The following is a 126,508-nucleotide window of genomic DNA, read 5'->3' as shown; positions in this document are numbered from 1 at the left end:
ATATAGAAGTAATTTCAGTTCAGATTAAGAGCAGATTAGTTACATATACATGTAAGCAATTTCAGTTCCATATATGATACGATTAGATTCAAATGCAATATTCCTACCCCCATCCGCTACACACCGTCTTCGGCCATCCTTGCTAGATCAGAACAGGAAAAAGCGCCAGAATTAGATTTATACACATTGTGGCTTAACCACGATTTCAGAACAGATTACATCCTTCTTCGCAATATCCTAACCCATGCAAATGCAAAGCATAAATACCCGTATCATGTTTTCAGTCATTCTAATTTATTTCACAATTCAACATCAGAATAAGTATCATAGTATACATATAACTATGCTATTCACACATCAATCTCAGAGTATCAGACAGTTCTCATACAATCAAATTCAATCATTCTTACATTGAGGAGGCCAGTATCATTGTTGAGCAACATTCACAGCCTCAAAAACAAGTTTCGAGGCCCAATAACATGCCACACGGCTTGGTCACACGGCTATGTCCTCCGTCCGTGTGGTTCCAAAGCATAAATAGTGAGTTACACTGCTTGGTCACACACCTGTGTCCCTGCCTGTGTGACTCACACGGCCTGGGCACACGTTCGTGTCCCTGGCCGTATGGTCTTGTACTACAAACAGTGAGTAACACGGCCCAGACACACGCCCGTATCCGTTACCCGTGTGAACCCTGCACTAATATGGTCACACACGGTTTAGACACGCCCATGTGCCTTGCCTGTGTGGCCCCAAATCGATAAATAGTGAGTTACACGGCTAACCACACGACCGTGTGGCACACACAGCCAGAACACACGCCCGTGTGTTTGGCCGTGTGGCATCGACAACCACCATTTTCGACGACTGAATTTTGCAAAAATTAAGGGTTCAGGTATGCACCTGTAGAGATTTCAAAGTAACAACAATGCAAAAGATCCTCGAAGTCTAAAACAATCATTCAGTAACACAATTTAGCCATTTAATCAATAGAATTTCCTGATTACACACTTAATGCCTATGTCGAAAGTTCCGACACGAAACCTTCAATGGACCCAAACTTACCGAAACTTCAGCAACAATCACGAAAATTATTGTGTTGCTATTCTTTATTCCTAATATTCTCGCCTATTAGGGAAACAAACGATCATTTATCAAAGATTCTCGTAACTCACAAAATACCCAATTCAAAGCAAGTTATGAAAACGAAGAAAACCGCGGAAACACTTACATTGACAGTTACTTACCCGATAGCCTTCTAACCAGCGACTAACAATAAAATTTCCGTTAATACTGTATCTCCCACGACTTCGATTAGCAAAATAAAATAAAACGAAAAAGAACAAATAATAAGATAGAAGTGACGAAGAAGAAAGGAAATAAAAATTTAAAGAAGAAATAACCAACGTTAATTAAATTCCTAACTTCCAAGAAGATTTCTAACGTTTGACAAAAATTTTCCTTATCGTCCCCTTCAGGACTCGAACACGGGACCTAACAAAATACAAATGCTTAACTAGTGAACCAACAGACTCATTCTTAGCATAATTTCACACTGAATTGAACTTAACTGGGTAATGTATGATTAAGGGTTGCTTTTAAAATAACAAAACTTCTAACAACACAACTCAAACTTCAAACCTTAAATGCAGAAGTAGAGCATAAGACCACAAATACATAAATTTAATTACTGCAGATTCTCACAATTAAATTCTTAAAATTTTGGGGCGTTACAATATTAAATAGTAAATTACATTTATTTAAACAGAAACCTTAACTCTATTCTAATTTGAATTTATAGTATATGAACTAAATTGATTCATTTAATAATAGATGGACTAATTTGATCTGGTCTCTATAATATAGGGATCTCTTATATAACTTATTTTATGGGTAGGTTAGCTCAAATTGTAAAGAAGACGTTTCAAGTAAAATAAATTTATTTAAAATATATATTTATAAAAAGTTCATGTAAAAAGAAAAGATTTTGGTTGAAATAGTAAAATTAAGGTTTTAGAGATTATAATTTCTACTTCAAATCTCATCAAGTGTGAGTAATTTTTAATTTTTATTTAAATTGATTTTAATATACTTTATATAAAAATCCTCAAATTAATATTTTACTTTGTAAAAAGAATAAGTTTTAATGCATTTTGCAACTAAATTTGTGTCCAGTTATCTCGTCAGATTAACTTAATCAAGGATTTAAATATAGTATAAACAGATAAAAAAAGAAGAAGAAGAAGTTGAGATTGGGGTTTTAAGCATTACTTTAAAAACTAGACCGGTGGTCAAACTAATCAAAGCACTGATTCTCGGTTCAATCAATGATCCAAAAATAAGTAAACAATTAAAAATTAGTCAAATATTTAAAAAAAAGTTAAAAATTTGTAAACCAATTCAAACAATCAAACTGCTAATTTTTTTGTCCCGACTTTCATTTTTTATCGATTCTAAGCAATTCATTCAGAGGTCAATTCAATCTCTTTGTTTGAATCAATATACTGACTAGTTCCTGATCCAACCAGCCGATCCAATCTAGTTTTAAAAACACTATTATTAAGTTGATATTTGCGAAAAGCAATTTCTTTTACTCAAATATTGGAGTTCAATGCATGATCACTACAGGAGTTTGCACCCTATATGTTAGGAGGAAAGTACTGCAAAGTACAATTAATAGGTCTTCCATATGCAAGACAAGTGGTGCTCAAATTCTATGCAAATATTTTGAGGAGCATCATTGATAACCAAGGCAAACTCTACTAGAAGGTATTCGTTCGTGGAAGGTGATATGACTTTACTCTTGCCTTGATCAGAAAAGTGTTCAATTGCTACTATCAAAATATAGTTGAGTTGGAGGAATCCTTGGACACTACTGCCTCTATCATCACCAACAATCTTCATACCATCTGCCCTAAAAAGGGGAACATTCAAGCCTCATCCCTGGCAGTATCTATGCAACCTTGTTTAGCGTTGCCACAAGAAATTGGCTACCCAATAGCCAAAGGGATGCAGTAAGCAAGAAAGTTGTATTGGAGATGGTTGAATTCAATCTTGTTTAATTGGTTTTGAAGAGGTGGTGAAACATGCTTAGAAAGTCCATGCAAGGTATCTATTGCCTTTCCCCTATTTAATATTTCAAGTACTAATCCTTCATAATCCAAGGCTTGTGTGTGCCACTAGGAAACTTGAAAGAGCAATGGTTGAGTTAAAATTTTCACTAAAGCGGCTTAAGGGTAAGCACATTTCTGCTAATCCAACTGGTCAACCTGGTGATGAAAAGGAAGAACTTGAAGCAATAGAACCTAAAATGGAAAATGAAGTGCCTACTTCCATAAGCACTTTGAGCAACCTTGTCGGGTTCAATAAGAGAATGATCGACCACTTGTCTTCTTCCATTGACTTTTATAACCCAGTCATTGCCAAACTATGCATAGAAATTCGAGTTATCCAAAAGATTCGAGATAGGGAGATAGCTTTGCGTAATGATCTGTTAGCTAACCCTAAGCAGTGAAGATTTGGCATTTATTTTGAATAAAAAGGGGGAGTAGTGTGATAGAAGTTGGAGGTGCTGATTGGTGATGGAATCTAGTAGTTATTTTGATTCTCATATTGTCAAAGGGAGAGATTCTTGAGGTAAGTTTTTTAAGTAGTTGGTTAAGTGCCACAGAAGATTGGATTGGATCAAATTAAGCAATTGGATCCCTTGGATTGTGAAGAATGAAACGGGTCACATTGAAGAGTGAATCTCCAACAATCCGCTTTACTTTGACTTTATTAGTATATTGCTTTTTGCTACTTTGTAGCTGCAATTATTAAAGGGGTTGGATTGTAATTGATCACTAGTATGTTAGCAAATCTTGAAAACTTTTACATATTAAGACTTGTATAGGTTTTGTATGAGAATTGAAAGAGCACTTTATTGTTTATTAAGGAATGTATTCTGTGAGTGCATTTGAAGTGTAACCATGTTATGTTTAAAACCTAAATTCTCAGGGGAGAATTTAGAGGTGAGTGATCTAGTCTTGAGGCAAAAAAGTGAGGTTTACACAATGTGAAGCATTAGGACATGATTCACTTGTTGTATTGGTGAAAATAATAGTAGACTTACTCATTGAGCTAGGCTCCATAGATGTGGTGAAAATAATATTTTATGTCCACTGTTTACTCTTATTTTGCTTGTTCATCGCAATGACAATCGAAGTGGCTACCACTGGTGAAGCCACTAAGAGACCCAAGGGGCCATGGCCACCCTAAGGTTTAATTTTTTTTCAATTTGCTCTTTTGTATACATACCATGGCCCTCCCAAAATTAACATCCTGGCTCCACCATTGGTGACTATAGCAATCTAGTATTTCCCCAACATATTAAGGTTGTAAGCAATTAGCAATCATCAATTATTTTATATATACAATCATGAACACGTGGGTGAGGTATCCAATGAAGACGTGTGATTTTTAAATAATGTAAAGAAAAGACTTTGTCAAGTTTTGGGTTGCCATCTTTGCTATGGTTGAAAACTATAAAATATCAAATATGAAATGCATGCAATTATGGATTCATAATGTAAAGAAGATTGGAATTATCAAACGATTTAAAAAAAAACCTAATTGCTGCTTGGTCGGAGAAGCATTAGAATTGGTTAGGCTTTCATTTTCAAGGGCTGGCACAGCATGAACTTGCAGGGTTGCCCCTACGAGGGGAAAACAGAGTTTAATATTTAACCCAAATCAACAAGTTGTATTAAGAATCGGGTCAATCTTTTATTATTTCATAAATGGCTTCAAATTGAAGAAGTCTAACTCCTCACCACCTTTGTTTTGTCCTCATATACCACAATCCCGATAATTAATTTAACAAATTCAAATCCATGAAAAGGTTTTCACATTTTCCCCGTATTATAGATTTAATATATGATCATAATTAAACCAGTCCTTAAATTTTATAGAAATTACAAAAAAGACTCAATAGATATAAATCCTCCACTTTAGAAATATTTTTTTAATCTATCGATTCACGTGTGCATATGATTTTTTATGTTCATTTTATCAATCTATATTTATTATTTATTAAAATGTTATATGCATATTTTCACTTAAAAGGAGATTAGGAACAAACAATAATGCCGGCAACTTCATGAAAGAAATAGGCATTAGATCAAGTAATGTCATCCAAATTGCAGAAAGTCAAGCTAAAGGACGACCAATGGAGGAGAGAAGGGCCGTCCAGAGTGGGGCCGACGGAGGAGACGACAAGAACGGGACCCTCGCGCCGCACCACTATTCCTCCCATTTTTAAATCATTTTAAATAAAATTTTGCCCCTAATTTTTCTATTCTCTCTTTCTTCTAAAACCAAACAACTACTCTAACCATGGGTAAGGTTTTTTTTCTCCTCAACTAATTAAGTACTTTTTTTTTAAGGGAATATACAAGTATAATTATATATGCAAATTAGTCTCTCTAAAAATGACTATTAATCGCAACATTAATATTATTATCAATTTTATATAATTTTAATTGACATAATAACAAATTTAGTTTTCAAAGTTTATATATATATATTATTTTTAAACTTTTAAAATTTTATATATTTTTCAGGTATTCTTTTAGAATCGAGATCAATTGATACAATATATAAAAATTGAGAGCTTAATTTGTTGTCATTTTAATAAAAAATTATGTACAATTGACAAATAATATTAAGTATCGTGTTTAATTGTCCGCTTTCAAAATTAACATAAATAAAATTTACTTTTACCAATAATATATGACTATAGTCAAAATAAATTTAGCATAAAAGAATTAGATAGAGCAGACATACAACCATTGAAATGCAAAATAAATGTAGGAAAAAATCGACACATCGAATTTATGCATGATGAGAACCAAATCAAGCTTCAATCTTTGTCAAGGCTATAAAGGTTTCATTTGTTGAAATTAATGATTAAATCACAATAATTATTATTTATTTGTTGGAATAAAAGATAATTATTGTCTAATTTACTAATTAGGATAAGTAGGAGTTTAACTCTAATCAAATTTCCATCCATAGTCTAATCTGTAACCATCAAAGATAGAAGGCATCATAGTAAGCTTAGTCCTTAATCTTATATTTTTTTGTCAATTTGACACTTTTTTTTAGTTAAATTTGACCCTCAACCTTTTAAAAAGAGTTGAATCTGACCATCAACCTTTCGAGAAGAGTCAAATTGTTGTTTTTTTTAACGAAAATACTGACTAAAATGTTAAATTTTTAAACATGACAACTTTGATAGCAATCTATGTGTATTTCATGTTATTTCTTTTGAAATTTTATGAACTTTTTTATTTTTTAAATTTTTTCTAATTATTAAATTATTTGTGGATGTGGCATATAAAACAAATAGTGTCATATTAGCATGAAACACACGTGGACTGTCATGTGGGTTGTCACACTAACATCATTAAAAATTAATGTTTTAATTAGCATTTCCATTAAAAAATAATTTGACTCTTTTGAAAGGTTAATGATAAAGTTTAGCTTAAAAAGAATACGAATCAAATTGAGAAAAGATATAAAAATTAAAATTAAGATTATAAATGTGAGGGAGTTAATATGTAATAAAGTTGTTTTCTTTATACATACTAACTCATTATAAGAGTAAAAAAATTATCCAATCCCATATAAATTTTATTGATCATAAATAAAACTAAATCAAATAGTTATATAGAATTTAAGAAATAATTTTTATATAAATATCTCGTTTTGAGAAAAATTAATATATATTTTTTGGTTTAAGAGTTCAAAAAGTCTTTAAACTTTTTCAAAAAAAGCAATTAAGCTCCAGCTTTTTTTTTGTACACATTTAAAATGCATCAAAAAGGCCTTCAAACCCTTTCAAAAAAGCAATTAAGCCCTTACTTTTTTTTTTGCAGTCAATTGGGTACTTGAACTTTTGAAATGCATCAAAAAGACCCTCAAACTTTTTTAAAAAAAAAAGTAATTAAGCCCATGTTTTTATTAAAAATTATAAAAAATTAAAATCAATAAAAGATATAAATATTATTAAATTTTAATAAAAATTCAAATATTAAAATTAGAAAAAATACAAAATCTAGAAAATATAAAATTTTATAAAAGTCATAAAAAATTACAAAATATATAGATATATAAAAAAATTATAAATTTTTATAATGTAATGGCCTGAATTTTCAGTGGTGTCGGAACGGTGATTCGAGATCAATAAATCCGACAAGTGAGTAGAAAATATTATTAATTTAGTGAGTATAAGTTAAATGTGAAGTTAGGAAAATTTTTTGAAATAGTGAATAGTGTACTAGAAATAAATATTAAAATAATTAGAATCGAAAATGAGGTATTGAAACACCAAAATTCATAAACCGAGCCATAATTATTTTTAGAAATATTTATAGAGTGTCATTGAGTTGGTATTAAAGTTTTGTTAGAAAATTCTAACGTTTGGGTGGTCAATTAATTAAAAAGGACTGAATCGAAAATAATGTAAAATTTGTTAAAAGTGATTAAATAGCTTAAGTGATAAATAAGGAGGGACTTAAGGCATAAATATGCCAATATGGGTTAGTTGAGATGGCATAAGGGAAGAAAAATCTGAAAAAGTGATGTAATAAGGGCAAAATTAGAAATTTTGTAAAAATTAACAAATAAAAATCTTAATTAAAAGAGTTTCTAGGTAATTCTTCATATTTCTCAGCCAAAAACGCCATATAAGAGTCTCTCCAAGCTGGTTTTTAATATATTTGAATCATATCGAGAACTCGAAGCAAGCTGAAGAAAAGAAAAAGTAGCTGATTAGTCCCTGAACTTTTACAAATTCTGCAAATCGACCTAGGTAAGTTCATATAGCTGAAATTTAATGATTAAATGTTAATTTCATGAATTATATAATGTATGATGAAATATATTTATTGTTGAAATGAGAATAAAATAAAAATGCGAAAACCAAATAAATGATCAAATTGAGCCGAACGTCGGATTTGAGTACTTCTGATCAGTGACAAGTGATAAGTGATAGCTTCAGCTACACTTATCTGATCAGTGACAAGTGACAAGTGATCAGTGGTAGCTTTTGCTACACTTATCTTATCAGTGACAAGTGGCAAGTGATATGTGGTAGCTTTAGCTACACTTATCTGATCAGTGACAAGTGACAAGTGATAAGTGGTAGCTTTAGTTACACTTATCTGATCAGTGACAAGTGGCAAGTGATAAGTGATAGCTTCAGCTACACTTATCTGATCAGTGACAAGTGACAAGTGATAACTGGTAGCTTTAGCTATACTTATCTGATCAGGGACAAGTGATAAGTGACCATACGTAAGACCATAGTTATACTATGGCAAAGTGGAAGTGAAGTACTCAATTTTCTGTAACCGTTCCCTAATTTTGATTAAGGATGGTAATTGAAAAATGGGCCCAAAAGAATTATAGTAAAAGGATAAGTAGTAGTGAGTTTATACCAAGGGACTCACCAGTGATTGTGGTTGACAGGTAAACTTAGTAATGGTGTAAAATGTATAAGTGTATAAATGTTTGGTAAGATTTATGTTTTATGCCTATGAACTTACTAAGTTTCTATAAGCTTACTTGAGTGTATTCAATGTCTCTTGTAGATTGATGTGAAAATATACGGAGGATTGGATCAACACTGAGGATCACATTATCCAGATTATCCCTGGTAGCTTTTGTAAACTTCCTTTTTGATTTATATGGCATGTATATATTTTGATGATAATATAAATACTAAAACTTGTTTAATGAATATGTATTAAAGTAAAGTGAGATGAATATGCTAAATAGTATAATTATAATTGAAGTATGATTTGGTATCAAATTGATTGAAATAGATTGGTTGATTTGGATTGATCTCCGTTTTTAAAAATTGCAGGGAAGGTTGAATATTTATAAATGGATTATATTGAGTTTTTTTAAAAAAATAAAAATAAAATTCGGGACTTTGCAAAAAATTTCCTATGGTTTTGATTAAATCCCGGTTTGGTCTCGAAGTATGTTTTGGGCTTTGGAGACATATCTAAATGACGTCATGACATGTTCTAGTAAATGAATAGTAATTAACTTGTAATAACGGGAAAAATTAATTAGGTAATCTTCGGTAATGCCTCGTACCTTATTCCAGCAGCGAATACGGGTAGGGGTGTTACATTTAGTGGTATCAGAGCCCGGTTTAGCCGGTTCTCAGAATATGTGTGATGTGTAAAGTGTTTAGAAATACATGCCATATAAATCTGTGATAGTGTGATGTGTATGATCCGATTTAATCTTTATTATTTTTATAGATACTCTTTGATTATAATGATGTCAGATATACCTGAACGTACTGAGCAATAAGAAGTTAACAGTAGAATACAGATTTCTGAACAAAGTACAAGTAGTGATGTTTCGATTTCCCCAATGCGGGAGCAAGAATTAAAGAATGTGATTTATGGGATTATGAATCAGTGGTATACTGAAATGATGCAAGAAAGAAATCAAGCTCAGCCACCTCCTCCCCCTACTGCTCTATTGGTGGTATCCCCGGTTGCTCCTTCACCTCCTACAACGACTGAATCCAGTAAAAGTTCTCCATTGGAAAGGCTTAGAAAACTTGGAGCCGAAGAATTTTGAGGAAGGACTGATGATGACCCCGTCGAAGCTGAATACTGGTTACAGTGTTTGATAAGAATTTTTAAAGAAATGGCTTGCTCACCAAATGATTATTTGAGATGTGCTGTAAAGAAATCTAAAGAGGAAATTAGTCGAACTACATTAATGCCGAGAAGATTGGGTAGAGATAAATCAAGACAATCTGATTTCAGGATATTCGATAGACCTGCAGCAAGTGTGAGCAGTGTTCAGAATACTCCCTGGCCTAAGTGTCAATATTGTGGGAGACATCATTTCAGAGAATGCAGGACTAAGATGGGGGCTTGTTATAAATGTGGGGCTACTAATCATCTTATTCGAGATTGCCCCTAGGTGCAAAAAGATGAAGTGGAATAAAAAGAGATATAGAGAACCACTCTCTAAAGAAGTAGACGTTCGGGCCAAAGTAGTGCTACAGGGACTACCCGTTCGGGTATGAGGGAATCATTTTGTTGATCAGAGAATAGAGTACCAACACGTACCTACTCCATTCGAGCAAGGGAAGAGGCTACGGCTCCTGATGTAATTGCTGGTACTTTCTATTTTTATGATGTTATTGTTTATGCATTGATAGACCCTGGGTCTACTCACTCTTATATTTGCACTATGTTAGCATCTGAAAAGAAATTATTTGTTGAGTACACTGAATTTGATATACAAGTCACAAATCCATTAGGTCAAAGTGTGAAAGTTAATTTGATATGTCGTAATTGTCCACTGAAAGTGAAAGGCTATAAATTTCCCGCTGATTTGATGTTGTTACCCTTTCGAGAATTTGAGATTATTCTAGGGATGGACTGCTGAATGAAACATAGTACGGTAGTGAATTGTTGTGATAAACAGACTAGTTTGAAATGTCAAACAGGAGATGTAATCTCAGGTGGGTTTGAAAATATGGGTGATACAGTCAGAATTATTTCAGCTCTTTCTACTCAGAGATTAATACGCAAAGGCAATAAAGCATTCTTGGCCTATATTCTTGATACTCGGGGTTCCGATTTAAAACTAGAACAAGTGCCAGTGGTGAATGAATTTCCTGAAGTGTTCCCTGAAGAGTTACCCGGTCTACCACTAGATAGAGAAGTTGAATTTATAATTGATGTGATCCTCGGAACAACTCCTATCTCAATGACACTGTACAGAATGGCTCCAGCTGAATTAAAAGAGTTGAAGACGCAGTTGCAGGAGTTATTAGATAAAGGGTTCATCAGATCGAGTATGTCGTTTGGGGTGCACTTGTCTTTTTTGTGAAAAAGAAATACTGTTCTTTAAGACTGTGTATAGATTTCAAGAAGTTGAACAAGGTAACGGTAAAGAATAAATATCCTTTGCCTCGTATTGATGATCTATTTGATCAGTTGAAAAGTGCTGCAGTATTTTCCAAGATAGACCTTCGATCCGGATATTATCAATTGAAAGTTAAAGAGTGTGATGTGCCAAAAACTGCCTTCCAAACCCAGTATGATCACTATAAATTTTTGGTGATGCCATTTGGTTTAACCAATGCTCCTGCTACCTTTGTGGATTTGATGAATCTAATTTTTCAGTCATATTTGGATAGATTCGTGGTTGTGTTCATTGACGATATATCGATTTATTTAAAGACAGAGTCCGAACATGCACAACATTTAAGGATTGTATTACAGACTTTACGGGAGAAACAGTTGTATGCGAAATTCAGCAAATGTGAACTTTGGCTCCAGGAAGTTGCGTTTTTGGGCCATATTATATCAGTTGATGGAATTAGAGTGGATCCAAGTAAGGTAGCGGCAGTGGTAAATTGGAAAGTTTCGAAGAATGTTACTGAAGTACGAAGTTTCTTAGGATTGACAGGTTATTATCGTTGATTTGTCAAAGATTTCTCAATGATTGCCTTACCGTTGACTCGATTACTACAAAAGAATGCTAAATTTATATGGTCAGGTGAATGTTAGCAGAGTTTCGATCAGTTGAAAAAGATGTTGACAGAGGCTCCAGTATTGACTCAACCAGAATCGAGTGTACCGTTTGTAGTATATAGTGACGTCTCTCTGAGTGGTTTGGGCTGTGTACTTGTGCAGTCAAGCAAAGTGGTGGCATATGCTTCTCGACAATTAAAACCGCACGAGAAGAATTATTCTACACATGATTTAGAATTGACAACGATCGTGTTTGCTTTGAAGATATTGAGACACTACTTATATGGTGAGAAATGTTACGTGTATACTGATCATAAAAGCTTAAAGAATTTAATGACTCTGAAGGAGTTAAATTTGAGACAGAGACGATGGTTAGAGTTGCTGAAAGATTATGATCTTGTCATTGACTATCACCTAGGGAAAGCAAATGTCGTAGCAGATGCACTTAGTCGGAAATCATCATTATTTGCATTACGGGCATTGAATGCTCATTTATTTATTAATGAAGATGGTTCTATACTAGCAGAATTAAAAGCTAAACCTATGTTCTTTTAACGGATTTGAGAGTTACAAGATGAAGACCCAAAATTGATGTCAAAACGACAGATGGTTCAAGATGAGTTGAGCTCAGAATACTCCATTGATGAAAATGGTATGTTATATTATCATAATAGAATATGTGTTCCGAATAACTTGGACTTGAAAAATGATATTTTATCAGAGGCTCACAGTACTATGTGTTCTATTCACCTAGAAAGTACAAAAATGTATTGTGATTTGAAGAAAATGTATTGGTGTCCCAAAATGAAATGGGAAATCTGTGAGTATGTAGCAAGATGTTTGATTTGTCAACAGGTAAAAGCCGAGCATCAAGTGTTGACAGGGATGTTACAACCCATTATGATTCCAGAGTGGAAATGGGAACATGCCACGATGGATTTTGTATCTAGATTACCAGTAAATCCGAAGAAGAAAGATTCGATCTGGGTAATTGTTGATTGGTTAACTAAATCAGCACATTTTATTCCAGTCAGAGCAGATTATCCTCTTGAAAAGTTAGCGGAGTTATGTGTGTCGGAGATAGTGAGGTTACATGGGGTGCCGATATCTATTATTTCAGACCGAGATCTGAGATTTACCTCGAGATTTTGGAATAAATTACAAGAAGCTTTGGGCACCAAATTAAATTTCAGCACAACTTTTAATCCCCAAACCGACAGGCAGTTAGAGCTAGTGATTCAGATTTTAGAAGATATGTTAAGGTGTTATATACTTGAATTCGGCGGCAACTGGGAAAGGTATTTACCTTTAGCTGAATTTGCTTATAATAATAGTTATCAAACTAGTATTAAAATGGCACCGTTTGAAGCTCTGTATGGAAAAAAGTGTGGAACTCCATTATATTGGTCTGAATTAAGTGAACCGAAACTAGTGGGAGTGGACTTGATTCGAGAAACTGAAGAAAAAATTTGTATTATTCGAGATTGTTTAAAAGTTACCTTCGATCAGCAAAAATCATATGCAGATTTAAAGAGAAGGGATATAGAGTTTAATGTGGGTGATCGTGTATTTTTGAAAGTGTCACCGTGGAAGAAAGTTGTGAGGTTCGACAGGAAGGGAAAACTCAGCCTACGATTTATCGGGCCGTATAAAATTATTGAAAGAATCGGTCCAGTAGCCTATAGATTGGCTTTGCCCCCTGAACTTGAAAAGATTCATAACGTGTTTCATGTGTCTATGTTGAGACGATATAGATCAGATCCATCACATGTAATTCCTCATACGGAAATAGAGCTCCAACCTGACATGACCTATTCAGAAGAACTGGTGAAAATTTTAGCTCGGGAAATTAAAGAGCTAAGGAATAAACATGTACCACTAGTTAAAGTGTTGTGGAATCGACATGGATATGAGGAGGCAACCTGGGAAACGAAGGAATTGATGAGATTTCAGCATCCGAATTTATTTACAGGTACGAAATTTCGAGGACGAAATTTCCTAAAAGGGGGGAGAGTTATAATGGCCTGAATTTTCAGTGGTGTCGGAACGGTGATTCGAGATCACTAAATCCGACAATTGAGTAGAAAATATTATTAATTTAGTGAGTATAAGTTTAATGTGAACTTAGGAAAAAATTTTGAAATAGTGAATAGTGTACTGTGAATAAATATTAAAATAATTAGAATCGAAAATTAGGTATCATAACCCCAAAATTCATAAACTGAGTCATAAATATTTTTAGAGATATTTATAGAGTGTCATTGAGTTGGTATTAAAGTTTCGTTAGAAAATTCTAACGTTTGGGTGGTCAATTAATTAAAAAGGACTGAACTGAAAATAATGTAAAATTTGTTAAAAGTGATTAAATAGCTTAAGTGATAAATAGGGAGAGTCTTAAGGCATAAATATGCCAATATGGGATAGTTGAGACGGCATAAGAGAAGAAAAATCTGAAAAAGTGATGTAATAAGGGCAAAATTAGAAATTTTGTAAAAATTAACAAATAAAAATCTTAATTAATAGAGTTTCTAGGTAATTCTTCATATTTCTCAGCCAAAAACTCCATATAAGAGTCCCTCCAAGCTGGTTTTTCATATATTTGAATCATATCGAGAACCCGAAGCAAGCCGAGGAAAAGAAAAAGTAGCTGATTAGTCCCTCAACTTTTACAAATTCTGCAAATTGACCCAGGTAAGTTCATATGGCTGAAATTTAATGATTAAATGTTAATTTCATGAATTATATAATGTATGATGAAATATATTTATTGTTGAAATGAGAATAAAATAAAAATGTGAAAACCGAATAAATGATCAAATTGAACAGAATGCCGGATTTGAGTACTTCTGAACAGTGACAAGTGATAAGTGATAGCTTCAGCTACACTTATCTGATCAGTGACAAGTGACAAGTGATAAGTGGTAGCTTTAGCTACACTTATCTGATCAGTGACAAGTGGCAAGTGATAAGTGGTAGCTTTAGCTACACTTATCTGATCAGTGACAAGTGACAAGTGATAAGTGGTAGCTTTAGCTACACTTATCTGATCAGTGACAAGTGGCAAGTGATAAGTGATAGCTTCAGTTACACTTATCTGATCAGTAACAAGTGACAAGTGATAAGTGGTAGCTTTAGCTACACTTATCTGATCAGGGACAAGTGATAAGTCATCATATGTAAGACCATAGTTATACTATGGCAAAGTGGAAGTGAAGTATTCAATTTTTCGTAATCGTTCCCTAATTTTGATTAAGAATGGTAAGTGACAAATGGGCCCAAAAGAATTATAGTAAAATGATAAGTAGTAGTGAGTTTATACTAAGGGACTCACCAGTGATTGTGGTTGACAGGTAAACTTAGTAATGGTGTATAATGTATAAGTGTATAAATGTTTGGTAAGATTTATGTTTTATGCCTATGAACTTACTAAGTTTCTATAAGCTTACTTGAGTGTATTCAATGTCTCTTGTAGATTAACGTGAAAATATACAGAGGATCGGATCAACACTGAGGATCACACTATCCAGATTATCCCTGGTAGCTTTTGTAAGCTTCCTTTTTGATTTATATGGCATGTATATAGTTTGTTGATAATATAAATACTAAAACTTGTTTAATGAATATGTATTAAAGTAAAGTGAGATGAATATGCTAAATAGTATAATTATAATTGAAGTATGATTTGGTATCAAATTGATTGAAATAGGTTGGTTGGTTTGGATTGATCTCCGTTTTTAAAAATTGTAGGGAAGGTTGAATATTTATAAATGGATTATATTGAGTTTTTTTAAAAAGAATAAAAATAAAAATTCGGGACTTTGCAAAAAATTCCCTATGGTTTTGATTAAATCTCGATTTGGTCCCGAAGTATGTTTTGGGCTTTGGAGACCTATCTAAAGGACGTCATGACATGTTTTAGTAAATGAATAGTAATTAACTTGTAATAACGGGAAAAATTAATTAGGTAAACTTCGGCAATGCCTCGTACCCTATTCCGGCGACGAATACGGGTAGGGGGTGTTACATATAAAATCGTAAGAAAATTATACAAAATGTAAAGAAAGATAAATTTCATAAAAAAAACTTTATAAAAATTATCGTACCAAAAGAAGCATTTTATAATTTTTCTATAACTTTTTATTGATTTTTACTTGTTTTATCATTTGTTTTACATGTCACGTTGTGCTGCGATACGTGATGGCTTTAATTGAAAAAAATACTATGGGTCGTTAATTTTTTATGATTTTTATAAAAGTTTACAATTTTTTATTTTTTTACGATTTTTATAAAAAATTTCTAATTTTTAAAATTTTATTAAAATTTAATAATTTTTCTAAAGTTTATTATTTATTATATTTTTTCTAATTTTAATAAGAGCAGGGGCTTAATTGCTTTTTTGAAAAAATTTGAGGGTCTTTTTTATGCATGTTGAAAGTTCAAGTACCCAATTGAGTAGAAAAAATAAGCAAGGGCTTAATTGCTTTTTCTTTGAAGAAGTTTGATGGCCTTTTTGATACATTTTAAAAGTTCAAGTGCTCAATTGAGTGCAAAAAAAAGGAGAGGTTTGATTGTTTTTTAAAAAATTTGAAGACTTTTACGCTCTTAAATCTATTTATTTTGAAATTAGTTTTCAAAGATGTATTCTATGAAGCAAACGCATCATAATTATATTTATTACAAAATATTATCGAAGCATTTTTTTTGACAATCGAAATTTATCTTATAATAAATACAATATTTTGTATAAGATTTAATAATAATCAATACCCAGTTACACATATAAAAATAGATAATGACACATTAAAACTAGAAAGGTTAAATAAAGTTAAGATTTAAATAAATAATCTTATTTGCATTATTTAAATATATTTTATATTATAAAAAATTATCACTAAGCATTTATAAATATTATTTAATATTTAATTTTATTATTAAAATTGAAATATTAAACAATTTAGTTAAAATGAAAAATCATATTAATAATTATTATATATTTTAAATAAAAACAATAAAATTAAAAAATATATTATTAATTTAATATTAAATATTATGGGTACACACAAAGAAGTTTTCAATCAAATTGGTCAAAACTGTAGTTAAAAGATATCTCCATGTATTATTTAAGTCCACGCCCCAAAAAGACGAGAGTATGATTCGCACAGGGGTTGCTAGCTGGCAGGTGATTCCACCCTTAAAATACCAAATTTTTTATTTACCTCTTTTAAAATAAAAATTACCATTATAAAAATTAAAATTTAATTCCGTAGCAGGTTTTTTACACAAATAGTATAGAAAAAAAATACTGAAATAGGATATCAGAATTTTTTTTTACCAAAATTGGTTACTTTTTCATTGGAGCCTATTAGATATGCGCCAATGAATAAAAAATAATAAATTTTTTTGAATAAAATATTTTTTTATATTTTTTAAATAATTTAAAAAAAAATACGGGTCAAAATACGGTCAACGGGTCGGGTCGGGTCGGGTGGCGCCTATCAGGTAGGCGCCAATGAAGGTGCCTCACAGAGAGGCGCCAATGAATATTGTAATTATTTTATAATTAAATTTGTATTTATAATTTTAGATTAGTATTTTGTATGAATATTGTAATTTTTTGTATGAATATTGTAATATTATAGTTTTGTATGAATATTGTAATATAGTAATTTTGTATGAATATTGTAATGTCGGGATATATTGTAATATTGTAATTTTTGTATGAATATTGTAATTATTTTATAATTAAATTTGTATTTATAGTTTTGGATTAGTATTTTGTATGAATATTGTAATTTTTGTATGAATATTGTAATTTTGTATGAATATTGTAATATTATAATTTTGTATGAATATTGTAATATTGTAATTTTTGTATGAATATTGTAATTATTTTATAATTAATTTGTTAGTAATTTAGGATTATGTTATAAATTTTGTGTTTGTAATCATTTAAAATTTAATTTATTAGTAATTTAGGATTAAGCTATAAGTTGTTGTGTTTAGTTTAATATTTGGTGAGTTTACATATAAAGTTTATAAAAAATTAAAAATCATCTTATTAAAAGTTTAATTATAAAAATTAAAAATCATTTTATTAAAAGTTTAATTATAACTGATTTTTTAATCATATAGTTGTTGTTAACTAATTTAATTTTTATATAATGTAACTTTTATATAATTAAATTTTATTTGATTTTATATTTATTTAACAAGATTTATTGATTTTTGAAACAAATTAATTGAATTCATTTTTTGATTACAAAATTACAAACACAAAATTTATAACATAATCATAAATTACTAACAAATTAATTATAAAATAATTACAATATTCATACAAAAATTACAATATTACAATATATCCCGACATTATAATATTCATACAAATTACAATATTACAATATTCATACAAAATTATAATATTACAATATTCATAAAAAGTTACAATATTCATACAAAAAATTACAATATTCATACAAAATACTAATCCAAAACTATAAATACAAATTTAATTATAAAATAATTACAATATTAATACAAAATTACAATATTCATTGGCGCCTCTCTATGAGGCACCTTCATTGGCGCCTACTTGATAGGCGCCACCCGACCCGACCCGACTCGTTGACTGTATTTTGACTCATATTTTTTAAAAAAATATTTAAAAAATATAAAAAAATATTTTATTCAAAAAAATTTATTATTTTTTTATTCATTGGCTCCTATCTAATAGGCTCCAATGAAAAAGTAACCTATTTTGGTAAAAAAAATTTCTGACATTCTATTTCAGTATTTTTTTCTATACTATTTGTGTAAAAAACCCTCAGTAGCACAAAAATTTTGGTGATTTCGCACCCTGCATCCTCGCTATTTTTCGTTTTCATTTTATTTAAACTTTAAGGATGAGAAAATGATTGCGATCTTTCAGACTTAGTCCCCCCTCTCTTCGTCCTTGTTTCTTTCCCTTTTCGTGCATACCAGTCCTCCTTGTCTTTTACTTTCTTTGAAAATAATATAAAAAAGCACTAAAACCTTTCTCTCCTTATTTCTTCGAGCCCCCAAACAGGCCCTTCCCTTTAATCTAACTCTTGATTTATTATATATAATTTCTTTAAGAAAAAAAAACTATTTTTAATCCATTATTTTCCCTTGCTTACGGCTGCCCTTTGTTGCTCTCGCATGGCGGGTCTTGATTTAGGCACTGCTGCTTCTCGCTACTTTCAACATCTTCAAAGACCCGACCTTCACCTCCATCACCAACCTGAACCTGAAGATCACGAAGTTTCAAACAATCGTCACGGCCAAGATGATGATGGTTCCCACCAAGCTCTGGATTTAGTCAACGGTTCCCACTCGGGTGACCTTGTTATAGCCCGTAGGCCAAGGGGTCGTCCTCCAGGTTCTAAAAACAAGCCCAAGCCTCCGGTCATCGTCACTAGGGAGAGTGCAAACACGCTCCGGGCTCACTTACTGGAAGTTGGGAGCGGCTGTGATGTGTTCGACTGTGTTGCCAACTACGCTCGGAGAAGGCAAAGGGGAGTGTGTATACTGAGCGGGAGTGGTACGGTGACCAACGTCAGCATTAGGCAACCAGCTGCGGCTGGAGCTGTTGTTACCCTTCATGGCAGATTCGAAATATTATCACTTTCGGGTTCGTTTTTGCCGCCGCCAGCTCCTCCAGGCGCCACCAGTTTGACAATCTTTTTGGCCGGTGGGCAAGGTCAGGTTGTTGGGGGAAATGTGGTTGGGGAACTGATGGCGGCAGGACCTGTTATTCTCATAGCATCGTCGTTTACAAATGTGGCCTATGAGATACTCCATTTGGAAGAGGATGATGACCAACTGCAGATGCAAAGCGGCGGCGGCGGCGGAAACATTGGAGGTAACATGGTTACCGATGACGGTGCTGTCCCAGGTGGGTTGCCTTTCTTCAATTTGCCACCCAATATGCAGCCTAATGTCCACTTACCAGTTGAAGGATGGCAAGGAAACTCAGGTGGTACATAGGGAGGCCTGGGTTTTATTTTAGGTTTTGTTTTTTTTTAATTTTTCCTTCTTTTTGGGATTTTTGGAATCTATGATTTGTGGAAATGGTTCAACAACTTTCTTCCCCATAAGAAGTAGTTTGAAGATGAATTAAATAACTTGTCTTCACTCTCCTGCTTCCATCTTTACAATTTGCTTTATACCTATTATTATCTCATTCACTTCCAATGTATATATATATCAACATGGCATAGACTATGTTCCAAATTCAATCTTGTAGGAGTTTGGTAGCATATCATTGTGTTTTTCTTGTACTGCTTTTAGGAAATTGCATTACATGGGGTTAAAGTTTTGTTACTCTTTCTTCCCAAGTTGCAGCTTTAATCTTTTGAATTTTGACGTACTGGGCTTGGGCTTTAACTTTGTGATAAAAATGAAATTGTCAAAAAAATAAATTATGTGGGAAATGAAATTCGAAATTGTAGAGACACTAAAACGAATTTTATTTAGAGAAAAAATAGAATAGAAATATACATCTCCCAAAAATCCTATTTTTACTAATAATCCTTGTTCTTGGGTCAGATTCTAACGACTCGAATATTTCGACAATTTATAATAAACTCTTTTTTATTAAATTCAAAATTCAACTTAGAAGACAAGAACAATAGAATAATAAGAAAAGTAAGATAATAAAGAAAGTGGATTATCTTATCATAAACCTATTTTATTTGATTTAGAAAGATGGGCAAGTCCTTTTATTTAATTCTACTAGTCATATACTATGCATACAATTGTAGATTTACTTCATATTATCCAAACGGATTATTCTAAGCCTCTATAATTTTCGGATTTTGAAATTTCGATCTTAATGCGAATGAGAGCTGTTAATCTATTGATTGAATTTTTAGTGAGTAATACAGCCAATCCTTTCCTTAACAGTACTATTTGCCTACTTAGATTTTATCTATTATAGAGAGATGATTGCTATACACCTATGACAACATTATTATAGAAAGATAACCGTTGTAAACTTACCATAAAATTTATATAATAAATTTCCACCAAATAAAGAAATTGGGAATTATGTTCATAAAAGAAAGAAAATGAGAATCAAATCAACAAATTTTAAAAGATGTATAGCAGGTGCTTGCGTTATTGCTTTTATGTATCTTTTATTTACATTCATCACATGATTAATATAAAATTCATAAATCTAACAAGTTCAATTAACCAATATGAGTTATTTAAATTAAATAATTTATCATGAGTAATTAAATTCAAGTAATCAGTTTCTAAGTTTATGATATTTTAAATTCATAATACAATATTTAATTAGGGAGCTTAATAGTTTTATTGAATTAATATATTTAATTTCACTCACTGAAGATCATTTTCATTTAATAAAATATGTTTAATAGATTTTTACATGAAATTTAATCATTTTATTGAAATAATATTTTAATTAAAATCATTTTCATTTAATAAATGATAATTAATGGGGTTGCTTATATGAAATAGCTATAATTTTATTTAAAAATTTAGACAATATTTTGTTATAAAGAACTAATTTAATAAAGAATGTACTCCTTAACTATGGATATTGTTGTTATAAGTGAAAACATATTATAGAGAAATAAAATAAAACATAAAAAATTGGTTCTCCAAGAAACTTGAATTTTATAGTAAAATTTTGTTATAATGGGTGGCTGTTATAGAAGAGGAAAGATTGCATGAAACAGAGATATTACCCATTTCCAATAGTTTTATGCAACATCAGTAATTTTATCCTGAATTTCAGAATTTCAATTTGGATTTGATTTTGTCCAGGATGAAAATGTTGAAGTTCAGGATGAAAATATTGATGTGGAATAAAACTATTGGAAAAAGGGATACAGATGATGTGGCGTCACTGTTTCATACAATCCTTTCCTATTAAAGAGAGGGTTGACTGCATGTGGAATAATAAGTTGACATGACTTCACAGTTTACACATGATAATATGTTTACCAAATCAGATTTTGGAAATAATATAACTTAATAAATTAACAATAATCATTTGAGTAAGACCAGAATTTTAAAATTCAAAAAGTTCACGAACTAAAAAAAAGATCAAATTAAAATATAAAGATTAAAGTGGTAGAGAAACATACATATTCTTGTTTTTGTTTATAACTATAAAAGAAATAGAAAATGGAAGGCACCTAGAACTGAACACATGTTTGTCTTTTTTATTGCATAGACTGTGTTAGCTACACTAAAACTGGAAATTAGAAGCTGGGAACCTTTTTATTATGAACTAAAGTAGTAAAGCATAATCAACGGATCTTAATGATTTTGGCAGGACAGTTATCGGCTGGATCTGGTGAAGGGAAATGATTAACAGGACCTCCTGGATTAAGTTGTTCAAGCCTGCATATTATGAAAGTAAAAGATTTTAACTTACACAGTGACCTAAAATGTACATTACTAAAAAGAAATTAAGCCAAACTCACTTATAGTTGAGGAGGAAATAATGAAGGAAAATGGTGATTTCAAGTTTGGCCAAATCAGCTCCAGGACAGGTACTACTTCCTGTTGAAAAGGGTAGAAATGCCCCTGCTTTGGGTATAAAATCCTGGAAACATTTTTGAGAAAAAAAAAAGCATAGTTATTACAATGCCATGGTACGAGGTCATTATTTCACCATTTTACTTACATCCCATCTTGAAGGAAGGAACTGGTTTGGGTTGGGATAAATTTCAGGGTCCATATGAACTGCACTTGTCCATACCAACACTTTCCAGCCTTGTGGTATCAGGTAGCCTTTAAAAAAACATATTAAAAGCAACTCTAAAACTGGGAAAATGAGTAATTAAACACGTAGAGTGGATATGGTGAAATTATAGAGAAACTAACCATTGAGATAAGTTTCATTTTTTGCTTCTCGAAAGATTGAAAAAACATTGGCGCCTATTCGTAGTGTCTCATCAATCACCTAAAAAGTTATACAACAGTGATTTCATATTTGCAAGTGGAAATGATTGATGAACATATAAATCTTAATTCTAACCTTGGATAGATATTTCATTTGTTTAATTTCGGTGAAGGTTAAACCTTTCTGGGAAGAAGGTCTTCTTTTCACGATTTCCTCTTGCTCTTCCTGAAAAATTGGAATTTGAAATCCAATAAAAAAGTTAAAACAGATGAGTTGTTTTGGGTAAAAGACCGAAATCCCATTTCACCTTGGCCTTGTGCAACAGACGGGGATGATTATGAAGATGGATGGTGGCCCATATAGCCGTTCGAGATGTAGTTTCACGAGCAGCAATGAAGAGCCCGATTAATAAACCAACAAGGAGTTCATGGTTCATTGCTCTCCCATCCTCAAAATCAGCTTTCTCAATAAAGTCGATTATGCCTGTGTTTGGGTTGGGGTCATTACATCTCCTCTCTCTCCTTTCACCCAATACACCTCGAATCTTATTCGCCAGCACCTTCCTTGCCTGGACTGCTCTATGATATGCAAAACCAGGGATGTTAATGGGAGTGGTATGTAATCCATAGTATACTTTTCTATAATACTCCTCCATGGATGCAATTTGAGTATCGTCAGTTCCAGAGCCAAGCAAGATGTCTATAATGAGTTTGAACACAAACTTATTCACCTCAGGAACGAAAAGGATCGGTTCCTTCAGCTTACTCCATTCTTCCAGTGTGTTGATAACGATTTTCTCAATGGTCCCTAAATGCGATGAAGGTGGTTGGTGTTGATTGAGAGCCGTGGTCAATAGCCTGTGAAGTCGCTTGTGACTAGAAATGTAATCGAATGGCACATGATCACCCAGAATCAGATTTGAAACAGGGTAACCCCATTGAAAGTTGTTGTCATCTGTCAACACTTTCCTACATAACTCCGCACTGCAAACTATGATGCTTGCGTTCCCAAACAAATGGGTCTTGTAAATCCCTGTTTTACCGTACCTGGATTTGCTTCCATGTTAGTTCTTTTTCCTTTAAAGAAGGTTTTTAGTTTGGAGATTAAATTAAAGCAGGGTTGGCAAGAGACCTTTTCTGCAAATTGTTGATGAAGGATTCTGGGTTTTGGGATTTGTAAGCTCTTATGAAAGACCACGTATTCCCAATCAATGGCCATCCCATATCACCTGGAGGGAGAGACTTAAGCTGCTGCTGCCCTAACCTATTCACATTTTATCATTCATTAATTTTTCCAGTGAAAGGTTAATTATCACATAAAAATTCTAATGCTCCTTTTCGATGTGCAATAAGATTAGTTCTGATGAAATTAGAAGCTTGGATTGGATTCGGGTCAGATACATATAAGATGTTTAAATCAATTTTTTCAAATTTGATTCGATATGCTCTAAAAAATGAGTTTACATTAAAATGTTATTAAAAACAATTTATTAAAAAATTGTATTAAAGTTACATTAAATAATAATATATATCAAAAAATTTAATTGTTGTTTCAATGTTTCAATATTATATTAATCATATCCTCACTTCAAATTTAAATCCAGATGTATTTTAAATATGCTTCATGTAATATTTAAATGTACATAAAGTGACGTCTAAACTAACAAAAGATTTGATTAATACAATACCAATATTTTAAACATTTAATTCAAATATTTTAAGATATTTTAAAGGTCTGAATTGGACTTTGGTCCTTAATGTTAAAGTAAGTACAACCCAAATCTTTTGAAACAATGAGACGAGATGATAATTTGAACACTTTCTCAGTTGGGGTGTCCATCTAGAAAAAAATTAGTTACTTGCGATATAGTATCAAACAGTTGAGTTAAACTAAAAAAACTATTTGAATCAACTGTTAAAACAATTTTAAATTTTTAAATATTTTTAATAATTAATTTATTTTAAAAGGGTCAAATTCAGAATTATAGTCTAACTAATTCGATCATTAGTTCGATTTTAAAAAGGATTAATTCGACCGATTCCAAAAACATTGGTTTGAAAAAGTAATAAGGCGGATCTAATGCTAATTAACACCGGTTATTTATCTGCTGAGAATTGAAGTCGGGATTTGCTGGTGCCGTGGAAACCTTATGCGGTCAAGCTTACGGAGCAACGCAAAATCAAGAATTTGGAAGTTATACTTATTGCGCAATAATGTGTCTAATTCCAATCTGCCTTCCGGTGTGCCTGCTGTGGGTATTCATGGACAAGCTATTAGTGCTAAGGGGTAAGACCCTGAAGCTGAAATTGCGAAGGTGGCTTGGAGATGCGGGAAATGGCTTATACCTGGGTTATTCCCCTGCTCCATTCTTCAGTCTTGAGTTCGATATTTCCAGGCCCAGAGCTTGATTCTCTTATTTTTATAATGCAATTAGGAAATCCAAATAGCTTATATTAGTCACTATTCCGATTATGATGCTAACATGAGTTAGAGAATTTGTGTGTTTTCAGAAAAATATCCACCTAAATATTTTAACCGAAATAAGAACCAATGGTATATAAAGGTAGAGAAATATATTTATATAAAATTAAAATTTATGGATCAAATTTTGAATTTATGCATATAAAAAAATTGTAAGAATTGTATATTTGATAACAATGATAAAAAGAATAAGCTAAATTTATCAAATAATTTGAAACTGATAATGTCAACATTTTTTTTCAATTTGTCCTATATTCCTTTTTTGAGTTAAATTTGATCCTCAACCTTTCAAAAAGAGTCAAATTTGACCATTAATTTTTTGAAACAGAGTCAAATTGATTTTTTTAACAAACATACTAACTAAAATGCTAAATTTTTAAGCATGGCAGTCCACATGTACTTCATGCTAATTTTTTGAATTTTGAATTTTTAATATTATTACAATTTTAAATTATTTATTGATGTGACATATAAGACAAATAATGTTGTGTTAGCATAAAGTACGCGTAGACCACCACACGGGTTTGCACACCAACGTCGTTAAAAAATTAACATCTTAGTCAGCATTTCTGTTAAAGAAAAATAATTTGACTCTTTTTGAAAGGTTAATAGTTAAATTTAGCTAAAAAAAGGGGGCTAATTTAACAAAAAAAATAAAAATATTAAGGACTAAATTTATCATGATGTCAAAAAATATATTGAAAAGAATCCCTAATAGATTATTATTTGACACGTATCTATTTTTTTAATATTGGCTTTTAGTTTTAATATTTTTATTTTCTTAAAAGATTTAATGTTTTATTTTAGAAAGAAATAGTTTGTTTAAGTTTAATTAAATTAGAAAGATGAATTCTAGGAATAAAAAGAAAAAATTCAAACATATAAGGATTTACCTCTCATAGGCTTTCTTAAGGAATCCAAATGAAACAGCAAATGTTGCCACAATTATAGCAATTCTCCACAAATCTAACTCCATTTCTTCACTTCTCTGTGTTTTGGGTTTTCAAGTATAGGAGCTCTGATTTATAGTACAAAACTCATAATTAAATGCACCCATAAATTTTAAATTTTTGCATTAAATAAACATCCAATTCGATTACCAAAATTTAGGTATTTAATTTATACTTGAAAACTTATCACACATGTATACGCGTGGAAATCACAAATATATAACATAAACGTGCCTCTAAAAATAACTTATAATAAAGAATGAAACATGTACATGGAAATTAATTAATAGTGATACACGAAATATGTACGATAATAAATTTTAAAAAAAAATTAATTTGTTTATGAGTCAGTATTGATCAATCTTAAGTCGATGTCGAGTTAAAGGTTTTACTAATGCAATTGGTTCAGGTTCAAATCCCACCATAAGCATATTATTATTATTTAAATAAAAAGACTAAAGTACCCTCGAATAATAAAATTTATTTTAAATGTGAAAGGGCATTTTCGTAATTTTTCAACTGAGTTGGTGATCCGATTGAGGGTAACACCAACTCAATCAGAAACTTAAATCATAGCACAGTATACAGTTGATGAAAGTAATAAAGTGTGTATAATAAAATTAAAATATATAAAAATATGCATATTTTTTAAATAAAAAAATTAAAGTATCTTTAAATAATATAACGTATTTATATTATAGAATGATATTTTTGTAATTATTCTAACCGTGCTGATAACTCGATTGGGGGTGACACTAACTTAACCAAAAATTTAAATAATAGTAAGTAGAGATATGGAGTAGAGGTGCTCATGGGCCGGGCGGCCCGGCCCGGCCCGACGGCCCGCCCGAAATATGGGAGGGTTTGGGTAAAAATATAGGTCCGAAATATGAGCTTGGGCAAAAAAACGAGTCCCGATTAAAAAACAAGTCCCGGCCCGAATATAATAAATATTTTTATTATTTTTTATTTTTTTAATTTTAAAATACTTTTAAAATACTTTTTTTAAATTTTTTAAATTTTAATTTTTTTTAAAATACTTTTTAAATTTTAAAATATTTTTAAAATACTTTTTTTAATTTTTGTTTTAATTTTTAAAATAAATTTTTGGTATTTATTTAAAAGCCGGGCCGGGCCGGGCCGGGCACGGGCTTATGGATTTTTTCCCGGGCCGGGCCTGGGCAAAATTCTAGGCCCATATTTTGGGCCAGGCCCGGGCCTATGACCCGGGCCGAAATTTTTTTATGGGACCGGCCCGGCCCATGAACACCTCTAATATGGAGAGAGTTTTAGATATTTACAGTGCTTTTATGGCTCAACCGTGCGACATGGGTAGACTCCAATTTGCCTAATGTTTTAAATCTGTTTTCGACGTATCAGCTCCCATAATTAACGCGTTAGGCATTATCAGACTTTGAATGAATAGTGATTAATTGAAGCCGGCTGCTCATACCAAAGCCTGCCAAACCTGCTTCTTATCCTTTTTCCATATTTATTTTAAATTAAAAATCTATATAAACATAATGCAAATAATTATGTTTTGTATATTAAATTTAAGTAGTTTTATATTTTATCTAAATACAAAATATTTAATACACATAATCAATCCGTGCATCGTATGGAATAAACAATTAGTATTATATATTACAAGTTCTAAATAAACAAATGGTACTTCTCGCTTAAAGCGCTTACTTTCACTTTAGATAAACTACTATTTTATTTCTTGCCTTTTAAACCATCTTAAACATAATTTAATTATTATGCGTATATTATAATTTTAAATTGATCTTATTATTATTTTTATAATAAAATTCCTTTTTAAAATTTAATTATAATTATTCGTCATAAATTAATATTTTGTTAGGACAAAATTTATAATAAAAATGGGTTATATCTATTTATTATAATAATTTTAATATTTCAAATCCAAATTTTTTGAATTATTTTAACAATTGATATTTCTATTTATTATAATTTTATTTATATACTATTAATATATTTATCGATTTTTTTTATGTTGACATTAAATTTACACTACTTTTTATTTCTTTTAAAAGCAATTACATTAACAAACACTATTAGCTCGTGTATCTCATAGGTCTGCAAATTAGTATTATATATTATAGGTTCTTAGGTTTTAATGAGTTCATACTATAAAAATTTGACATGTAGCAAGAAAAAAAGCATACCTAGATGTGAAAATTCACATAAACCCTCCTTATTTTTTATTTACTTTAATTTATACACAATCAATTCGTGCATTCATCATTTTATTAATCAAAAACTCAAAATCCTCTTAAATGTTAACTATTTTTATTAACTATTGACATGTTCATAATTTTGAAATTATTAAATAAAAATAGTTAACATTTAAGAGAATTTTATAAACTTGATTTTGAGTTTAATAAAATCTAGTTTAGTTTTTAATTATTTAGGAACACATGGCATATTCATAATTTTTTACATTTTAGAAAAATAGTTAAATATTACTTTTGGTCCCTTAATATGCTTAAATTTGAGATTTAATCTATATATTTTTAATTTTTAACATAATTTAATCCTATATTTTTATAATGTTATTAATCAATCTAAATAATTAATATCATTAACTTCGGATTAGAGCATCATATGATTATATATAATTTGAATACTCTAAGAGTCTTAGAGATAGTCATGTGGCTTCTTATTTGTTTTGGGTTTATTGCTTTTCTTATATTATAAGACAATGGTCAAATTTCAATTTAGTCCTAAATTATGTTAAAACTTGAGATCGAATCTATTTACTTTAATTTTGGCATAACTTGATTCTCTACTTTTATAATGTCATTAGTTAGTCTAAATAGTTAATATTGTTAACTATTTCAGTCAACATGTTGTTGTCAATTTTTTCAAGAACACTATTCCAACAAAAAATTTATCATGATAAATTTGAATGGATGTTTTAAGAAAAAACCATAATTAATATTTTCGACATTATTATTAGATGACTATTAAGTGAAATTTTAAAAATTTCAAAATTTCTCACCAAAAATTTTAGCGAAAAAGATTAATTGGTTAAACTTCATAAAAGATTTGGTGACTTGAATATCTCCTTAAAGCCTCAGCACATAAATACTTATTTAATAGATTTATTCCTTTAAATATATTACAAATGTTTGTTTTAGAAATTTTATTAAATTCCTCTACTTCAACTTTAATATAATTTTCAAAGATTTTTTATAGTTTTTATAAACAATTTCTAAAAACTATTCCAAGGTGTAATCATTTTATAGTACATGTAAATCACACTAAATTAAAAAAAAATTTCTTTTTTATCTTAATCAGTGATCAAAGTTTCGATCCTCACTTTATATATGGAGTAGCTCTAAAATTCGTAAATGTCTACCTATAAAACCCAAATTAGTTGGAAAAAAAAAATCTTTTACTTTTGTCATTTTTTTACACCTAGGGTGTCCTCAAGCCACACTAATCCATATGGAATAGAAAGCCTTTTAATAAATGCGCTTCTTCAAGTTGAAATTTGCATTCTTGACCTTAAAATGGGGACTTCAACGATCAACTTTATCGGTCACTTTGTATTCTTCCATTTATAACTATCGAAAAGAAACAGACGCATCTGAATCAAGTTGTCTTTTTTATTACATGGGTTGTCTTTGCTGGGGAACCTTATACCTGTAAACTAAAGTAGAAGTTAGTAACAATCCTGAGCATAATCAACGGATCTTAATGATTCTGGCAGGACAGTTGTCAGCTGGATCTGGTGAACAAGGCAAATAATTAACAGGGCCTCCTGGATTAAGTTGCCCAAGCCTGCATATTACAAAACTTGCATTTTAACCTTTTAAATTGTAATCATTGAAAAGAAAAAGGTCAAATTTGGTTTCCTTTTCTTTGTATTGTACTTAATTTAGAACTTTAATTTGATATAATTTTGTCCTCCTACTGTGCTATCAATTTTGATTAAATATAATATTGGAGGACTAAATTAAAAACTAAATTTCCAAATTGAATACAGTACAGATATGAAAAGTATAATTTGATTAGAAATTTTTGTAAGTAAACCCACTTATAGTGAAGGATGAAACAATGAAGGAAAATGGAGATCACAAGTTTGGCTAGATCAGCTCCAGGACAAGTACTACTTCCTGCTCCAAAGGGTAGAAAAGCTCCTGCCTTGGGTTTAAAACCCTGTAAACATTTAAAACCCAGATTAAAAAAAAAAAGAAAAAAAAGAAAAAAAAGAAGCTATTGTTTTGTGTATCCTCAGTGTAATTTAAGTTTATTGAACAATGGTTAATGGGAAATCTGCATTTTACTTACATCCCATCTTGAAGGAAGGAATTCTTTTGGGTTGGGATAAATTTCAGGGTCCATATGATCTTTGAGTTTGGGTCATTACGTTTCCTCTCTCTCTTTTCACCCAATACGCCTTGAATCTCTTTCACCAGCTTCTTCCTTGCCTTGACTGCTTTATGGTATGCAAAACCAGGGCTGTTAATAGGAGTGCAAAATAATCCAGAGAATAAATCTGTATAAGACTTCTCCATTGATGCGATAACAGTATTGAAAACAATCTTATTCATCTCATGGAAGAAAAGGATTGGTTCCTTCATCTTACTACATTCTTCCAGTGCACTGGTAACGATTTCTTCAACACTCCCTATATGAGCGGTTCGTTTCGAGTGGGACTGCTCGTTGTTAGCCCGTGAAATCGCTTGTGACCCGAACCCGATATGTGATCCGATGGCATTCCATCCAGAACTAGACTTGAAAGAGGGTAACCAAAATGAAATTGCTCATCATCTGTCAACACCTTCCTGCATAGCTCCGGACTACAAACTATGATGCTTGGGTTCCGAAACAAATTGGTCTTCTAAATCCCTGTTTCACCGTACCTGGATTGCTTCCATCTTAGATTTGTTTAAAATATTAAGAAGCCTGATTATGGTAGAGACTTAAACCTTCGTTTCAAATTGCCGATAAAGGATTCTGGATTTTGGGATTTGTAAGCTCTTACGGAAGACCTCATGTTCCCGATCAATGGCCACCCCATATCACCGGGAGGGAGAGAGTAGCTGTTGTTCCGTATTTGATTTAATCTTTTAAAAAATGATAAAAATTTAGATTATTAAAATGATAAAATTATATTTTTATTATCTTAAAAATATACAATTTAATTCTAATAATTCAAATATTTTAAAATAAGTAATATATATTTTTCCTTTGAGTTTGAAGAATAGGGTTTTGCAGGTTCCTGTCCCGCTCAGTTGGTTTCTTAAGGATCCAAATGAAAGAACAAATGTTCCCACAATTACTGCAACAATCAACCACAAGAAAACTAATCCCATTTCTTTAATTCTCTATATTTCCCCCCTAGTCTTTGCCCTTGAGTTTCTTTGTTTATAGTATAAAGTTGCTCTCAATCATCTTTAAACTCCTCTTAAATGTTTTAACTATTTTTTTATTAAACTCAAAAATCAAGTGTTAAAATAATTATATTCATCTTTTAATACAAAATTATATGTCATTTTTCATTCAAAATCATATTTAAAAATAAAAAAAGAAGATGGATTCTTGGATATAATCAGCTTGTAGGGATTTGTTCTGTTTTAGATGCTGAATTATAGTCAAGATTTATGTTTTAGATGCTATTGATAAGGGATTTCAAAGAGTATTTATCTTTTCAGACAGTCTAGAGGCGGTACAAGCTATTCAAGGGAGTGCTACTAGGGTGTCGAACTCCGCCTTGGTTAGAAGAAGTAATCTACATTTAGCTAAATTATCGCTATGAACGATACAAAACGTTTCCAGAGATTATAATAAAGAAACTGATAATCTAGCTAATATGTATGTTAGTAATAATGGTAGTACTCAATTTTTTGTTACGCCTTTGGTTTTATTTTAGTCACACAACTATACAATTTTTTGTTGTACTCATTAAATTTTTTGAAATTAAATATTTTAGTCACTCTCTCGCTAATTTCATTAGATGAGTGAGAGTGACAAGAACTGATGTGGGCTTTTTCATTAGTCTAATAACAAATTTAGCTATTTAATCTTTATACATTCTATCAATTTGATTTTAAACAAAAAATTAATAATTTAGCCCTTATTATTTACAAAATTTGTCGTTTTCGTTCAAATTCTAAAAATTTTAATAAATTTAACCCTCGATATTTGCAGAATTTATTAATTTAGTTCTAATTCTAAAATTTCAAAAAGTAAAAAATATTAAAATATAATCATTTTTAGCCATTGAGCTCATCTTTTAATTTTTTGGCTGAGCTAAAATCAAAATCAAAACAGGAAGCGTGTCACCGAAGAACTAATCTATTCATATATTTTCTTCTTTGAGTTCAGGTAATTTCACCAATTTCCCTATTTTTTTTTTTACTTCAAGTTTTGTATGCCTTAATTCAATTATTATTTAGAAAATATAAGTACCACATTGAACAATTTATGAAAATATAAGTCCCAAATGTGATATTATCCTTTTTTTTTGGAAAAGTAAAACAAAACATATTGCCGGAAGAATGGAAGCTGGGTCTCCTGGGTGAAAGCCAAATATCCTAACCACTGAACCACAATGGATGATATTGAAAATTAAAGAAATTTTAAATTTAAATTTGGTCACTAAATAACAAAAGAATGAATATGAAGACAGAAGAAATTTGGTTAGCAAATAACAAAATGAACAAAATTTGAGTGCGAAGATGAAAAATAACAGGTAGCAGAGAAGACTATCAGGTTCAGAAATTTGAGTTTTTAACACAACATGGTCTCTACAAAAGTATGTTTCCTTATTTACATTGATACGGGGAGAATCACAAGCGAAACAAATCCACATTAGGTGTAAAAATCACACAACACTACAACAAGTTCAGTTCTAGAAATCATTAACAGCCACTGTATGTATTAAAATCTCCCATTACAATTTTGTCTCCTTTAACCTGCATGGTTCCCAAGCACAACAGGAGGCACTTGAGCATCAGGAGACGTATCGGATATCGAAATCAGTTCAGATCTATATTTTTCAGCTTTGTCGATTGCAGCCACAGCGCCATTTGCACCATCTATGATTTTCAATGCATGATCTGAATTCGGATCAGTACCAGGTACAGAATAAGATATCGCAATAAGCAACTCGCGAGCTAGCTCCTGAGTAAACTTTTCAGACGGTACTTTACTATCCATATAATGTCAATTTTCTCCTGCAATCGAAAACCAAACTTGAATCTTATTTTGATCAAAGGATAAAGACAACGGTAGAGCATATACAGCTTGAACAGATTCCTGTCATTTGAAACATCATATTGCCATTCAATTACATTCAGAAATGACACATTTCATACATAGACCCGATCTAACATCAGAGGAAACACTAAATTAGGAGTTGGGACAGTAAAGGCGAGCGACATATGCATGCTTGCATTGTTCGGGCTAACTCGTGGACTAGAAGGCCATTTTATCAATATATCTAAGTGACATTTTTTTATCTCATCAGCTCATGACTTACCCATTCACAATTCTATATACCGCAAATCTAATTCATAGATGGGCAGATACAAGACATCAATGAGATAAGATTAAGCCCCCAAAACTAGCTTTCTGAGTCCACACGCCTATTACTGGGTTATTTCTCTGTTAATCTCAACACTGCCAAGTAGCGACCCGTATATGAGCACATCTCTTGCCTTTGGGATAAATTAAAAGAATTATCACTACGGAATCACATGTTTCATACAAATAAGAAACAACATAACATCGGTCAAAACCAAATTACTAGGTACAGTAGGTATAACAAGTCCAGCTACACACAACCCGTCATCAAGGTGTCAAGAGAGAGTTTGAGAAAGAACTTGGATAACCAAATTACTAGGACTCATAAGCAAGAAACTTCAAATAGAGATCTTTTTGGAAAACAAAATCATGACAGCAAATAAACAAGGCAGTGTTTCATGATCACTTTCAAATTCCTAGATTTGTTGGATCCCTATATAAGGGTGAATTTGAAAGTTCCTTTTTGATACAATTCCTATACAACCCATAAGCCCCCCAAACCCTTAAGTCAAAGAATAATACACATTTGAGCATGCTCGAACCCACATGCTCGACAGCAACAATGCATTTGAAAGTTCTATATATACATATAAACATCTCCCCACTATCTGAAATTCATCTACCTATCATAGAAAGAATTTTCAACTAAAAGTGACATACTAAAGCTTTTCTTCACAGCTAACAACAGAATCTAAATGTAAGACTGCAGTAAGCACATTCTCCAATGGAAATAAATTTCAAATTACAGAGTAAAACTTCAAACCCAGCAGATCAAACAGCAATTTATTGTGAAAAGAAAAAGAAAATGAGTTCAAATTCCCCGTAATACCCACATCAGTTCTCCCGTCAAGCTCACGAATTTTGAATCACCAGGGAAACATCCTCCTTTCCCCTTCAACTAAAAAGACGGAAAAAGAAACCTCCTATTTATCAACCCATACTCTAACAGTTAGTATTACGATATTTTGATTGGTTAAACTTTTCATGGCTCCAATAAACAAGAAGAAATATAGGGGTTCACAGAATTTAGAAAAACCGGTTCCTTAGGGTTTCCGATGAACCAACGGGAAAAAGGGCAGTTAAGATGATCACGGGACGAGGATCATGGTATCAGCCAATAGTAGAATTTACAGAAATAAATTTGTGAAAAGAAAGCAGAAAATAAATAATCCAAAGGGGTGTAAAATCGTAAAACAATTCTCGAAAAAATCGTACCTTTTTTGGATGGTAAAAGAAAAAACTGGATAATTTGACCGTGTCTGAACAAAATCCTCCATTTTTTTGGTCTTAAATGGAAGCTTTTAATATCCTCTGTTTTAAATGAAATTACCATTTTGACCCCACCTGATTAATAAATAATTAAATTATGTATCATACAATTTAATCTTCTTTGCATCTCCATTCACGTTTCCACTTTCTAGAAATTTCACCTCTTCGTTAAACAACATAATTGAAATTTAGTCTTTTTCTTCGTTAAACATAGAAAATAATTTTTCTCTAAAAATAAAGATAAAAAATAATTTTATATTTTTTATAGTATAGGTATTAACTCGCTTACATTGTAATAGAGGTGTTCATGGATTGAGTCGAGTCGAATTTGAGCTGGGTTTTAGTATGATATTAACATATTTTATATTTATTCAAACCTGAACCTGAACTTAAAATTTTGCTCATATTTGTAAAAAATTAACCTAAACTCATTTTACGTCTCCATTTATTAAAAAATATTTATATAATATTATTTTAATAGTTAATAATTTTATATATTTTTATTTATTAAATTTTTTTATATGGTCAACTTTATTTTAATGTTTACATTAGAATAGTATTATACATTTAATATAGATTTATTTTTTAATATGCTCTAAATTATATAATATAAAGTATTATAAATTTAAAAATGGGTTGAACCAGGTTTGGACCTTGATTGTTCAAGCCTAAGTCCAATCCATATTTTAAATCTGCCTAATTTTTTTGTCAAAACTCATTTTTCAGATTTAGTATTTTTATTCAAACCTTCCTAAATTTTAGGCAACCTTTCGGGCCTGGATAGATAACCCGACTCATGAACAGGTCTACTTTACATAATGTAGTTTATATTAAAATTAATATATAAAAAATAAAATTAAAAAAAAATAATGTAGTTTATATTAAAATTAATATATAAAAAATAAAATAAAAATAAAAATATGTCATCTACTCTGGAATTTATCATCATCTTCAATTCACCAAATTTAATGAACTAACAAAAAGAATCACGAAATTATTATACTAGTATTTAAATTTTAACGTGTCACCCTTTTATATAAAGGTAAATTTATTCATCTTTGCTTCCTACAAATAAACCCTTCTTCTTCCTTGTTAAACAAGATTGGTTATATTTTTCAGCTTTTAAACAATTACTCAAAAATCCTTTAACCTCCATATCCAATATGACCAGGGGGAGTTTTGTCAGGGTAATAAATTCGATAACTGGGTGGAAGAGTGACGCCCAAAGTAGCGCAATACCCTTTAATTTGATCACCAAACTCAGGACTTAACCTTCCATGATTAAACATCCAATTCTTGCACTTGCTCGACATACCCTGAACCGCTTCACAGCATGCATAGCTGAGCTTTATCTTCTTTTTAACCAAGGGCGCATAGATTTCATGCTCGCATCCATCTGCTTTGTTGATTTGTGCCCAACACACCCTTGGATCTGGCATGTGTCTTTCATCCCATCCGACAACTGACAAAGCTGGTGTGATAGCTATGGCAAATGCTAATGCTAGGATGAGCAAAAGGGTCTGCTGCTGCTGCTGTTGCTGTTTAAAATAACCCATTCAGGTTTATTGGAACAAAGGATAGATTTGTTTTGTTGCATGGGTTTTATGCTGGAAATTTATACGAGTTGTTAAAAATGTTGAAGGAGCTTTCAGTAATGGTGGTATATGTTACAAGTTAAAGGGATTGTGTATTTATTGCAGGTTAACGTAAGAGCGAATGTTGGTCATTTAAATGCCATTAATAAAGTAACCTGTAAAAAAAAGAAAAGACTTTTCACCACGAAGAAACTGTTTTCAGGGTATGAATCTATATAATCAATGCACTTAAGGACGAATATAACACTTGTAACGTAAATAATCTCCTTGTTCCTGGGCTGAAAATGGGTATTTGCTTCTTCAAAAATGGAAAAGCTCCAAGGCTAGAGTGGGCTCAGAGACTCGTATTGGGCTTTATCTCCTAACAACACAAGTAATTGGAGTACATATTTTTTTGTGTTCTTTAGGCTTTGTTGTGAGGTTTCTGGTTTGTTGAAGAAAATGGCAACAGCTGGAAGGGGAGGTCGAGCTGTGACGGGGACGAATAGCAGAGAAGGAACAGCAAAATCAACAGTGAATGAACAGATTTCCCAGGCCGTACTGTCCACCTCTAATCTCCTTCATCTCATGCAACAGTCTTCTCCTTCTCGGGTATTTTCTTTTTCTTATTTAATACTGGCATAAGCTATCTAACAAACCCTTTAATTTCCTGTTTCTGATTGTGAATTTTAATATCCTAATCAATTCTCTTTGCCCAAAGACAAAGAAAAATTATCTCTTTCTTTTCCCCCTTTGGGTGTCATAGTTTGATCTTAAGTATGGGGTGCCTTAGATTCTTAGCTGGAGATGAAAGTACTGAATTTTTGGGTTGGGTTTTGTTAGATTGATACTGAGAGAATGATAACTTTTATGGGTTAATGTTAGCAGACAAAAGCTGATCATCATTTGAATTTTTTTTTTTTTGAAAATTTTGGCCTTAATTTTGCTCAAAAGAAAAACAGAGTCTCTTGTATCATTAGCATATATGTATATAGGTTCATTGATGTGGACAATAGGCATAATCTACAAAATTTGATATGTTTAATTCATACTATTTCTTTTTCTTAAAATTTGACCAGTTTTCAGGTCTAGCTCTTGTTTGAGGTATAATTTAGAATAGTATTTTTAGTTTAACCACAGGCAGGGAGCAAAATCGTAAATTACAGTAATCTGACAGACTCCTTGAAGAATCTGCCTTCATACGATCCTGTCCATATTTTATCATATAGGTCTTCCAACGTTGCAAACTCAGTTAAGAGCTCCTGAAACTCTTACCTAGAAAAGGAGAACTTTCTTTTACGTGGTTGTTGATGTGCGTGTGCCACTTGAATCCATCTTTCGAATTTTTTTGCACCATGATATCTTTGATTACTTTGTATCTACAGACCCAATTGATGAAACTTCCTAAAATTCTTTTGGCCAAAACTCCTACAATAAAAAATACAGGGCAGGTATATGACTCTTCCACGCTATAATAAATATATCTACACACAATATCAATTGCAAACTTTTGTAATTTGATCTGTCTTCTCTGTTTCATTGAATGCAGATGTTAGAGCTGATGCCTAGGGCTATTTCATCACTTGATGCTCATATTGATAATGGATTACAAAGGTTGAAATCTTGTGCATCAAGGCTGTACCATCAGTTATTGTCTGTTTTAGCATGGCATGTAGTATTCGGCATCATTCAGTGAGCCAGTATTACTTGCAAGAAAGTTGTTAAGTTGTTGTGTTATCGTAGATTACAGGTCAGGGAAAAAGGTTTGGTAATTTAATTTAGGAATTAGGAATGATGTAAACTTGCTGACACGTGTACAAGAGATGTTCCACAAGATGGTATTTAAACCCTAAATGTGAAGTAGACATTTGTTAATGCCACTCAATTAAGAAGCCATTTACTTAATTTGGTAGATAGATCCATCCTTTTCAACTGACTATACTGTGAATTATAGTCTCGTGCAGAAAGTAGTGAATTCCCTTTGCTGCCTATTATCACTGAGCTATAGTACTATGTTTCCGTTTTCCTTGGCTCATTTTAGTTTCTCATTTTGCAGTGTTCCACATCTGAAAACGGTAATTCAGTTACTAGAAAATATGGAAAGCAGCCAGCTTAGTTCTCTGTCTCAAGCACGTCTCTCACGAGCGGTATGGCCTCTCTTGCACATTTCAGTGTTTGTGCCTTTGCACATATATAAACATATGTAACTAGTAATTGCTCGGAAAATGCTTTAAAAGTTGTGAGTTTTCAGTTGCTTTCTCTTTCTTGAATCCCGTTTTATCCCAGGAATCTCAGCAGGCACATCAGCATCCCGAGGTTGGATCACCACCTTAAGTTCCTAGCCATACTACTGTTCTCTCGGCCATTAGTTTCTTTAATCAGGTCAAACCTTCTTGTTCATAGCTGAGAAAGATTCTAATCTGTAACTTTTGTAAACTGAGTTAGAGCAGTGTACAACTACTCTGGAGAACATGTTCCTTGTACATCTATTCTCATAATACGTCTCATTTTGCTGTCTGTTCTCATTGAATATGATAGAGAATAATTCCTCTCTGTTTTGCTTTCTCCGAAGACTGGAAACATGTTTCTACTTGCTACCTTGTAAGGATGCCCTCCGATTTTTTAAAGTAAAATGAGGTTCCCTATCATTCGTTCCAGTTATTTTTCCTTTTTTTTTTTTTCTTTTGAAACTATGATCTTTCTCTTATTGTACTTTTGATATTGGCTTTGTTAAATGCGGTTCGTTAAAAGTCTTTTTATAAAAAGAATGATCTCGTAAACAAAGGCATGCAGATTATGGTATGCCAACAACTGTTATGGTACAACAAAATCTGCTGCCTAAGAGCACATGGTCGAAATACTGGTTCGACTAGAGGGAATGAGAAATTAATAAGTATCTGCAAGCTATACTTTATTTTATGCTTTTGGAGGGCAATTGATGAGTCAATGAATGAAGTCCTACATTTATGTTGGAGGTGATGATCCACAGCGAGGCAAAGATGGCAAAGCGACATGGAACACAGCAACGGGTAGTGTGAGAATGCAAATGTGGTGACAGAACAGGAAAAGAAGGGAGTCTCGACACTTGCTGGACACAGAGCAGAACAGTCAAGGCGCTTGTTTGCTTAGTAACTCTTTGATTCTTGAGGTTGATTGCCTGGTTTATGCTAAAGCTCTAAGTCTTCATTTTCATCAAAGAAAATCTCAGGATGGACGGCAGCTGTGCTAACATTGAGAGCCCTCTGCAACTTCCGATGGTCCAAGACTTCAACTTCGAGTAAAAACATTGAACTGACAGGTCGATGATCGGAGAGTCTTATTTCTGCTCGTTGATAACAAAGTTGTTTTATGCCTTTACCATACCAGAGTATACGATCACACCTACCAAGGTAAGCATATACAGAACTTAATTAATTATCAGTTACCATTGTGCCAGGTCTGTTGTGCTTTCAGAAACTTTCTGAAACTCTGATATCTGGTTTCTTGCTAAATTACTCAGATTTGAGTGTGAATGTTGGACACTTTATGTGTCCGACACAAGGATGTTCACTTTTTCTTAGCTTTTTCCTGTTTGTAAAGGGTTTTCAGAGGGTTATATCTCAATACTCATGTCAAGATATGGAAAAATAAGAGCCAGAGCAACATAGGTTTCTTGTCCGGGTACTTTTGTAGAAACTCATGCTTACCATGCCGGAGATCTCTTCTTCTCCCCTTCTTTAGGGTTCTCGCCAACATATCTATTAGAATTCATTTCATACTTGTAGGTAGGAGGAAAGTCTATGACCCCTTCTTTCCATCCATTGAAAATGTGCCCGCTATGCAGTTCATTATGAAGCTGTGGCACAGAATCGAAGCCATTAACGTCGTTTCTCTTGAAGCCATTAACTAAGTTATTGTGATACTGACCTGATCATTGTTGAGTAGTTCGTCCCAGCGCTTTAGAGCAACAAGCTTTCTCACCTTAGTGTCCGACATGCTAAGACGATAGTTCAGATCCCCAAACCAAAATATCTGACTGTTGACAGGGGCCACCATTGGCACACATTAATGTTTCAGGTTGAATATATTGATAAGAAAATTGGTTGACATTTTGCTTACTCGTGAGATGGGATTGTTTGTGATTGATCTGTATCAATGACGGATGAGAAACGTGTTCGTCGGATAATTTCGTACACATCGGCGTTGCGTCTTTGTTCAGCTCCATCTTTATGACCTGATGTCAAATGCGAACACACAAAGCACAGCCTGGATTGGAATAGAGTCATGCTAACAGAAACAGATCCCTGCAAAAAGCAAAATGCCATGAAGCCAACCACAGATTGAAAGACATTAAAGTATGGAGAGGCATGTAACGGTACCTTGTTTCCCATGTAGCCCATAAGACCAACACCAACAGGAGAGACTTTCAAATTGTTAACATGTTTCCTCAGCCTCTTTCTCACCCATACAGATACGTAGATTCCAACCATTTGCTTGCTCACTATTCGCACGTACTTTGTCCTTGATCTTCCCCTATCATTGCCATGTTCCTCGATTGCTGCTTCCAAGAAACTATCATCCTCTTCTTCAGAAAACTCATCAGATATTTCGGAGAAGGAATCAACAACCTGTTCCAGCTTCTGTTCCTCTTGCACACAAATTGAACCCAAGTTTTCAGAACTATGGTGTGATCTTCTCAATCGGCTCCCTTTTAACCCCACATCATGAGGGTTGCAGGTGGTGAAATTGTCTGTCAGATTAAACCCAATTCTTGTTGAGCTGCTCAATGCTGTCCCCAGTTTTGGGGTTTCCTCTAATGAATGTTCAGGCCAGACATAGTCATTAGCAGTCTCCAAATACTCCAATGGCAGGGCAGCTATCTCATCTGCTAATGCATCTGCAACAGAACACGTCCGTAACACAGGAGAAGATGGGGCACTATGGCATTTATGTTTGCTTTCAGGTTTCAAAGATTTGTTCAGAGTTCTTCTAATTATTGCTTCCCATTTAGGAATTGGCCTGTTATCCTCAGCCCCCAGTACATGTCCAGCATTCAAAGGGACCACCTCCTGGAACCTGCAAATACTCCGAGTATCATATACGGCTATGTGCTGAACACAGCTATAAGATTGGACGGGGAAAGAAAATACTCACCCGATAATGTAAATATCTGCTAGCTGTTCGGTGCAAAGCCAGTCATCAATGATAAGATCATCACATGGAAGTCTTCCAGCAACATTCCAAGTGCCTATTGTCACCCTATAGGCAACCATGATTTGTTTCAAATAAGAAATTTATAGCAACACCTTAGTTAAAGGCTTACACTTTTAAGCATAAGCAATCTTGCAGGCAAACCTCACATCCTTTGTGTTTATGTACTGTAAGCGCAGAGTTTCTGATTTTCCCCTCCGGTGCCTTAACCGATAAACCGTAGATGACGAATCTAAATGACAAAACATCAAAAAGAAAAACCATATGAAACAAAGTTTAGAATTGACAAATTAGTAGTAGATAACAAAATAAATTCACAGTAATTAACTAAAAAAATTGCCTGAAATTTGGCTGCTGCAATCTTGGTTTTGCAGTGTGCTGTGGATATAATCCTCACCACCATTCAATCTTGAATCTTTAATGGAATAAGCTAGTGGGAGTTGCAGAAAAACATCATTGAAGAAACTGAAAATCTAAGGAAATATATGATTATGATAATGATAAATATATTATGATGTACCATCATCTTCACTCTCGGTTTCGGTTTCAGTCTCGACCTCATCTTCACTAAAATCGTACACCGTTGGCTTTATATTCAACCATTTCTTCATCACAATGGATGGCCAAAAGGCCTGAAATAGAACACAATTGACCATGCTTATCATTAAAACATTGCAGTTTATATAAATTCACGCAACACCGAAGTTTTTTCTTTACCTCAGAACGCTTTCCCTTCCTAGTCTTCATAATCTTACATCAAAATCTGGGAAAACAGGGCTTTAGAAACTTAGATTAATAACCCATAAAACTAAAGAAAAAAAAATGTCACTTTTAAGACAACAGAATTTTTGTCCTAAACCAATCACATAAATCATCAAAGTGAACCTTGGATTCAGATGGCATGTTCTAAGACAATCACAAACACTGAATGAGAAAAGAAACTATAATTGTCAAGAAAATAAAAAGAGCAAAGAAAAACTGATCACCATTCCATCAGCAACCATGATTTGGTTAGAGTTAGACCCCACCATATAACTTGAAATAGGTAGCTAAACAAAATGGGGTAATCAAATATACTATAACATGAGCTGAATTATATCAATATATAGTAAACCATATTGTTATACATGAAAATATATAGTAGATATTTGAATATTTGATTTCATCAATTGTAACATTAGGAACCACAAAATGTTTGATCACCGGACCCATATGTGAAGTTGAACGGCTCTCTCTGGGTTTCAACTAAAAAGCCCCATCAGCTTTATTCTTTCACTTAAAAAGTAAATTAAAAAAATACTTTTTTTATTTTATTTTGAAGGTTGTTGATTATTAGGAAAACAGCCATGCAAAGAATAAGAACATAAGTAAACAGGAAAGACAGAACAGGGAGAATAATATTAAAAATTCTTCCATTTGAAGTGTTCATCTTAAAATGATTTTTTTTTCTTAATTATGTTTACATTCTGATGTAAAAAAACATGATAGACAAATAAATAATTTATATGTATGCTGAAATTATGCTTAAAGGTTTTACTGTTAAGGGATTCCATTAGTTTCCAAACAACAGTACTAAATTCTCAATATTATAGCTGGAAAACATGTCAGGCCAGCTCAAAGTCCTAATCAAATCGTTCCATTACATAATGCTTGAGGTTAGGCAAAAATAAATAAATAAACCATAGGCTTAACCTTTTTTTATTCTTTAAATAATTATTATTCCTTTTCTCTCTTTGATCCTTTGCAGAAGTATCTATTCTCTTCTCTACTTGTTTGTCTAAAGACTGCCTACCTAGATAGATGCATGCTATGATAAACAAAATCAAGTCAAAGAAGGTATTAGCTCCCAAAGTACGAATATTTGTTTATGAGATCATTGTCTCCCAATAGAAAAGGATGCAAATGTTGGCATTTGAATCTCAAATTTATTAAATACCACCTTTTAAAAGTGATTATATAAAAGAAATGAGTTAAGCTTGGTGTTCAAGTAAATAAGAATATTATGATTTTATAAAGATGTGATTGCCAACTTAAAAGTACAGCAAAGCTTTCTTTTTCCTCCATTGCTTTCTAATTCCATCTTTTTCACGGTGATCACAACCACGAGATCATAAAGCAATTTGAACTGTATATATTCATGTTGCTTCCTTATATATACCATTAAAATCTTATTCCAAAGTTTCCCATCACTCTTTACAGCTTTCACGTGAAAATGTTTTCATATATATATATATATATATACATATATTAAAAACTTCATCTACTACTAATACTATACTGCCTTTACCCCAATGGCTCGTATATATCACATGATAATTCAATATTGGATAATAATAAACATATATATAAATGTTTGTGGAGTAGCAAATAGAATTACTCACGTCGGATCGCATTTGATTTGGATCGTATGTATGTATGTATGTATGTATGTATAATTTCAACACTCAAGTATATTATATGCCAGTTTTTCGCATTATAAAATTCTACATACATAAGCTCGCTCCATTAACAAGTTTGCTGCTTACTGCCATTCATAAAATGAGAAGGAACAGATAAGTAAAAGGGCAGAGTTGCATTCGGCTCAGGATTCAACTCATTGCCAAACCCTAATGTAGCAGTCAAATTTTACACACAAAATGGTGGTTATGCGTTTGGGAACAAACACACATGTTCTCTAGAAAAATGAATGAGTGGGGAACACATAAAGCTCCTATAGATTGTGTACAAACTCAGCAAAAACAAAATAAGACCATCATCTGAAAAATATGAAGTTGTCACTCCATCGACAATGCAATAACCTTCCTTCGGAAACCAACCAACCAACCAGATGATCATCACATAATGGTGCAACAGCTGCTTTCTTCTGCTGGTTGCGGAGCTGCCTGCTGGTACCTGTTTGACTCCGAAGGGTTGTAGGTGAACTCGGACGTATCCAGACCATACTGATATACATCGAGTGAAACAATATTAGAGCAACAAACAAAAGCAAAAGGTTGAGAAAAATAGAGATGATACAGAGGAAAACAGTAAGGAGAACAAAACATGGAAATAGAAGCAAACAGGTGGTTGTGTAGGGGCCGGACTGGTTGGTAGTTGGCGGCAAGTTCAATTAGACCATCCCAAACAGGGGTCAAAGGAAGCTATTATATCAGAGTACACCAGTACAGACACTACGAATATAATAAAATCTATGCACTAGGGCTCTGATGGTCGGAAATATCAGCTATAGAAACACATACACTTCGTAAATGAAACATTTGATTCAAGATTTTACTATACAGATTATATGTTAATCCTAAATCCTTGATGTTTAGTGGAGTCTTGATTCAGTGACAAGATCTGAAGCCTCGAGAAAAATCAAGGCACAATGTAAGAATTAGTCTAACCAAAAATTTACCAGACAGGACAACAATATGTCTACATCAAAGAGAAGGAATTTTTGGAACAGAAATCACCTTTTCCCTCATTCGTGCACTCCAAGCATCATTTCTGCTGGGTCGCTGATCAAGGCTGCCAGTAACAGGAACACCTGTAGCTGGAACTGGTGGCCTGATTAAAGGCTGTCTGATTTGTTGCCTTGGTGCAATGAACTCATCATCACTGTCATAATCAGCAGGTACATTGGCGGCCCTAACCATAAGGGCTAACAAGAAAATAATAGCCTGCAAGTTAAAGTTGATTTCACACCCAAATCAGTAGAATTAATGACCAGAGAAATTATATCGGCCCAGATGTTATTCTAAGAGAGAAATCAGTGTCATTTTTCAATTAATTGAAGGCTTTATTTTGATGTATAAGAAGTACCAAGCAAAGTCACTTCAGTTCAAAGCAATAAATATCAGAATTCATCCATCAATCAATTTCTGTGCCATTATCATCCAGCAGAAAACAGAGTCATAAAACAAATCGTTATCCTTTTTCATGCATCTAAAGTATCTTGTAATGCAATTTATCAACTAATTTTTTCCTTGGTGAATCATAACCCAACAGTTTTCTCCAAATGAAGGCCTCCTAAAAGTTATCTAGGACTATAATGTCATATGTAATCATCTCAACCATAATCCACACAGGAAAGAAACAAACATGCAATGTTCCCAATTAATGATAGCTGATGAAGTTTTCAAGTTTGCTTTAGTACAGTTAAATTGAATGCTTTTCAACTTTAAGACTTGATTATGGAATTTAAATAAGAGTATATCTCTTTTTGTATGCTAGATATTTTTGCAACAGATAATCTACTCAGTAAGGACAGGAAAGTCCTAGACTATTCCGTGCTTTGTTATCCCAAAGAATCCTATCATATTCCCCAAAGCTAAATGACGATACAAAGAAACAAATTCTGAGGGCTGAGAAAAAAAAAACAATTAGCATATTCTAAATGATCAGTTTTTTGCAAGTCAATGAGCGTGATTGTTCATGAATGTGAAGAAATTTTCAAATCCTCAGGATTAGGATCAGTCATGTTACACTTACCTCTAAGACAACAATTCCAAGAGCTACCCATTTGACAATACTCCAATTTTCTTCCAGAAATTGATATATCATATCAAAATATCCTGTTTTATCTGTCGGGAGTTCCTAAAGAAATTAGCATTAATTAGATAACCAAAAACACCAGCTTCAATTAAATAGGGGGGAGAAGGGACCAAAAAGTAAGAAAAAATTACTTCTTTCCAGCTTTTGTCGAAGAATATGAAAGCAGCACATCCCAGCTCCACCAAGATCAACAAGACCACCAACAGTGAATACTATGTTGCCTTAAGGAAAACAATCATAATTATAGAGAAGAAAAAAGATTGGAGATTAAAAAATTAGCAATTTATGAACTACTGGATTATAATGTTGTTAGGATGTTACACAATATCTATCTCTTAATTGCCATTGTGGAAAACACCGAAGAAGTAAATAGGATACACAACTCAAACAGCATAAATTCCGCGTCGAAGCTCCAATACAACCGAAACAAGATATAACAAAGAGAACCACACCTACTCCAATAAACAAATATATAAACCTGCAAAAATAGAAATTGAAAAGTTAAACACAAAAGAACATGCAGAAAATTCATATAGACTTGTGAGTGGAATAGAAATTGGACAGTTAAATAACTAGTTGAATTCCTTTTGAAACTTATTCACTAACAAGTAAAATACATCTAATAATCAGCATTAGATCCTTCACCAATACACACGACCATGAGAAAATAAGAGGTTGGCATACATATCACGACCGGAAAACATAATATGTGATAGAATATGACACACAAATTACAGCTGCTCAAGCTCCAGCTTAGCTGGCCTTGAACTTTCAATCAAGATCAACCCAGTCTTTCAAAACCCAGACAAACAAATGGTTAGCATTGCTCTCTCACTGCCTTGAAACTGTCCTAACCATCCTATTGGAAATGTCAAGACTAGAATACCTAGAAGGAAGCCTCAAAATCATTTCGATAATGATCCCTCCAATCCATTAGGTACCAGTACATAACAACATGATCCCACCAGTATCTGGGGATCTCAGAAGCCGATTTCATTCAAGCTAGCATGACTGAATTTCAAGCACAGTGCGTCAAAGTTCTACTAAATGCAGACATTTCGTCAAAGTTCTACACACTCACATTTTTAATTCAACTAATGCAAGCATTGCTAAACTAATAAAGAAATGCGAAAAAAACTCATACCATGCTTTTGGAAGATTATCGAAAATACTAGACGAAAGAGACACGGCCATGAGCATGGGCCGACCGAGCTGTATTTGGTCAGTGCCCACAGGTGACAAAAGCATGGCAACATCAGCAGCTCTTTTGTACTCAACAAACAAGTAGATCCCATATCCAACCATTGCCAAACCAACAAGAGTCATCAAGAAGTTCAACAGCTTCAACAAGCATTCTAGGCATCCTTTACAAGCCATCCTCAACAATGATATTTTTTTATCCTCTTTATTACAGTTCTAATACCTGTTTCATCAACTTGTTCAAAGAAAAATAAAACACATTGAGACTTATATCAATAAATAAACCAACATATTGCATGAATAACTGAAATATTTATCTGGAAAGAAAAATAACAATAAAACATTTTTTGCTGATAAAAAAGCAGGAAAAAGGTAGCTTCTTTTATATACAAAAAGAAGAAAGTATAATTTTTTTTTATATTATAAAATTCTGGAGACCACTTAAATGTACAGAATTCTAGGTTTAATTACTGGGTTTTCTAAGGAAACAAAACTGGGTTCCCAGAATTCTTGGTATCGTCAAATCCCAAACAATTTCTCAACGAAATCATCTGATTTATGCAAACGATCTTTACAAGTAAAATCAAAACCAATCCAATGCTTAAAAATATTATATAAAGAATTTCTACCTAACATCGCACGAAAAAAACAAATTGAATCAATCACTTACAGAATTTCAAATGAGGAATTCGATTGCAAGCTTGAATCTTTACGCTTTAGTAATAAAATTAAATTGATATATTTTTTTTAATTTCTGAGATGATTTTTGTGAAACAAGAGAGGAAGAGACTCGATAGCGGAAAATTTATATATCTTTTAGCGTATAAAGACGCTTTTTTTCAATTTTTGCTATTTTTCTTGTCATGACAGGATGGCATCGTAATTTTTCGACTTCCTTTTTCGGATTTTATTCGGTGAGGTCTAAATGCCATTATTGCCCCTTTCGGTTAAAGTTGTTAGGTTATGAAAATTAGGATTAATTTCACTAGAAGTCCTCAAATTATAGACTAAATTATAATTGCTTTTTTCATCTATCCTTTTGTAAGTCTACCCGTCAACTTTGACATTGATCCCGGTAATGGGATGGAGCGGTGTTTTGATTGTCTCGATCCCAACTCAGAAATTCTTTTTATGAGGATAAAAATTAAATTATAATTTTTTTATAATCATTTTAATAGTTTTATTTTTATAATTTTTAAAGGATTAAATTAATTTTTTTATCATTTTTAAGGAGCTCAAAATGTAATTTTATCTTTATTAATTTAAAATTTTAAAAACATAAATATAAAATTTTCAATAAAAAATCCGTCCCAAACCATGATGTTAAGAAAAAATGTTTCTATATGATCGTAGCAATTAACAAATTTTCTATCTCTATTCTTTTTTATTTTTCGTATGAAGCAAAGTTTAAATGTCAACTTGAATCTTATATGATTAAAAATATTTATTAATCTAAGTATATATATATATTTAGAAAAGCATGTTAAATCTTTAACATCAAAACTAACGGAAGAATTAATTGTAATACTACTTCAGCTTAAGGTTTCTGTTTCTGAAGTTTAACGATTAATTTAATATTTTGGCTTATAATCTGGGAATTAACCTTTAAAATTATTTGGTTTAAAGTGTTTATGCCTAAACTAATTCTAAGTTCAAGCTATGTGACATGTGTTGCTTTTATTTAAAAAATTTCATGAATTTTGTGAGGCCTGGGCCGAAAATTTCACGTTAGATCATTAAAAATTAGGTCTTGACAAGAAAATATGTATTTTTTTTTTCATTTTAAAAAAATTAACAATATTTTATGTATCACCCCTCTGGTGAAGGTTACATGAAAAGCTGCCTAAAGATTAGATGTTCGTTTTTTGTTCAAGAATAGTTTAACCTATTTATTTATTTGTTAGGAACTAGCATTGACTATCTTGTTCTCTTATCTATTTTAGCATAATAGAAAAAAAAAACCTCACCTGTAAAATTAATTGTAGCAGCCACGCCGAAAAAACAAAGCAAATCAGCAGGAGTTGTAGAGAGACATGAAGAGGCAGCAAAGCAGTTGTTGGAAAAAAAAATAATAGCAGCAGGGTTGCAGAGAGACGTGAAAAGGCAGCAAAACAGTTGCCGAAAAAAATAACAGCAGCAGGGGTCGCAAAGAGACGTGAAGAGGTAGCAATGCAGTTGCCGAAAAAAATTTAATAGCAGCAGGGCAGAGACATGAAGCAGCAAAGCAGTTGCCGGAAAAAAAAATAATAGCAGCGGGGAAAAGACGTGAAGATACAATTTTTATTAGGGTTGAATAATTTTTAATTGGAATTTTAGGGATTTATGGTTAAAAAATCTAATTAAATGAGGTGTAAATGACATGTAAAAATTAGCTGACATGTCATTAAATGATTAAAAAATCTAATTAAATGAAGTGTAAATGACATGTAAAAATTAGCTAACATGTCATTAATTGATTGGGAAGGGACACGGGTAGCGTGGCGTAACTGTTTGATACAATTATTTTCTTTAATTTCAAGAGCAAACTCTTTCACGAGACTCTATAAAATTTATTATTATTATTAAATTTACAAGTACTTGGTAAAATTTTATTAAATATCATATTTAAGTTTCAGTTTCTAAGTATTTTTTAGTCGGTATAAATCAATTATTGGTGAAATAGATCGAAATTTGAGCAAAAATAAAACTTATGCTATGTGGTTTCGATTTATGCTTGGAATAGAATCATCTACCATGTCTAAACCCTTTAAACATGAATAAGTTTGATGGAGTTGGCTATATAAATTGGGTTTGTGGAATTAGTTAATAAGTCATACATGCTTCATGATATGGCACATGCTGTTTTGTAATTTTTGGCTGATTCTACGAATTAGCTTCTTGTTTCATTCTAAAAAAGAACATAAAATTGTAAACTACACTCTTTTACTTGATCCTATGTTATTGATGAAATATCTTTCATCAATACAGTCCATCCGAATGAATCCTTAAAACATAAGATTTGATCCAATTGAGCAGAGGTTATGTAGGGTTGTTACTGGGCCCTCATCTGTAATCTGGTCATTCAATTTGCAGACTCAATTCAATGCATATTGAAATCTCTAGACCTGGCCTGTAAGACCCAAAGAAGCTTCATTGGAATTTGCCTTCATCTTCTTCTTCACCTTGGATTTAGAATCATCCAAGTACTGTTGGTAAATGTAGGAAAGGAAACCCCAAATAGCCAACAGCATAGCCATGGCCTTAATTCCATCCATCTTATCATGGAAGAATATGACAGCAAGAATGGGAACAACAGGCGAAGTCAATGTACTAATCACATTGGAGAACAAAGATGATACTTCAAATATCAATCCCAGCAAACCTATTGATGCAACCTGCCATGTCACTGCTGTGAAAATCAATGTCATCATATAGGATACTTTTCCTTCTTTATATTCCTTCATTTCCTTGGACAAACTTCTCCATTCTCCGCTCGCAAATAGCCCGACCACACACCCACAGGTGGCCACGAACGAAGGGTAGATTTGCATATCCAGGACGGCGGAGAAGGTCTCTCTTTTTATAACCTTTTCAAATGACAATTGCACCAGTGAAAGGTACAAGGAGTAGGTGGCTGATGCCCCGACGGTGCATAGGAATCCAATCACGTACTTCCCTTTGGAGACCGTCGAGGCATTCTCGGAGTCTGAATTAACTGCTAGGAGGGAAGCAGAGATGGTAAGTAAGATCACAGAGTTGAGTATAAAAGGAGAGAACTTTTGGGAATTAAGGAAGAAGGAAAAAACAGCATTGAAGGCCAACTGTGTCGCACAAAGCAGCGAATACGTCGAGACCGGAAGGTACAAAAGGCCATACGAGTACATCAAGTTATCACCCGTCAAGAGTAAGCCAAAAGCAGAGTAGAGAAAAACAAGGGTCGAAATCTTCGGTCGCCTTGGGACGGAAGTAACACTCACGGGGACAGATTTAGCAAACGGTGAGAAGTAAAACAAGAAAGGGAGCAAAATTGGGAAGCCAGCTGATTGAACAAATGTTGCCATCCATTTACTGTTCCCACCTTTATCAAAATACAATCTTCCAAGCAAAATAGCAGCAGATTGGCCAGAAATAAGAAAAAGGATGTAACTTATTACACGAATCCACCACTTGTAATGTTTAGGCTGAGACTGATTTGTAAAAGGGATGTCTTCATCTTGGTTCTGGCCAACAACTATTACATAAACAAAGAAATTTGCAGACATGAACACTGGGGTTTTTGCTTCAGTTCTAACAATTTTATTGAACATAAGCATGGAATAACTATGTTCCTCAAATGGTGTTTCATAACTAACCTCTTGTTTGCAGTTCAACCGTTTGAGCTTCTTCCATGAAGGCGGTGCAGATAATAATAAAACCTGTATAGTTAATTGAGAGATAAAATGCCTTTTTTTCTTTTTCCAGTTATTGGGAAAGAAGAAAGAGCAGTAAACAGATATAAAGATATATTGAACTGATTTAAGCTGAGAATAAGATAGTGTTCAAGTCATTGATGCGTTGCGGGTAAAGACATGTTGAAAGAGATGGGCTTCTTTTGTTGGCTTAGGCATAGCAAGTTGTTTGAATTTGCGGCTTGGAAACAGAGACTAAGAGCCGAAATTTTATTTTTGGTCCAAGTTGACAACTTACGTTTTTCCAAAAAATTAGGGGTAAAATCTCAACTTAGGCACAATTAATTACAATCTAATTAATTATGGGAGCTACTTGAGATAATAAAGGTTTTTTTTATATTAATTAGTGGTTGAGGATCCGATTCTTCGCCTTGGTATGGAGTAGCTTTATAAATCGAGATCAATATCTATACTTATAATAACCTTACGAATATGAATGATTAATTATTAAATTAGCTCCTAAATACTTTGAAATATATATATATATATATATTTAGATGTTTGACCATATTAAAATTCTTTATTGCTGGAAAGCTTACTCATTTTATAACTTAGTTTTCTACTTAGCCGGTTTTATTGGTCAACAAATAATATAATTAGTTTTCTACTTACCCGGTTTTATTGGTCAACAAATTATATAATTAAGGTCAAAATACATACTTCATCAATTTCTTGATAGGTTATTGAGATTACATAGCGTGACAGTGTTTGATGTTGAAACCTTTCAAAATCTTGGCAGTATTTCAATTGTGACTATTAAATGTTTTCAAATTTAATTTTATTTAAATTTTATTATATAAAGATTTTTTAGAACTAATTTATCTTTAAATATATTTTATTATGATTGTGTTTTACGATGCTTTTCTAATTGTAAATTATTTGAGTATATATTGTTTAAAATTGTAATTATAGGGGTTGGTTTGGATATTTACTATATATGTTTTTTTTGAGAAAAAATTAATTATACAAAGTTAAATTCTCTAAAAGATAATCTTCAAATAGTTTAAGACCAAAACTCCCATCACGAACTATCTTAACAAGTCTATTTGTAATTTTATTCTCCTCGCGAGAGATATGTTGAATTTTTCAATGTCTTATTGAGTCCAAAAGCTGGTGAATTCTCTTAACAAGAACCGAATTATAACCTCCCAAAGATACGTCTTGAATAGCAATAACGGCTTCAAGATTGTTCGTCTAAATTAGCTCATTACGGTAGCCTCATTGCAGAGTAAGTTTCAAACCATCTAGAATACCCCAAAGTTCGACGTCAACGACCGTGCACATGCCTGAGTATCTGCTAAAATTGCAAATCCACTCTCCATTATGATTACATACAAATTCTTCGACAACAACAAATCGTCTTCGATTCTAACCAAACCATCTGTAGTTAGTTGTACATAATTCCTTGCTGAATCCGATCTCACAGCAAGCTTCGTGAACCATGCTTAAAAGATTTGGACGCAGAGGTTATATCATGTCATTTTCAACAATCAATAAGATATTAAAGAAATGATATCAATAGGCAACCAACGATTATCAAGTGGATTATAAATTAGCCAAATTAAAGTCTTGGAAACTATCTCCACAACCTAGATAAAATAGAGGGACTATTCATAGAATTTGACTTATAATTGAAAACTAAAAAAAGAAAGGAAAAAAAAAAGGTCGATAAAAATGTAATTACCCCATAAACAAGCGCTTAAAATTTTTTACTACGTTTGTAACGACTAGAGGGAGCAGAGACTGCAATTCTTATGATTTAAGAAGCTATGCATGTGAAACCAGCAAGTTGACGATGCATAATGCAACATCACATAACTGGAAAACACTGTAATTCTGTTCCGTCAATGGCGACGCTTCTTCCATATCCCCAAACCCTTCCTCACACGTCGTCGTTCCGTCCATAACCGCAGTCAACCAAGCACCAGCACTCCCATATTTGCCTTCTAAAAACGCCGCAACAGCATCCACCAGGGTGATAACCCCATCGGAGTAAAGCACATCACAGTCCCTCAAGCAAGCCGAAGCAAAAGGATGACCCCACGTTTCGTTTCTCCGCAACTCTTTGATGACAGAAAGCGTGTGAGTCGCATTTTGTAAAGCTAACTCCATTGCAATTATTGCTAGACCTTGAAGGTTTGTGGTACGGCTGACTGGGATTTCCTGGAGAGATGCCGAGCAGAACGTGTAGTTGAAAACGGTAGATTTGTCGGAACATGTTTTGCAGGTTTTGTTGATTAAATCAACGGAGAACGTTCTTGTTGCAGAGATTTCATCATAAGGAGTCCATAAGAAGAGGAAGAGAAACAAGAAGAAGAAGCAGAATGATAAGAAAGACACGTGCCAATGCCGCAGCATGTTTTTCCCTTAGCTGTTGTTCTGTTGTTGTCAGTCCTGTTCCTGCATCATGTAACAAAATCTATCTATATATAATTGGATAATGATTAGCGGGGATGGCAAAGTGAAAATTAAGTATTCAACCCGATAGGATTTAAAAAAAAAAAAAAAAAACCCGGCTTGGGAAATGTTGGGCAGGTATAATTCAAAATTGATCAGTTTCGTCGGGGCTCCGGAATTATTACAAAAATAGGAAATATATTATTTTAATTAAGAATGATAATAATATAAAAGTATGAGTAGTGTTACTATATATCATTTTCACTCCATGACACATAATTAAAATTATATGAAAAATTAATTGAATCATTTTGCTGAAATAATTTTTCAAAATTAAATTACATATCAGATGCATTAACGATTTATTTAACTTTTTATACAAAAATTGTGACAAATCAATACAAAATTTAGCATAGTATTCATTTTCAAGGTTAGGTTTAGGTTCGAGTCAATTTTCAAAACATACTCCGACAATATGTTGGGTCGAAAAAAAAAAAACTGCCCCATCAGATGCTGCCACTGTTTCTAATGGTTAGGAATTTTGTATTCCAAGGAAGCTTCCTATAAGTAGCTCAAAAGTAATTGATTCATTTTGTACCAGAAAAAAGGAACAAAACTATTCTCCGAAGATCCAGTGATATGGGAAACATGAAGAAGCTTATGATATAGTTGATAAGCTCACATCTCACATTGTGGAAAATGTGAAGGAAAGTTCAATGGTATCATCCAAAACCAAAAAACAGTAACTAAAAATGCCCCCATCAATGAGCTTTATGTTTTTAAGCCAAAGAGTTTAATTTTGTCACAAAGTGCATCTGTTTTATGGCATGGTGGAACCCTTGATGTACTTGAATTTCTTAGTGAGAATTTTAAGTTGAAGCCTCACTTTTTTTCCCCTTTTGTGTTGTTTCAAGTTTTAAGAAAGTTCCTTGTTTCCCTTAATATGTACCACATAAAATGCCAAACTCATCAACATTTTTGTTCCATTGTAATGGTGCTAGGGAAAAGGCAATATTTAAAAAAAATTAAATATATATATTCAACTAATTAAAACATAAAATCAAATCAGTATAAGGCACAATAGATAAATAATTGGAAAAAAAACTCATACATCATAAATCCGTATTCTTAAACTTGAACATACTTAAAAGACGCTAATATGTTCTGACACACTCAAACTCACATCCTCCTGCATTAGCAACAATACTCATACCAATCGAGCTATAACTTAATCGCGACTAAAATAACTTAAAACTTTGTAAAATTTTACCGTTTTATTTAGATAAATCTTTATATTTATTACATTACATCCAGATACCTTTTCTTTTTAATTCTGTAATCTAATTAAAAATTTTAACCCAAGTAACCTGGACATGAATTGGGCTTTAAAGGTTTGTTCCATGGGCTGATTCGATGAGGCAGCCTCCACTAACTGTGGGTCATGAGATTTAACTCAAATAGTCCGCCCCAAGCCCTGCCCTTAGAATCAGATCTTACTAGTTTCAACGTAGATTAGGGAGAGAAAAAAACAGTTAACGTTCACCAGTTACCAGCGATCCAATTTTTTTGTTGACAAAATCTTTTAAAAAATACAAAAAATTAGGAAAGATAAAAAAGAAAATTTGTATTTTAATTTTATTCATGAATTTAATTTGATCTAAAAATTAAAAATGATATAAAAATAATAAATTTTATGTAATTTGATATCTAAATAAAATAATAAATTTGTAAATCTAAATCTATTTTTCAATATAAATTTAAATTGACACATTCACATACTACACTACCATAGAGACAAACTTACGGATTGAAGATAAATATACTCTTTTTCAATCAATGAACCAACAACTTAAATTCATTAATTATATAATTTTAAATTCATACTAAAGATAATCTTTGATATAGATCTTAATAGAAGTATATAGTAGATAAATTGATAAACCTTGGACCTTCAAGAGACAACAGTGGAACATGTACCAAACTCCATTGCTGAGACAAAAAGTTGTGGAAAGTAGTTGCAATAAGCATAAACCAAAAAAGAGGGACATTAATCAGTAGAAAGCTAACACTGTGGCTTGCTTCCATGGTGGATCCCAACAATAAATTGGAGAGCGAGGGACGTTATATAAAATTCTAGACGTAAAAACAAGCGTAATTCAATTCAACCCTGAAATGAATATATATATATATATATAGATGGAAAAAGAGGAGAGGTTAGACGTAAACTGAAAAAAATTAATATGCTAAAATAAAATACGAAATAAAATTGAAATAGGGTTAATAAAATAGAAATAAGTAATTATAAATCGAGTTCAGGCTCGAATTCTATAGATAATATGGATGGTGTTGCCTATAATGAAGGGATTTTAAGTTCAACTAACCTATTTTCAAAAAAGAAGTGGATAAATAAAGATGTATGACCCCCTAAAATGGTAAATTTTAATTTAGGTTCTTTATAATTTATAAAATTTTAAATTAATAATGGTAAAATTGTATTTTGTCATTTCAAAAATGATAAAAATTAATATAACTCTTTAAAAATTAGAAAGATATAGGATATTAAAATGATGAAACTGTATTTTTACTACCGTAAGATTATACAATTTAATTTTGGTCATCCAAAAAATAATTTTTGACTTCACCATTGTTGATACCAATATGTTTTTAATATATTTAAAGAATAAAAAATAATTACCTCTAATATGGCATATAAGTATTGTTTTTTATTGCCATAGTATAGTTTAATGTTAACATTGTTGATTGACTTGGATTCTATTAAATAATTTTTTTTAAGAAAAATAAGTGCATCGAATAAAAAGATAAGAATTCCCCACAAATCCACTCGACATAATTTCATGGCATTACTGCCTTCATGATCCCATGAATGGCTAAGCCATCAATCAACGGATTAAGAGGTTAATTATGCTCAACATTAAATAAATAAATAAATCGATTGATTTTATTTGTTTGATAATACGCATTCATAAGAGTTAATTCCATATTGATATTAATTAAGATGTTTTATTCTGATAATAAACTAAAATTAATAAGAGATCATACAAATTTAATCGATATCTAGTGTATAATAAATTTTTTATTATATCATTTAAAATATGTTGATCGTTAATATCGATATCAATTAAAAAATAAAAGGTGGAAAGAATAATACAACCTTCGAAAACAAGAAATATTAAATAATACATATTAATAATTAAAATAACACATTTAATATTTTCAAAGTTCCAACATCGCCTATTTTTAAAAATCAAACAACGTTAATCTCACGCGCATAAAGCTCCAAAAGGCTGAAAACCTGATACACCTTCCTCACGTGTCTATTTAATTTTACAAAACACCAACGAGGGCCATTCTCACGTGCTATTCCATAACCTCTCTCAGCTACACCAGGTCTTTCTTCTACGCGCTTCAAATTCTTCACAACGGCGTTTATAGCACACACTTCCTCGAGCCGAAACTCAAATTTCATCTCCTTCATTCATTCCCAGTTTCTTTGAGTTCGAATTTTTGTTTTCCCCAAGCCCCAACTCTAATACTAAATAGAATTGGGCATTGAAATTTTTTCCTTTTATGGAATCTCATTTCGAGACGGCCTCGCAACCCGACCCAGCCACAGATGCTTACACATTCCTCGAATTCAACACCCAACTCGAGTCCGATTTTGGCTACACGGACTCTCGAGACCCGATTTGTTCTTGGCCGACACCCTACGACGCCACCGCCGCTGATCGCTCCGGCTCCGACACTGCTGCCTCCTCTCCCTCTACTGCTTCAAAAGGAGCTGCCCGTGGCGTAAATAGTAATAACAACAGCAATAGTTGTAGTGGAACCGTGGTTGATGCGTTAGCTACGGGGATTAGTGGATTGAATTTCGAGGAGACAGCTGGGGATGAGGATGATGGTTATGAGTACGGAAAAGGGGATTCCGTCGAGCACTCTTGTCGGTATTGTGGGGTTTCAAACCCGGCTTGCGTGGTTCGCTGTAACGTCCCATCGTGTAGGAAGTGGTTCTGTAATTCAAGAGGGAATACATCTGGCTCGCATGTTGTTAATCATCTCGTAAGTCTTCTCCTTTTATCCATTATCTTAAAAAAATTGCTTATTAGGTTTAAATGGATATTACATTGGTGTTGATTTGCAAGTTGAAGATTTATGTTTAAATATGGAAGGCATCTGTTACGGAGAGAGTGCATTAAGTAGAAAGGGTGCTTTAATTTTAGGGTGTCGACTTTGAGGTTTGTTCTTTTCTTTTCTTTTTGGAGCTTAATGTAAGTGTATGTCGATTTAGAAACGATATGATTCGTATTAACTGTCTATGATACTTTTAGCGGTTAAATTTTCCTTCCAAGTTAAAATATGCAGTCTTGAAGGTTTAAACTAGGTAATTCGGCTGGTGATTTTGACTCAATAATGGAATATGGTTCAGAAAGGCATTAACAAGTTCATGAAATGATGGCACCATTTAGTGACTCCCCTTCCTCTTATAGGCTATTCTAAGATTAAAATAATAGAGTTTCATTTGACTTAATTGAAGCTAATTTTTGTCCTTCATTTCCTTGAGGATGCTAGGCTACTACGCTCCTGATGTTGATAGTTGGTACTGAGAGAACTGTTTTTTTCTTAAATAAAGGGATTTTCTATAAGGCAATCAGAACTCAGACATTTCTCTTAATATCTTCGGACAGATCTTTATGTTGGATTGTTGCTAGTACATGATTCTGCAGGATCTTTGTCGATATTTGTTGAAGGAAAGGGATAATATAGAATGCTATCAGAAGCCAGCCCTTCATCTAGAAATCATGCGACAGACCATTTTTTCTTGTTGGAATTGTAACATGATTTACCTTTTTGTTTCACTCTAGGAATTAGTTTTGTTTGATTCACTTACATGTTGAGGATCAGTGTTGATTGTTGCAACTGTTAAGCACACCTGTGCTTTTCTTATGCTTTAATCAAATCTGCTTGTATCTTGATATCCTTCTTTCACAGCCATGGTGTGTTCTCTCGCATCTACTGGTTTTGCAATATGACTTGCTTGTTTGTTTGTTTTCTCTTTCCTTGTCCAAAATACATTGCAATCTTGAAACCAGAAGACCTGACAACAGAAATTGCAACCTAATAGTGAGCATTATCTTACATGAACAAAAACAATTGTTTTCTGGTTTCTTCAGTCTAGGGATGATGCTGTGGGAAAATGGGATTAAGAGAACTGGGACTAAATTTTGTGATTCAGTAAGTTTACATAATGTACCCTTGTTATTCTGTTTGAAAAAAGGTACTTCCTGCCCTGGTGGCTTTGGTTTTACTGTGTTTGATAAGTTCCAGTTTAGTTGTGTACTTGCCATTGTTCCATGCATATATGCTTCTATGCTCAAACCACTATTGCATCTGAGTTTCTTTTACTAAATTTATATGTTATCAACTAAGATAAATGAAGTATTTATGAACAAGTGTACTAGATTATCCAGTTGGAGATAGTCACTGGATATTGTTGATTATTGAGTTTGTTTTTTGTTCCCTTTTAGGTACGAGCTAAACACAAGGAAGTCTGCCTTCATAAGGATAGTCCTTTGGGAGAAACAATTCTTGAATGCTACAACTGTGGATGCAGAAATGTTTTCCTTCTTGGTTTTATATCTGCTAAGACAGAGAGCGTTGTTGTTCTTCTTTGTAGAGAACCTTGTTTGAATGTTAATGCTTTGAAGGACATGAATTGGGACTTGAGTCAGTGGTGTCCCCTTATTGATGATAGATGCTTTTTGCAGTGGTTAGTTAAGGTTGGTGTTTCTTTTATCATATGACAGTCACCTGTTGATTTGAGGACTTCCTAATTATTTCAATCTCACAGGTCCCATCTGAACAAGAGCAGCTAAGGGCACGGCAAATAAGTGCTCAGCAGATAAACAAGGTAGAAGAGCTTTGGAAGACAAATCCTGATGCCTCCCTTGAAGATCTTGAGAAGCCTGGCATAGATGATGAACCTCAACCTGTGGCCTTGAAGTATGAAGATGCTTATCAGGTGCCCAGTTTTGCTATAATTTCATTATTTTGTTTTACTTTCGTTTATTATTGTGAGAAGACAAGAAATTGCATCTTTCCTTTGCAGTAATAAGTTGATGATTTTCTTTGCAGTATCAAAATGTTTTTGCTCCACTTATTAAGCTTGAAGCTGACTATGATAAAGTATGTATAATCCTGTTCATACTTGTTATTTTAATATGTAATTTTCATGCCTAAATCAGATTTTCATTTTCGGCAGATGATGAAAGAATCTCAAAGCAAGGACAATGTCACCGTTCGATGGGATATTGGCTTAAACAAGAAACGAGTTGCATATTTTGTTTTTCCAAAGGTGCCTTACTTCTGTGATTTAGTAATAATTTTCACTTAATTTATTCCTTTACATAATTGTGTTCTTGGTTTATCCCTCCCCCCTTCTCTCTCTTTATGCCAATGTCTCTTGTTTTTAAGTTAATAAATATTAAACCTGATTTTGTGGTGCTGTAGGAAGACAATGAGCTGCGTCTAGTACCTGGTGATGAGTTGCGACTGCGTTATTCAGGAGATGCTGCCCACCCAGCATGGCAGGCTGTTGGGCATGTGGTATGTGTCCTTTATGAGCTTGCCTATTTAATTCTGGTTTTGATGTATGCCTGTACTTATGTGATGTTGATTCTATGTATTGTTTGTAGAAACCTGATAATATTTTATTATATTCTTCATCACGTTTCATGCATCTGGTGCACCTCTGAGAAATATACTTACAAAACTATCTCTCTTGTTTCAGATCAAGCTAACAGCACAAGAGGAAGTTGCACTTGAGCTCCGTGCTAGTCAGGTAGTTTTGATATTTCTCCGTTTTGTTGGTTTATTTTGGCTTTTGGCAAGTACTTAAGAAATTGATGCTTATTTCTGTTGTGGTGCAGGGAGTTCCTGTTGATGTCAGCCATGGATTCAGTGTTGATTTTGTCTGGAAGAGTACAAGCTTTGACCGGATGCAGGGGGCAATGAAAACATTTGCAGTTGATGAAACAAGTGTTAGTGGGTAAGTTAGATATTTTGTTTTCTCTGGATTTCCTTTTTATTCTAGATTTTCATGGCAGATATCTTCATATATTTTTTTATTTGCCAGTTTCATGTGCTAATATTTTCATTTTGTTTACATTCTGGGCTAGCATTTTTAATAAATCTATGAAGGAATTTATTTTTGAAGAATAAAAGGGTTTCTTTAAATGGTTGGCTTCATTGCTTTTATTCTGTCTTTATTAATGGCAAATTTTGGCCACTCTCATTTCAACTGCCTTCTAGCATTTAAAACTTTATGTTTCTTATTGCAAATCTGTTGGACTTGAATTGTCGGTTCCTTCCAAGTAAACTAATCTGTTTGTTTCTTGCAGATATATTTACCACCACCTTCTTGGCCATGAGGTTGAGGTTCAAATGGTTCGTAATACACTCCCTCGACGTTTTGGTGCACCTGGTCTGCCAGAACTGAATGCATCTCAAGTATGGCTGTTTGGCATCTGCTTGGCATCATATGATTTTTGTTAACTGTTTTTCACATCAAATTGTCTTGACCTTTTGTTGGACAGGCTTTTGCTGTAAAGAGTGTTCTTCAGAAGCCAATAAGCCTGATTCAAGGGCCCCCTGGCACTGGAAAAACTGTTACTTCTGCTGCCATTGTTTATAACATGGCTAAACAGGGTCAGGGACAGGTAAGAAACTAAATGAGATTGTTATAGTGCATTTTTTATTTTGTCTCTAGATCTGATATTTCTTTCTCTTATCAGGTTCTAGTCTGTGCTCCAAGTAATGTGGCTGTTGACCAGCTAGCTGAAAAGATAAGTTCCACTGGGTTAAAGGTAGAGAAGTTAGATTCTGCTTGTGGTAGTGCTAGTTGTGGTTAAAACTGTTTTGCCTTATTATTGTGGTAATTTTAGGGCTTTCTTAATCATCTTCCTTTTGCATGTGTCTTGTTCTTTAGGTTTTGGTTGTTACTAATACAATGAAAAGATTTGGAGAAAATGTACTGTACTGCTGTCAAAGAAGCCTAATTTAGTTTAAGCTTATTTCCAGTGTCATTCTTTTCTTTGTTATGATTAAATAATAACAACTGTGATGAGTGTGCTGTTTTCTTTTCTTTCTTTTTCCCCATTAAGTATCTTATTTGCATTGCTTCCCTAGTTGTAGCTTGTCTACCTGTAAGATATCTTCTTCTCTAACCTAGTTTTAATGTCAGCTAACTATTGTGATTTTCAGTAGTGGATGCTTGGTGTCTCTTCTATTTTACATTTTTCTAGATGGAGGTTGATGGTTGGTAACATAAAGCAATGGCATGTTTAAGGTTAAAACAAATTTTGATCAACTGCCAAGGTGCTTTGGAAGCTAGCAATTCTTTGAAAATTGCACTAATGTTATTAATTCTTTAAAACTTGTATTTATCTGTAAATGGATACTTCTTTGCCAATGTGTTTTTTTTCGTCTGAAGGTTGTAAGGCTTTGTGCGAAATCAAGGGAAGCTGTGAGTTCTCCTGTTGAGCATTTGACCCTGCATTATCAGGTTTGTGGTGTCTTAGTCTGCTACCCATTGCTGTTCTATATTGATTGTGTTGTTAATATTTGCTTTTACTCTATACAGGTTCGACATCTTGACACATCTGAGAAAAGTGAACTTCACAAGTTACAACTATTGAAAGATGAACAAGGTCGGGATAATTCTCCACATTGCCCTGCTTAAACTGGGATGAAAGAGAAGGAACTTCTCAATTAACTTACAGAGTGACAGTGAATGTGCATGTCTTGTCTGAAATTGAAAATGTTAACCTCCCCTGAACTTTATTTATCTAATGCTAAAACGCCTTATTATTTTAACCATAAATATTGCAGGTGAATTGTCAAGTAGTGATGAGAAAAAGTACAAAGCACTAAAGCGAGCAACAGAGAGAGAAATATCCCAAAGCGCTGATGTCATTTGTTGCACTTGTGTTGGGGCTGGAGATCCTAGATTGGCAAATTTTAGGTTCCGCCAGGTTGAATACATCAGATATGTAGTCTTCGATAAACACTAAACAAATAAAGGCACTTACACTCTTTTTTCTCTTATTTAGGTACTTATTGATGAGTCTACTCAGGCAACTGAACCTGAGTGTCTCATTCCTTTAGTTCTTGGAGTGAAGCAGGTAATGGAATATCAAACCTAGTGAGACATGATTTGTCTTTCCTCCCTTAAATCTTTGTTGTTCGGTCTTCTAATGTGTAAATATATTTTAGGTTGTTCTTGTTGGTGATCATTGCCAACTTGGTCCTGTTATCATGTGCAAGAAAGGAGCTCGTGCTGGGCTAGCACAATCTCTATTTGAACGTCTAGTTTTACTTGGTGTTAAACCAATTAGATTACAGGTGATGTACCTATATGTTTGTTGGTTTTGCACTTCATGCAAGTGTGATTGCTAATAGAAAATACGTGTCTGATAGTAAATGTCTGTTCAATTTTAGGTCCAATACCGTATGCACCCATGTTTATCAGAGTTTCCTTCTAATAGCTTCTATGAAGGCACATTACAAAATGGAGTGACAATCAATGAAAGGCAATCATTGGGCATTGATTTTCCTTGGCCTGTGCCTAATCGTCCCGTGTTTTTTTATGTACAGGTATTGGAACTGTGGCGGATAGTGTAATCACAAGACAAATTATCTTTGGTCTCCCGTGCATATTCTTTTTTATTTATCGCTGTGTGTGTGGCGGTGGTTTGGGAGAGGAACAAAAAGAGAACAATATCGTACTGTTCTTTCCATGGTTATGCCTTGTAATTGCATAGTTTTTCTTAGATGGGACAAGAGGAGATTAGTGCTAGTGGAACATCATATCTCAATCGAACTGAGGCTGCAAATGTTGAAAAGATTGTTACCACATTCTTGAGGAGTGGTGTTGTTCCTAGTCAGGTGATTTTGTGGACTTAACCTTTTAAATTTTATTTTCAGATTGATATCAGGCAGTATTCTAACTTTTGATTAACTGTGTTGATATATTACAGATTGGGGTCATAACACCGTATGAGGGACAAAGGGCATATATTGTAAATTATATGTCAAGAAATGGTGCTTTGAGACAGCAGCTTTACAAAGAAATTGAGGTAATTTGTGGATTTGAATTGTATGATATTTGCCCATTTATGTAGTTGTATATTATCTAATTTGTTGGGTTTATATCAGGTTGCAAGTGTTGATTCGTTCCAAGGACGGGAAAAAGATTACATCATCTTGTCTTGTGTGAGAAGTAATGAACATCAGGTTGGTTAACATATTTTTTCAAGATGTGAAATAACATTTGAAGCATCTTCATTAATGAGTTTCAATTTTGACTCAGTTTATCAGTCTCTCTGAATCTCAGTCTTATGTCAAACTAATATTCAATTTCTGCACTATTCATAAGTTTGTTGAAAGTTTTTCTTTGTGATATTTTTCATTTGTTTGATGGATTAACCTCTAGTTATGGTGTTCGTTCCAAGTCTAATACTAATATTTTAACCCTCTCTGTCCTCTCTCTCTCTATATGCTTTAATTATGGAACAAACTAACATGCTACTTTTAAACTGTTCTATAAACTTTTTAGGGTATTGGATTTCTAAATGATCCCCGCAGGCTTAATGTTGCCTTAACACGTGCTCGATATGGTATTGTAATTCTTGGAAACCCCAAAGTTCTTAGCAAACAACCTCTGTGGAATGGTTTATTGACACATTACAAGGTATCTTCCTGATTATTTTTGTAGCTATGCTACTGCTAGTATATGCAAATGTTAGCGTGAACCTTAGTGTTCATTGTGCCTCGGAGAAACTCATTATCCTGGTTGCTGAGCCCTTTCTGCTAAGTTTTGCAGGAACATGAGTGCCTCATTGAAGGACCCCTAAATAACTTGAAGCAGAGTATGGTTCAATTCCAAAAGCCCAAAAAGGTTTGTCTATGGAATGAAAGGATAGTAGGATAGTGCCTGTTATCTGTTAAAATTGTAAGCTTTTTCTTTTGCATGGTGCCTCTCCCAATTTATTTTTAGTTATTAGATGTTGAGGGCTTGAGGCTAATGTGAGTTCAAATCTTTCTTATAGGTGTACAACAATCGAAGAGTTTTCTTTAGCCGTGGACCTGGGATTGTGCCTAGTGATAATTTTGCATCTGCTGCCTCATCCAGTCCAAATGCGGATAGAAGAAATAGTCGTGCTCGGGGTAAGCTCTTGAGCATCTTGAGTTTACAACTTATATGCCATTTATATCATTACATTTGGGACATGCAAGTGATATGTCTTGTACTGACATGCAGAAGAACAATAGATTATGCCTTTTTCACATGTATTATTAATGTTGATGGAGATTATTCCCTGCTTATAATATAGTGTGAGCCTTCTCATGTTGCCAAAGCAGGTGCGTATATGCCTCCCGGTCTTCCTAATGGTACTCACAAGCCTGGGGTTCAACCTACCAGGTTCGAAATGCCCCAGGTTCCTCTTCAACCATTTCCTGGTCCTCCTTCCCAACCTTATGCTATTCCAACTCATGAAGCTGTACATGGACCTGTGGGAGCTGTTCCTCAGGTCCCACAACCTGGAAACCGAGGCTTTGGAGCTGGATGTGGTTATGCTGGTGCTCCAATCAGCAGTCTTCTCCAGCACCAGCAAGGCACACCACAGAATGCTGGAACTCTTGGATCTGCTTTTAACTTCCCTCTGGAAAATCCAAGCGGCCAGCCATCTATGGGTGGTCAATTATCTCAACCTGGATTTGTGAATAATGTCTGTACTTATATCTTTTCCATATTATTATTGTTCTACTTCTTCTGTCTTAATACCGTCTTTGACTTCATGGGACTCTGAGTATGTTTATTATTATCTTTTAAAGATGGCAATCCAAAGGCCAAGCCGATCATTACATGATGGATTTTCAAGGGGGGTAATGTCCCAGGTATTTTATTTTTGCAGCAATCTTTATCATTTATTCTATAATTGCAATTTATGTTTATTGGTTTATTTGAATATTCGACAGGACTACTTGGGTGATGACTTCAAAACCCAAGGCTCACATGTTCCTTATAACATTGCTGATTTTTCTACACAGGTATAGGCTGTTGACTTATATTTTTATTATCAATAATATCTTCTCAATCCCGTTTGACATACATTAGTTAGCGGGGTTTGGTGGTATTTGACTGCCATTTATTGGAGATTGCATCATCGCCTATTTGCCAAGCCTCAGTGTTATGGTCTAAAATAAGTAGAAGGGAAATAGAAGGTAAAGTTCAAACTTTCAACTAAAATGGCATTGTTGTCGGATGTTTCCTTAGAGGACATTAAAGCATTAGACAGTTGTTAAAGATGTTCAGAATAATCTGTTTCCCATGAGTTTTTCTCTTTGTAATTTTTCTGTCAATAAAACAAGAAAGTTCCTTTCGGTGTTTGACTTCTGGTTTGACAATGTGGGTTGCTTGGTTATGATTCATGTGCAGGTTTCACAGGGTGGGTATGCTGCTGATTATGCCACACAAGGAGCACAGAGTGGTTTTCTAGGGAACTTCCTAAACCAGAATTCTCAAGCTGGATATTCTCATTTTGGCACTGGAAATGATTTCATGTCTCAGGTTTGCTGAAATTGCCATGGTGTAATTAGTTACTTTTTTCCTGGTTTTCTTCTAACGGGATTCTGTTTTTGCAGGAATACATGAATCATGGATCACAAGGGCTGTTTACTCAGGTTGGCTTTAGTGACCCTTCACAGGATGATGCATCACGGAGCCATTTTGGTGTGAATCCCAACCAGCTTCAGTCTCAGGTTGCTTCTTGTACTATCGCATATTGATAGGGAATTATTGTCTATAAAATTATCATGCTTGCAAGATTTTAAAATTCGTTTTCTAACTAGAAAGCAGCCCAGATATTCTTGTGAATTTGAACTGCTAGTCATTGTCTGTCGGCTAACAATCTGTTGCATATTTTCTGACTTCATTTTTGGGCTACACACACATTGACCTTTTAAAGTTCTTTTTCCGTGTTAAATCTATGTCTATCCATTTGCAGGGTTTTCTGAATTCTCTCTACTCCCAGCCCTTTGCTCAGTTCAACAAACAGCCACTAAACTTGCAGGCTCCTCAGCAGGGACATGGCTCCCAAAACCAGAAACTTCAATTTAATGGTTAAGAATAAGGATGCATAGGCTTTAACAGGTTATAGTGTTTACAATTAGCAACTTGGTTTGCGCTGCCCTTGTGTGCCCAAATATAATCCCAATCTGAAGTGTAAAATATTTGCCGGTTTGAGGTCAGTTTTTGAGTTCTGCCCATATCCCCATAAAATGATTCCTGATGGCAGGAATAGCTGTAATTGAAGGGTAATATATGGCAATGGGGGCTATATGTGAACACATTGGCTGAGAAAGAAAAAGGATAACCCCAGATACCTTTGAATTGTTTTGGAGAATGATTATTGATTCAAGAGAGAACCATTACATGATAAGGTTTTTCTCGAAAGGGTTTGCTGATAAAAGACTCCAGGCCATAATGGCCATTGATTTTTCAGGTTAAATCCGTCTGTAATAGACACAGAAGCATTTTAGAGGTGAAAATATTTTTATATAGTATGCCAGGAAAATCGCCTGTCCCTTTCAGCTCATCCTTGACATGTAATTGTACTCTTTAGTATAGGTCGGAAAAATGTTTGAAGCGGTTCATGGTGCTTGTAGATGTGAGAAATTGGGTTTGTTTGACAATGGAGTTGCTCCCCATAATATGTAGAATGACATCAATGTTTTTAATGCCGTTTGTCTGAACTGATGACTGCTTCTGGTATTGTATTTCTTTTCCGTGGTTTTCCCTCAAGGACAGGATGAACTCGAAATGAGGCAGGCATTTCTTTAATTCCAAACTGAAGTCACTTGAGATGATGGATAGTATGGATTCAGTTCAGATATTTAATTTTTTATTTTATTTTATCTGGATATGCTGATATTATTAGTATTTGAATATTTGATATCCAGGTCCACGGTAGAAGGTTCAAATGTTTAATTTTAAATAAATCAAGAACAAAAGTTGATTTACCAACCCATGTCCTCAAATAGTTTACATGCCCTAAAGTAAATTAGTATATATAAAATATAATCAGATCCATAATTTATTAAATAATTATAAATAATGATCTGTAAAATTTGTTTTATTGTATAACTATATAATTTTGTAATAAGAAAAATAAATAATGTTAGTAAAAAATCATTATCTAAATTATAAATATATTTAAGATGAGTTATAATTCTCATATTGAAACATAAATATAATAAGTTCATTACAAAGAAAACCTTAACTTATGACTAGATGAAATAATTGCAAATGTTGGGATGCCTGAAACTATTTATGGGTTAAGTAGTTTATTCAGTCAGGTTAACTCGAATTTAAATAAATTTAATTTAATATATTGTATATAATATTAATATAAAATATATTTTATTATTTTCTACGTAATAATATTGGGTTTTGGATTCACCAGGCTTGAACTTGTTATTATTATTTTTAAGATCTAGCCTTGGCCAGCTTAACTTATAGACAAATGTAACTGATCACTTTTTTATTGATTCATATAACTCATTGATTTTTTATATATTATTCCTAATAATCATAATATAAAACAAATACTATGATATAATATGAATTTAATAGAAAAACATACAGAATCCATTAACAAGCTTCATCTAGATTTCAGGGACATCGAAACAAAAACAATGGTTCCGGCTGTTTGTATTGAGGTTTTACATTATGCTTAGTTATTGTAAAAGCTAGATAACTAATCAGAGTGGCGCAGCGGAAGCGTGGTGGGCCCATAACCCACAGGTCCCAGGATCGAAACCTGGCTCTCTGATAGAGAAGACAGAATAACAGTAAAAGTGGAGGATGAATATGAAGTCTTACCATTTTATTTTAGTATTCACCTATTCTACTCAACAAACAAACAATAAATTTCATTAGACTATATTACAAAATATATCATAATTCGATCCAGATTTCGACTCGAAAAAAGTCTATTTATATACATTTTTAAAGATTTTTAGAGAGGGAATTGTTCTGATTAAATATACACGACACTTTTTTTTCACCTCCTTTATCAGGGAACTCCTTTTTTTTCTCTAAACCCAAACCACCAATATGAAGAAAGAGATGAACTGACCAACTCAACTACAGTTAAATTTTATTCGATCAAACTATTTATTAAATTTAATAATAAATTACTTTTTTTTTAATTCCTAAAAAAGCAGCCGAACAAATTAAAATAGATATATAGGAAGGGGAGAAAAAAACAAGAACAAAAGCAAAGATTACTTGGGAGGGATGCCATATTGCCATGCCACCTTAAACAACTACAAAAGCTTACAATAGAAAATAAAATATTATTTTTGTAATATTAAAAGGAATAAATTATTTTGTACACCTTTCTTACCATATCATCTATATTTTGCCCAATTAAAATAGACACATCATCATTTTATATTCTTCACCCAACCATCAAACTTTTCACGGTAAACCCAACATCAAATTCATCTAACATTACTGTGTGAAATATATATCCAACACTTTGTCGTATTTATTAATTTTTCTTCTCAACATATGTATTGAATTTACTTATTTCTCCGATTCCAAATCTAATTACAACACTAAAAACTCTGCTTTATTTAATTAAGGTTATTTTTGTATTTTCTCCATTATCTTATTTTTATCTTATAAATAGACATGATTAGATTAATATTAAGGAACTTGGACCTAGTCGTTCGTTGTTTTATTTTATGAGGCTTTAAACTCTCTTTTTTAGTTGAAGTAATTCTATAAATTTGTGAGATCGAATTGCCTTTTAATATTTCTTTGCTCTTTAATATCCGCATATCTTTTGATTTAATTACAATTGTTCAGATTTGTTAAATATTCAATCGACTTTTGATAGCTTTAAAGCGATTGCATTGTCAATTAGATAATTAGTTGATGGATTGATTTCTAATATTTATGACGATTGCATGGTATTTGTTCTAACTTAAATAAACTCCGACAACACGTTGATGTGTTAGAATTAGGTCTCTTTCCTTCTTAAGGCTAAATTAAATTGTTAAGCGATCATTGAAGGATTGTTTGTCAATAAAGAAAGTAATTAAGACGATTGTTTTGATTATTGAGAAGGTAAAAAGAGATGAGGTTACTAGGCGGTCGTTAATGATCAAATCCTGAATCAAGCCGAGAGTTTTTCCTCATTTATTTTCTTAAGTGGTTTCTTTTTTACCTTATTTTAGTTTTAGTTTTAAATTTTAACCCCGCTTATTTATTTTTATTTTACTTGTTCCTATTCGTTGTTTTCTACTAATTTTCTTCTAAGTAGGTTTTATTTTTTCTGGTTCGACAACCATAAAACAATGTTGGATAAACTTAATTTGATAAATAAAATGGCTATAAAATAATTTCACAAGAAATACGGATGTGAGACAAGTGGGACTACACTATTGTTCCACGTGAATATACATGTTATTGTTGTTGTTGGTTGCCTTGTAGTTTGAGCTAGAATCCTATCTACGTGTTAATAGTTGAAGCAGCCAACATGCTCAACACTTTTTACAACGTGTTGCTCTAACGCCGCTGCATTTAATAACGAATGTTATTATTAAATTTCATGAAAATAGAATATATATAATCATAAGTAAATATTAGAGCAATTACAAAATAAATTTAAATTAGTATAAAACACAAATAAACGATAAATATACTACACTCAACACTCGTTCATAATTCGTGTATTTTACTATTTAATGTAATAGATCTATTTAAGAAGCAAAAATTTTCTTTTATAAAAATAATGATTTGAATGAATCTTGTTAATGGAAAGAAAATGGAGATTTAGAGAGGCGGAGATGTCGAGGTAGTTGTCATGTCTTCTCTATTGATTACGAATAGGTGTTTAGAAAAATGTTTGCAAGTCACGAATTCTCTTGTGATTGGTCATCTATCACTAGAGTTAAGAGTTATGGGTGTTACATTACCGATCAAACAGACATAAATTTCAAACATTTCGTATCATATAATTAAAATTATAAACATACCTAATTTAATCCATTTGCCTAGTTTATGAATATTTAAACATCAATTTAACATGCCATAATATACTTCAAGCACAAACACATATTCATATGTATATACCAACCAATATTAAACTTATAACCTCATTTACAATCAAACCACAAAATAAGCATTATTTAGACACCCTAGGTACATGCCGACACAAAAGATAGACATCACCACATTTGAGTTAATTCAATATTTAAAGATAAGAGATTACAAATGTATATTTGAAATATAAACACATATTAATATTATTTAAAAATCACAACTACCATATACCAACTCTTTGAATTCATACATAATAGCATATCATATTTCATTTGTTTCACAAATATCCCAATTCTCATACTTGCTATATAAATAGCTGTTCACAATTTGTTTCAATAGCATTATCCATTCCATATTCAATTCATGAGTATATAACTCATATATTCTATGTATTTACAACATATTTCACATTCTATTTTTAATTCACTATATCACTTCCATTTCTCATATCATGTCATTTCAATAACAATTATAGAACTTTATTATTTGTTTATCCCTATTAACACGACTCGGACTTGAATGGATACATGATCCAACCAAACACACCAGTTTGGCACCCAGTGCCTCATTGGATAAATCTGAAATAATAACTGCGCCTAGCACTTTATAAATTTGACACCCAGTGTCTCATCGGTAAAACCGAAGTAAATTGGCACCCAGTGCCTCATCAACTCGAAGTTGAAAAAATCCTTGAACTCTTCCAATCCTATGGCATGACATCTATATCCGACTCAGCCCGATACAGTTAATAGGGTTTAATTTCACAATTCAAAAACAACCAATATCCAATATCAATTTTCATATAATCACATATACACATGAATTCAATTCAAATCAAATAATCAATACATTCCTAATAAATATATATCAATTCAATCCATTTTAATCAACTTTAAATCAATTCAATAATCATAGTGCAATATACTCACCTTAACCACTTACCATATACATTAACTTAAAATACAACAATTAACAACTAAGTTCGGATTATAGAAATACAAATCAGAAATTTTGAGCTATTCGATGTCGATTTTATCTTTCCCTTTGTTAGTTGAGGATTCAGGTACGACGTTAGCTACGGAATTAAAATAATTAAAATTCATCAATACAACACAATTTAATTTCATATTGAATATTTTAATTTTTACTCAATATTTGCCTAAATTTCAATTTAGTCCCTAAACCGAGACTAACTTTATTTATTCACAATTAATTCTATATTTTCATACAATTTTCACCTTAAACTAAATTTAACTCTCTTCTGCTCAAAATTTACAATTTATTCTACAATTTAATCCTTTTTTCATTTTTAACTTAAAAATCTATCAATTTAATCTCTAATACTAAAATTATTCAACATTAACAACACTTAAAAACTTAACTGAGATTCGAAAACATAAAATTACAAGAAAAAAAACTAAATTGACTAACTAATTAAACTTAGAAACTTTAAAACCCTAAAACCCTTCGTCTCCTTATTTCTCCTTTTCTTTCTGTTTCGTTTTGGTTTGGCTTTCTTTTTCAGTTACTTAGTCATTTGTTTTATTATATTTACTTTATTATTATATTATAATATATATACTATTTAAGTAACATATTATAATATATATTTTAAGTTAAATTTTATAATAATTTCATCCTTATGCCGCCTCATTTATAAACTATCATAAAATTATTTCTTTAGTCCTTTTAATTTTTCTTTAATCTATAATTCAACTTCCACCCTATATGTTAGTTTTTATTCCTAATTTCTCTTAATTCATGCAAATTCACTTAAATATTTATGAGTCCGATTTATGGTAATAGAGTCTAAAAAATACACTTTTCGATACTCGTGACTATCGGCCCGACCCATGAACAGGTCTAGGCAGGGTTGAAGTCAGAAAATATTTTATGGGACAAAAATTGAAAAATGTGATTTTACAATTATACTAATTTATGATTTCCTGAAAATTAGAAAGACTACACAATAAATTTTGCATTTTGGGGGAGAGGACAAGGTGACTCAACCTACTCCTTCCGCCCCTAAAACGAGTGACAATAGTCTTATCAAGTAAAACTCAGATTAATGAAGCGGTAGAGTTTGGCCGAGCCCTACTTTTTGACTTGATGTATTGTCTAACTTAGCAATTTCTTTGACCTAATATATCAAACAAATTTTGTATAATCCAAAATACGTGTTTGTACTCTCTTCTATTTTTTTTTTTATCAATTTCCTCATTTTATTTATTTTTCTTTGACTCGGTTGCAAAGGCGAAGTTAGGAGGTTAGTAGGGGCTTTGGCCCCTAAAAATGAAATTTTTTTAGCTTAAACCCTCTAAAAATGATAAATTAATAAATTAATTTATAATAAAATTATATTTTGACTCTTAAATATAAAAAAAATTCTATTTAATCCCTTAAAAATAATGGAATTATAAATTAATAATTACATTTGAATCTCTTAAAAATTTTATAATTCATCCACCCCCAATAAAATTCTTAGTTTCATCCTTATTTTAAACATATCAACACTAGAGCGAAATACGTGAAAAGTCCTTGTTTGAGCGTATTCAAAAGCTTTGTAACTCTTATTTAAATATTTTAAAAAATTTAACTCCCATGTCAACAAACATTTAACCTTAAATAAGATTAAAAAAGAAAAGAAGTAAAACAAGTCAGCATACTCCATTTGTCTATGGATGACTTGTTCATTTCGACTTGTTTTCTAATCTCTTAATTCGATGCTAAATACTAGATCATTAAGTCACATGCATTTTTTATTGGTTAAGTCGAAAGAAGTTGATTGATTGAAACTTGGGTTGAACTTGTTGAATGTTAGATGTATGTGGACCTCCTAACAAATAAACAATCTGCTAACTTTGAAATTATTTAATGAGTAAAGAACGAGAAAAAGAATAAAAATTTGTTGGCTACACAAAGAATCAAATTCGGAAGACAAAATTTCATATTAATAAATAAATAAATTAGGTAGGCCACTAATTTCAGGTTTCGCATCGACTAATTCTAGGGGTCATTCCAACGGCACTCACAGATTCTAAAATTAATTTGTAATTTCTCAATTTTATTCATATGTGGCCATATTTGTAATTATAGTTATACTTTCATCCAACATTCAAATACCTAATTATAATACACTGTCTATAAACCAAAATATAGCTAATTGGGACTAACCTATTTAGATAAAAATTTGATTTTTTTAACAATTTTGTTATATGTTTTAATCGACCCACATTCTTTTGTATTGGCAATAATTGAATAAATAGTCAATCCATAAATATTCTTTTATAATTTTCTTTTGAAAATAACAATAAGGTATGGGGGGTGCATTTTTCTTTACGGTCCTTGTTTCACCAAATCAATGGGTAAAAAGATCTCGTTTTCTTTATGAATTTACCCACTAGATGGCAAATGAGACGAATACCTTTGTTGAAAATGAAAAGCCAAAAAAAAAAAAGTAAATAAAAGTTCGAAACATACATATAAACGTGTCAATAAGTAGGAATATTTCTATTCAACATTTGATGCATAAATTGTACATCTTTTCAATAGGAAACCAAGTGATTCGGTCATCATGACTTCACAAATTTATAAGAGTAAATCCTAAATAAATCAAATTAAATTTAATATCTAATATAGTATTTATTTTAATGATAAAAGTATTGAAATATAATATTATTTAGCGTATTATGGATTTTTGACAAAATAATAGGCTCGTTTAAGATACATATTAAGCTTGAACTTTAACATTAGTTGCTTTGTAAAAGAAGTGAGTGTGTGATAATTTTATAACTGAATTGAAACCCGAATCTAATTATATGAATTATTAATATGTTGCATAATAATATTGTTTTAGTCTTACCTCTTCAAAATCGTAAATAGATTAATTATATTATTAATATCTTACATAATAATGTTTTTAGTTATAAAATAAATTATTCGTATTTTTTAGTAACTTAATAAATCGAATAATTTAAATTACAATATAAATGTACACGAAAATGAATACAATCTTAGAGCAATGATTATCAAACTTGTTGGTTGATATATCTCTTATTTAATTAGTTTAATATAATAACAAAATATTTTGAAAATTCATGAAAAATATTATGAATCCAAATCTCATTTCTGTAAGTCAATGTAAAATTTTATCTAAATATGAAAATAAAGCACCATGTAAAATTACATTACATGCCCCTAGGGTGGATTAAAAAGCAAAAAGATGTTGGTATTTTAAAGGGAAAAAAAGGTAAGTAACACTAAGCTGACAAAAGGTTAATTATTCTTTTGTTGTATTTTTAATATGGAAGGGCTAATTAATGTTACAAAAAGTTACAACAATGTCATTAAAGTCTTTGTTTAATATAAGAAAGAAAAACCCTTGTGATTGGAATCAAATCTTTCCACTTTACAGTAATTAAAATAATGTGTTAAAATCTTTCATGGGTTCTTTAAATTAACTCGTGCCATCATGCACTATTATGATTCATGATTCGTCCCATGTGAGGCCTTCGTTCACCTATAATTAACACAAATATGATTCATTTTTTTTTATATACATATTTACATTACGAATAAAAGGAAAAGGGAAATATAATTTAGTCAAGGGTGTGCCCTCTGTGTCAGGGTTTGTTCCTTCTTCTCCTACAATACATAAATCTGGCTCCATTTTTCTCCACCAATTAATTTAATTAAATATCATTGACCAAATTTATATCTTCGGTTCTCATTGTTCAGAGTAGGTAAACATTTCAAATTTTAATATTGACATAATGTTAGAATTTTATTTATATATATATATATATATATTTCAAGCGCACAACAGAACCTCTCCAAGTTGATGCTTGGGATCTAGATGCATGATCACAGAAAGGCGTTAATCAATAAATAAATAAATAAAAAGGGCAACCTTAGCGGTCGATTCGGAGGACCAAAACAAGATCGAGGCGTAGGGGATCGCTGCTCATCGCACCGTCAAAATTGAATACTTAATTAAAGATTTTGTCATGTTATTAAGGTGCCACGTGGAATGGCATGGGAGATCAATGTGCTTCGGTGGTGACAAGCACTAAGCCACACGTGTACAGTAGGAAATCTCGGGCAGGTGAACCAGTGGTGGGCTGACCTAGATTTTCGGGCAACTGGAGCTCTGGCCGGGGAAACAAAAACCTCAGAACAAACGCCGAGGTTAAAGTAATGACCGCATCATTCATTCATTTCATTCTGCCCTTTTCTTTATTCATTTTAGGATTAATTCCAAAAAACACCCCCATATTATCACTCAACTTTTTTATTGGGCTATAAATTTCAAATTATTGTAATTCATTTCTCAAAAATAAATATTGTATCAATCAAGTATTTCTATTAGTTTGGTATTAATTTAGACATTAAATACTAGTTTAAATCTAATACAACATATTTAGAACTTTAAAGATAATATTATTAGGATAGACAATCGCAAACTCCGAAAGAATTAATTTTTATAAAAATTTAAAAGAATTATTTTTTAACACGTTACATAAGTATAACTTTTATTTTATTTTAAAATTTTGAAATTAAATTAAATTATAATTTAAGAATCTTTGAAAGGATTAACTCTCATGTTTATATATTTTACATAGGTATAAATTTTATTTTATTTTTAAAATGTATTAGTCAGTGTATTTCTCACTTTTTGTTAACAATGAAGTGAATGCTAGTAAAGTTTTTTTAAAATAAAATACAAAAAACATTGATTCCAAGTAAATCCGGAAATGGACAACAACTGGCAAAATATTGATATATATTTTTTATATTTATTTAAAAGGGAGGCTGCCATCAAGCTATCAAAATGAGCATCAAAAGGCAAAATAATGGCATCATCAATGATTAAAACAAAAAGGCCAAAAAAAAACAAGGAGAAGGGGTGGTCCCCACAATCGATGGGTTTGGGAGGCGGGTCCCGCCGAAGTTAAAGTGAGAGGAAAAAAGCGAATAAAACGACAAAAGAATAAGAGGGAAAAAAAAAAGCGAAAGCGAGTGACGTAAAGAAGTTGGAGTGAAAGTGCACAGCAAGGAGCATTCGAAACCGTCGATTTTTTGCAATGGTTTTTTTTTTGGGGGGGGAGTTTCTAACAAGTCGTACTTGCATGTGTGGCGCGTGGGGTACCCCCATTTTCTGGTCCTAGTACTTTTTCTTTTTTCTAAAAAGGAAAAAAGAAAATTTGATGATTAAGATTTAAGACTCTACTATTTTGAACTGAATTGACAAAGACTTTTTCTCCGAACTTTGTTGAAAACGGGCCATTTATCTTTTTTCCCTATGTTCTAAAACCATGTTGAATGATTAAATGCTTTTATTAAACTAATTTAATAAACCTCGAGTCATATATTTCAATTTTTTAAGTCTAATTCTAAACAAAATTGAAAAATATATTTATCTGTTTTAATTTCTCATAATTTGATATTTAGATTTTAAGAAAATCAAGAAATTAGTCTAACCGTTTATTTGTATTAATTTATTGGGGAAAATTAGGAAGAATTTTCTTTTTGCAAAATAGACCGTATATTTATGAAAATAGATCGATATAGAGAGAGAAGCAAAAAACGCTTTCTGCAGGAAGCATTTTCAACTGACATGGCTGAAAGTGCGTCCTGAGAAAAGTGCTTTCTACAAAACGTTTTTTTCTTACATAGCAACTCTTTTTATCAGATAGTTAAATGTTTAACGGTTTTATCTTTAAGTCTTGGGTTCGATTCCTCTCCTACTCACTTATATATTTTATATGTCATGTTTATCTCTCCAAAATCGACATATTTCCCTAAATATAAAAAAAAGAATAGCTTACTTTGCATATCTTTTTCGACTTTTCCCCCTAACTGCTCTTAATGTATTGCATGTAAATTGTTGAACTATTTGTTTTAATTCAGTCAATTAATGACAGCATTTAATAGTATTACCTAATTTATTACATATAAATTGTTTAACTATTTTCTCACTTTTATCAAGTAATGGGATGAAGTTCATGCTTAACTTTTATTTTTTTATACCCCATTCATGCTATGACACATGACAATCTTAAAAGGTGTCTAAACAGTAAACCTATCACTGGCAAGTTGAGAAGTTACTTGTGAACTCATCCTCTCGGGATGACTACTCAGACAATGGATGACTCAATCTTCATTAGGAACATGAAGTCGTTGATCACCAACATCACGCGTGCTCAACTACTTCATCCCATCAGAATCAGAACGAATGGCAAGATTTGTCATGTCATAAACATTCTCATCCCATCGAATGCATCTCTCTCAAACGCGTTATAATGATGGCTAGATGACAAGCCTAACACGTTAATACCATATTACACGAAACCCTTGCCTATAAATACCCTCGGGAAAGATGAAGAAAATATCGACCTTAATAGAATATCAAGCCTAGGCTCTACCAACATACTCTCAACCTTTACGCACTCTCCATAACCTCCGACTCTCAGTCCCAACTGGGTGAACTGAACTCCGTAGCAACCACTCTCCTCTCTTGTTATACATTACATCAACAATTTTATTATTAAATTTTGTTTGATTTTTTGTAATAATATTGAAAATCAAAGACATATAAAAAGAAAAAGAATGATATAAATACTATCTAATTCCAATTAAGAAACGGTTAGTACTTAGGAGTTTAATTCTGTCCAAAATCCGTTGCAAATTAATTGAGAAATTTGGTAGGCTCTAACTAATAATAAATAATAGCTAATTATTGTGTTTTAACTGCTAACAATTTTCATTAAAAATCTAAAATAGTGGTGGCTCATTTTTAGTACAGCCGGTAGTACAAGTCTCTGGAAAGACCCACCACGGTCCACCATGATTACTGTGGTCATTATGTTAACGCGCAATGCACGAGCGTGGGGCTTTGCTCTGTTGTTAAATATGGACAGTGGAATTTGTGGGGCTTTGTTTTTCAACGATTTATTTTGTCCCAAAATACACGAGACTTGCGGTTTCCTTCTTTTTCGCCCCCCATCTCCCCTAAACCACGAAATTGCCATTCCCTTTCAAATATTTTTTTTCCATTTATTAGCATTATTTAGTACAATTATTGACTTCTGAATTTGTATCGTGAATTAATTACTTTCACATCAATTTAATAAAAAAAACTTTCGTTCAAAAATAATAACAATAAACTTAAAATTACACTGTATAAAATCTTTCAATAAAAAGATTACTTAATAATTAAATTATTAGTATATTTATATTTTGGTTATTCAATTTTAAAAAATTATAGAATAGTCATTGAATTATTTGAATTTTTTTAAATCATTAATTTTTTTTAAGTCTGGCTAGTGAGCTCCAAGTGATAATTTAACCATTAGTACGGTGGATCAATACTTATCAATATGTAGAAGAATATAACTTAAATCTAAGTTGATTGGACGACCATTGTCGAAGATCAGAGAAAAAGACTGTTTAGTTTTTAGTTCGTAGATTCGTGATAATTAAAATTGTTTCATGAAAAAAAATGAATTGTAGAATAAAATGAGAAAGAGAGCATTCAATTTATACAAGCGACACATACACAAAAATGCTATAACAACAATTTTAACAACCAATGATTTAAATGAAAACTTTCGAATAGTTTAGTGACCATTTTATAACTTTTAAAGTTAAATGACTAAAATATAAATTTAATGATATTAGGTGTAGTTTACCTTACAAAATACACAAATATTTCATAAATATTTTTGTTTTGTTTTTTCAACTAAATTATAAGCAGAAGGTAATCTAAAATTTTAATAATTTAGTGAACAAGTTTTATACAAAAACTTTAAAAATCATATTCACTTGTAAATTCATGGTATACAAAATTATAATAGATTCAAAATTTTGTTGTGAATTCAAATTTTTTATTGAAGGATTATATATTTACGTAAGATTGAGTCACTCTCCTTTGCTTTCCGCATAAGGGAGGCAAAATCATCCTCAAAGGATAATACTTTTCGTTATTGAAAATTTGATCCTGAAAAAACGGATCCCAATTTAAAATCACTCTTTCACCGAGGTGATAAAGGTTTATATTCATAATGCCAAGATCTTAAAATTTTTTTATTTTAAATTAATTAAAAGTAATATACGAAAATGTTTGTTTAATCGATTATTGATTATCGTTTTGGGAATTTCCTCATATCTAATGCATCACTTTCAGTGAATTTTTAGATTTATTTGAAAATGATTCAGAGAAATATAATTTTAGCTTTTTACAATTAAGTTTATTTTAATTTTTATATTTTTTATTTACTTTGATATATGATCTTAACAACTAAATTATTTTGGTATTTAAACTTAGAAAAATATAAAATTTTGATTATCACTTGAAAATTAAAAAAAATTATATAAAATTTCATGTGATGACGTGGCACAATCTTAGAGTGTCACATATATTACTATAATAACTGGATCGGTTCAACAACTAGTCAAACCACTGATTCTCAATTCAATTGGTTTGATCGATTCAACTGTTAGACCAACAATAATTAAATGAACAATTAAAAATTATAAAAAGTAAAAAATAAACATATTAAACAAATTCAACAACTAGTTTTTGTCTCAATTTTCGGTTTTTACCGATTTCGAGTAGTTTCTGACTTAATTAGTTCAACGTCTTTCGACTCAATCAGTTCTCGGTTTAATCGGTCTGACTGACCAATCCAATCTTGTTCCAAGAACACTAATTACATTATCAAATATTGACATAATACCGGTTCAAAGACCAAAATAGATTTATTTATCAAGTTTAAGAAAAAGTACAAATATGAAAATAAATCTAGTCATCAAGTTCAATGGCCAAAATTACATTACCTATTATATAATTTTTTTGATAAATCTCACCCTAACTAGAATCAATGCCGATGCTAATTAAGGTAAGGGTCGTAATATTCATTATATTAAAGCTAGGAAATTCCAAAAATAAATAATAAATAATCATAACTAACCCAACCATCCATTTTCATAAAACAAATGTAATTAATTCCAAATGAATGGCAAAAATGTCAATGGAAAACTGGAAATAATGAGGGACTTAGAGATTGCAGGTATTTTGAGCCAATAGATTCACTAGCACGGATTTCCTGAAAACCTGTAGTTGTTTTTACTCTATTTTTTTTCTTTAATTTTAATTTTCCTCAACAAAGAACAAAGCTTTGAGCTTCCCCCACTATAAAATCAACCCACCATTTTCTTTTCCCACTCACTTTCCTTTCTTCATCTTTGTTTTGCTTTGAAACAACCCAAAGATCAGACCTTCTCTAAAACAAAAAAACCGAACCAAAACGCTAAAAATGGAATCATCTGGACGTTCAAGGAGGCCTTGTTTCATTGAAGAAGATAATGGGTTGGCTTCTCTTGCAGTTATGGAGTCTGGGTATGCAGGAATTCATTGCCAAACTCATAAGCAAAATGGATTTTTTTCAAGACCTCTTTGTTACTCAAGGAGAAGTAGTTTGAGGAATCTGCCATCATCATCATCTTCATCTTTTTATTGTTCTTCGGCTTCTTCTCCAAGGTCTGGTAGGTTTTGTGATGCCAGATTTGAAGACCATCAGCCCCATTTCTTGGATGCTTGTTTCCTTTGCAAGAAGCCTATTGGGGGTAACAGAGACATCTTCATGTACAGGTCAGTCCATTTTTCTTTTGTATTCACAACAGTATCGGTTCTATTTGTTTTTCCAGACTGAAAAGAGAATAATTGCAGAAAGATCTGATTAATCTATTAGTTTTAGGGAATAAATCCATGAATCTGCCCATTGTTTGATCTTGGATAAAATATATGATTTTTCCTGTGCGCTTTAAGTATGAAAGTGTGTCTTAGGAACCAAAGATTGATTTTTTTTTTATGGATTTGGTTGCTGATTGGGATTTGGTTTTTTGTTGTTGGAAATCTTGCAGAGGGGACACACCTTTTTGTAGTGAAGAGTGTAGACAAGAACAAATAGAGATTGATGAAGCTAAGGAAAAGAACCATAACCTTTCATCCTCCATTAAAGCTATGAGAAAGAAAGACCAAAAAAAATCTACATCTCCAACAAAAGCTGAAAGCTACCCTTTCCGACCAGGCACTGTTGCAGCTGCCTAAATCACCTCACCAAGCAAAATAAAACAAACATATATCTACCTTGTATAAACAGAGTTAAAAGAAAGACCTTGAACAAAGGACATGGAGATCCATGAAGAAAAGGGCCAAGGAGAGGAAGAACAAGAAGAAGCAGCCTCTATGAGGGTTTCTTTTTCCGGGTTTTTTAAAAAAAAATCCCAATTTTCTTGAGAAGAAACATATATGCTAAAAGTTAACTGTGAATGTTATGATATAGGGTATTATATGAGACTGTGAGATAGCCTTAGATTTGCTCTATGATATGGCTCTTTTTTTGGGTGTTTTCTTTGGTGGATAATTAGATTTGATCCTTTTTTTCTTCTTAGGAAGTGCTAATGAATCAATGAAGAAGAGGAAGGAAAGTTGTTTTTGGCTGTTCATTTTCATGAATATGGAAAGTGAATGACATGAATGGAACTTGATAAAAAAGAAGCTGTTTTGTTTTGTCGATTTTAGTGTTCATTGTTAACCTTTATTGTCATTGCACTTCCCTAGTCAATTCCTTCACCTATGGCCTTTTAGCCTTTAGACTGGTTTAATGAGGCCATAGACAGGTAAAGGGTTGGGGAGAAAAATAAATAAAGTTGAAAAAGGTTCATTAAAAGAAGGCAGGCAACTGTGGCTTATGCCGGAGCCACACCACACAACTCCCACCGGGGAAACAATGGCTATTTGCAAGTTAAAGGCTTCGTAATCAATTCTCCACCTTATTCTACGTTTTGTATTGCACTTAAAAGAGTTAATGGAGGGTTTCTTTTTATTTTTATTTTTCTGGGAATTCTTTCTTGGATATTTTAATGAAAGAAAGGGGGAGAGGTTGCGATTGATAGAGAATGTGATTTTATGCATTAACAGTGCGTATGACATTGGAGCGCTGGTTGAGGCTAGGGCGTCATTGCTCCCGACATGCTGTGGCGGGGCTCCAAACTTCTTGTTCTCGGGTATGCCTTGTCTCGATTCTTCATCTAAAACCACCAATGGTCTCAAAACTTGAGCCTTAAGTTTTCGTGAAACCTATATCAAGTTCAAAAACATCTAAATTAAACTCAATTATTTACAAATGCATAAAATAAAAGAAAAACATTAAAAAATCAATAAATGTAATTAAGACTCGAAATAAGTAATCTAAACTAAGATGCAATATTTCACCTAAGAATCATGTAAAATGCTAAATGTTCGATTCCAAAATATGTAAATTATGTGCACTTATTATTATTCATGCATCGATTGGTATACCATATTCCAGCTAGCGTGATCAAAATTTGTACAGTTGTGAAAAAAGATGTTACTTGTTCTGATTTAGCACTGAAACAGTACACATCGTATTGAACCGATGTAAAATCGACCCCATATTTTGAATACCCAAAATAATCAACAAAACCAAAAGACTCTAAGGTATGTTTATGGGATCCATGTTTGACACCTGGATATGAAAATACAGTCTCTCAAAATACATAAAAAAGAAACTTGAAAAAAGTATAACCATACTCACCAATCCGAGTAACATGGTTTTTCGATTTGTAATGGACAACAAATAACCGCGTTACAGAGAAACTAACCTCGAAAAGTAGATCTGTTGCGACCTTTTTCTCCTTCAAAGCAGGGCTCACCAACGTTGTCTTTTCTTTCAAAAGCTTAACCCCAAGTTTCAATTATATACATATAAATGCAAACCGTCTTCATTTATCCCCATGTATCTCATTTCCTTCTCTTCATTTTCCAAAAAACAGCAAATACAAACAATGGCCTTAACCTTACGTTCTTCCACTTCTTTCATCAATCTAGAAGAAACCAAAAGCTTCAAAACACCTGATGATTCCTTAGCCACCATTTGCTTTGCTCGAATGAGGCTGTCATCATTGTCCCGTTTCCAGGCGAGGAATTCGAGGTGCAGGATCAAGCATGGCTCTCGATCACCGGACAGAAGAAGAATAACAGCAAGGAAAGGGAGAAGTTACATAGTCTAACAATTTCCCATAATAAAAATAACTCTTTTTGTGATGTTACCACTTGACACAATAACTCATGGAGGTACCTTGAATAAACCAAGGGCAATGAATGTGAGTTTAATGGCCTTAAAGAACGCAGGTTTGGAAGGAGTTATGGTGGATGCTTGGTGGGGTTCAGTAGAGAAAGATGTTAAAGTACAATTTGGAAGGGTAAGCTGAGCTTGTCCGAATGGTTGAAAAACATGGTCTAAAGCTCCAAGTTGTCATGTCTTTTCATCAGTGCGGAGGGAATGTCGTAGATTCTTGCAGGTATAAATTTACTTCACCTTCTGCATCTCAATTTCAACTGCCAAAACAATAACATTATGTATTAGATTCAAAATTCTTTGCTCTTACGAAAATGGTTTCCGAGACATGAACCGAAGTTTCTTACTTGAATATTCACCATACCTTTGCCTCCATGGGTGCTTAAAGAAATCAGCAGAACCCGGACCTCATCTACACCGATAGGTCGGGGCAGAGGAACCCCGAGTACATTTCCTTGGGTTGTGACTCCCTACCAGTTCTCAGGGGAAGAACACCGATTCAGGTTTACACAGATTACATGAGGAGCTTCCGGGAAAGGTTCAGAGATTACTTGGGACGAGTTATTGTGGTAAGCATCTATATATCTCGAACTATACAAGTAAATAGAGGTATATCAGCATCATTGATATAACCCCTTGGTTCCTATTAGAGTCTAAAATATCAAATCATCAATATCAAGTTTTTATGCAGTTCTATAAGCAAAAAAAAAAAAAAAAACTCTAGAAATATAAATGCAAGTTCTCTGTATCAGGAAATTCAAGTGGGGTTGGGCCCTTGTGGAGAGCTGAGATACCCAGAAAGCAATGGAACATGGAAGTTTCCTGGAATTAGAGAATTTCAGTGCTATGACAAGGTAAATTACTGAATTTTTATGAACTGAAATGAAGTTTCTCTATTACTAAGCTTAGATTATTAGATTTTCTAAACAAGTTTTTTAAGTGTTGAAACAGTATATGAGAGCTTCACTCGAAGCAGCGTCAGAAGCAATCGGGAAACATGACTGGGAAAGGTGGGACGCATGATTCAGGTCACTACAAGCAATTTCCCGAAGAAACCGGTTTCTCCGAAGGGATGGAGCATGGAACACCAAGTACGGACAGTTCTTCCTAGAGTGGTACTCGGGAAAACTACCAGAGCATGGAGACAGGATACTTACAGCAGCAAAAGTAACTTTCCGTGGAACTGAAACAAAGCTTTCAGGAAAGGTAGCTGGAATCCATTGGCATTACAGAACAAGGTCTCATGCTGCAGAACTAACAGCAGGATACTATAACATTCGATATCAAGATGGTTACCTTCCGATTGCATAAATGTTCAGTAAACATGGAATAGTGTTCAACGTCGCCTGCATGGAAATGAAAGATGGGGAACAACCTGAGTATGCAAATTGTTCACCCGAGGGATTAGTTCGACAAGTAAAGATGGCAACAAAGACAGCCCAGGGCGAACTTACTGTAGAAAATGCACTGGAGAGGTATGATGCTGGTGGATATGCACAAGTTTTAGAATAAGTAGATCAGATTCAGGCAATGGATTGAGTGCATTTACATATTTAAGAATGAACAAAAGGTTGTTTCAAGGGAATAACTGGCAGCTTTTGCATAAAAACCAGGCACACAGGCTATGTACAACAGTATATACTATAGTGTATCACACATAATTTTTGGTATAATATGCCAAAGTAGCATATTTACATTTGTTTTTTTGTTGTTGTTGTTGTAATTCATTCGTTTTAGAGCGAGAAACTTAAATTGTTTTCCGTAATTTATTTATAGAAAAAGAGTCGTATACTAGTGTTGAATCATGAGAGCCTTCCTACTCAAGGCGAAATTGAATTGTAAATTTTATTTTGGAGGGGGAATGCAATTTTATCACTGTATTAATTTTTGAAAGAACCAAACTATAATTTCACCATTTTGGGGGCCAAAGCCCCTATCAGCCTATCTCCCCCACCGCTGCCCTTGAGGCCGAGGCCACAAGTATCAAAAACAGTTTATGTATTTTTAAGAAACTCCACAATGAGCTTTGTTTCAAATTACACACCCAAATTGTTTCAAATAATTCTTTCAACCATAGAATAAAAGTTAGATATAATGAACCAAATCTGTCAAATCATTACAAAAGTTGTCTAGAGAGAAACTACAAGACATGAAAATACACAGCCAGAGAAGTCCAGATGAGCACTCTTAACCATGTCCCCAATATGCCTCCGTGAAGTTTTGCCAAGTTTCAAGCCTTGAGGAGGAAAGTTGTTCGGTCACAGCTCCTTGACCTCAATGCTTCCATATAGCTGAATTTGCCACAATCGACAAGAAAGTTTAGAGTTAGGACATTCATCAAGACATTAGTTTAACTCCATGCATCCAAGTAGGTAAATAATGCAAATATTAACTCTTTGAGTTCAACTTTAAAAGCAAAGACATTCGGTGTTTGCTAGATAAAAGACGTAGTAAGTTGGAGATATTTTCAACTGAGATAAGTGTGGCAAAAAAGGATAGCAAATTTCAAAGATAAATAAACCAACCAAACCATTCATGCATGTTGTTGCAAGAAGGAAATAAAATCAGAAGTTCCTGATTAGCAGTTAATAGCAAGGACAAAGTACCGAAGTACTAAAGTACTATTTTTAAGCAGTTAATAGCTAATATAAAAGTAATAATGCATGCAGCCGATGTCTAAAATCCAAACATATACACTGCATCCACTAAGTAGTATCCTCACATAAAGTTTTTAGGAATGATCTGGAACCGAAAAGATGAAGTTGGTTTTTACATACATTGCTCTGGCTCTTCATCTCTCTTTTAAGTACCCATGTCAGACACCAGTATCAAACACATTTCGGATATGGATATGTCCCTCAAAATACATAGAAAAACTTGGAAAAAATTGGACCGATATTAGACACATACCCTTATCCAACACTCACACTTGAGTCCAAGTATCATATGTTATTACTATTTCAGAAGTTATAATAGCTTCAACCTTTAAGACCTCTTCCTTCAACCTTAGATATAACACCATATACTTTCCTTTTCATTTCTGCATCATCGACCATAAACTGGAAAAAGAATTGACCAATTTACCGAGCACAAAACCTACATCTTGACATCACTGTATTGCGCTAAATAGGCCATCCTGACTTTCCTAGTCCTAACCTAACCCTCCTTTAAGGAGTTGATGTCTCCCTCAGCGGTTGGTTTCTTGTAGCTGCATGCACCATTGATAGTTCACATTATCATTTGGACTCAAAGTGACAAATTTTGACTTTGCAATGTTAGCCATTCTTCATTCAACATTTCTCCAACACCTTCAACTTGAATTTCATTAAAAGCTTCATGAGCTACACCTGTCAAATCTGAATCAAATACTGTCCTCCTAAAATCCAGTCATCTAATAGGATGCCATTATAACTGCTAGCATTGGATCTTTTAAGCTTTCTCTCCTAATAAGAAGCAACACAAAGAGTGATAACCAACATTGTCTCATAAATCTCTGTAGCCATTTCCTAAAGCAGTCGCAAGCATCGCAATCTGATACTCTGAGAAGTTCCTTTTATCATGAGAAATAGAGAGATTAAACACTCGTTCTAATCTCCCTCCTACTGATTAAATTACTAGGAAAGTGTCCAATTTTCCTCTAACAAAAAGAAAAGAAGAAATTGCTTATTTGTCTATTTCATCATTCAAAATTTGAAGCTGCTAATTCTGTCAACTAATTATATCACATTCGAAAGAAATTCTCAAAATCAGTGAGCTGAAAAGTACCGATCATGAGTGCGAGGGAGGTGACGAAGAAGAAGAGCTTGAATTATCGCGGCGAAGATTTTCGATCAAGTCTCCAAGTTCTTTACGAGCTGATTCTCTGCCAAACATGAATCCGTACCTGAATCAATGATTATTAAAAAAGTGAAAAAACAAAAATCAAACTTTGAAAGATGGAACAGAGCAAGTGAAAGAAAAAAAATGATGTAGCAATAGCTACCAGCAAGAAACGGCGGAGAAGACACCGGCGGTGGCAACCATGTGAATAAGAGTGAACGATTTTTCCATATTATTTGTTGCTCTCTTTTTCCCGGTAACTGAAACGGCGTGGATTAGCTACTCGATTGGGTTTTATTGCAATTACCATAGCTGGGCTGACTGACGATATTCTCATTGGTTGGTTGTCGCAACAGCCCAAATGATTTACAATAAATCTTGTTTAAGTTTTGGTCTATACGGGTCGGATGGATAGTCCGGCCCATCATTTTTATTTGTTACGGGTTGGTTTGGAAGAATACTCGATTGTCTTGACCTAGTCATTTCAAGTTTCTATAAAAACCCGAACCAGAAAACCCTAACTCGTCGTTGTTATTTTCTCTCGAAGAGCCGCTCCTCACCTTCCGGACCAGACAGGCGCAGATCCTCTCAGCCCAGCGACCATGGTATTCTCTTCTTTCTCACTTTGAAAAAAATTCTTTTAACATTTTGCATATGTTTATAGACTTGTTTGTTTTCCGGGAAAATGCTATCCACAAAAATTGCCTAGTTGGTTAGTGGAGCAATAAGAACAAGTTGAATCAGATATAATCTCATTTTATAGCTAAATATCAACTGTGTTATAGCTATGTTGTCAGCCTTTTTGTGCAACGTAGCAGGAAAAGGAAATGAGATAGGAAGTCGAGCAATCATATTTCAATTTTCGGGTTAAAAAACTTTGATGGGTTGTTCATAAATTGGTCTCATTGTCGGTTTCAAGTCGTTTTTTTTTTATCTTCATTTATTTTGAATTAGAATCTAAAGGCTAAAATGCTAGAAAAGCAATTAGATATCACATGGGATTTATTTATTTTGTTAATGTTGCTTCACGGTGTAATATGATTTATTAACTCGCTTTTATTGATGGTGCAGACAAAGAGAACGAAGAAGGCCGGAATTGTTGGAAAATATGGTAGGTGCTACTTGATTTTATGAAGTCTTATCTTTGTAATTCATATTTTGTTTTCTAGACAGAATTTCTACGTAGAAAGGATCGATATTGTATGAAAGATGGTATTTGATAGCCATTTGAATGTTGGAAACTGTTACCTTTCTGATTTTTATCTAAATTGATTTAAATTTTCAACTATTGTAGCTTTATTCTCGGAACAATTCTAACTTAAAATGGGATTTTTGGCATTTCAATACCTGAAGTTTTCCCCTCTGATTCCTTTTCTTGTTTTATCTGTTACTGAAGGTACCCGTTATGGTGCCAGTTTGAGGAAGCAAATTAAGAAGATGGAGGTGAGTCAACACAGCAAGTACTTCTGCGAGTTCTGTGGAAAGGTATGGCATTCGGTTTTGTTTGATCCTATAGTTTCTGAGTTCCAAGGCTTGTGTTCATATTTTTGCTCATCATCTGTTGCATGTCTTTGTTCTAATAAGCTCTGCTGCTACAGTATGCAGTGAAGAGAAAGGCTGTAGGAATCTGGGGCTGCAAGGATTGCGGGAAAGTTAAAGCTGGTGGTGCTTATACTTTGAAGTAATTATCTACACTGTTCCTCTCGTTTCAGTTTCTTTTCTTTGGATGTCCATGTAATTAACAAGGTACTGCTTTTGTTATTTTACAGCACTGCCAGCGCTGTGACCGTGAGGAGTACTATTAGGAGGTTGAGGGAGCAAACTGAGAGTTGAGCAGCTGCTGACTACGTTATGTTCAACTTTGGTATGATGTTCGTGTATGTGTTGGCTACAAACCATTTGAGTCATTTTGTTGACAATTATGGCGCTTAGTTCTTAATTTTATATCTTAACTCTGGTATTGGAGCTTTATTTAAGTTCAAATATTTGAGTATTCTTGTTTCATGAATATCTTGTTACTTTGCATAAAATTAAGTTGGTCTTTGTCGGCGTTCTATAATGCTGCATATTTTGCAATAATCGGGAACAGGTATTGCTCGAAAATGACTTCTTTTGTTTATTATTGTAACCAACGTGCATACGAAGCTGGCCTTGGGAGGACTGGATGTTTTATCCAGAGTTCCAGGATCTAGAACTACGACTAATTACATTTACAAGAAGAAAAAAGATAGAAATATCACCATACTCTTTAGGCACCCACCTCAGTGCCATCTCTCTCGTAAACTCAGCTTATATACATTTCTTAAGCCATTAAAAGAAAGGGAAAGGTCCATTTCTTGCTCCATGATCAAATAACCATCTTTGAATGACGATTGAACATGGTTCCAAGCAGGAACCTTGCAGTTCTCACTTCGAAAATTGAAGAGAACAGTTGTAACCATTTTTGGTGTTTTTTAAGGCTCTACTACATTCCTTGTATTAGGTTCAGGCTATCACGGTTGGTATTTCTTCACTGTTATGATGATGCATTTGTTTCTGGACAGCTTTAACAGCCACCACTCTGGCAGCATTGGCTGCTTTGTTTGCAGCTGACACAGCTTTATGCACTCTCTTGTCAATCTTTGCAACGTCACGAGCTTTCTCAGCAGCTCGCCATGCTTCCTGTATATATAGTGTAGCAAATTATAAGAGAATTCATAGCAGTTCTTGGTGTTATCTCGGAAACGTAGTAGTTTTTATTACTAGGCACCCTAAACCCTCAGGTTATATTCATACTAACGAGTTAATGGTAATTCAATAGTGAAGCCGTTATATAAACGACACCTGGACAGCCTGAAGGACTCTGGGTCGAGTATTTTGTGCGCTAAGAACATCGAGAGCACCATTTTGCCAGTGACCGGATTGTGCCTCACCATTTCTGAAAGTGTATGTACCAAATCCCTGCCTTCTTCCTTCATGCCAAGCCCCCTCATAGCGGTGTCCATTTCCAAATTGATAAACACCAAAGCCATGCATCTTGTCGGAAAAATATTCCCCAAAATATTCGTCCCCGTTTCTGCATTTTGAGTTGTAAAACCTCACAAGTAATTAGAACTGAAATCTACGATGGGAGATTAAAACTGTACGTAACGGGGAGCATACATTACACAACAACATGAAACACAATGGAGAAACCAACAAGAAGCAAAGAGAAAAATAAAACCAACAGCTCAAGTTAAAAAGGCAAAGAATTCTAAATTAATGCAAATAAGTTTCGCATGACACGATTAAAGATGAATTCACCTGAAGTGGTAATGACCAAGTCCATGTTTAACACCCCACTTGAATTCCCCCACATACTTGCTGCCATCCTCACAAGCATGAACTCCACATCCATGGCACTGCCCATTAGACCATTCACCAGCATAAACATCACCAGTATAAAACCTATACACCCCAATTCCATGCCTTAATCCCTGCCTATATTGACCGCGATATCGGCTCCCTTTTGCCCATGTTTCCACACCATAACCATCATATTTCCCATCAACCCAATCCCCTTCATACCTCCCTTTCATATGGTAATAATAAACCCCACTCCCTGAACATTTCCCCTTGTGAAATTCACCCTCGTACACATCCCCGTTACTGTAAACTTGTACCCAAGTCCCCGAATTCGCCTTCTTCTCAGATTTTGGCTTTGACCCAATTGACCAAACAACTGCTTTTGAAGATATGGAAGATGAACCTAGTCGAGTGAACTTGGCAGGCAAAGAGCGAGCAAGAAGTAATCGAATCGAAGGCAAGCGAGGGAGTGCAAGGTTGAGAGAAACCCAAAGGGTAAGCAAGAAAGCAAGCAAAGCGAGAAGATTCAACACGAGGAACCTCCGCGGATAAGAGACCAAGAAATACAGCGAAGGCAGAGCAAGCAAAACAAGAAAACGCAAGTGGAAACAAAGCAAACGGCCACGGTTCAGATGATGAACGAGTTTCCTACCCAGTTCTTGAGCGTCGAAAGGAACAGCAATAAAAGTAAAACAAGAGGTGGTTAAAGCTAATCTATCAATCCTTTGGCGGTGATTATGGCGGTTCTTGAAAGAAGACGGAGTTGGGGAATGAGAAAGGGGATTCTGTGTCATTACAGACCTCTTGTGGGGTGTTGAGAGAAGGGCATGAGTTGGAGAAAAGTCATTAGGTCTTTCCTGATGATGGGTTGTCGTTGTCGATGGTGGTGGTGGTGGTGGTGGTGATGGGTTCGTTGAGGATGGGATTTGGATGATGAGATGAGACCTGTTTTGAGTGGGAACATTTGGATTCTTTTGTAGGTTGTTTCGATTGAATCGATGATTATCCAAGGAAGGGATTAGTAAAGAAGTGGAATGGTCGAAATCGGAAGAGATGCAGTCGCTGCTTGCTTTTCCGATCTCTTGATGTTTCCCGGATTTCTTTTGATGCATTTAACATAAAACGGAAACTAATTTATCTTCTTGTTTCGGTCTGAAAATTTTCTCTGTTACTCTGTTTTTTGTGTTTCTAATACATTAGAGACGAAAGGTCGAAAACCAGATTGGGGAAGCAACATATATTAGAGGGGTTGACAGGGGCGGTTCTTTGTCGAAAACACCCCCCACTTTCCTGATATTTTCTTAAATGTCACTTTCTCCTTTTTTCCTCTTCAAATCATTTTCTGGAAAATAATTTTAAATTTATTTATATATATACCATGATTAATCATTTAATCAAATATTTTAATTTTTAATACAAACAATAAATCTAAAAAACTACTACATTTCTAAATTTAGACAGATTCCAAGCACTTGAAATGGACCTATCACGTGACCTCCAACACATTGCACATACTGCTGCTTAAAGCAGAAAATATACCCTATCCTCTCTTAAGCTTAACTCTAAAGTTGGACCACTTTTTATTTATTTTTTTGAAGGATAATATTGTCGAATTTTAAAATGAATTTCTCCAATCATGTTATCCAATGATTAATACTTTTGGTAAGCGAAATTAATTATTATGTTTATCTTAATGTTCCTTTGTCAGACTACAAACCTGTGTTGATCCTATAAAAAAAATTAGACATCAATTAATCAACTTTACTATAAATCAAGAGCGTGAGATTCTCAAGTATAGACCATTCCCTTGATAATTCATGTACGTGTATTGACAATGCAATGCAAGTGGATCTACCATTCCCTTGCTTCAGTTTTCCCATCTCACTATTTTCCTATATCCTTGTTTCTTCACATAACATTTCTCTTTTACTGGATATTAATGAGTTTTTCCATCATTTCTTCTTTGATCACGTCCACGTATGAGAAAGTGACAGCTGGTTTATATGATCCATGCATTTAATTGAGTTCAATGTGGCTTAAAATCTAAGCTTAATTTATAGTAATTAATTAGGTGAGCTTGTCAAAATTGGGTACTTAATCATCAAATTATTTAGATAATTATGTGCTAAAAGAAAGTTGATGAGCCTTGAATGGAAAGCAAGATCTGCCTGACAGCTGCCACTTTGTTTGCCCTTTTCAAAGATGACACCTCCTAATTTCATCTCTTTATTTCATGATCCTTTTATGCTAATTTGTCAAATTTTGGTCTTTGTATTTTAAGTTAGTTTAGTTGTTGGCAAATATATAAATTTGAACCATAGATTTTTTGTTAATTTGTTACATATAAATTGTTTAATTATTGATTTCTGTTAATTCTTTACTGTTAATTTCTATATCAATAATTTAATAAAAAAAGTTTAACAGTGTCACCAATTTGGACTAACTTTACTATTACTGTAAGGAGCAAAGATCAATTTCTAATAAATTAAAACAAAATGACTCACTTTTTAATTTTCATAAAGTAGAGGGATTAAACTTAAGACTAAGCCGAAAAGTTTAAGCCAACTGTAGGAGCAGAATTAAACATTTTTCGTATTTTTTGTGTGTTTTGAATGATACCCTGTATGCATATGGAAGATAAGGCATGAAAATCCGATAGCTTTAGAAAAGCAAATCAATGAATTTGGAAACTTTTGGCCTTTCTATCAAAAACTTCAGTTGGTGGCATGTATGCAAATAAAGCAGCTCATTAAAATGATTAAAATTAACTTTTTAATATGCCACTCTCATATGCCATTCGCTAAAATAATTAATATTTTAATTTATTAGTAAAAGTAATATTATTTATAAAAATATTTTAATTAAATAAAGTCATAAAATTATTAAAATAGACTTTATGTTCACATTAATTTACGCTTATTAGTTCAGGATAATTATCACTTAATATACCATTCAGATCGAACAATTATACATTCTCATTTAAGTATATTATTTATTACTTGAACATTAGAATATTCTTATTATATTAAATCTAAAAAATGAATAGATTAAATCTGATAAACATTAAACCACACTTTATATTAATTTCTATTTGAATTTATACACAAGCAATATCGTATTATAAAATATCTTAATTATTTTATATTTATTAAATAGATAAAATATTGAATAATAATTACTTATCTCATTTAAATAAAAAATATATGGTTAATTAAATTAAAATAATCAAATGCATAAATTCATGTGCACGTGAAAATTAATAAAAGAATTGAAAGAATGCAAGCTAAAAAAATATTTTTGGTAAATATCAGTGGCCATTGTGATTGTGATTAATTCTCTAAGCTCGATGCAATTGGGCCATGAAACTTTCAATTAAATACCAACAACCCACCTCAACCCTGAACTTAATTTTCCAAAAGTAACAAAGCCTACAAGGTCGGATCAAAACCTGATGAATTTAGGTTAATTTGCCGACTCTGTACATCAATCATATTTTAGCCGCTACCCTTTGAAAAGAAAAAAAACTCGATAGCATGCTTTTTTTAGCCTTGTGATCAATGTCAACAATACAAACCAAAAAAATAAAAAAAAACAAAAAATGGCTTAAAGCCGAATGAATATGCTAACCCGAGCGAGTATTCTCCGACAACGTAGCGACCTCGTCTACTTCGGTATTGAAAACAAAGCTTGGAAATGTAGTTGTTATGTCTCTGCATGGTTTCATGTAACAAAATGGATGAGGTTCTGGTTGAGTAAGGTTTTATTTCTTTTTTAAAGTGAGCTCAGTACAACATCGGTATTATGTACCTTAGGTATGGGAGGGTCATTACTCTCAATAATGATGGATTACGGGAGACAAAGCTCTTCCATTCATGCATATCTATCTTTCCGTCCTGGTTAGTGTCGGCATCCATGAAAGTCTGCTCAAAATCACCATGTCCGAACACATACAAACGTTAACATTATCTATGGTTTCATGTATGAACAAATACTACTTGGAGTCTCGAATACAATTCCAACAATTTGTCTATAGGTTTGAAAGGCAAAGTAATTAAGGATTTCGGAAAATACTGATTGAAAAAGATCAGCACACGTATTTGACAAATTTCGAAACCGTACCGTAAACAATTATTTTATGCAAGCCATACCACAACAAGCTCTCACCTTATCAAGTATTGCCTCAATGATTTCTTCAGATAACTTCATTTCACATTCACTTAAAAGCGCAATTAACATTTCCTTGACCTGACAAAATAAAAAAAAGATAAAGTTGCACGAAAGAGGTTATTACATGGATGATTTGCAGCAATCTATAATGTTTAAAACCAGTTTTGCTCAAAATAATGCAACATATATCGCCCAAAGTACCTCTTGACGTTCGATAAAGCCTGTTCCATCCATGTCATAAAGCCTAAATGAAACTGCAATGTAAAACCATCCAACTTAGAAAAAAGAGATGAAAGATTAACATGATATGGATTCAAGAACTGTTTACTTACAATTTATCTTGTCCTCTTGCGAGGTATTCGGATGGAAGACATTGAGTGCTCGAACAAAGTCAGCAAAATCAATGACTCCCTTCTTATTAGCATCAAATAAATCAAAGATCTGCATGTATTAGAAGGTTGCATGAGTAAAACTAATTCAAATCTTGTTAACTTGTTCCCCTATAAACTATCTTGTTAACTTGTTCCCCTATAAACTAATTCAAATCTTGTTAACTTGCTCCCCTATTTCATAACTCTCTCTATTGGTACCACATTCACAGTTCATAGAAGGAAACCAAGACCAAGTAAAATGCTTCGCACCAAGTTGTGCAACTGAGACCATCTAGGCCAGTGATAAGTAGTCATACATTAGGGTATGTATGCCAATGCTAGCTCAAAAGAAACAACATAATGACCACAAAAAAACAATGTCCACACTCAAACTGTTTTGATCATAACAAAACAGCATTATACATGCAAAAGAAAAACCAGATTTCTTAAACCATGCTTGTACTTAATGGACTGAGTGACATCAAGTATTTGAACTGTATAAATAGTATTTCTACAAGATATTTAAATTCCCATGAATATATATATATATATAAAGAAACAAAATGTATTACCCGATCTGTAAAAATGTTTTTCTTCTTATTATTGTGAAACAGAGCTAACCGAAACTCTTCCTGCATATACAACAGAAACATTAGGTATGCAATACATTACCAACTCATACATGACATACACATGTGATAATCCTAATCTCGAACTACATTAAAGACAAAGCCTGAAATAACTGGTTGATACAGAGGAATCACTGAAACTTTACTTTGCTAATCAGCCCATCATCAATCAAAGAACTGCTAATGATCTTAAATAGCTCAAAGAGTGCTTCAACTTCACTGACACTAACTGCAAATTCATTGAAAACCAAACCATATGGTCAAATTGACAGAACAAGAATTTTCCTCTATGTTTCACCCGATAAAACACAATAGGGTACATGCAATGAACAAAAAATTTGTAAGAATTTGCAAACTTACAAGCAGTCTCTGAAGCAAGTTTGACAGGGTTTTCCCGTTTGGGGCATAGTCTTTTTGCTTTACATTGCAAGCAGCCCATTTACTGGAAAAATTAAAGAAAAAAAACAACAACAATCTTTACCATATTCTCTTAGCAAAACCATTGTAATCCTGCATATGTATTTCTAATCCAAAACAATTTGGAAAACAAAGAAGATGAAAAGCTAAATCAAAAGTTCTCAGCCTAAAACGAAACGTTTCAACAACAACAAAATAAGATAAATACCCTAAAATTCCTCCAAAATCATCGAAATTGTTTCTGAAAAAAATTAAAATTTTAACGAAATGATTACAATTGGATCATAAATTCATTTTTTTCCGTTCGTAGATAAATTAGTCTAAAACAAATCCAAATGTAACTCAAATTAATCAATGCAAATCCAAATCCGTTTACGCTTTTCATAAACAAATCAAAATAAACAAATTCAATAGTACCACTAATTTCATCAACTTACCGAAATTTGGCCGAAAAGCTAAAAAATACGTCGCCTGAAAGAACAGAGGAAATGAAGCTGTAGAGAGAGCTTCAAATTCCTATGTACTTTTAACAAAGAACGACGAATTAATATGAAGAGAATTCGAGAAAAACCGAAGCCTCATATAAAGTAAGATAAAACAACAACGAAAAAATCAAAAACAACTTTGACGGCTTAGTCCGACAGTTGAGAGATCCCATTTTTACGCTGTTTTTTTTTAATTTAATTTTTTTCATCATTCTTTTAATAATTTTCAGTTTTCTTTTGTTTGTCTGTTTTTGTAGTTCGTTCGCGCTTTATTTAAAATATTTTTATCCTCGTATAAATTAAATAGATTAAATTTACTTTATTAACCGGATAAATAATAATAAGGGTAAACTACATCATTAGTCACTAAATTATTGATAAATGTTCATTTTGGTCACTAAACTATTCAAAAATTTCCATTTAAATCATTGGATATTAAAATCGATTGTATATGACTTTCTCAGTTATTTTTCATTAAACAATTTGGCTGTCACGAATCAAAGTTCAAAGAGCTTTTTTCTCGGATTACCAACACTAACCATCAGATCGACTTGAATTTAAGATATGTTTTTCTACTCATCGATGGGTATCAGTCTACCGTACCGATCATCGAATTTTTTTTAAAAATAAATAAACTTAACGTACCACTGATTTAAATAATTTTTTATATATTTCAGTGATTTAAATAAATTTTTGAATAATTCAATGAACAAATTATAACTTTTAATTTTACATTGAATTTATTTGATAAATAAAATAAATTAACATTGAAAAGTTAGCAAAATTTAGAAATACAAATATTTAATCAATAGTCGTTTATGATAACTGAAATGAGGTGTTAAAATTGAATTAAACAATGGATTAAATTGGTTGAGCCAGAACTTGATCTAACAGGTTAATTATATAAGTTGAATGAAAAATAAGAGAATTAATCTGACAATATATTCGTTCAAAAAAATTCTTAAAAGATAATAAGTTGAAAATTATATATAAAAAAACAGTTAAAACTGATAGGTTTTTTCATATGGTTTGTGTTTTTAATCATATTTTATCCTTTTTTAATTTTAAAAATAAATATACATTTTCATTTGGATTAATATACTATTTGGTAATTGAGTTTTCCTTTAATTTTTAATTTAGTATCTGAGTCTTGCTTTAATATTCAAATTAGTTCCTGAGTTTTTATTTTTCAATTTGATACTTGAATTTTTTTATCCCAATTAAGTATTTGAGTTTAGTTTTAATATTTAATTTGGTATTTGAAATTTTTTATCAAATATTTTTACTAGAGCATATATTTCATATATTTATTGGTCAAATGTTTGGTTGGGGTACTAAATTAAGTGCAGAAGTCATACTTAGGTACGAAAAATTGGGCAAAAAACCTTAAGATACCAAATTGGATATTGAAGCTAATCACTTAGATACCAAATGCTATATTTCATTATAGTTAGACTATTCTTTCAAGCAATAAATCTCTTCTACATTAATTTTAATTTAATATGTAATTCAATACATAAACTTTAATTTTGTGCAATTATACATATAAAATTTTGGTCGTGATTTAAATTTATACATGAAACTATAGTTTTGATTCAATTAAACATATTTAAAGAAATAAATATATCAATTTATTTTTATATGAAATAAATATAATTATTTATGTATGCAATATAAAAACTATATGATATTAATATTAATGTTTTGAGATTCATCCTATAGAACCCAATAAAGAAAGTTGACTTCATGAACGCTAGTTGATTAATAATAAATCCTTGATGAGTACTTCTCCTTAGATTCTCCTCTGTTTTCACTGTCAACCACCCTCTCCCAAATCCAAATCACTACCATCTCATTCAACCATCCCAAAGTTTCTAAATTCGTCTCTGGGTTTTTCTCTTCATCCCTTAGTCTCAAATGGGTCGTAGGCTAAACGATCCAGAACACTCCCGTTTTGCCTCTCTCATCCTGCTCTCGGTGGCTCTCTTATCCTGTGTTTTGGTCTATGCAGTTGTTTCGACTTTCTTGAACCCCAATGTGGGTTCTCAAGATTCGAGCTTTGAGTCATTGGAAATGGTGGCGAGTGGTGATTTTGGGGAGAAGAAGGACGAGTGTTGTAGAGGCATCGAGAATTTGGAGCTATGGGGTCCAGCTGTGAAGTGGGGATCCGAGTTCAAGTTCAATTCCTCCGCGGAATGTTGTCAGGCTTGCAAGACCATGTGTAGTGGCAATGATGGACCTTGCTTGTGCGATACTTGGGTCTTTTGTGGGAACAAGGAGGCCTGCGGATCGAGATTTGGGGAGGTGAGTTTTTCCTTCTTTAATTCGCTTATTTGATTGATATTTTTTTAAAGGTTTTCATAGATGAGTGAAATTCCAAAGTGGATGATTCCATCTTCTTAATTGTTTCATTTTTATGTTAATGATTCGTGGTTGTTTCACTTGACCTGTTGAATGCATTAGCTGATTGAGAATTGTTAGACCATATGGTGCTGATAAAGCAAATGTATTGTTCTCTTTGACTGCGGTTGAAGTTTTGTCTCTAACCATGGTATGATTTGGTCTTATCGGCACAAAATGCTCTAACAAGTATTGAAACGTGATGATGCTATATTCTGCTCCATCTGTTTGGTCTGATGCTGAATGTAATCATTGGAGAATGGTTAACATGGTTACATATCAAAACATTATAATTTCATTTAGTAGATTTGCTCAAGAATCTCGGCTTGCATAATCTCCTTTTGCTATTGAATCTTACACTTCTATCTACACTTCTATTTAAGATTGTAGTATTTCATTTGCATTCTTCTATCATGGCTTAATTCAGTGCTGCATAAGGTAATTTGAATTTTAAAATCACAAGAGCCGTAGTCTTATATATTTATCATTTTGTTTTACTAGTGTTGGTTGAAGAAACAAAAGGACCCTTTGTCCCCTGATCGGCAGGATGCAGGAAAAAGCGTTATTTGGACCTCTGGGCTCATCTTTGGGAAAGGAGAGGTTACAACATAAGCTCAATGAAAGTTTCTTTTATACTATACTGGCTGCATAATCTGATATTTTAAGTACTATTTTTTCTATTGATTATTTTCATGAGGACAATTCTTCTTTAATCTTTTTTATTGTAGAAATTTCATCTATCTATCATGTCAATAACACCTCTCCAGCTTCGATGATCATTCTTGCGTCTTCTCCATTCAGGGCATTGTTGGGATGGAAACTGAATATGGTACTCTTCATATAAAAGTGAGTACTTTTATTTTTAAGATTCTTTTTCTTTTCTATCTGTGGATCGTGTGCATCAGTGTCATAGAGTGTCGGACTTCTAGTTATGGCTCATTCAGAAGCTATTATCTTTAATATTGCTTCATCCTTTTTAGCCCCTTTTCGCTAATTATAGTGGGAAGAAACATTAATAAAAGATGATTCGCTTGCTCCTGTTTCTTTAATTTTTTTTCTGGTTGACATGTTGAATGTACGACGAAGATGATCCTTTTTGAAGCCACCAAATTAGTAACACCCCGAAACAATGTTGTCACCAATTATTCTTTGTTTGTTGCAGCTTTTCCCAGACTGTGCTCCGTATTCCGTGGCCTACATTCTTGAGTTGTTAACAATGCGCCATTGTGTGGGTTGCCAATTTTATCGTGCAGAAAGCCGAGGACAGTCCTGGGATTCAGAAGGAAATCACATAAAAGATGTAAGGCAATTTATGAGCATCTGCTTGTTTCTTTTAGGGCTGCTTCTGCCATAAGATTGTTGCTGTGCTATCTGTTACAAATTTCGTGCTTTAGTTTAATTCTAGTCAGTAACTTTCTTCGATTTTGCTTTAAGATCGAGTAGCTCGCTGAGCTATAGGACTTTATTGCTCAGACTCTTCATCTTTCTTAAGGTACTCATCTGAAACAAATTCGGACATATAGTCCTCCAAGGACTCTCCTAACACATGGAAACATTGAAAAAAAATTAAACATACCCTATATTCACACCCGAGTCTAAGTAACATAGATCTTCAATCTTGCCTATTTTATAGCAATTTAAATCGTGATAAAAAGGTCTCAAAATCCATCATTCCCCTGCTATTTGCTCTCATTTCTTCTTTTACTTCTGTTTCTTAAGCTAGAGAAGAAAAATTCTTCCAATAGTTCATTTGAGGGTCAATCATTCTAGTAGGTAAGAAGTAGATATTGTTCATGCGTGTTTGTCTATATTCTTAAATCCCGGACAATATGCTTCTAGCTATTGAAGATATTATATTTGTAATACCAAATTTGCTACGAATTTACAGGCTCCTTATGGTCCACCATTCGCACTGATTCAAGGAATTCTTGAAGCCCAAGGAACCCCATTCAACAAGATGCCAACTGAGGCTTGCCCTACCATAAGAAGGGGATCAGTTGCCTGGATTGGCTCTGGTCCGGAGTTCTTTATAAGCCTAGCGAACCACGGAGAATGGAAAAACTCATACACCGTGTTCGGTTCTGTTCTTCCTGAAGACATGGAGGTTGCTGAAAAAATCGTGCAACTGCCAACCAAATCAGATGTCTGGAACAACATTAACGTGTCTGTCTTGGAAAAGCCTGTTCCTTTGATTGTGCGAAGAATGAAGAAGAGTCTTGGAGATCTTAATTCAAATGTGAAACCAGAGTGAAGCTGATATACATATATACATACATATATATATTTGTTTTATACTACAGTGTTGTACAATTTTCTTCATATTTTCTTTAAACACATTTTCCCTTTTTTCCCCTTTTTCTTTCAAAGAAGTAAAACAAAGTTCTTGAGTTACTTCATTGTTCTCATGTATTTTCTTGATAAGTTGCTGAATGTTTATGTAATTTTCAGTTTAATCACTGTATGTTTATAGTAAAGAAAAATATTGTCATCTTTCAAGCTAACTCTTTTAGTTTTTTGGTTTAAATATCTATATTAGATAGGGCAATTTACCAGAAAAAGCTTTTTTTTTTTCCAAAATTTACCGAAATGGGCCGATTTTTTGATTATTTACCGGAATGGTCCATTTTCCGGGAAATCGCGCCCACGTCAACGCGATGTCAGGGTAAATGGCAGAAGGTTGCGTCCACGTCAGTGCGATCTCCTGCCATGTCCTGACATCGCGCTGACGTGGGCTCGATTTTGACGTTGATTTCACGTTTGGGTTTTCTGGCTTTTAGGGTTTAGGGTGCAGGCTTTTTAGGGTTTAGGGGTCCCGGAAAAAATTATTTCGAGTTGACGTCTCTGGTCAAATAGTATAAAATCGCTTCTACCAGGATGCTATTTGAGAAGAAATTGTGAAATCGCGCCCTCGTGGATGCGATTTTGCTACAGTAGGTCATGTAAGAAATAAATTTTTTTTTTTCTGATTTTTCTGAGCAAATAGTATAAAATCGTTTCTACGAGGATGCTATTTGAGAAGAAATTGTGAAATCGCGCCCTCGTGGACGCGATTTTGCTATAGTAGCAAGTTTGGGCTGAGGCTATAAATTAGGCAGAAAATGTTGTTAGAATTTATAAGTCATAGCAGAAACAATTTAGAGAGGCTAAGAAAGTTAGAGTTTCAAAATGAGTGAACGTATTAGTGCTGTTATTTACTACGATGGTGAGGTTTGCTACACCGAGAATGGTGTTGTCTTTTTTTCGGAGAATACGGTGCGACTGTCATTTAACCAGAACATAGATTTGACAGAACTTCGTAAAAGAATTAGGCGTAAAATCTTCGGAACGACGCCAATGAAAGTTCTGTCAATCACGTATCGATTTTGTTCTTTTGTTGATCCGGTGACATATGACTCGTTCGACATAAAAAGGTGCTCGTAGCTTGGAGGCAATGGTGCAGACTCATCTTGCTAGTGGACCAACTTATATTGAGTTATATGTACAATTTACGTCGCCAACTGATGTACTTCCGTCCGGTGTTCGAGATGTATACACGACCCTTGGCCGACACTCGGTAATCGGGTTACAAAATACGGAACAACCCATGTTCAGTAGAGGTGTCAAATGCACATCCCCCGCAAGACACTCTGTTGGTGGATGGGACATCTACGTCGGTGGCTCGACATTTGATGCTGGAAATACGTACTGGAGGACTGCGTCAAGTTCTAGTGGATGGCAATCTACATCCAATTGGGAACGTTATCAAATGTCCAGAAGAAGGGATGACGTACTACCTATGACGTCAACCGGTGAGGGGACTTCGTACGCTGTATATGATTGTGGGTTAGAAGATGACTCCGATGTGGATCCACCTCGAGAGCCCGGGCCGGATGGTGCAGAAGTGAGATTATTTTCTGAACCGGAGCCTATTCCAACAGAAGGTGAAGATGCTGAAATGAGTTCAGATGATGAAGAAAATCCATGATTCAGAGCATACTCACCTCCAGCCCACATGCATAATGTCGATCTGTCAGCAGATGATGCGTTAGAGTTTCCAGATCTACTACACCGGTTGCGCGATCTTACAAGTTCGGGGATAGATTACGATGAACTTGAAGTTGGTAATCAGTTTACCAACAAGGATAGTTTTATTGGTGCTTTGAAACAGCATAACATCAAAAACAGCGTTAATTACCACATCATTAAATCAAAATCCGATAAGTTTGAGGCGAAGTGTGCGGTGCAAGACGACACATGTTCATGGAAAATCGTCGCCTCGTTAAGGAAAAGGACGGGGTTATGGGAGATAAAAAAGTACAAAGGTCCACATACATGTGCTGCAGGTACAGGATTGAATGTATCTGAATAATAATTTTATTTTGCAATGTTGCATTATCTAATGTACTCCCTCTGTAGGTATTTCATAAGATCATCCCAAAATGGATTCAACTATGTTAGCCAGCTTGATAATGCCCATGATAAAAGCAGATCCCAGGACTTCAGGGTTTTTAATTAATTTTAGGTTAGGTTTAGGGTTTTTAATTAATTTAGGTTAGGTTAGGGTTTTTAGTTAATTTAGGTTAGATAAGGGTTTTTAATTAATTTAGGTTAGGGTTAGGTTAGGGTTTTCAATTAAATTAGGGTTTTTATTTTATTATATCAAATAATATCAAAATTTTCTTAAAAAATTTCTATGCGTATTACATCAAATAATAAAATTAAATACGGCAATCAATGTCTATGACCGGGGGATTCGGTTCCACATGGCGGCCGTCGACGGTTGTGCGCTAGATTCCTCCTTCCTCTAGCTTCTGGCGGCGGTTGTTCTTCCTCTGGTGGTGATTGTGCTCCTTCCTCCGGTGGTGGTTGTGGTTCTTCCGGTTCCGCATCTGGTTGTCGGACTTGGGACGATGATCCACCTTCAAAGAATAGTGTATGTGGAGGTGTTTGCATCATAAACGGCGACGGTGTTTGAAAGCCATACGTTGCTGGCGATTGGTAAAAAGGAGAGCTCCCCGAAGGCATAGTCGATCCCTCCTGCGCCGCTGGCATAGATATCGACGGTCCGCTCGGTATAATAGGAAATGGAGCTGAACCGGGCATTTGGCTCCAACCTGCCATAGTATTCGGAAAATGATACATGTAAGGGTTAGGGTACATATAAGGGCTAGGAAACATACCTGGCATCATAGGGAAAGGCGGTTGCGTGGGTATCATCTGTTGAATTGTCGCGTCGTAATCGCGCTTTGCTCTCGTTAGGGCGGTGATTGTATGCCCGCTGATGATGCGCCGGGTGACTGTCTGGGCCTCGTTGAGTGGCTGCCTTCGAAGTCTTCTCCTCTTGGATTTAGAGGCCCGCTCCTTTCCTTTCCGAGACGTAATTGCCGTTGCCTCTCCTCTGGCGTAAGTAAATACGGCTTGCCATGGTTTAGGATCCGTGGCATGTATTCTGGAACACACGCTAACTCCGGAACGATGATTGCTTCCCGAGTAGGTAGATATTCATGCCGATTTTTCCACATTTCCGTGTACTCGGACCAGTATCTAGGCCAATCCGTACCTAATAGCTGAAGGTCGATTTTGTGGTGCTCGTCAAACTCCTCAGGGTCCGCAGGAATCGGTTGTCTACATCCAAACTGCCGTAGCACTCTGTCTGTCTGGTGGGGCTCCACGGTTGCATAGTTGATCAACACCACTTTCACGTGCCAAGCGTTCGGATTTTGTAAAACTCTTCGGAATTATCGCCCAATTGCGGATCCTCGTATGGTGTCCATTGAAACTATATGAACATGATAGAAATATTAGTTATATACATAATACTAAATACTAAATACTAAATATCAATCGACTAGCGAATGTATGGAAATATCTATTTGCAATAATACTTACTTCTGCTTCCGACCGTTGGTCCAATAGAAGCCGTATATCTTCAAGTTCAGACGGTAATCCACGAAAACTTGCCAGATGGTTCCACCTAAGTAAATAAATTTTTAGCATACTTTTATTGTATAAAACTACATAATAATTCAAAAATGTAATATAAAATTTACATCGTTACAAGTGGGAATGTATATGGGTGGTTCACTCGAGGACGTAGAAATGGAAAGCGAAACCGTGCCCATGATTGCAGTAGTGAAAGGCAACCTCCGATGTTTGCTCTCCTCGGTCGCGTCGCCCCGCACATCTCCCGATATAATGTTGCCAAGACGGCAGACCCCCAACTAAATTCACCGGCTCCTCTAAAATCAACGAGTTTTAGCAGCCACCTTAGATGTACACTCTCGTGGCGTGTCCCAAGATCGATAACCTCCAATTATTTGAAGAATGTATGATCGAGCATATTGAATTCTTTGGATTTCGATTGAATTTACATTCGGCTCGGGGAAGGTGGCACGTAACCAGCCCATCTCGACCTTACCTCCATCCATTTTTTCCGGAATAGCGCCCAAAAGCTCGTAGCACACCGCCTCCCAATTGCTAGATTGGGCAGACCCGGTGACTGGGTGCCCTTCCACCGGCAATCCCAAATGCATGCTGACATCTTCTAGAGTGATAGTGCACTCTCCACATGGAAGATGAAATGTGTGCGTCTCGGGTCTCCACCTCTCGATCAACGCACTAATCAGTTTCGGGTCCAACTTGAATCCCCGGCCTACCGTCGCCACGTGCCAAAAACCCGCTTCCCGCAGGTAGTTCTCTACTAACGGTGATGGAGGAGCATGCATATTCCGGATATGGCATTCCAATACCCGATCTTCAGACTTTTATAACAAACAATAAATTAATAATTATCTAAAATACATAAATAAAAAATCTTAAATAATAATTACAAATTAAATTTAATACTTACCATTTTCATTTGCTCCACCGATATGTGATTGCTATCAAGACGAGTCAATGATCCGCCATTGATGAAAATATAAAAAAATTTAAAATTATTTTAAAAAATATAAAAAAATTATAATTATTTTAAAAAATGGATTTGAGAGAATTTTGGAAGGAAATTAAAATTAAATATGAGTTTGAGAGAATTTTGGAAGGAAATTGAGAGAATTTTGGAAGGAAATTGAGAGGATTAGAGAGGAAAATTAGATAGGATTTGTTTGTGAAAAAATAAAGGGTGGGGGTATTTATATATATATTTTTTACCGTTGGGGGGAGCAACGGTCAAATTTTTGACCGTTGGGGGTACTGTTCACGCGCGGAGAAGGTCGCATCCACGTCAGCAGGTCACGCCGACGTGGACGCCACTTTTCTCGCCATTTACTCCCGACATCGCTACGACGTATGCGATTTCCGGAAAATGGACCATTCCGGTAAATAATCAAAAAATCGGCCCATTTCGATAAATTTTGAAAAAAAAAGGGTTTTTTCTGGTAAATTGCCCTATCAGATACATATATGATTTTTTAATAAATATCATATATTCAAGTTTGATTTTTTTCTAAAATGATGTTTATAAATTTGTAAGAGAGATTAATTATTAGCATAATCCAATTGAAGATATAGAATTAGCTACATTTGAGTATCTTGACTCAGTGTGAGGCAAATCGAGTTTTCGTTTTTAAATAATATTAAATTTTTTTAATTTAATCTCACATTCAAAACATAAAATCATTCACCATGAAAATTAAATTTACTTTTTACTAGACAAATACTATTAATCAATTAATTTAATATTATCTCGAATCAAAGTTGGAGCTGTCAATCTATGTTCTGCCTCCCTTACACATTAGTATAATTCCGTGTGATTCCCAGAAAAAAGGGGCAAAAATCTCCCAAAATATGGAACTAAATAAATTTGTGAGCTTTGGCCAAAAAATAAAATAAACAAACAAACATGTGAGCCATGAGACTAAACGCTGTCGTTTTAGGATGCAAAGGCAAATGCAACAGATATAAAAATCCGTTAAAAGATCCCTTCCATTTCCCTCTCCTCCAATCACTCTTTCACTAAAAACGATGGTGGTCGCAATCCCGGGCTCCGCTAATCTCACCGCCTCAAAACCCTCTCTAGGACTGGGAGGTACCACCACACGCCTCTCTCTCTCCCGCCCGATCCCAAACCTCCACGTCACCAAAAAACCCAACTCCTTCATTGTCGCTTCCGTTTCCGCTTCCTCTTCTCCCTCCACCGGTCAAACCAATTGGTCTCTCGATTCCTGGAAGTCGAAGCCTGCCCAACAACTCCCTGAATATCCGGACGCTGATGAGCTCGATTCGGTACTCAAAACGATCGGGTCCTTCCCGCCAATTGTGTTTGCTGGGGAGGCAAGAAGACTGGAGGATAAACTAGCCAGCGCCGCCGTCGGGAAAGCGTTTCTGTTACAGGGTGGTGACTGTGCAGAGAGTTTCAAAGAATTCAATGGGACCAACATTAGAGACACTTTCAGGGTCCTTTTGCAGATGGGAATTGTCCTCACTTTTGGTGCCCAAATGCCCGTCATTACTGTCTGTTTATTTAACCAAAAAAATCCCATCTTTCTCTAGTTAAAATTTACCCTTTTTATCAATTTATTTTTTAACCTTTTTTTTTGGGGGATGAATTTTTGATAGGTCGGGAGGATGGCAGGGCAATTTGCAAAGCCAAGGTCAGATCCATTTGAGATAAAAGATGGTGTAAAGTTACCGAGTTATCGAGGAGATAACATAAATGGCGATGCTTTTGACGAGAAATCTAGAGTTCCCGACCCTCAAAGGTTGATCAGAGCTTATCTTCAATCTGTTGGTACCTTGAATCTCCTTAGAGCATTCGCTACTGGTGGCTATGCTGCTATGCAAAGGGTCTCCCAATGGAATCTCGATTTTGTTAGAAATAGTGAACAGGGAGACAGGTAAATGCTTAGCCTTTTTTGGAGTTGCCTATTCAGGCCCGTTTGGCATTGTGATTGGAGCTGCCTGCATAGTTTTGCACTGAATTTTCCAGAAAAGAATGGGCATTGGTGATTTAGATTTTAGGCCTTGGATTTGTTTCTTGTTGCTGGCTTTAAAATCTGGCTTTGGATTTATAATTAGGTACATGGAGCTTGCACAGAGAGTTGATGAAGCTTTGGGATTCATGGCTGCAGCTGGGATAACCATTGGTGATCCTCAAATGAACACAGTTGACTTTTGGACATCCCATGAATGCCTTCATTTACCATATGAACAAGCCTTGACTAGAGAAGATTCAACAACCGGCCTTTATTATGATTGCTCTGCTCACCTGCTTTGGGTTGGTGAGAGGACTCGGCAATTAGATGGAGCACATGTCGAATTTCTCCGGGGTATTTCCAATCCTCTCGGCATAAAGGTACATCTTGCTTATTCTGATTTAGAGTCTAAAGTCATTGCCAATTGCTCGTATAAGATTTGTTTAGATGATGATTTCATTCCTATCAAGTATGAACTAAGTTGATTAGTAAGGATTGTTTAGGTAATGGCAATAGTTGTAAGATTTGTTTAGGTAATCCTTGCATTCCTATTTACTGTACCTAGTATGATTAGTAAGCATGCGAATCGATGCGTTAGAATAGTTAAACACGGTTAGACAATCAATGACTCTTGCTTGTTTTGACATCTGAGACTCATAGCGGCATCAATCTTTACTTTGGTTCTTCATTGTAGGTTTAAGTTTTCGAAATCAAACCAGTGTTTTTTTTTCCTTTTTCCTTTTAGTTAGTGGCTGGAAGGAGATAAGGTTTGATGTAGATTTAGTTGTTATGTTTGAATGGTACTTTTTGGTTGCTGATATCTCCATTGCATCGTATAGGTCAGTGATAAAATGGACCCGAAGGACCTTGTGAAGTTGTGTGAAATTCTCAACCCTCGGAACAAACCTGGAAGGCTGACAATAATCACACGAATGGGTGCCGATAACATGCGAATAAAGCTTCCACATCTTATAAGGGCAGTGCGCCAGGCTGGGCTTATTGTCACTTGGGTGAGTGATCCCATGCATGGGAACACAATTAAAGCTCCATGTGGTCTCAAAACTCGTCCATTTGATGCAATCAGAGTAAGACCTATTGAACTTAAATTTGTTAGCCAATTTGTCTTTTGTTGTACTGTAATGAAGCCTAAATGTGATGATCTTTTTCCGGTCTGTTTGCATCCTCTCAGTCTGAGTTGAGGGCATTCTTCGATGTTCATGAACAAGAAGGGAGCTATCCTGGAGGAGTTCATCTGGAGATGACGGGGCAGAACGTAACAGAGTGCATCGGAGGGTCAAACACCGTCACTTTTGATGACTTGAACTCTCGGTATCACACACATTGCGACCCGAGATTAAATGCATCGCAGTCATTAGAGCTAGCCTTTGCCATATCAGAAAGGTTGAGGAAGAGAAGGCTCAAGTCTGCCAAGGAACTTTGCAATGACAATTAATTGTCTTGTGCTGTCTGAAAAGGAGAGGGTTTTTTGTAATAGAATAAATAACCCTCTCCTCTGATGTCCCATTTGAGTTTGGATTTTTGTATGAACTATGTTCTTTGTTTTGCAATTGACATAAAGTAATGCTTGGTTAATGGCTACTATGCAAACCACAATAATAGTGTAGTATCGTAGTAGCAGCAATGGATACTGTTGGGGTTCAAACATACGGTTTAAGTAGGAGGCAATATTCAATGGTGATTCCTTTGCATCTATCTATAAAGCTATTTTCTCTTCTTTTTTTTCTTTCTTCACTCAGCAAAACCAAACCAAGGGGGTTATATAAAGTTTATGTTTCTAAGCAGACAACATTTGCATACAATACCCCGGATATTGCCCCCTCTTCTGCACTTTTTAAGCTTCTATATATTACAATATGTTGTCAACCTGTATGGAAAAAAAGCACCCAAAATTCATCCCTTAGCATTCCAAGTTTGAACAGGTCAAGGGGAAAAAGAGAAACCATCAAAGCTCATTCACAGAATGCAGTCTTCCGAATGCAAAACATGTCAATACTGCTCTGGGGATCTTGCTGAAGGAGACCTTTATATGGTTCTAGTAAAGAACAACCATGTCTAGGGATGGACAACATGTGTGTGCGTGCTCTTAGCTACAACTAGTGCTTGCCTGTTGCCCAGAGTCACAGATGAAGTAGTTCCGCGAGTGGGAACGAACCATTGGATGGTACATCCAGCAGCAAATCTTGGTCAGAGCTTTCATCAACATAATGGAGAGAATCAAGCAGAGGAGAGCTACCATCATGTGGCAAGGTTAATAGGCTTCCTGGACTAAAGCAAGAACCATCATTGTCTACGAGTTCTTTGTTTTCACAAGTAGCCTTCATTATCACCCTTTTGGGGATATTTAAATTCCTTGCTTCTGAAAAATGAAAAACAATTTTTTTTCTTGAGCAAAATGCCTCATAACAATGGCAACAAATAAGATTTAACTCTCAACTTAAAGGTGACATTTATTCAGTCACGGAGAAATTTTCTTCAAATGACTTGATTGTTTTAACTTATTTCTTTGACCCAATTTATGGATTGGTTTGCATAAACTACTCTCACTTAGTTTATGACTTCCCCTTGTCAACAAAACTTGGGTTATTTTCACTTTAAAATTTAATGTCACCATCTAATATTTGATATAGTTTAACAATGTTTATTTCGTAAGGGTGAAATAAGTACCGAGAAAATTTCGAACCTGGAAAATTTTGACATTGGCTGTCGCGTGATCTCTTCATGGTTGCCAAATTATTCAATGCGGTGGCATTTGGTCCTCTAGCAGTTGCACATCCTCCAATAGTACTTTTACATTTCTGCAGACAAAGAAACGCTGAAATACTTGGGCATCCAACGAACAAACTAAGTTCATGTCAAGATATCCCTATTTAAGAAACCAATTCAAACCTTAAGTACATGACAGTGTTCCACCCAGTGGGATTTCGTCAAATTGAATAAGACAAGTCTTTTCAAAGTCTTACAGTCTTCAGCTTTCACCCCAGGGACGGAGATCTTAAAGACCCCTTCCTCAAGAAGTTTCTGAAAGTAACATAAGTTCTCCTTGAATTGAGGGCTTTCAAACATGTTCTCGAGACTGCAGTTGCAAGGACAACTATCAGTGATTACACATCGTGTTTCAATCATTGGCCATTCCATTCTCTTTAGGTAACCAAAATAAGAACAGGATAATTATCAGTGAACGCATTGCATTATATACAAAATGTAAACTAAAAAGATATTATTATCCCTCTCTTGATAGAAAGGTGAGGCACCTATCCGGGAATTTGGAAGAGTCAAGTGGAGGCAGATACTGCAGCAGCTGCTGCTGCTCCTCATTTGTTAAATGTTTCATAAACTCCTCAAAGTTGAGAACATCCTGCACCACACAAAAATCTCGTCAAATAATGGAAAATGAACATATGTGCAGCAAAGTACACAAAATTAAAGGTTCGTCGTGCTCAATTTAGAATTTTTACGAAACAGCAGCCATAGAATTGAGATCTAAAGAAAAAAAGCAATAAGGAAACTTACATTCAAATCTATTTTACACAGTGGTGAATTGTGGCTTTCAAGCATTAGTGATTTTTCATGTTGAACCTTGTCCCTGCCAAATGTCAAAAAGAAAAAAGAAATGTTAATCAACATGAAAGCATTATTCTCCAATTTCTCCACGATTCCACAGAAGCTATAAGCTTATATCTTACACCTAAATGTCTTCCTGAAAAAAAATGTCTACGCCTCGCATTGTTGTAGGAAATGTGCCTACTCTATTCCCAAAAATATATTATCTAAAAGTGGTCACGGTAAAATTCCATAATATCTAAGATAAAAAGACCGCATGATAAAAACTGCTACTAGTTCCATAACTGGCAGATTCAGTTGCTACTAAAAATATTATAGCTAAAAGATGTACCTCCTAAGCTGCTCATGCTCCATCCCTTGTCTAGCTGTATTAGCCTTTTCAATTCCATGTCCCGAAATTTTGAAGCCCTTGCTATCATTATATGTTGGGAAGCTTGAACAATGTGAATAAGCCTCGTTCACTGAGTATTGCTTGTTTTCAACTGAAAGAGAGCTAGCTTCTGATTCCTCTTCTCGAGCTATTGAGCTTGGATGTCTAATTAGAACACTTCCATGTCCAAATTCAAAAGAAACCATTGGTATTTGACTCTCGAGAAGCAAATCCTCCTCAGAAGATCCAGAGAAATATGAAGACTGCTGTTCGTGTAAAATAGAACATAGATCTTTTGTAAGTTTCTCCACTGGAGATGGCTTTGGACGATTTACGCATGTTCTTTTCTTAGAAGGTACCATTGAGTCCCACACGTTAGATTGAGCAGGCCCTGGAGAAAGACCAAAAGAGAAGACAACATAAATCAGTATTTAGGACCATTCTATGACTACAAACATTCTAGTAGAATGAAGCAGCTGGCATCAGCCAAGATGAAGCTGACAACAAAGATAAAATATGAGGATGCAAAAGATGAACAAGTAAAGGAAAATTTAATATAATAGCAAGAGGCATAATCGGAATCACGCTGTCAATCACATTGTTTCAACTTACAACTAGATATTTAATTTGAGTTGTCTCTAAGATGTTTCTGTTGTTCATAGGGAAGAAATATTATGAAAGCATGTGAAACCTTCAGTGTCAAACCCTAATGATTATACTTTTAGGAAGATATACAATTGTTTTCTAGAATCATTTTCAATTGTATCAAGGACTGAGATATCAATTGAATTTATTATATGTTCCCCTGAGTCTCATTCCTTAAAAAAGAATGCAATCTATTCTCATGCAGTCAAACAACTAGTAATGAGGAACACTACTGAAGTTGTGTCCAACCTGTCAAGTCACTAGCATCTGCACCACCAAATTGGGCACAGCTTTCGGAATTAGATATGGCTGATCCAGAACTGGACCTATTACTTGTATCATCGTCCACAAACTTACGGAAACCCTGGTTGTAATCAGGGGCAACTACCATTGTATCATGATTTGGCTTTCTTTTCAGAAATTTCACTTCTTTGTTCTTATTTATAGATATGCTCTTCACTCTGGAAGCTCTATTATCCTCATAATCATCAGGTTCAGCCCGGGCATGAAGTGGGGTATAGTTTGCTAGTGTCCCTTTAGTCCTCCAGCGTGATCCGCAAGCATTGCACAATACCGGCTTCTCAGGAGGTCCATTGCGCCAAAGAGGAGTGCCTATCACAATGCATTGTTGTTAGTATAGTACAGTATAATTTGATAATGCTTAATAACAAGAGCTTTAAAGGGCCAAAATTTTGAGGTGAGGGAAAAGAGCAAAGAGTATAAGTATATTATTGACCAAGTTGTAAGACAAGAAAAACACCATCAAATAAATCTTCTTGAAAATATGATAATAGGACAGACATCTTTCACCTATCACGGGCAGACTAGAGTAAGAACCAAACAGGAGGATCTTGCGTTAGTCCTTAAAAGATGACATCTAACAACACTGATTTTAATTGCTTAATGTTGGGAGCAATTCCTAAAAGAAATTCAGATTTGATGCTCTTCTCCTCAGCAAATGTTATCAAAAATAACAAACAGGAAAGTACCTGCTCATTAGCATTGAATTAAACAAGAGCAAGAGATTATATAAAAAGAGAAAATGAGCAAGAGGTCCATTAAGAAATCAATGGCAAGTGCATTCATGAAGGAGTGAAAACTCAAAACAATGATGTTGCAAGGAAATACATTTCAATTGAATCAAAGAGGACTGAGGTTTGACTTGATATTTAGGCTTATAAATATCCATGGAGCAATTGGTAAGCAATACAAATTTGATGTTGAATCTGGAACTGCCAGAATTCAACAGCATAGCCTCTGCAATTCCACAATATCCAATACGATCCAATCTCACTTTCCTTTGTGAGATATGTTGGAACTCTGAAATAAAGTCAAAGAAGACCAACCCCAAGAGTTATAAGGCTGAAAAAAACTGAATTCCATACAAAATTCTCAAGTTTAAAGCCTTACATGGATTAAGAAAAAGGAACCCTGTTGTTCTAAATCCATATACAAACATAATTAACACAAAGAATAGCATATATTCTGAAATTTATCATTTTAGTCAATGTTATCTTGTTCCTTTTCCGCATACAGTTATTCCACTTACAAATTCGAATGAGAATCATTTATCCAAGCACAAAAAAATCATACGCAAAAAAAAAATACTGATTTATAGAAAAAGGTTGAACATTTACATAAATTCCAGAACTCAACTTTTTTTTAATAACTTTATATCCAAAAAGTTAACTGGAGAAACAAGAACTCACTTGTAACTCCACAATGATAGCAAGGTCCTTGCTTGCCCATATCTTTCTCTTTTGCTCAAGGGAAGAAAATAAATTAGAGAAATGAAAATAGTTGAAAATAACAAGAGTGGGGAAAAAAACTATTATTGACTAAAAATTGAAACTTTTTTTATATAAATTTGATTGGTTCCTTCAAGCTTTATATGACATAAGGACATTAAAAGGTATTCTGAAACAACCCAGAAAGCTTGTTTAATTTGCAAAACAAAGCAAAATGAAAAAAAAAAGGTACCCAGAAGAGTTTTTATTTCATTTTATCAGTCCAATAAACCTATATATATATATAAAAGCAATAAAACCAAGCCCAAAAAAATAAAAAAAAGAAATGAAAACTTTTAGAGATGGGTTTTTGAGCTTGAAATTTGTATAGTCCAATGGAGATTTTAAAAGGAAAAGAAAGGAAAAATAAGTATGAAGAGGAATCTGATAAATGGCTTTGAAAAGAACGTGAAATTGGGGGAAAAAGAAGAGATAGTAGCTTCGTGTGTTTCTGTGTAATTTGTATATTATCAAAGTAAAATGTTCTTTCTTTTGTATTTATTTATATGCATTTTATTTTGATTAAAATAAAATTCTACTATTATGCTAACAAAAGATTTAAAAATGAAAATTATTGAAGGAATATTATTGCATATGTCCTGTTGACTACAACCTTTCAGATTTGTTGATTTTCTATAAAATAAACTTTCCCACAAAAATAGAAATTTGGAAATAAATTATGGGATTTTTATTCAATTAATACAATATTTTTCTGGTTGGAGACTAATTTTTAAATATGTCTTTATTTTAATATTTAATCTACTTAAAAATTTTGGCCTAATCTCAACATATAATCAGGCCAAAAAATTAAATATCTCAACATATGAGATTTTACTCCAAATTTTACAAATTCAAACAATTTCCTTTCAATTTTATTAGTCCAATAGTTGGATACACATGTTCTTTTAAATTTTTTTAACCATGTAAGTTTTATTTGTATTTAAGAGTATTAGGTTTGTCGAATTTTATATTATGATCCATATTATTAAATTTCGAATGAGATTATGCTGTTTTGATTCTCAACATTTTGCAATCTCATAATTTCACATTCGAAACAATATCAAGATGCCGTAATATAAGATGTAATCTCATTACGGCCTCTTTTCTAAGTTATCTAAGATTTCGAGCGGAATCTTAATTTTTAAACAAAAGTAACTTCTATCTTCATATTACTTTGTGATTTTTTGTATTGTTATTGTTAAGCATTTGTTATTAATTTTTTTTAAAAAAATTTGTTTGTTGAATGCTCTAGAAAAATGAACTTTGTTTTTTATAAATGTTGAATTTTGATGCTGGACTAAACCACAAACTTGAATTTATTTGATTAATTTTTTTTATGAAATTGTTTAATTAATCTTAGTTACTAATGTAATTGATCGTGCAAATAAGGTGAGGATGGACTCCCCATGTTAGCCAACATTTGCACAAAGTTAGGAGAGATACTAGAAATGTCTAGCATCAACATCCTCAACAAAAAATGAGTTGGATAAGAAGGAATAGCATCATCATCAAACTAATATAAAGACACAATTGGGCATTCAAATTTGGGTTGTGCATCCACTTCTGTAGGTCTTTGTTGGCGATTCAATAGTGTTAGGATACTTCAATTGTGAAACCTGTTGTGGACAAAATTGTGACAGCAATAGAACCACAATTTTGTTTTAGTTGACAACTTTTGATGATGTTTTATTTTCATAATATTAATTTTGTACACAGAAAAAAAAAACATATAATTATTCATTATTGTAAACCAAGATAGAATGGGTTAAGTTTTTACAAGATAAGGTGATAACAGCTCGATTTTTAATGGTGTTGAAAAAAGTAGTTTTAGAACCCCATTTCTGTAAATCGAGTCTGCAAATATGAAATTAAAATATTTACAGACTTGGTATAATAGTTTATTAAAATTTGGTCCTTTAATTTTGCCTATTAATTGCTTAATTAAGATATAGGGACTAAATTGTAAAAAAATTACCACTATAGATTTTTAATTGGCCAAAGGCTTAAAGACTTAAATTGCAATTAACCAAATGTCCAAAATGGCAATTTAACCATTTTGAAATGTGTGTTAGTGGCCGATGGTGATTAAGCTAATTAAAACATAATTAGTTTAAGTAAACGTAATTAATTAAAGGTAATAAAATTCTTAATTAAAATATAAAAACAAATCTAAGTGGATGAAAAGAGATAGTCTTCATCTTCATCTTCCTTATCCAACCAAAACTTCAAAGAAGAAAAAACATTTTAAGGGTTCCAATCCCTCAAATTGGTAAGTTATTCAAGTCTTTTTATTGTAATTTTATATTTTTGAAGTTATGAGAGCTTGATTTAGCTAGCCTATGTACCAATTTATAAAACTGCTGAAGTTTTTGAAAGTTTCCATTATTAATTTCTTGAAGAAATTGGTGTTAAATTGATAGATTTTAAGCTTAGGTGTGAAAAAAGGACTAGATTGTAATGTTTAATTGTTAGTTTCTGAATAAAAAGATTAAAGTGTATAAAATGTAAAATCTATATGAAATTTCTCTAATAATACATAGTAGAGAAAGCCCCTAAGGGGTATGATTGAAATCAGTTCTGAAACCGAAGCTCAAATTTGAAAGATATTGTTATTTCAGTTTCATGGACTAAATTTAATAAAATGTAAAACTTAAGGGACATTCAAAAAAAGAACCAAATAGGTTCGTGCATATCATGGAATGGTATAAAAATGTTTGGTATTGATGAATTGTCTAAAACAATTGTTTAGATCAAGAATTAAATCAAATTAGGGATAATTTGGGAAAAGCTAAAATTATCAAATAGTCCTTAAAGGTACAACTTATTTGTTGTTTTTTCCAAATCATCTTCTTGTAGAATGCGTCAAGCTGGATTGCTTGAAGCTCACACTATCCTATCACCGAATTGGTAGATGTTTGATTATTTTGAGTCAAGAGTTGTGGCACGTATTTAGGTGACTTAATGTATATGTTAACTTGTGAACTTGCTTTCTTGTGACAAGTTATTTTAACTATGTTGATTTGGTGTTTTGGTATTGTCTATGGTGTTGGACATATATGTGCTTATATGCTAAAGATGTGGAATTAATAAGTATATGAATGGAATGTGGAATTGTATAGAGTGAGTTAGAAATAGTAACTTGATTGCTTAAGGTGGGTTTGGATCGGCGATTGGGTGCGGTGCGGTGTGTTTAGCTTACTTTTTGTCTCACGCTACAGGATCGCTACATTATCTAATCTCACCGCCACCGCTATTTTTACACTAACCACAGGTAAACGCACCGCCCATCCAAACTCACTATTAGTGAATGAAATGGAAACATATTTGAACATTAGCAACTTGATACATGCTTGTAAAAAAAAATTGGCCTAAACTGGATAGTTGGTAGATATGTTTGAAGCTTTTATGTCATAATTGTGTATAAGGTTCACAAGGTTATGAAAATGGAGTAAAATGGTATGTTTGATAGACTTGGCATAGGTAAAAATAGGTAATTTGAATGATTTGAATGGAAGGCTCTAATGATATTGAAATGTTTAGTTTTAATTGATTTATACGTATTGAATGCTTGTTAAATAATTGAATTTGAATGATGGAAATGATTTGGTATGTTTTAAATATGTTTTGATTCAACTGAAATTGGTAATTGATGAACATGTTGATAGGTATGTTTGGAAGTTTTGAAATAGGTACAAAAAATGTGTATTTTGCCAAAAATAGGGACTTGGTAGTCTATTTCTGTTGTCGCGATATCAGCTCTGTTTAATTTTAAAAATTTTACAATTTGGTCCTCAAATTGAGAAGTTTAGCTATTGTCTATGAGATCGTGATGCCAAGCCCTGGATATCGCGATACCCACTTGACATATTTTGAAGTTTGGCTATTGTCTTTGAGATCGCGATACCAAGTCTTGGATATCGTGACACCCACTTAGCATATTTTGAAATTTTTCAGTTTAGTCCTGGTTCAATCACGGGATGGTACTGAGCTTTCGTAAGCTCAATTTAGACTTGGAAATGATTGTTATCATATTTTGAGTTTGATTAACACGTGATTACATGTATAAATGTTTGTATGTTGACTGATTGACTATAGTTGCTCTGGCAACGAATTAACAATCTATAACTCGGACCCGGCGATCGGGTCGGGCAAGGGGTATTACAAGATTATACCAATCAAGATAAGAGTTTGAGATAAAACTAAATGAATAAATAGATTATGATGATAACATTTGAAGGAATTCTTATCATAGGAAAGCTAATAATATAAAACAAAGTGTCAAATAATTGATGGCTATTTATATATATTGTAACACCCCTAACCCTTATTTGTCGCCGAAACAGGGTTACGGAGCATTATCGAACTTTACAAATTAAATACGAACATTTCACAACATTTAATATACATATCAAGAACCAATCGTAAAACACTCATATTGTCCCTTATATGGGCTCTTGAAGCCCAAAACACGCATTAGAAATAAATCGGAACCAAATCGAAAACTCAGAGGATTTTTCCCAAAATTTCAAAAAAAGATTTTCCTAGGTGCAGGGGACACATACCTGTGTGGCCGGCCATGTGAGGAGACACGTCTGTGTCTTAGGCCGTGTGGGCATTCAATGTGAGGCACATGGCCGTGTCCCAGCCCGTGTCCATACCCGTATAACTCTCTGACTTAGGTCACACGGCCAACCACACGCCAATGTGCTAGGCTATGTGTAAAAACATGTGCATTTTGTTTCAAAATTTCAAGGTGCAGGGGACACACGACGAGACCACATGCCTATGTGCTAGGCCGTGTGTCACACACGGTTGAGACACACACCCGTGTCTCTGCCCGTGTGGACGAAAATAGGTCATTTTAAGGCCACTTTTCTCACCTAATCTTGGTATCAACCTATGTAGAACAAATTTTACACTCACAAGTCATACAAGACCCTCAATTCAAGCCAATACCAAGTTCTTATATCTAACATATCATCACATATAATCAAATATCTTAACTTACCAAATTAACAACTTACACCTAGGTGTATATGCAACCATGCCTCAATAGACCTATTAATTGTCCATCATTTAAACATTTCAAACATGCTTCATACATGATTTATCCTTACTCATATAAGTTGGGTTGAAATGTAAAAAAAATATAACTCTTAATATTTACACAAACCATTATCATCCTATACATGCCATATAAACCAAAATATACATTGCAAAAACTACTAGAACTAGTTGGATAGTGTGGCTCGATGTGTTGATTCGATTCATCGACCTCACTTTAATCTACAAATACATTAAACAAACACAAGTAAGCTTAATGAAGCTTAGTAAGTTCGTTGGCTTTTAAACATAAATCTTACCGAATATACTATAACAATTCATTTAAGTAAATAATTCAATATATTATTCCTGCCAAACACAACTTCAATCGATGAATTCACTTATTTCAGATCAATATCAATAATAACTTTAAGTCTTCAAACATTAATTTCATATGTAACTTACCAACCCTTATCAAATCGGAGAATGCCTTACAGATATGAGTACATCGTATACAGAAGCCCAAAGGCTGCACAGAAGCACACAAGTGCTAAACGGAAACCCATAAGGGTTGAACGGAAGCTCATAAGAGCTGAAAGGAAACCCATAAGGGTTAAACTAAAGCTCAAAAGAGCAAAACTAAAACCCATTAGGGTTAAACGGAAACTCATATGAGTTAACTAAAGCTCATGAGAGCTAAACGGAAAGTAAACACGAAATTTCACAAAAAAATGTTGAACCTCGATTTACTTGGGTAATTTACCGTCAATTCCTACTTTGCACTAAACGACTGTACTCAATCTCGCGTTCTGTTCGCTTCGAACATTCAATTCAATTTCATAACTTTAACAATAATTTTATTTTCAAAAAATGATATGAATAAATACATAATATCATTCATATATTCAATATATAAACATTAAATTCTAACCATATGAACTTACCTGGGTTAACTTGTGGAATTTGTAGTAGTTTAGGGACTATTCTGCTAATTTCTCTTTTTCACGATTATCTACGGGCTCTTGATCTAAAATATAAAATTATTCATTCACTAGCATATAATTCAGTTTCAATTCACTTCACAATTAATACCCTTAATTTTGAAATTACACAATTACCCCAACTTTTATAGTTTTTTACAATTTAGTCCCTCAATAATTATTCTATCAATTGAAATAATTTTCTCAATTGAAAATTTATATAATTATTCTAAGCTACCATACAGCCTTTGGTAAACATAATTTATTAACAAAACCTAATATCTAACCTTTTTCACAATTTGGTCCTAAAATTAATTTCTATTCAAATCACTTGATAAAATTATCATATAACAAAATTAAAGCTCTAAATCCATGTTAATTCATCACAAGAATCCAGCACTCATCAATGGTAACTTTTAAAATTACCCATAAAATCAAAAACTAATGACACAAATAGTTGGACCTAATTGTAAAAATCTTAAAAACATAAAAATTTCAAGAAAAGAGCAAGAATTGAACTCACATGATGTAAAAATATGAAAAACCAGCTTTTTAACACTCTCCTATGGTGTTTTTGGCTGAGAATTATGAAGAAATTGCTAGAAACTCTTTTAATTGTTGTTTTATTTGTTTAATTTACCAAATTTACAATTTTGCCCTTAGTTCACATTGTTTCCTTATTTCTTTCATACTTATGCCGCCCCAGCCATATCATTAGGCCAATTTACATTTTAAGTCCTCCTTTATTTACCACTTAAGCTATTTAATCACTATTTCTTTAATTAGAAAGTTTTGTTTTTTTCAATTTAGTCCTTTTTACTTAATTAACTATCAAAACGTTAAAATTTTCTGACAAAACTTTAACACTAACTTAATGACACTCCGTAAATATTTATAAAAATATTTACGTCTCATTTTATAAAATCGAGGTCTCGATACCTCGTTTTCAAAACCAATTTACCTAATAAATTCTTCTAAAACACAAATCACTAATTCAAAAGTCTTCCTAAAATATCATTTAACTTATAAATACTACATAAAAAAATTTTGAACTCACTCGTCAAATTTAGTGGTCTCGAACCACTGTTTCCGACACTACTGAAAATTGAGTTGTTACATATATACTTTTATATGTTGACTTAAAAGGTAGAGCAAAATAGAGAGAGCATTACATGTGCATTCTAGAAATTATTTTTGAGTATTTTATTATGCTTATGTGATTAATTTAACTATTGTTGACTTGAAAAGTAGGTTGATAGGATTCACTTTGATGTATAAAGGTGAGGCTGCAATTAGAGAGTGTAGACGTTGAGCTTAAATTATCTTCTTTTTACTATGATTATCATGGAATAATAGTTCTTTAGGTAAGGCCTCGTAGACGTATATTAGTGTGAACTATCTTACCAATTAAGCTGGGCAAGTCAACCTTTTGTTGTTACAATTACGTCAATGGTGATTACCACCAGGGGTTTACAAACTTCGGTTAAAACTGAATTAACCGACCGAACCAATCTAATTCGGTTAATCGGTTGGTTAACCGATCTAGTTCGGTTGGAGGTCAGTTAAATGCTTTTTGGAATTCCAGTTAGCGGTTAATTCGGTTCGAAATCAAGTAATTAACCGAATTAACCAAAATTAATAAATTATATTATAAATTATATGTATTAGGCTATTATTAATTCGGTTAATTCAGTCAAATAAATATTATCAAATTTTTTTATATGTTTTATACTTGTTTTAACAAAAATATATATAAATTTCAATTAATTCGGTTAATTGACCGAATTAACCGAAATATTTCGGTTCGATTAACGATTAAAGGATTAAAAAGTTTAATTAATTCGGTTAATACTAGTTCGGTTCGGTTAACCGTTTAAACACACCTAATTACCACTACATATTATATCAGGCATACTTTCATTTGTTATCAGAGCATAAACCTAATTCAATCGGTGAAGATTTTGTGTATGGTAATTCACAATGGAGGCCATAAAAGAAAAGGCTCAACCACACATCCGCCTCTACAAGATGGGTCAAATTGCTTTTATTAAAACGTTGAAAGGATCCCAAAACTTGAAATAAGTCGAAAAAAAAAAAAAGAAGAATCACAGTCAAACTTGTGCTAAAGATGAAGATACAACTCTTAATGATGGTGACAATGATGATAATGTTTACACTCAAATTAAATATAAAGAGATGTTAGACAAATGGTCAATGTAAATGAAAGATTAAGTGGAGAAATTTTGAGTCTCAAGGAAAAAAAATATGAAACTTGTCAAACTTATTGATGAGGAAAAAAACACTTTTGTAAAACACAAAATTGAATTGGATGCAGTAAAATCCATCCTTAGAAAACTAGACATTATAGGTAAGAAGATGAATGAATTATTGACAGCAGAAAAACGAGATCTTACTAGATTAAGGGTTTCTTTAGATGGGTAGTGTGTTTATCTACAGTTAGTGTAAAAATAACAGTAACAGTAAAATTAAATATTATAGCGATACTGTGGAGTAAAAAAAAAAAGTTAAACACATTGCACTAAAAGTAAACGTCTATCCAAAAGGATACTAAAATATGTTGGTGGATGTTCTACACCAAACAACCCTTCTGTTTCCGTAAAGGCAAGCACTACCGCAATTACAGTTGAAGATCAACACAAGAAAGTAAATCCAAATGGAAACACCAACCTGGCCCGAAAAAAGGTGATGCCTATTTGACATTTTTTTGTGGTGAGTTTGGCCTATGGGAGGGTTCGGGTAAAAATATAGGCCCGAAATATGGGCTTGGGCAAAAAAACGAGGCCCGTTTAAAAAACGGGTCGGGCCTCGAGCACCACTTTTTTGGCCCGGGCCCGGCCTGGCCCGGTCCGAATATAATAAATATATATTTTTATTTTTATTTTTTAATTTTAAAATACTTTTAAAATATTTTTATTTTTATTTTTATTTTTTTAAAATAATTTTTTAATGTTTATTAAAAAATGGGCCGGGCCGGGCTCGGGCTTATGATATTTTTCCCGGGCCGGGCCTGGACAAAATTTCAGGCCCATATTTCGGGCCAGGCCGGGCCCAATCCTAGGAGGCGGGCCAAAAAATTTTCCCGACTTACCAAATTTCAAACCCATGGATGAGTCTAGTTTGGGAATTATAATGCCTATAATTTAACAGTGCATGCCTTTCACATTTATTTTTTAGTAAATATGACGAATATTATTAGTATAATGTTTAAACTAAGAACTAAAAAATAATTTTATTAACAATATTAATTAAAAAAACATATTAAAATTACTTTAAATTTAATTCTAATGGAGAAAATAATATTAATCAGCACTTATAACATATGAATTATTTATTTTGGAACTTAAACTAACATTATTATTTAATGCATTTAAAATATAACTAATTTATTTATATTGATTTTTCAAAATCAGAAAAATCTTATCTTTAATAATGATTACTAAGGTTAGTTATATGAAATAAAAATATTTTATTGAATAATAAAAATAATTAAGTGTAATTCAAATGATAAAAAATTAGTTAAATATTAAAATGAATAAATTAATTTAGAATTTATATTTAATGAAAGAAAAACTTGAAAATTTATATAAACTAAAATATTTTATTAATTTTAGTTATACATCGACAGAGTTGACTGTGTGCACGTGTCATATTGATTTTTATAAATATTTTTAATTTTTTTACCACGACTTATAATACGATTAAACTCACTTGTAGAAACTCCATTAAGTAATGTATCAAATAATTTTTCTTTTGATATTATATTAATTTATTTATTATTTTAGTTATTAAAATAAACTATCTTATTATTTTAAATTAAAATTAAACAGCAAAATTCAATCAAAAATCAAATTTTAGTTACAATTCAATCAAACAAAAATAAATTGGTAAAATTAAAATTCAATATAAAGGGCAAATTTAGCCTTTTTTTCAAATGTATAATGTCAAATATGATAAATTCCAAATAAAGTGAATTTTGCAAATTGCCCCCTAAATGTTTGTCAACAAATTGAGTTCAAAAACTTAAATTAGATGATAAGTCGGGGGACAAAACAGATCAAAATAAGAAAATATTGCACTAACCGTAACATTATGAATTGAATGAAACTACATTCATTTAAAAAAAAAAAAACAGCTTCATCAACACATCCTCCATTTATACAACGAAAGTCCACAAAACATACCGGTTGTCATTGGCTTCCATACTCTGTATTCATTTAGACAAGTAAAGATTCAACACCAACCCAACTATTATCCCTATCACTCCCACAATGGTTGCGAACTTGAACGAGAAACCCGGATCATTCCTTCGTTGTCTTCGCCTCTTCAAAAGGTCCTGTTCCAATAAGAAAACAACGATCGTTTTTCTAAAGCTGTATGATACATACACACACGCACACTAAAAAGCTATAATTATGATTGCATTTTACAGTTTCGGATTGGGAAGAGACACGGGTAGATAAGAACGACCATAAGCCAGTCCATTTATAATTACAGTTATGAATCAACTACTTATGGTACCTTTACATTGGTTTTCTGTCAACATACCAGTTCTTGCTGCAGATGCAGTGTTTGCCGGACCGCGGCATCTCGGTCTTCCTTCAGCTGCTGCAAGGTCTAATTCATGGATAGGGAAAGGAAATTTAAAAGATGGAGGGAAAGAAATCGGATTCCGGGTTTGCATTTTCGAGTTAGCTTCACCGGAAAGGCAAAATGGCAAAATATAACAAGAAATTAACATTATGTATTGCAATAGCTAACTGAAACCATGTGTTTGTACAAATCATACGAGAATATCGGAATCATTTGCTCATGGTAACCGGACAAAATTGATGGAAATGAGTTGATGCAGTACATAACGATATGCCTACTTCACTCGGGCTTCGAGTATTCATTTGCAAATTCCAGATAATTTGATCAGAAGGTTTGATATGTATGCATTATATTTTTTCCTTGAGTCACAAGGCAGAGGAGTTAAACTCTTAAGGTACCAATTGAACCTTTTACTAAAAGCCTCAACGCCAAACCAACTCCTTCCATCGAAGGAATATAAATAAAGACAAAACAAAGCAGATGACCAACAAAACTTACAGAGTTTGAATCAGAGCTTCCTTCATCTCCAGAATTCCCTTGAGCCGAAGGAGATATATATTGAACTTTAAGCTTGAACTCCCTTATATC

At 33.3% G+C, this 126,508-nt stretch overlaps 18 protein-coding genes, 1 long non-coding RNA gene and 1 pseudogene across 28 annotated transcripts in view; 8 read left to right on the top strand and 12 right to left on the bottom strand.

Annotated features, from left to right (window-relative positions):
• The first annotated feature begins 18,522 nt into the window (after positions 1-18,522).
• Positions 18,523-19,904, top strand: LOC105800306 (AT-hook motif nuclear-localized protein 23). The gene has a single exon (XM_012631344.2). It carries the CDS (start codon positions 18,741-18,743, stop codon positions 19,566-19,568), a length of 828 nt encoding a protein of 275 aa, XP_012486798.1. The 5' UTR covers positions 18,523-18,740; the 3' UTR covers positions 19,569-19,904.
• Positions 19,905-21,636: 1,732 nt separating this feature from the next.
• LOC105800304 (beta-amyrin 11-oxidase) lies at positions 21,637-25,968 on the bottom strand. Its single transcript, XM_012631342.2, has 8 exons — positions 25,836-25,968; positions 23,593-23,724; positions 22,769-23,507; positions 22,597-22,686; positions 22,443-22,521; positions 22,243-22,349; positions 22,040-22,161; positions 21,637-21,956 (listed from the first exon to the last, which is right to left on the bottom strand). The coding sequence occupies exons 1-8, from the start codon at positions 25,916-25,918 to the stop codon at positions 21,863-21,865; spliced, it is 1,446 nt and encodes a 481-aa protein (XP_012486796.1). The 5' UTR covers positions 25,919-25,968; the 3' UTR covers positions 21,637-21,862.
• Positions 25,969-29,878: 3,910 nt separating this feature from the next.
• Positions 29,879-30,961, bottom strand: LOC105800305 (beta-amyrin 11-oxidase). Its single transcript, XM_052620454.1, has 2 exons — positions 30,213-30,961; positions 29,879-30,080 (listed from the first exon to the last, which is right to left on the bottom strand). Exons 1-2 carry the CDS (start codon positions 30,503-30,505, stop codon positions 30,008-30,010), a joined length of 366 nt encoding a protein of 121 aa, XP_052476414.1. The 5' UTR covers positions 30,506-30,961; the 3' UTR covers positions 29,879-30,007.
• Positions 30,962-32,640: 1,679 nt separating this feature from the next.
• LOC128032432 (uncharacterized) lies at positions 32,641-34,733 on the bottom strand. Its single transcript, XR_008188573.1, has 2 exons — positions 34,668-34,733; positions 32,641-33,103 (listed from the first exon to the last, which is right to left on the bottom strand). It is a non-coding gene; the product is annotated as an uncharacterized LOC128032432 (long non-coding RNA).
• Positions 34,734-36,655: 1,922 nt separating this feature from the next.
• On the top strand, positions 36,656-38,952 carry LOC105800303 (tobamovirus multiplication protein 2B). Of its 2 annotated transcripts, XM_012631341.2 has the most exons (5): positions 36,703-36,907; positions 37,681-37,746; positions 37,845-37,909; positions 38,352-38,442; positions 38,582-38,952. In XM_012631341.2, the coding sequence occupies exons 1-5, from the start codon at positions 36,758-36,760 to the stop codon at positions 38,627-38,629; spliced, it is 420 nt and encodes a 139-aa protein (XP_012486795.1). In that variant the 5' UTR covers positions 36,703-36,757; the 3' UTR covers positions 38,630-38,952. The 2 variants fall into 2 exon arrangements, with proteins under 2 accessions (XP_052476941.1, XP_012486795.1); XM_052620981.1 differs by lacking the exon at positions 37,681-37,746 and having other exon boundaries at positions 36,656-36,907.
• An 83-nt stretch (positions 38,953-39,035) lies between these two features.
• On the bottom strand, positions 39,036-42,718 carry LOC105800302 (type I inositol polyphosphate 5-phosphatase 2). Of its 2 annotated transcripts, XM_052620979.1 has the most exons (11): positions 42,472-42,718; positions 42,203-42,248; positions 42,006-42,117; positions 41,826-41,915; positions 41,630-41,717; positions 41,429-41,533; positions 40,654-41,350; positions 40,394-40,578; positions 40,202-40,310; positions 39,982-40,130; positions 39,036-39,676 (listed from the first exon to the last, which is right to left on the bottom strand). In XM_052620979.1, exons 2-11 carry the CDS (start codon positions 42,230-42,232, stop codon positions 39,463-39,465), a joined length of 1,779 nt encoding a protein of 592 aa, XP_052476939.1. In that variant the 5' UTR covers positions 42,233-42,248; positions 42,472-42,718; the 3' UTR covers positions 39,036-39,462. The 2 variants fall into 2 exon arrangements, with proteins under 2 accessions (XP_052476939.1, XP_052476940.1); XM_052620980.1 differs by lacking the exons at positions 42,006-42,117; positions 42,203-42,248; positions 42,472-42,718 and having other exon boundaries at positions 41,635-41,717; positions 41,826-41,854.
• Positions 42,719-43,990: 1,272 nt separating this feature from the next.
• LOC105800301 (tobamovirus multiplication protein 2A) lies at positions 43,991-48,102 on the bottom strand. 2 transcript variants are annotated; one of them, XM_012631336.2, is made up of 7 exons: positions 47,892-48,102; positions 47,166-47,456; positions 46,400-46,499; positions 46,153-46,233; positions 45,959-46,063; positions 44,941-45,147; positions 43,991-44,427 (listed from the first exon to the last, which is right to left on the bottom strand). In XM_012631336.2, the coding sequence occupies exons 2-7, from the start codon at positions 47,396-47,398 to the stop codon at positions 44,320-44,322; spliced, it is 834 nt and encodes a 277-aa protein (XP_012486790.1). In that variant the 5' UTR covers positions 47,399-47,456; positions 47,892-48,102; the 3' UTR covers positions 43,991-44,319. The 2 variants fall into 2 exon arrangements, with proteins under 2 accessions (XP_012486790.1, XP_012486791.1); XM_012631337.2 differs by having other exon boundaries at positions 47,166-47,444.
• A 1,979-nt stretch (positions 48,103-50,081) lies between these two features.
• Positions 50,082-51,717, bottom strand: LOC105800300 (probable purine permease 11). The gene is made up of 2 exons (XM_012631335.2): positions 51,553-51,717; positions 50,082-51,431 (listed from the first exon to the last, which is right to left on the bottom strand). The coding sequence occupies exons 1-2, from the start codon at positions 51,587-51,589 to the stop codon at positions 50,320-50,322; spliced, it is 1,149 nt and encodes a 382-aa protein (XP_012486789.1). The 5' UTR covers positions 51,590-51,717; the 3' UTR covers positions 50,082-50,319.
• A 1,452-nt stretch (positions 51,718-53,169) lies between these two features.
• Positions 53,170-54,106, bottom strand: LOC105800299 (putative invertase inhibitor). The gene has a single exon (XM_052620730.1). The coding sequence runs from the start codon at positions 54,004-54,006 to the stop codon at positions 53,416-53,418; it is 591 nt and encodes a 196-aa protein (XP_052476690.1). The 5' UTR covers positions 54,007-54,106; the 3' UTR covers positions 53,170-53,415.
• A 3,343-nt stretch (positions 54,107-57,449) lies between these two features.
• Positions 57,450-68,037, top strand: LOC105800298 (regulator of nonsense transcripts 1 homolog). 5 transcript variants are annotated; one of them, XM_012631329.2, is made up of 30 exons: positions 57,803-58,122; positions 59,235-59,295; positions 59,589-59,840; positions 59,912-60,082; positions 60,196-60,246; positions 60,323-60,415; positions 60,571-60,666; positions 60,851-60,901; positions 60,990-61,108; positions 61,461-61,569; positions 61,656-61,778; positions 61,854-61,925; positions 62,552-62,623; positions 62,702-62,768; positions 62,950-63,092; positions 63,171-63,242; positions 63,334-63,462; positions 63,559-63,714; positions 63,892-64,005; positions 64,098-64,196; positions 64,276-64,353; positions 64,676-64,810; positions 64,943-65,017; positions 65,169-65,286; positions 65,482-65,849; positions 65,956-66,018; positions 66,100-66,171; positions 66,560-66,691; positions 66,766-66,882; positions 67,128-68,037. In XM_012631329.2, exons 1-30 carry the CDS (start codon positions 57,953-57,955, stop codon positions 67,245-67,247), a joined length of 3,498 nt encoding a protein of 1,165 aa, XP_012486783.1. In that variant the 5' UTR covers positions 57,803-57,952; the 3' UTR covers positions 67,248-68,037. The 5 variants fall into 5 exon arrangements, 4 of the variants coding, with proteins under 4 accessions (XP_052476639.1, XP_012486781.1, XP_012486783.1 ...); XR_001135787.2 differs by lacking the exons at positions 59,235-59,295; positions 67,128-68,037 and adding an exon at positions 66,239-66,345 and having other exon boundaries at positions 57,450-58,122; positions 66,766-66,782; XM_012631327.2 differs by lacking the exon at positions 59,235-59,295 and having other exon boundaries at positions 57,457-58,122.
• Positions 68,038-81,349: 13,312 nt separating this feature from the next.
• LOC105800294 (FCS-Like Zinc finger 2) lies at positions 81,350-82,814 on the top strand. The gene is made up of 2 exons (XM_012631324.2): positions 81,350-81,887; positions 82,160-82,814. The coding sequence occupies exons 1-2, from the start codon at positions 81,553-81,555 to the stop codon at positions 82,344-82,346; spliced, it is 522 nt and encodes a 173-aa protein (XP_012486778.1). The 5' UTR covers positions 81,350-81,552; the 3' UTR covers positions 82,347-82,814.
• Positions 82,815-83,122: 308 nt separating this feature from the next.
• LOC105800292 (beta-amylase 3, chloroplastic-like) lies at positions 83,123-86,339 on the top strand (annotated as a pseudogene).
• A 41-nt stretch (positions 86,340-86,380) lies between these two features.
• LOC105800296 (uncharacterized) lies at positions 86,381-88,550 on the bottom strand. Its single transcript, XM_012631326.2, has 3 exons — positions 88,382-88,550; positions 88,165-88,282; positions 86,381-86,690 (listed from the first exon to the last, which is right to left on the bottom strand). Exons 1-2 carry the CDS (start codon positions 88,447-88,449, stop codon positions 88,168-88,170), a joined length of 183 nt encoding a protein of 60 aa, XP_012486780.1. The 5' UTR covers positions 88,450-88,550; the 3' UTR covers positions 86,381-86,690; positions 88,165-88,167.
• Positions 88,551-88,692: 142 nt separating this feature from the next.
• On the top strand, positions 88,693-90,226 carry LOC105800295 (60S ribosomal protein L37a). Its single transcript, XM_012631325.2, has 5 exons — positions 88,693-88,823; positions 89,290-89,329; positions 89,615-89,703; positions 89,817-89,899; positions 89,988-90,226. Exons 1-5 carry the CDS (start codon positions 88,821-88,823, stop codon positions 90,049-90,051), a joined length of 279 nt encoding a protein of 92 aa, XP_012486779.1. The 5' UTR covers positions 88,693-88,820; the 3' UTR covers positions 90,052-90,226.
• An 84-nt stretch (positions 90,227-90,310) lies between these two features.
• LOC105800293 (uncharacterized) lies at positions 90,311-92,767 on the bottom strand. The gene is made up of 3 exons (XM_012631322.2): positions 91,501-92,767; positions 91,042-91,273; positions 90,311-90,879 (listed from the first exon to the last, which is right to left on the bottom strand). The coding sequence occupies exons 1-3, from the start codon at positions 92,652-92,654 to the stop codon at positions 90,703-90,705; spliced, it is 1,563 nt and encodes a 520-aa protein (XP_012486776.1). The 5' UTR covers positions 92,655-92,767; the 3' UTR covers positions 90,311-90,702.
• A 2,093-nt stretch (positions 92,768-94,860) lies between these two features.
• On the bottom strand, positions 94,861-97,761 carry LOC105800291 (calcineurin B-like protein 1). Its single transcript, XM_012631321.2, has 9 exons — positions 97,564-97,761; positions 97,070-97,151; positions 96,856-96,938; positions 96,653-96,712; positions 96,042-96,150; positions 95,911-95,963; positions 95,707-95,787; positions 95,350-95,462; positions 94,861-95,252 (listed from the first exon to the last, which is right to left on the bottom strand). Exons 2-9 carry the CDS (start codon positions 97,146-97,148, stop codon positions 95,165-95,167), a joined length of 666 nt encoding a protein of 221 aa, XP_012486775.1. The 5' UTR covers positions 97,149-97,151; positions 97,564-97,761; the 3' UTR covers positions 94,861-95,164.
• A 1,609-nt stretch (positions 97,762-99,370) lies between these two features.
• Positions 99,371-102,512, top strand: LOC105800290 (uncharacterized). The gene is made up of 5 exons (XM_012631320.2): positions 99,371-99,915; positions 100,513-100,611; positions 100,813-100,857; positions 101,174-101,311; positions 101,900-102,512. The coding sequence occupies exons 1-5, from the start codon at positions 99,529-99,531 to the stop codon at positions 102,260-102,262; spliced, it is 1,032 nt and encodes a 343-aa protein (XP_012486774.1). The 5' UTR covers positions 99,371-99,528; the 3' UTR covers positions 102,263-102,512.
• Positions 102,513-107,908: 5,396 nt separating this feature from the next.
• LOC105800289 (phospho-2-dehydro-3-deoxyheptonate aldolase 2, chloroplastic) lies at positions 107,909-110,637 on the top strand. The gene is made up of 5 exons (XM_012631319.2): positions 107,909-108,441; positions 108,547-108,824; positions 109,006-109,282; positions 109,742-109,987; positions 110,092-110,637. The coding sequence occupies exons 1-5, from the start codon at positions 107,953-107,955 to the stop codon at positions 110,353-110,355; spliced, it is 1,554 nt and encodes a 517-aa protein (XP_012486773.1). The 5' UTR covers positions 107,909-107,952; the 3' UTR covers positions 110,356-110,637.
• On the bottom strand, positions 110,614-115,755 carry LOC105800288 (GATA transcription factor 26). Of its 3 annotated transcripts, XM_052620767.1 has the most exons (9): positions 115,209-115,755; positions 114,628-114,819; positions 113,749-114,111; positions 112,816-113,245; positions 112,434-112,506; positions 112,175-112,278; positions 111,810-111,996; positions 111,604-111,718; positions 110,614-111,279 (listed from the first exon to the last, which is right to left on the bottom strand). In XM_052620767.1, the coding sequence occupies exons 1-9, from the start codon at positions 115,246-115,248 to the stop codon at positions 111,041-111,043; spliced, it is 1,743 nt and encodes a 580-aa protein (XP_052476727.1). In that variant the 5' UTR covers positions 115,249-115,755; the 3' UTR covers positions 110,614-111,040. The 3 variants fall into 3 exon arrangements, with proteins under 3 accessions (XP_052476727.1, XP_012486772.1, XP_012486771.1); XM_012631318.2 differs by lacking the exon at positions 114,628-114,819 and having other exon boundaries at positions 115,209-115,753; XM_012631317.2 differs by lacking the exons at positions 114,628-114,819; positions 115,209-115,755 and adding an exon at positions 114,260-114,546.
• A 9,581-nt stretch (positions 115,756-125,336) lies between these two features.
• LOC105800287 (vesicle-associated protein 2-1) overlaps positions 125,337-126,508 on the bottom strand; it is a 2,768-nt gene continuing 1,596 nt past the window's right edge. The window contains exons 5-7 of the mRNA XM_012631313.2: positions 126,419-126,508; positions 125,876-125,944; positions 125,337-125,663 (exon numbers count right to left, since the gene is read on the bottom strand). The exon at positions 126,419-126,508 is cut by the window's right edge and continues 21 nt beyond it. Of these exons, the coding sequence (XP_012486767.1) occupies positions 125,541-125,663; positions 125,876-125,944; positions 126,419-126,508 (282 nt within the window). The 3' untranslated portion in view covers positions 125,337-125,540. The remainder of the gene's footprint in view (positions 125,664-125,875; positions 125,945-126,418) is intronic.

The sequence above is a fragment of the Gossypium raimondii genome, chromosome 9, assembly GCF_025698545.1.
Source record: "Gossypium raimondii isolate GPD5lz chromosome 9, ASM2569854v1, whole genome shotgun sequence".
Lineage (NCBI taxonomy): Eukaryota > Viridiplantae > Streptophyta > Magnoliopsida > Malvales > Malvaceae > Gossypium > Gossypium raimondii.
Note: the sequence above shows the minus strand (reverse complement) of the source record. Positions and strands in the feature narration are given on the sequence as shown.

Excerpts from the sequence above, each read along its gene's own strand:
- LOC105800306 (XM_012631344.2), top strand. The coding sequence starts at position 18,741 with ATGGCGGGTCTTGATTTAGGCACTGCTGCTTCTCGCTACTTTCAACAT.
- LOC105800304 (XM_012631342.2), bottom strand. The coding sequence starts at position 25,918 with ATGGAGTTAGATTTGTGGAGAATTGCTATAATTGTGGCAACATTTGCT. Across the intron at positions 22,522-22,596 it reads AAATGAAATATCTATCCAAG|GTGATTGATGAGACACTACG; the intron begins GTTAGAATTAAG and ends ATAACTTTTTAG. Across the intron at positions 22,162-22,242 it reads TCCTTCCTTCAAGATGGGAT|GATTTTATACCCAAAGCAGG; the intron begins GTAAGTAAAATG and ends AAATGTTTCCAG.
- LOC105800305 (XM_052620454.1), bottom strand. The coding sequence starts at position 30,505 with ATGAAGGAACCAATCCTTTTCTTCCATGAGATGAATAAGATTGTTTTC. Across the intron at positions 30,081-30,212 it reads TCCTTCCTTCAAGATGGGAT|GGTTTTAAACCCAAGGCAGG; the intron begins GTAAGTAAAATG and ends AAATGTTTACAG.
- LOC105800303 (XM_012631341.2), top strand. The coding sequence starts at position 36,758 with ATGGCAACAGCTGGAAGGGGAGGTCGAGCTGTGACGGGGACGAATAGC. Across the intron at positions 37,747-37,844 it reads CAATAAAAAATACAGGGCAG|ATGTTAGAGCTGATGCCTAG; the intron begins GTATATGACTCT and ends CATTGAATGCAG. Across the intron at positions 37,910-38,351 it reads ATTGATAATGGATTACAAAG|TGTTCCACATCTGAAAACGG; the intron begins GTTGAAATCTTG and ends CTCATTTTGCAG.
- LOC105800302 (XM_052620979.1), bottom strand. The coding sequence starts at position 42,232 with ATGAAGACTAGGAAGGGAAAGCGTTCTGAG. Across the intron at positions 41,351-41,428 it reads GCAGATATTTACATTATCGG|GTTCCAGGAGGTGGTCCCTT; the intron begins GTGAGTATTTTC and ends GAGTATTTGCAG. Across the intron at positions 39,677-39,981 it reads AAGAAGAGATCTCCGGCATG|GTGTGATCGTATACTCTGGT; the intron begins GTAAGCATGAGT and ends TTACCTTGGTAG.
- LOC105800301 (XM_012631336.2), bottom strand. The coding sequence starts at position 47,398 with ATGGCTTGTAAAGGATGCCTAGAATGCTTGTTGAAGCTGTTGAACTTC. Across the intron at positions 46,234-46,399 it reads ATTTATGCTGTTTGAGTTGT|TATTCACTGTTGGTGGTCTT; the intron begins GTATCCTATTTA and ends AAGGCAACATAG. Across the intron at positions 44,428-44,940 it reads GTGCACGAATGAGGGAAAAG|TATGGTCTGGATACGTCCGA; the intron begins GTGATTTCTGTT and ends GATGTATATCAG.
- LOC105800300 (XM_012631335.2), bottom strand. The coding sequence starts at position 51,589 with ATGGAAGAAGCTCAAACGGTTGAACTGCAAACAAGAG. Across the intron at positions 51,432-51,552 it reads GGTTGAACTGCAAACAAGAG|TTGTTGGCCAGAACCAAGAT; the intron begins GTTAGTTATGAA and ends TTTATGTAATAG.
- LOC105800299 (XM_052620730.1), bottom strand. The coding sequence starts at position 54,006 with ATGCTGCGGCATTGGCACGTGTCTTTCTTATCATTCTGCTTCTTCTTC.
- LOC105800298 (XM_012631327.2), top strand. The coding sequence starts at position 57,634 with ATGGAATCTCATTTCGAGACGGCCTCGCAACCCGACCCAGCCACAGAT. Across the intron at positions 64,197-64,275 it reads AGCTTTACAAAGAAATTGAG|GTTGCAAGTGTTGATTCGTT; the intron begins GTAATTTGTGGA and ends GGTTTATATCAG. Across the intron at positions 64,354-64,675 it reads TGAGAAGTAATGAACATCAG|GGTATTGGATTTCTAAATGA; the intron begins GTTGGTTAACAT and ends TAAACTTTTTAG.
- LOC105800294 (XM_012631324.2), top strand. The coding sequence starts at position 81,553 with ATGGAATCATCTGGACGTTCAAGGAGGCCTTGTTTCATTGAAGAAGAT. Across the intron at positions 81,888-82,159 it reads AGAGACATCTTCATGTACAG|AGGGGACACACCTTTTTGTA; the intron begins GTCAGTCCATTT and ends GAAATCTTGCAG.
- LOC105800296 (XM_012631326.2), bottom strand. The coding sequence starts at position 88,449 with ATGGAAAAATCGTTCACTCTTATTCACATGGTTGCCACCGCCGGTGTC. Across the intron at positions 88,283-88,381 it reads TTCTCCGCCGTTTCTTGCTG|GTACGGATTCATGTTTGGCA; the intron begins GTAGCTATTGCT and ends TCATTGATTCAG.
- LOC105800295 (XM_012631325.2), top strand. Across the intron at positions 89,330-89,614 it reads CGGAATTGTTGGAAAATATG|GTACCCGTTATGGTGCCAGT; the intron begins GTAGGTGCTACT and ends CTGTTACTGAAG. Across the intron at positions 89,704-89,816 it reads TCTGCGAGTTCTGTGGAAAG|TATGCAGTGAAGAGAAAGGC; the intron begins GTATGGCATTCG and ends CTGCTGCTACAG.
- LOC105800293 (XM_012631322.2), bottom strand. The coding sequence starts at position 92,654 with ATGCATCAAAAGAAATCCGGGAAACATCAAGAGATCGGAAAAGCAAGC. Across the intron at positions 91,274-91,500 it reads CTTGGTCATTACCACTTCAG|AAACGGGGACGAATATTTTG; the intron begins GTGAATTCATCT and ends CTCAAAATGCAG. Across the intron at positions 90,880-91,041 it reads GAGTCCTTCAGGCTGTCCAG|GAAGCATGGCGAGCTGCTGA; the intron begins GTGTCGTTTATA and ends CTATATATACAG.
- LOC105800291 (XM_012631321.2), bottom strand. The coding sequence starts at position 97,148 with ATGGGCTGCTTGCAATGTAAAGCAAAAAGACTATGCCCCAAACGGGAA. Across the intron at positions 96,713-96,855 it reads ATGATGGGCTGATTAGCAAA|GAAGAGTTTCGGTTAGCTCT; the intron begins GTAAAGTTTCAG and ends TTGTATATGCAG. Across the intron at positions 95,463-95,706 it reads TTGAGGCAATACTTGATAAG|ACTTTCATGGATGCCGACAC; the intron begins GTGAGAGCTTGT and ends GATTTTGAGCAG.
- LOC105800290 (XM_012631320.2), top strand. The coding sequence starts at position 99,529 with ATGGGTCGTAGGCTAAACGATCCAGAACACTCCCGTTTTGCCTCTCTC. Across the intron at positions 99,916-100,512 it reads GCGGATCGAGATTTGGGGAG|TGTTGGTTGAAGAAACAAAA; the intron begins GTGAGTTTTTCC and ends TTGTTTTACTAG. Across the intron at positions 101,312-101,899 it reads AAGGAAATCACATAAAAGAT|GCTCCTTATGGTCCACCATT; the intron begins GTAAGGCAATTT and ends ACGAATTTACAG.
- LOC105800289 (XM_012631319.2), top strand. The coding sequence starts at position 107,953 with ATGGTGGTCGCAATCCCGGGCTCCGCTAATCTCACCGCCTCAAAACCC. Across the intron at positions 108,442-108,546 it reads CCCAAATGCCCGTCATTACT|GTCGGGAGGATGGCAGGGCA; the intron begins GTCTGTTTATTT and ends AATTTTTGATAG. Across the intron at positions 109,988-110,091 it reads GTCCATTTGATGCAATCAGA|TCTGAGTTGAGGGCATTCTT; the intron begins GTAAGACCTATT and ends GCATCCTCTCAG.
- LOC105800288 (XM_052620767.1), bottom strand. The coding sequence starts at position 115,248 with ATGGGCAAGCAAGGACCTTGCTATCATTGTGGAGTTACAA. Across the intron at positions 111,719-111,809 it reads AACACTGTCATGTACTTAAG|AAATGTAAAAGTACTATTGG; the intron begins GTTTGAATTGGT and ends CTTTGTCTGCAG. Across the intron at positions 111,280-111,603 it reads CCAATGTCAAAATTTTCCAG|AAGCAAGGAATTTAAATATC; the intron begins GTTCGAAATTTT and ends TTCATTTTTCAG.